The sequence below is a fragment of the Lissotriton helveticus genome, chromosome 5_1 (genome assembly GCF_964261635.1).
Source record: "Lissotriton helveticus chromosome 5_1, aLisHel1.1, whole genome shotgun sequence".
Lineage (NCBI taxonomy): Eukaryota > Metazoa > Chordata > Amphibia > Caudata > Salamandridae > Lissotriton > Lissotriton helveticus.
Window position 1 is genome coordinate 1,761,269,715 of NC_136065.1, and position 144,179 is coordinate 1,761,413,893.

Below are 144,179 nucleotides of genomic sequence, written 5' to 3' on the forward strand. Positions count from 1 at the left end.
TTTGAAGTACAGTGCGGCTAGATTTGTTAGCAAGAATGGAAACCCCTCTAGATGTTAAACCTTGCTGTGTACTACCTATGTGATGCAAATCCAAAATTAGAGATGAGGCCTCTCTTTCCCTATGGAATATAAGTCTGATGCAAACAGACAATATCAGGTCTCATCGTCCTCAAGCCCAATGCCACCATACCTCTCTTAGCCCTATCATTAAGGCCACAAACATTCATTGTGCATATACGCAATTTCCTATCCCCCATTTCACTCAAGTGTAAGCAGCCTTTTCGGGTTACCCCTCAAAGAATCTTTGCTTTCTAATATGCCGCTAGACCCCTCAAATTGCAAGAGCCAAGACCTAAGTTAAAACATAGATTGACTCCAACATCTTTTTGCTGGAAACTTAGGGTGCAGCCTATTCCCATGATAATTCCCAGGTTCCATATCCCAAAAACAAAGCTGGTCAACCATTCGATTATTATACGTATCTCTGCCCATCTAAAACATTGCTTTTGTCTGCTGACCAAAAATGTCATGCTCCTAACTTCAAAATAACAACAGTTAGGTTAGGGTCTGGGTGGGGATTTAAAGACCAAGCTCTAGTAAGCCCCAAATATACAATATACTACAAAAATGCCAGAGGGTCTGAAAATATGACCGCAAGACATTAAACCAACCAGAAATCAAATCACCATCCCTCGTGTATGGTCCACAACCAGTCACCTTTCACTCAAACCCCCATAGTAGTCAGGAGAAGATGCCCATCAGTCACCATACGAAACCACCCTTCATCATTTGGGTTTCTTATTGAGACCACCGTAGAGGATGCCACTAGTCTATCACGAGAAAGGCCCAGATATTAAAGAAGCCTTAATCGTTCAGACAGATCTCCCGTGGTCTTCCTACTCATTTGTAAGAATGTAAATACAACAAGGACTGATTGTGCAGTGCAAAAAATTGTGTGTGAGAGAAAAAAGTGAATTAAAATTGAATTAGTGGGCACCGTAAACTTTATTCTGTTGTTACCCACTATACCAATATTAAAAAGTAGTTAGAGACAATCACAGCATTATAGATTGTCTAGATATGTGTTAGGGTCGACATGTTTCAGCAAGACAGGCACAATCTGCCATTGCTTTCTTCAGGACCACTCTCTATCTAAAGCTACTGCAAACTAGTGAAAAAAAGAAAAACTGTGCTTAAAACCATACATAATACAGAGGTCACCTGAATCCACTAGGTGTTCGTGTTATTTTCCACATTCCCAGTCCATACGAGTATCCGATCTGGGAGATGTATGAACCTCACCCCACCTGGCCACAACTCATGGAAATTTTTCACTAGTTTGCAGTAGCTTTAGATAGAGAGTGGTCCTGAAAATTCACTTTTTTCTCTCACACACAATTTTGTGCACTGCAACATCAGTCCTTGTTGTATTTACATTCTTACAAATGAGTAGGAAGACCACGGGAGATCTGTCTGAACGATTAAGGCTTCTTTAATATCTGGGCCTTTCTCGTGATAGACTAGTGGCATCCTCTACGGTGGTCTCAATAAGAAACCCAAATGATGAAGGGCGGTTTCGTATGGTGACTGATGGGCATCTTTTCCTGACTACTATGGGGGTTGGGGTGAAAGGTGACTGGTTGTGGACCATACACGAGGGATGGTGATTTGATTTCTGGTTGGTTTAATGTCTTGCGTTCATATTTTCAGACCCTCTGGTATTTTTGTAGTATAATGCTCCTAACTTCAACTAAAGCCATTCCCACCCTCCAACCCCCAAGACCCTCCTCCCCCTCCTCTGGTCCCCCCCACTCCAGCCCCCAACCACCCATTTGAGACAATTGGACTGGCAGGGTCCTTAGATAGTAGAGTTCCTTCCTCCTACACCTGCCCCATCCTTAATCTATACTTGCCCTCGAAACTCCCATTCAGCACCACACCGCCATAAAGTATTAAACCCAAAACATCCCCCCAAAAATCCAAAATTCTATGCATTGACAAGACAATGAAAAAGATGCAGTTATCGATTTATCATCATTCAACGGGTAAATATCCTGATAGTTAACCATGAAAACCAATAAATAAGATTGCCCTTAGATGCATTCTACCCCACGAAGTGTTAAATCCAGAATTCTATGCGATAAGAAAGCAATGGAAAACAGTGAAAATGCATTCGCCAACATTCAGTAGTGAAGATCAAGCTGGTGTGTATCCAATACCCAAGAGTTAAGAGCCATTCATTGCCATCTTATGGGCCTATACATTAGCCTACTCAGCCTAGTGCAATAAATAAAATAATCATCAAAAATTACGATAAAATAGAAAGATGGCTGAAACAGAATTTAGAACGGGCACGGTTTAGAGCCAGCTACTGTGTACCTTTTGTTATACAGGTGTTATACAACTTTTTAACCTGATTTTGTATTGTCACGCTAGTTTTATGACACACATATCATTCTTACTGCCTCTAGTACACGAGGTCGATCAGTGCATTGGTGTCATTCATACAAACTGAATTCTACTTGAATCTTAATGGACTATGCTTCCTGTGTTCCAACTTTAAAATTTTTCCTGTTTGAATTTTTTCCTCAGATAGTGTCCTTTGCATGTGTGACTTAATCATGCTTACTCCATTTAAGGTAAGTTATTGCATATAATATAGAACAGACTAAGGTTTGCTGGGTTTATGCTTAAAGAATACAAAACGTGTTGGATGAATGCTTGAATTAATCTCAGTCACGGGTAAAAACCTGTGGCCACATCCCTGTCCATCACTCTTTTTTGCCATGCTGGCATTCCAGATTAGACCCAGCTAAATGGAAATCAGCCTTGAACCTGCTTCAATAGGAGCAGTCCAGCCTGAACTGCCAAGCCAGCTCCTCCTTCTTAACCAGAACACAAGCAACCCAAGACCACGTTCAGGCTATTTGGGCCCCTTCAGTTGGGTGCAGCTTGGTTCCAGTGGCACAGTGAGCGCAGGTACCGCATCTGGGCACACCCTTGGCCAGTTACGGCGTCTCAGTAGGTATATGCCTGAGCAAGAATGGCATGCAAAGGTAGGCCTCAGTGATAGAGTTTAGCATTCCTATATTTATTGGAGGGCCGCTAGGGCTGGCAGTAAAAAGTCGAATTTTGAACAGAGAGATCCAAAGTGACTGTTGACAAGGACAAGCTGATAGCTCTCTGGAATCTAGCTGGGCGTGAAATCAGTAAACTGATCAAGGATCTCCCTGCCGCAGACACTGGAACGTATGACAAAGTGCGCGACGCACTAAACAAAAGATTCCTCCATAAAAAGAACGTGGACTACGAGCGCCATGCCTTCCATCAGGCACGTCAAGGAAAAGACGAGGCAATGAGCACATTCATCACTCGACTGCGGCGATTATCGAGGCACTGCGACTTCGACAATTTTTCAACTGACGCCGCCATCAAATCTCAGATCATAGAGGGGTGCCACTCAGAATCCCTCAGGAGACGACTACTGAGAAAGCCGCAAGAACTGGACGACATTGGGGAACTGATTCGCGTCTGCAATCAGGCTGAAGAGCATGCTGCCACCATTGAGTCGGGACGCAAAGTGAGCAGTGAGCAGGCACATCGAGTTCAAGACCGGGGTGGCGGGCGAAGACGCTCAAGAGACAGTCAGTGGACATCACGACCGTCGTCTCGCCTGAGGCGCTCACATCACAGGAGGCGGGAAACCGGCCGAAGAGAGAAGAAACCCGAAAGGACAAGGAGGTGCTTCAGGTGCGGATATGACTACCCTCACGTGGATGTTTGCCCTGCCATGGGCCAGCGGTGCAGAAAGTGTGGTCGTACAAACCATTTCGAAGCAATGTGTGGCGAATACAACAAAGAAAGGCGAAGTGGAACTGGGAGGTCGTCCCGATCGGACACCAGAAAGCACCATGTTAGAGCCGTCAATGACACAGACGCAGAGTCCTCCAGCTCACCTCATTCCAGCAGGAAGTCGCACAGATCGCGATGGGACCGAAGATCCCCGTCCCGGAGCTCCAGAGTCCAGATCTTCATCTCGAGGCTCCGAATACACGAAGCACTATGCAAACATGATCGCAGACTCAGATCAATTGAAGAAGTACCCTCGGTTGCACATCAAAGTGGGGAATCACGACACCAAATTCGTGATGGACAGCGGAGCTTCGCTGAACTACATCCCTGTCACCGAGTACGAGAGGATGCGCCCCAAGCCGTCGCTTGCTCATGCACCTGTACGCGTCTACACCTGGATGTTAAAGAAACCCCTGCAATGTCTCGGCAAATTCCCGACTACACTTGCACATGACAACGTCACTATTGATGCAGTCATACATGTCATCAAAGGACCCGAGGCTGACTGTTTGCTCAGCCTGCCGACTGCGGAGCGTCTCCGTCTCGTGGAGATCCTCTTCAAAGTCTGTGATGACCAGAACATTGTCAATCGTTTTCCTCGCCTTTTCATTGGGCTAGGGAAGCTAAAGAACCATCAGATACACCTACATGTCAACAAGCAAATCAGGCCTGTTGCTCAGCATCCCCGGCGCGTTCCTTTCCACCTTCAAAAGGCTGTCGAAGAAGAGATCAATGACCTCCTGTCTGCCGACATCATTGAACGCACGGACGGTCCGACCCCGTGCGTTTCGCCGGTAGTCGTTGTACCAAAAAAGGGCAACACCAGCAAAGTGAGACTGTGCGTCGACATGCGCATCCCCAACACTGCCATAGAACGTGAATGCCATCCAGGGCACTTCTATGCGACATGATCTCGGCATTGAACGGCGCCAAAGTATTCTCTAAATTGGACCTAAACAAGGGCTATCACCAGCTGGAACTGGACGCCCAGTCACGCCCCATCTCAACTTTTGCTACACACCTGGGACTCTTTCGATATAAGAGACTAAGCTTTGGGGTGTCTTCAGCTGCTGAAATTTTCCAAGAAGCTATCAGACAGATCATCCAAAACATCCCCAATACGCTCAATTACAGCGATGACATCCTTGTCTATGGCTCCAACACCCGTGAACACGACATTGCACTCAACCGCGTCTGTCATGCCCTGCTTGATGCGAACTTAACCCTGAACAAGGACAAGTGCGAATTTCACCAATCTACACTGAAATTCTTCGGTCACATCTTCTCAGGAGCGGGAATGAAACCTGACCCAGAAAAAGTGGCATCCTTGAACAACGCCAAGTGTCCTCAGGACGTCAGCGATCTAAGATCCTTCCTGGGAATGGCTAGCTATTGCGCCCGGTATATCCGGGACTACGCGACCATCAGCCACCCGCTCCGCACCTTGACCAAGCAAGGGCAACCCTTTGAATGGACTCCTCAGTGTGAGCAAGCATTCACAGAGATCAAGAGGGCCGTGGAGTCGGCCGATAACCTTTCCTACTTCAACCCCAGACGCATGACTGAAGTCACCGTAGATGCCAGCCCAGTAGGGTTGGGGGCCATCTTAGCGCAATATGACCATGACTCTGACCAGAGACATATTGTTGCTTATGCTAGCCGCAGCCTGTCCGACCCTGAGAAGGCGTACTCACAGCCTGAGAAGGAGAGCCTTGCAGTGGTCTGGGCATGTGAACATTTTCATGTCTTCCTATACGGCAAGCACTTTACCCTGATCATGGATCACCAGGCGCTAGTCACCATCTACGGCAAACCCCGTGCAAAAATGCCCCCCAGAATTAAGAGGTGGGGCCTGAGGCTTCAGGAGTATACCTTCACGATCGTACACAAGCCGGGAAAGTCTGAAAACCCAGCAGACTACATGTCTCGACATCCGCCTGCGTCAAGCAACTCTCACCCTTCGATTGCTGAGGAATACATCCATTTCGTAGCTGACCAGGCGCTACCTCCTGCCATTCCAATGGATGTGATCCGAGACGCCACCGCACAGGACACCATCCTGCAAAAGGTTCTTCGCATGACCCTCAGGATAAAGACAGTGAGCTGGACACCAAACACGAGCTGCAAGCATTCTGGCATGTCCATGAAGAACTGTCGGTGACCTCAGACGGAATCATACTGGGGGGACAGCGAATCGTGATTCCCAGAACTCTACAGCAAGGTGTCATTGACCTTGCTCATGAAGGTCACCGGGGAGTTGTATCCACGAAGCGAGCGCTCAGGGAGCGTGTGTGGTTTCCTCTACTAGACCAAATGGTGGAATCCACCCTGAAAGACTGTCTCCCGTGCCAACTGACAAGCAAAGGTGATCCCCCGGCCCCACTGCAAATGACCCCCTTACCGGCGGGAGTATGGCAAGAAATTGCTGTGGACTTCTACGGGCCATTGCCTTCTGGCAAGTACGTGATAGTCATAGTTGATGAGTACTCTCGCTTCCCATTCGCACAGTTCGTACCCTCCACCGGTGCCTCCAGTACTCTTAAGGTGCTGGATGAATTGTTTGCCACCTGGGGTGTCCCTAGAGAGGTGAAGACAGACAATGGTCCTCCCTTCAATGGACATGACTTTGAAGCATATGCCCGACACTTGGAATTCTATCATAGGAAAGTCACACCCCTCTGGCCACAAGCAAACGGCACCGTTGAACGCTTCATGGCCACAATCAAGAAAACATTTCAGCAGGCCTGTGCCGAAAAGAAGGACCTGCAGGTCGCTCTCAACGAAGTCCTCAGGGCCTACAGGACAACTCCCCACTCGACTACTGGCAAGTGTCCTGCCACGCTGATGTTAGGCCGCCCCATGAGAAACCGAATCCCAACCTGGGATGGAGCGCTGCGAGCTATATCACCCACCCACAACCATCTAGAGATGGCAGAGATGGACAAGAGAAATAAGGACAAGATGAAGTTGTTTGCCGACGCAAAGCGAAGAGCAAGATCACCTTCTGTGCACGAAGGAGACTATGTACTAGTGAAACAAGACCAACAGAAGAAAACAGACTGTCGTTTTCACGATGAACCACTACTGGTCACTCGACAGAAAGGCACCATGCTGACGGCGGAGTCTGACCACCGTCGAGTTACGAGAAACGTGTCTCACTTTAAGAAGTGCTCCCAGGACTCGACCGGATCATTGCTTGACCCCACTGTGTCACCAGATCCTGGAACCCCTGATCAACATGATCTAGAGGCTCTGAATAAATTGGAGATACCCCAGACTGAGGAGGACATTGTCGAAATGAACGTAAGGCCGTGCCGCAATGCTCAGCGACCAAAGAGACTCATTGAAGAGATATGATTGAATATGTTATCAGTTTTGTTAAGAAAGGGGGAGATGTTGTGTGTTAGCAGTCTAGTAGCTGGGTGGGAGGAGCTAGGTGGTCAGGGACAGGAAGAGGCGGAGTAGGGACAGGAGGAGGGCGGTTGGAGTAGGGACAGGGAAGACACTGGATGTAGATAATAAAGCTCCAGTTGAAATACAACAAGTGTCTGTATTTACTTGTAGCAAGATGCTACAGAGAGCACTTTGAGATAGACATTTGTTTCGATAGTTAGGTTATCCATAGCAACGCCAGCTGCTAACATCCTCTCTTCAAAGAAGGATTCTGCCTGTTACACTCCTTTGGAATGATTTAGTGCATAGAAGAAATTGCCATTAAGAAAAAAAACAAATGCTGGAAAGCACCGTAAAAGATACCAATGTAATTTATTTGAAGGAACCATAACAATGAAATATATGTTTAGCACAGTTAAACATATTGCTAGCCTTCCCCGTGTACAGCGAGCACTATCCTTTTGGTACTTGATGTAATTTAACAAAAGTCTCAGGGAAATTCCTTTTACTCAAACAGAACTAAAGCACATGGTATAAATGTATATAGAGAATTTCTAGGCTAGGATACATGTTATGTGGTGAACATGGAGTGATGCGGTGAACAAAATTCTACTTTTCAATCAAATAAAATAAATTATGGCATTGAATTGCACTGCTACACATGTGTAAATATGCTGAACAGCCCAAGGGTGGAATGGGTTTACAAGGAACACTGCAGTGTTACTGGCAGGGACTTAGTCAGTCAGTCAATGGGCTTCATTTCGATAAAACATATCTTTAAAAGCATTACATAGAACAACAAGTTTAAAACCATTACATATAAAATACATCTGCCAGTCAGTTAAAATAATACACATAACAACAATAAATACTTAAGAAGGTCTAACTACAATGACCATAATTAAACAATTTCATTAAGCCCTTTAGATCTGATCAACCTGGCCCATCCTAAGAATTTTGACATACCACACACGAACAAAGGCCGGGTGTCGGACGTCAAAATTCGCAGTGCGACTATGTGATGTCTGGTGCCCATCTCCCTACACAACGGTTTTAGCCACCTAGATCTCGGGGATTTATAAGCTGGACACTCAAATAGGAAGTGGGCAACAGACTCGACTCTAGCCCTACAAAATAAGCAGAAGGGTGAAGTTTGGGCCGGGATTTTCCAACGTGCTGTCAATTCACCCACTGGGAGCATACCTACTCTAAACTTAAAATACAGATCCCTATCTGCCGATTTTGAAATTAAATCAAGGTAGTGTTCTCGGAAGGCCACGTCCTTAATCCTTAGGAACTCAGTGGTTGCTCTACATTGCTTAGGGTCGGAGCTACTCTTATCAGATACCCAGCTCCAATAAATATTTTCAAGGACAGATATGGGGGGGGGCAGATCTAGTAACCCAAGCATCCCCGAGCCCCAACTCCCCAAGGAGGTATTTAACGTCCCTAAGTCACCTAATTTTGGACCAACCAGGCAATGTCAGTACTTCCGACAAACCTTCCGCATGATTGGCAAGTTCGGGAACTCTCCACAAGCGGGCCCAGAGTAGTAACGGACGGAGCTGAGCCTGGTTTTTGATTGAACGGCATCCCATATCAAGTAGCAGAGGTAACGTCGGGGTACTCTGTGGAAGAGCCATCAAGTCCTTCAAAAATGTATTCTCAGAACTGGATAGCTGGTCGACGTTATGAGTCCCCCAGAGTTCCGCCCCATGTAGGGCTGCGCTAACTCCTCTCGCCTCATATATATCTATCACAGGGGCAATAGGTTTGAAAGAGGACGAGCGTTGTTCTTTGAGGAGTGCCCCCACAACCCTTTTGTGGCTTAGCAACATCTTCTGAAGATGAGAGTTCCACCGCATAGTATCAGTTAGACGAATACCTAAATAATCAAATTCCTTGACCCTTTCCAAGGGCACCTGGTTTAGTACAGGAGGCCGTCTGAGTTTTTTAGGGGGGTTCAATACCAAATATTTTGTCTTATTAGTGTCAATTTGAAGCCCCCTACTTATAGAGAAAGACTGAAAACTATCCAGGAGACTCTGTAGACCCACAGGGGATTTGGAGATCAGAAGGGTATCATCAGCGAATAGGAGAGTTGGTATTCTCTTGCCCGCCACGGATGGCGCGTCTGATGGATTTTACAAGAGGTGCTCCACCACTCCATTCACATACAACAGAGTGGTGGCAAGGGCGCATCCCTGGCGGACGCCCCTATTTACTGGCATTCTAGCAGTCTTCTGACCCTGCGTACCCCACCTCACCTGCGCAAAGTTTCCAGTATGGAACTTAACCAGTAAAGACAATATATATGCAGGCATCCTCTGATCAGACAGTACCTCCCACAAGCAATCCCGGGGCACCAGGTCAAAGGCAGTCTTTAAGTCTATAAAGGCGAGAAAAAGACTACCTTTGCCTAGTGTCAGGTTGCTTCTTCCTCAGAGTCTGGAGTGATGACATGAAGGGCCCACCTCTCAATACCTCCAACTCTGATTGTAATGATTACCCAGAGTATTGAAGTGATTAAGCGGGGGGGAAAGGGAATTAAGAAGGGAACAGCTGGGAAGGAGATCTGAAAACGAAAAGTTACTCACAAACAAAAATACACGCACTTTCCTTTGCACAAAGACGTAAACTAGGACATCAGATTCTGTCCTTCTATCAGGAACTAGCTCAAGAGCTTCGTGGCTTGCGTTTATTCAGACAATCAGACTCTTAGTTGACCTTTCTTAGATCCGCTATATTGTGGCAATAAATACTTCACTTCAGTATCAACTGCTCAAAGGCATAAGCGGCATAATTTAGTTTAGGACTTTCTATGACTAGGTTTTCAATCACCTAAACAATCATGGAACTACTTATAGAACAAGAATCACTCTCGTGAATATGAAAATGAGCTGGAGAAAACATGCATATAATTTCTACTGAACAAGATTCACACTCGTGAATAAGGTAATGATCTTGGGAATCAAAACAAATGTTATTAATAATTCACTGAAATGTTTTAACAAGATTTGCAATCTTCCCTGTAGAGTACGACCTACTCTACTTCTGAATCTGGGTTAGTGACAGGTAATCCCCCAAAAGCTAGCCTCACCGGGAGCCGATCAAGATGAGAAGCCTCAGCGGATTCTAAACTCCTGCTGCAGCTCAGCGACCATTGTAGCAGTCTTCAGGCACCCAGAACTCTCCACCAATCAAAAGAAGAAGGCTGACCTCACCGAGAAACGGAGCCCCAAGATCCTCTTCCTCCTTCACCAAAAGATGCTGAATAGTGAGCACGGGGAACTGGGCGCGGCCGCTGACGTCATCTCAGGCACGCCCATGCCAAATCTCACTCATCTCGCGTGAGATGCCAAATCTCACTCATCTCGTGTGAGATACCAAATCTCACGCATCCTGAGTGGGAAAAAGGTTAGTAAAGAGAACAAACATACTAGGACACAAGAACATGCATCTTTAAACATTTTCGCCACCACAATCCTCCAGGGGCTACTCTATGACTTTTACCACATAAAGGTTGATCGCACAGGAACAGGCGTATGTGCCTACAGGATGGGGCGGGCCCTAGACCGCAAGCCGCCCTAGTCCTGACACCTATTATGACAACCTTACAGTATAAGAGCAGCAATCTAAATGACTGCTCAATGGTCCCGGTGCCTGACCTAAAGCCTGCTTGGAACTCAGAAAGAATTTTATTGTCATCGGCCCACTGAAGCACTCTCCCTAGGACCACCTTTCCTGCCACCTTCTGTGTAGAGTCAATTAAGCTTATGGGACGATAGTTAGCTGGGTCATCCTGACCACCCCTTTTGAAGATCGGAACAACCTCAGCTCCCCTCCAGGAGTCTGGAAGTGCCGCACCATGGTAAGTAGCATTAAGCAGAGAAGCAATGAGCCTCCCCCATTCTTTAAAATTGAGGCGGAGCAAATCCCCCGGTATCCCGTCTGGTCCAGCTGCTTTGTTTGGAACCAGGGATTTTCTCAAATTCTCCACTTCCTTAGCTGTAAAGGTAAAATCCTCACTCATCCCGGGGGGCCCAATGATGGTAAACTAATCGGCCCCTGCCTTACATCCAGGTTGGTAGTGTAAAGAAGAGAGAAGTGATCAAACCATGTTTGCTCAGAGATGTTACATGTTATGAGGGTGTCAACTGGCCTGTTCCTGGCCCTAACTAGATCCCAAAAGCTCCTAGGGTCCCTCCCCGCACTAGCTTCCTTCAGGTCGCGCGAGAACTGGTCATCCCACTCTTTCTTAGCTTCACTAATTGAGAGCTTATACTCCTTCCTAGCAGCACGAATCAACTCAGGTCCCTTGAGTTTGACGGCTTTCAAAAGTGCCCTTTTCGTCTGCCGACATTTCATGGAATACCACCCCGGATTGCCCTTGGGTCTCTGGCACTCTCTAATGGGCGGCCCGACTGTGTGTTAAAAATAGGTTTCCCAGGGCATTGATAGTGTCACAAAAAAGTAAAGATACCTCTGGGGTAACCAGAGAGGTAGTGTCAAACCTGGACAGGGCCGCTACCAAGAGAGCGCCAATGTTCTGGACCTTCCCCTCATCCATGGCAATCTTACACCATTTGAGGCCCCTCCCACAGTTAGAGGGACAAACTTCTGCATTTGACCGTAATACAGAGGGTTCCTGCGAGCCAAATGTAATAATAATTCTTTCTTTATTCGGTTTTAGACATTACAAAACCATAAAAGCAACATGATAAATTTTACGTTTATATGTTTAAAAATGTCAAGTCTATCATAAAAATAATTTTAACAAGATTCTAAAAATATTAAAAGAATCAATTCCATTAAATAATTCGATTTTTTAGAGGTTGTTCCTGTGCCTTATAATACATTTTAAGAAGTTTAATACATGATAACAAGGGCATTCAGAATCTAACATTTGTAGGGATAACATAGCAGGACGACATTGTCTAAAACCACAGCGTTTTAACAGGGGAAGTAACCAAATTTTTCTGTGGGTGTTAAAATATTTACAGAACAATATAGTATGTATACAAGACTGTGGGGACATGTCATCACATGGACAATGAGCCAAAGTTGGTTCCCATGTGTTCTTTACTGGGAAGGCTACGAGTCTATGAAAAAGGTTGAATCTAAACCTTGTCAGAAGCATCTTGTCGTAGGTACTGATCTCTAATAGCAAATAAGGCTGGGTTTGCGGGGTAAGCTGTACCATGTTTGCATGTAGTGCAGATTGTTTAGATGATACCAGAGTAGTCCTAAGGGTCTCTAAATGATTCAGGGCTATTTGCTTCAACTCTTTCTTTGATAATTCGGTTAACTTGTCAGGTGTAAAATAGTACTTTTCTAGGCCCAGGTCTAGAAAGAAGTTCCTGACATAGGTAAGCCATGCCATTTTGTTTGCGCGGTCCAGCGCCATGGAATCCTCTAAGATGTTTTTTGTCAGCGCATTTTTATCCGAGACCCAAATGCGCCTCCAAAGTAACAATGGTTGGACCCTTATCAGGTCTTCTAAATATGGAATTCCTAATTCTAAATGACAAGCATAGATAGAGGAGCATTTTGGAGCACATAGGAGAAATCTCATAAAAGCGTTCTCTGCTATCTGGAGAGAACCAACATCTGCATGGCCCCATACCCCAGCCCCATACAATGCGATTGCTTGGCATTTCGCTGCATACATTTTTAGCAGTTCAGCTGGTGGTCTCCTTCCAAGTCGTTGGGAGAAGTTCATCAGTGCTACGATTGCTCTCCTAAAGAGATGCTTCCTAGCCTCGATGGCTGCCTTCCAATTTAACCTTTGGTCAATCATTATACCCAGATAAGGGTACTGGGATGTCCTCTCAAGTTTTTGTTCATTAAGGTAAATATTCTTGGTTCGTTTTCGTCCTTCACCAGCCACCATAACAAATGTTTTCTTAACATTTACATGTAAGTCTAAGGCACTCATAAAATCAGCATACTTGGTCAAGGACTTCTGAAGTTCGATTGGTGTGCGTGCCAGGATGACCGCGTCATCCGCATAGAGTAGAGCGGGGATCAACCGTTGGTTTAATCTGGGGAGGTCCTGTCCCCCTCTCAGCATCACCTCCTCCAGTCCGTTTGTATACAAAGAGAAGAGAAAGGGGGCCAGGACACACCCCTGCCTGACTCCCCGCTCCACTCTGAAAGGCGCGGTAAGTTCCCCTTTTGTGCCATAGCGCACTGTTGCAGAAGCCTCTGCGTATAATTCTCTCAAGAAATCCCGGAGGGTGGAATCCACCCCCATGTTTCTCAAGAGGGTCCATAACTTCGCATGAGATACGCAATCAAACGCACCGGACAAGTCAACATATACCATGTACATTGTCCCCTGCTTTGCATGAATGTATTTAGACACGATCATACTTAGATTAAGGGCCTGTTCTACAGTTCCAAAACCTTCCCTAAATCCGAATTGTAGATCGGATAAAATATTGGTGTCATGGGCCCATTGCTGTAGCTGCTCGAGTACTACTCTGCCGACTACTTTGCCCAGAGAATCCAACAATGAAATTGGGCGATAACATGTCACGTCCTGGCGGTCCCCCTTTTTAAAGATTGGGACCATGATTGAATTGGACCAGGACTCCATCAATCCTAGTTTCGCTGCTGCAGTGCATACTCTTGTAAGTATAGGGGCCCAGAGGTCCGGAAGGTGTTTAAAAAGGTCTACTGGGACCCCATCAGGGCCAGGCGCTTTGCCGCCTTTACTTGATTTTAACGCCTGGATTACGTCGAGTATGTCGAATTGCAAGGGAATTGGAAATTCGACCGGAGGAAGAGAATGATCTAGCCCTTCAGTCGGGGATGTTAGTTTAAATATTTTTGAGAAATGACTTACCCAAATTTCCTCTACAATAGCCACTTCTATCTTAGGGCTATTAGAATCTGATAGGAAGGGGGTCTTAACTATCCGCCAAAAGGACTCGCTGTTTTTCGTAACTGCACTCTTGTGAAGTTCATCCCATAGTGCTTGTTTTAGCTCTTGTTTTCTTATCTTCCTGGCCTTATTATATTGGAGCCTAAGGTGCTGTATCTGTTGCTGGACTCTATGTGGTTGTTTAAGGGCCGTTTTTAGATTGGTTAACGCCACAGTACAGTCATGGTTGAACCATCCTGTTGGAGTTGGCTTAGTTAAATTTGATTTTCTAGTCAGCAATCCTTTTGTTTTTTCTAGGATTATCTTGAAATTTTCAAGAACCACCCCGTCCTCTACTGATAGGTCTAGGCATTTTATTATATTAGGGTATGTTAACTTTATCAGGTTCTCGGTTAATTGTGTGGGATCGATCTTTTCCCATTTCAGGGTATACCCGTTATTCTTTCCGAGTTCTATCTTATTTTGTGACAGGGTGTTTGCTATAGTTGATGTTTGAGTTTCTAGATCATTCAAATTAACATCTAATCTAAGGGCGCTATGGTCACTTAGGATATTATTCATAAGTATAAAATCCCTGGTTAGATGTCTTAATCCATCCGTCAAAAGAATGTAATCGACGGTGGTCTCATGGCCCCTTCCTAGGTACGTTGGGTCTGGGAGATTCTTAGTAGAGTCGGTTTTGTTTGCTATTGTCAAATCTAAATCTAGAAGGAGGTTGTTCATAGCTGTCCCCGTTCTTGCATGGGAAAAGTGCATAAGAGGATTGTCATGCTCGTCCACTATCCCACAACTCCGCATGCCCGAACGTGGGCAGGGGTGTAGGTTGAAATCTCCTCCCCATAGTAAATGAACAGTCCCTTTTTTCCCATACAATTGACTAAGGTATGTGATTTTTTCCTGAATTATTAAAAGGGTGAAGCAAAAATGGTCGTCCTCTAAATTATTATAAAAATGTATCAGTATAATAGTTATTTTTTTTCCTGCTGAAAGACAGATTAATTGGTAGTTTGGAGCAAATTCTGTCTTTAATACCTTGAGATTTTTTATGGTGTTTGCTATATAAGTAACCAAGCCTCCCTTGGGCCTACCCGCGTTACTTGGAAGGGCTGGAGAGAAATAAGTTATGTAGCCCAAAAGATGTAACTCCTTCGTGGCCCATGTCTCTTGCAGACAGATAATTTTTCCTTCCTCTAGGAAGTGAGCAGCAGAGCCATCCTCTATTTTAGGGCGGAGGCCTGCAATGTTCCAAAAAATGACCGACAGATGTTGTATTTTTTTCTCTGGGCCTAAAATCATCATCTCTGTGGGATCTGAGGGTAGGATGATTTGCTCAGTGTTTGGATATTCTACTAATGGTCAGTCGACCATTTCTAGGCCACTGAAACGATTCATGGTCGGTATACCTGACCAATTATCCCAATGTGGTGTTTCCCTGTAGGTGGGTCTATATTGTCGCTGTGGAGGCCCACCCCACTGTTCCCATTCTCTACCACTGTTCCATGGGCCCACAATCTGCCAAGGGCCCTCGTGGTTTTTATAATTGGGTTCCGCAGCCCCCCAGAAGCTATCGTGATCATTATAGCGCGGGGCTATGTCAGGTCTGGGGATGTCAAGTTCCCAAGGCGGGAGAACTGCTTTACGCCAAGAGCTATCAAATTCCTGGAGGTAGTTATTATGATGTCTTTTGGGATAAAAAAAGGATAGACGCTTTGTATCTATCCCACTGCTTGTGCTATGATGTTCCCATGAGCAAATATATTAAACTACTTTGGGATCCTCGAAAGTGATCACAATGCAGTCTCCCTGTATGATTTTTTTGTCCCTGGCCTACCCATGGGGTCCTACATACTGTTAGTATCCTACTTGACCAATTGGGGGGAATCGGGCGGTTTATATTTAACCAATATTGCGCCTTATTTTTTAAAGACCAATTAGGTTCTACACCCTGTCCCGCCAATTCTGGTACACCAGTCATCACCACTACAAATGGGGATGCCTCAGGTGGCATATTCACGGGGAATCTACCCTCATGTATTCCTCTGGTTCCTCCCTTATTTACTGGTGGGTTTGATGTTTTTAGAGAAGGTGTTTTTGGGACTGCTGTTTTTGGAACTAGAGTTTGTTGAGCTGATGTTTTTAAAGCTGGTGTTTTTGAGGCCATTATTGTCTGTGGTATGGACGTTTTATCTTTCGGAGGAGGTTTCTCCACTGTAGGGGCTTTTGATACTGTTTGTTGTTTAGATGATGGGCACACTAAGGTTGTAGTTTTGTTTTGAGGAGTAGGTGCTGGCAATTTATTTGAATCCGTTTTTTGAGGCCCTTGAGTCGGTTTTAATATTGGGGGATTTGTAAGCTTAGATAGATGTTTCTCAATATTTAATAGTCTACTTTGTAGAGGAAGAAAGAGCGAGTTTAGCAAGGCAGCTATTCTGTTTACCAACTCTGAAGTGTCACATTCTTTACTGAGGGATGGAAAAGCAGGTGAGCCTGAGGTAGTAATGTCTGGTATATTGAGTAGGGAATGATGTACCAACACATGACGTTCGGTACCGTCAACTGTTTGCAAAGTTGGCCCTATCGGGTTTGAGCTTACAGGTAATTCAACAGTGTCCTTGATTATTATCTTTTCCCCCTTTTCCTTTTCCTTTCTTTTCTTAATTGCCCCCTCCCTTCTCCCTCTTGCTTGTCTTACTTCCTCTGGTGTATGGTCAGGTAAGATTTCACGTGTTTTTTCTAAGTCTGAGTCTGAGGTCAGTAAGGAGAGTTGAGAGGTTGAGAGATCTATCATATTTGGAAGACTGAGCCTATTGTTACCTTGTGATAGTTGCGTTAAATTATCACCCTTCTCGGGAGTTCTTGCTACAGCCAATAGTCCCATGGAAGATCGTCTTGCATTAGCAAGATCGATAGATACTCTATCCTCGATCAAACTAATGCTTTGATCTATGAACGAGTTTGCCTTAGTTATAAAGTCATCCATGGGCCCTAGCAGCTGCTCGCCAACCCGACCTTTTTTCAATTTTTTTTGTTTACTACCTCTCGTATTCATTTTTGGTAGAAAAGGTGCACAAGAACTTTATGGAGGGTCAATAGGTAGACAGTTTTTGATAACAATAGATCGAGAGAGTATATATAGGTCTAAACCGAATGAGCAGGGCTTAGTATAGTGGCCCGGTCCGGTTCCTCACGTTCTCGAACGGCCTCAAACGGCCCGCTCTTTGCCCGGTCTTCGCCCCGAGCTCCGTCCCGCGCGCGTCCCGCGTCGCGGTGGAGCTTGCGCCAATAAAGTATGTGGGGTGAGGGGGCATGGCCGCCAGGGGAAGAGGCACCAGCTGTGAAGAATGGGGAATGCTGGGCCTCGCAGTCCCCCGGTAGGCTCCTTGCACTGTCTGTGCGCCAAAGTCCTCCACCTGGGCGCTGTCACACTGGGAGCGAGTTGATTATCCGCCGATAGCGGAAACCGCTCCCACCAGCTGACACGGGGTCAGGGAGAAACAGGGAACAAGCGTTGTGGAAGCAATCCTCACTGCCAGGCAAGATTCAAAGAATGAGCGGCACCCGCGAAGCGGGTGTCGCGAAAGGTAATCAAGGTTTCAGGCGGAGGGCGTGGCCGCCGGGGGAAGAGGCACCAGCTGTGAAGAATGGGGAATGCTGGGCCTCGCAGTCCCCCGGTAGGCTCCTTGCACTGTCTGTGCGCCAAAGTCCTCCACCTGGGCGCTGTCACACTGGGAGCGAGTTGATTATCCGCCGATAGCGGAAACCGCTCCCACCAGCTGACACGGGGTCAGGGAGAAACAGGGAACAAGCGTCGTGGAAGCAATCCTCACTGCCAGGCAAGATTCAAAGAATGAGCGGCACCCGCGAAGCGGGTGTCGCGAAAGGTAATTAAGGTTTCAGGCGGAGGGCGTGGCCGCCGGGGGAAGAGGCACCAGCTGTGAAGAATGGGGAATGCTGGGCCTCGCAGTCCCCCGGTAGGCTCCTTGCACTGTCTGTGCGCCAAAGTCCTCCACCTGGGCGCTGTCACACTGGGAGCGAGTTGATTATCCGCCGATAGCGGAAACCGCTCCCACCAGCTGACACGGCCTCAGGGAGAAACAGGGAACAAGCGTCGTGGAAGCAATCCTCACTGCCAGACAAGATTCAAAGAATGAGCGGCACCCGCGAAGCGGGTGTCGCGAAAGGTAATGAAGGTTTCAGGCGGCGGGCGTGGCCGCCGGGGGAAGAGGCACCAGCTGTGAAGAATGGGGAATGCTGGGCCTTGCAGTCCCCCGGTAGGCTCCTTGCACTGTCTGTGCGCCAAAGTCCTCCACCTGGGCGCTGTCACACTGGGAGCGAGTTGATTATCCGCCTCAGGGAGAAACAGGGAACAAGCGTCGCGGAAGCAATCCTCACTGCCAGGCAAGATTCAAAGAATGAGCGAGCCAAATGTAGCCGACCACATGGGTACAAGATCAAAGATAGTGGATTGTGATCACTGTCCGTAGTGGACAGAACTTCCATATCGCGCATAAAGCCACAGAGCTTAAGATCGAGTAGGATGTAATCTATCCTCGATGAATGGTCAACCCTGTTGAACGTGTCGGCTCCACAAGGGTCCGATATTGATCTGCCATTCACCGCCCTTAGACCATATGCCAAAGATAGGGTATTAAGCTGTATGGCCCGTTGGGACCACCTCTTTATGATTGATATTGTTAGAGATGGGATACCCCTCCTGGCATCCTCATCAGAGGTACCCAAGATGTCCTCTGCCGCAAGGGGCTCAAAAGTACAGTTGAAATCCCCTGCGGCCAGGACATACATGTCATTACTACACTGGCTAAGTTCGTCTTCAAACCCAGATAAGGTTGGGGATGGTGAGCCACCTTTGGTGCCCCTAGCATAAATGTAAAATATCTCCAAAGTACGCCCTCTTTGGGGCCCCCTAACTGATAATCTTAATATGTCAGGAAAATTGGTTTCTCTGTGCCTGATGTGACCGCCCAGAGAAATGCTGACCCATATAAGGAGGCCTCCTGAAGGGCGACCTCTCCCTGTAGGGGGGGGATTGCTGGGACAAAATACATGGTATAACCAACCTTGTAGCAAGGCTCCATACACTACGGCTCTTGGAAGATACATATCACAAAGGACTCAATAAAGGTATTCCAGTCTGGGAGATCTAATTTTCTGGAAATACCTGTAACGTTCCAGCTGACGATCCTCACTTCATTATTCGCTATAGCTTGCTCTTTTGGAGACTGTGACGTGAACATGCTAGGCCCAAATCGGGACTCCAGTGGCCTACCCTCAGACTCAACCGGCTTGCAGTTGCTCTCTGGTTGAGAACAAACAAGCACAGGCTTGTTCACGGGGCTGGGAATAAGAGAGGGAGAGAACTCAAGGGGATGAAGAAACCCATGTGGTACACCACACTCAGACACCTTACAGCACCTGGTTGTGTCGGCTACAACAGGTGGCCTCTCGCCAGGAGAGTAAGCGCCAAGTCAACAGCCAGGCCCCAGCCTATAGGCTCCACGGCTTGTATTTGGCATAAGGACCTAGGGGAGTGGAGAACATAGGGGTAAGACCCTCTATCCCTGACCCCCCAGGTCTGATAACTATCATTCTGGGGAGTTGCTGGATGAAGATGAAAATAGCTAAGATCGTGAGTGCTAATTCCTATATTACATGGGCTAGAATAATGGTTACAAATAAACCTTGCTACCCTAGCATCCCTAAAATTAACCAGAATGCAATCACCCGTCGTGTCCTTTGTCCTATTTCCTACCCAGCTGACCCATCTAACATGAAGAACCTGCCCATCAAATGAGCTAGGGAGAGGTCTGTTCTCCCTTAGCCAAAACATAGTTTTATTTTTAAGTTCATTGTACGATTCATGTTTATCCGCCTTCTGCTGTGGGACCCCGGTAAGCACCACTACATAAGGCTGACATTCCGGGGGTAGGTTGATGTGGGGGTGGTTAGTAGCTCCCTTCTCAGCCCGACATGGATTTTTGGTAGAGCTGGTGGGTGACAATGTTGGCCTCCTCTTCCTCCCTCGCTGTTATTAGTGGTATTGCTCTGGGCAGGGAAGCTTTGGCAGGGACCTTTAGTCCCTTTATCCAAGTTCAAAATGCGATTAGGGCTTATTGGGGCATCGGTGTGAGTGAGACCACCTTGGGCAACAGTGCTCACTTTAGCCCCGGGGACTACCCCTGGCACTTTAGGTACCATCACCTCTATGGGTGGGAGATCCCCCCGGGGGACTATATTCGCCTCTAGCCCACCCTCCCGGTTTTTAGAATGTAATTTGATTAAAGACTTGAGTGAAAAGAAGTTGTCAAGAGTGGCTTGCTCGAATCTATCAAGCCTCTCCGTCAAGACTTTCACTCTTTCAAGTACCGGGAGTATCAATGATTTCATTAATTTCTCAGTTTGGGCGATAGGGGGTGTCTGGGGTAGAGTGCCTACAGTAGGAATAGGCTGTGGATTTACATTCTCTAGCACACTAGGGGTACATGACGACTGTCCACCAGTAGCAGAGGACCCTTGTGACCTAGAGGTAATCTGCTTCTCCACCGCCCCCAGTCCCATAGGTTTCGCACAGTCCTTAAGACAATTTCCCTTGAACTTCTTGGGGGGTTTGGGATGGCTACCCCTTTGATAACTTATAGCTCTTTTCCTATTGATAGGTGCTGCTCTAACTCTTTTGACAGCCGCTACCTCTGAATGTACAGAGGGACCCTCAGGGAGAGTAGAGTTATCCAAGGGTGCGTGGTACACTGGAGGCAGGACAGGCCCCGGTACTGGATGTGCAACCGTATGCCTACAGGATTCTAGGGCATTAGGCCTCTCCAGGCTAGCCCTTATGGCACCTGATCTAAGCTGGTCAGCACTAGGGGTAGCTATATCCGGGAGCTCATCTGTATGTACAGGAGAGGCCACCTGTCAGGAATCAGGCTTCGTGGGCCGCTGTCCTCGCAATGCGTGGTAAACGGCACCCGCGTTCATTTGAACCACAACCCCCAGAGGGCCGAGGGATACGTTGCGCGTGACGTCAGACGCGCAGTTCAGGAACATAAGCCCGGAAACAACAGAGAACGGAGCCGATAATTCCGCCGAGGGTGAGTCACGTCTTGGAGCTGACTTTTGGTCTTCGGAACTACCGTGAGTAGAAGCGTTTCCGTGTGGTTGCCGGCTGGAGGCACACGGACATATGGACACGTAAAACTATTGTTGAGCCGTTCTGGATACTCACACGATGTTTGTGGGAAACGAGTGATTCCTGGAGAGACCTGTTTGTTTTCCCCGTTCTAGGTAGAGAAAAAGCGGCTGCTTTCTCTTGCGGGGAAAACGGTTAACTCTTTCCAAAATATACACTTGTGAGAGTTGGACAATTTTGTATGGTTGGGTTTGGAATCATTACCCAAGTCTCACCCCAGTGAGAGTACTTTTGATTTGCGGAGTGTGCAGTGCTCAGGCAAGCCTGAACAGCACAAACTCATCGCTATGTACGATATTTCCTTTTGGTGGATGCATCTATAAACCTGGACAAAAAGGGTGAATTGAACCTGTAGCATTTTTGCTCATTCTTTGTTTTGAAGACAACCTGTTTGTGCTTTATTTTACGGTGCAGGAGAGAACTCAACGGGGGGTACCTAGTACAAAGGAAGAAGTGGCGTAAGACAGTGCATGGACACTAAGTGGTAGGTATGGTGTGGGAGTGGTTAATGCACTGGTTGTGAATGTTATACATACTCATGCTCATTCTCGTTCCTTTTAGCTGATTGCTGCCACTGATAGGACCTCACCTCCCTCTCCTGTATACCAAGACTATGTATTTTTCTTTACAGGTATGCTAGAGTTGTGAATAGAAAGGAGTGTTATAGCATTGGTAGTGATTCAAAGTGATAGCGAAGATAGGGAGGGGTGTGAAGCTAAACACCTTGTCTTTATCATTTCAGATCTCCCTCCCCGCTGTTCCCTTCCTTTCCCGCGCTCACGTGATCATCCTAGGGGTCTGTGATATAACTATCGGGCTGCGGGGTGATCACGGGGGTGTGGAGTAAGGTCTTTCAACACAGCCCCGAGGAGTATCGAGTGGAGCCTGACAGAAATATCGGCCCACGGTTACTGTTCTTCTCTTGGCTGTGTGGATAGATAATGGCTACACTTGATGACGTTCTGGCTGCCTTAGCTTTGGTTCAAACAGAACTGGCTGCCTCCAATAGAGAGGTCGCTGCTTCCAGAACTGAAAATGCTCAATTACGGGCTCGCATGGACCGGATGCAGGGGAATCCGTTTGATGCTGGGGCTAGTACATCCGCCCCTTCTTCTCTAGTCGTAGAAATGCCCACACAAATCCCGCTGGCTCCCCCTGAAAGGTTTTATGGGGACAATAAGAAGGTGCAGGTGTTTATGACACAAATACTCTTACATTTCATGTGCAAGCCCAAAATGTTTTCCACAAACCAGGCCCGAGTGGCCTTCTTGATATCATATCTAGGTGGGGAAGCTGCTCAGTGGGCGGTTCCAGTGGTTAGGATAGACGACCCCCTACTCTACGATTGGGACGAGTTCAGGGTAGAATTCGAGAAAACCTTCTATCGTAGAGCGGAAACGTTCTCAGCAGACCGTGAGTTGTTGGTGCTTAAACAGGGCACCTCGGCCTTGGTATCTTATTTGAACAACTTCCGTCGCCTGATAGCGGAGATGGATTGGCCTGAGGTTAAACAATCTGCATTGTTCTATCAAGGACTGAATGACGAGATGAAAGATGTGCTGGCGCACATAGACCCCCAACCGCGTACCTGTTCGGCGCTTATTGAACTCGCTCTCCGTCTAGATCATAGGATAAGAGAACGCAAGGGCGAATTAAGAAAGAAAGAGCCTATTGTAGTGGGTCATGAGCGAGGAGGAGGGGGCAACGAGAAGCCGACTACCACACAAGACGCCATGGAAATCGGAGCGGTCAGAGCCTCTTTGTCGTTTAGCGAGAAAGAACATCGTAGGAAAAATGGGCTCTGTTTATACTGCGGAAAGAAGGGACACTACCTACGGGAGTGTCCGGTGAAACCAAAACCAGGAAGGTTCAGACCTGGTCAAGCAGCAGCAGGGACAGTTGAGAAGAAGCCGGAAAACCCCAGTGCTTGAGAGTGGAAGAAGGGGAACCCTCAAGCAGGATCACTATCCCTTCAGTCACTGCCTGTTGTGATCAAGAGAAGAATCATGTATACCTTTCTTTGTTGTTGTTGCTGGATAATGGAGAGCAGGGAGTAAAAGCAATGGTGGACTCTGGGGCCACTGGGTGTTTTATGGACTATACCGAAGCAGAAAGGCTGGGTATTCAGCTCATAGCAAAGAAACAGCCTGAACCAGTGTATGCGGTCGACGGTAGTGAATTGAGCGCAGGACCCATAAAATACCACACGCCGGAATTTCGGTGCGTATGTAATGGCTTGCATCAAGAAACCATTACGTTTAACATTATCCAAGCACCCCAATATGGCATCATTTTGGGGCTTCCTTGGCTACAAAAACACAAACCTTCCATCCATTGGTCCTCGAAGACAATTAGTTTCGACTCGGATTATTGTAAAAAACACTGTTCGGTGACTAATGAGAGTCCGTCTCATGCCTTGGCAAGGGTGTTTAACATCGCCACAGCAGCCGAGAAAGAAGTGGAACTCCCGACCTGTTATGTAGCCTACGCAAAAGTGTTCAGCGAGGAACAGGCCGAGGCTCTCCCGCCTCACAGAGACTTTGATTGTCGGATCGATCTAGTTCCAGACGCAGTAATACCAAACGGCAGGCTGAAGGCCCTTACAGTACCAGAGAACGAATACCTGAGAGCATATCTGGACAAGTATCTGGCTCTGGGGTACATACGCCCTTCTCGGTCACCCGCTTCGTCACCGTTGTTTTTTATAACGAAAGCAAACGGTGAAAAGAGGTGTTGCATCGACTACCGCGCTTTAAATACCATCACGGTAAAGAACCAATACCCTTTACCCCTAATTCCTGTTCTGTTGGAACAAGTTAGAGCAGCCACCATATACACCAAGTTGGATCTGCGAGGGGCATACCACCTGGTTCGTATAAGAAGGGGTGACGAATGGAAGACGGCATTCAAGACGCGGTATGGGCTCTTTGAGTATCTAGTGATGCCCTTTGGGCTGTGTAACGCCCCAGCCGCTTTCCAATACTTTTTGAATGAGGTGTTAAGAGAGTACTTAGACCTCTTTGTAGTCATCTACATCGATGACATTTTGGTATACTCCAGCACAGCGGGGGAACATCAACGACACGTGAGCCAGGTGCTAGAAGCCCTGATGAAACATCATCTCTATTGTAAGATCACGAAATGTGAGTTCCACGTGACCACCGTCGAGTTCTTAGGAGTAATGCTTACGCCTTCAGGTCAGGTAATGGCTGAAAGGAAAGTCCAAGCCATAAAGGACTGGCCTCGTCCGTGCACAGTCAAAGATATCCAATGCCTGCTGGGTTTTGCGAACTTTTATAGAAGGTTCATTGGTGGGTTTTCTGCCCTGGTAACCCCCTTAACACGTCTAACAAGAAAGAACGTCCCGTTCGTCTGGAGTGGAGAGGCCCAGCAAGCGTTCGATGGGTTGAAAGAAGCCTCTACCAGTGCTCCAATATTAAAACATGCCAACCCAGAATTGCCGTTTATAGTAGAGGCTGATGCGTCTGAAGTGGCCTTGGGGGCGGTTCTTTCACAAAGACAGGAAAACACAGGAGTTATACATCCTATCGCCTTTATGTCAAGAAAACTCAGTCCGGCGGAAATCAATTACACAATCGCCGAAAAAGAGCTGCTGGCGATAAGAGACGCCTTTGTGGAGTGGAGGCATTGGCTCCTGGGAGCGGTTCATCAGGTCACGGTCTATACGGATCACCGTAACCTGCAGTTCATAAGAGCAGCACGACATCTCACGCCCAGACAATTACGCTGGATGCTTTTTTTTTAGGAGTTTCGGTTCGTGGTTACCTACCGACCAGGTGTGAACAACAAGAAAGCAGACGCCCTGACCCGGCAAGAACATCCAGTGTTGCACACCCTAACTCCAACCAGATCGATCATAGACCCAGCGAAAGTTGTGTGTGCTACCCAATCCAGTGATTTTGTACAGTCCCTGCGCTCAGGGATACAGTCATGCGTTTGGAGAACTTGGCTTCGTCATCATCCTGAATGGAAGATGAGACAAGGAGTAGCAATGAAAGGGAAACAAGTGCTTGTGCCCACCAAGTCCTTACAACGTATTGTATTTCAATGGTGCCACGAAATGCCTAGTGCAGGACATATGGGACATGTGAAGACTTTGGAAAAAGCATTGAGGCAGTTTTGGTGGCCCTCCATCCGACTGGATTTGAAGCGCTGGGGATCCCAGTGCGTGCAATGCGCCCGAATGAAATCGGATAGACAACAACCCCAGGGATATCTACAGCCTTTACCCACTCCTGAAATGCCTTGGGAAAGCGTGTCCGTGGACTTCATTGTCGGTTTGCCGAAAGACCAAGGGAAAACCGCCATTCTAGTTGTGGTAGATTTCCTCACGAAGATGGGTCACTTCATCGCATGTGAGAAAGTTCCTACAGCGGGTCAGTTAGCGCATCTACTATTAACACACATAGTGAGGTTACACGGACTCCCGAAAGTGATAGTGTCAGACAGGGGGGCCCAATTCACTGCAGGCTTTTGGAAGGTATGGTGTGCTGAGTTACATATATCATCTTCCCTATCCACCAGTTATCATCCACAGTCGGATGGGCAAACGGAGAGACTCAATCAGTCCCTAAAACAGTATCTCCGCTGCTATGTTCAGGCAGACTCAGATTCCTGGGTGGATTGGTTGTGGGTGGCGGAGCTGGCTTACAACAGCACACAACATTCTTCGACAGGTTATGCCCCTTTCTTTAGCATATATGGCCATCACCCAAGGGTAAATCCATGACTCCTTCCCAGAGACACGGTCAGGTTGCCAGACTTCAAGGCAAGATTGTTGCGCATTCGTAAGATACTTCTGGCGACGCGCAGGAATCTTGTTCATGCCAAAGGGAGATACAAAGTGCAGGCGGATAAACACAGAAGACCGAGTCCTGTGTACAAGAAAGGGGACCTGTTGTGGTTGTCCACCAAACATATAACCTTCCGGAGGTATAGTGTGTTCAACCCTAGATTCATAGGTCCTTACCGGGTGGTAAAACTGATCAATCCAGTGGCAGTGAAGTTGAGGTTGCCGGCTCATTTCAAAATTCACCCTGTGTTTCATGTGTCCCTTCTGAAACCCTATCGGGTCCCTGTTCATCGTCCTCCTGTGCCTGTTTGGGTTCAACAAGAGAAGGAATACGAGGTATTGAGGGTGTTGGATTCCAGAAGGGTGAGGGGGAGACTGCAATACCTGCTTTCTTGGAAAGGCTACGGGCCGGAGGAGAACTCTTGGGTGCCTGCGGGGTCTGTGCATGCTCCCCGTCTTGTGTCCTGTTTCCACCGCCGGCATCCTGATAGACCGGCCCCTGGACAGCGTCCCTTGTGAGGGGGGATGTACTGTCAGGAATCAGGCTTCGTGGGCCGCTGTCCGCGCAATGCGTGGTAAACGGCACCCGCGTTCATTTGAACCACAACCCCCAGAGGGCCGAGGGATACGTTGCGCGTGACGTCAGACGCGCAGTTCAGGAACATAAGCCCGGAAACAACAGAGAACGGAGCCGATAATTCCGCCGAGGGTGAGTCACGTCTTGGAGCTGACTTTTGGTCTTCGGAACTACCGTGAGTAGAAGCGTTTCCGTGTGGTTGCCGGCTGGAGGCACACGGACATATGGACACGTAAAACTATTGTTGAGCCGTTCTGGATACTCACACGATGTTTGTGGGAAACGAGTGATTCCTGGAGAGACCTGTTTGTTTTCCCCGTTCTAGGTAGAGAAAAAGCGGCTGCTTTCTCTTGCGGGGAAAACGGTTAACTCTTTCCAAAATATACATTTGTGAGAGTTGGACAATTTTGTATGGTTGGGTTTGGAATCATTACCCAAGTCTCACCCCAGTGAGAGTACTTTTGATTTGTGGTGTGTGCAGTGCTCAGGCAAGCCTGAACAGCACAAACTCATCGCTATGTACGATATTTCCTTTTGGTGGATGCATCTATAAACCTGGACAAAAAGGGTGAATTGAACCTGTAGCATTTTTGCTCATTCTTTGTTTTGAAGACAACCTGTTTGTGCTTTATTTTACGGTGCAGGAGAGAACTCAACGGGGGGTACCTAGTACAAAGGAAGAAGTGGCGTAAGACAGTGCATGGACACTACGTGGTAGGTGTGGTGTGGGAGTGGTTAATGCACTGGTTGTGAATGTTATACATACTCATGCTCATTCTCGTTCCTTTTAGCTGATTGCTGCCACTGATAGGACCTCACCTCCCTCTCCTGTATACCAAGACTATGTATTTTTCTTTACAGGTATGCTAGAGTTGTGAATAGAAAGGAGTGTTATAGCATTGGTAGGGATTCAAAGTGATAGCGAAGATAGGGAGGGGTGTGAAGCTAAACACCTTGTCTTTATCGTTTCAGATCTCCCTCCCCGCTGTTCCCTTCCTTTCCCGCGCTCACGTGATCATCCTAGGGGTCTGTGATATAACTATCGGGCTGCGGGGTGATCGCGGGGGTGTGGAGTAAGGTCTTTCAACACAGCCCCGAGGAGTATCGAGTGGAGCCTGACACCACCAATGCCAAGGGCAGAGCGTTTATGAATAAGGGGCTCTAGAGAGAGGCGGCGCTCAGTAATGGCAATCTCTTTCTCGATAACCGAAAAGGCACGAGTAATAAACTGGTCCATTGGGCCACATACATAGCCCCCCCTCGTACTCCTCCCAGAAAGAGTTGTCATTGGCATGGAAAGCACACTTAGATATAAGAAACGCCCGACAACTGATCTAATGGGTTAGTCTTGGGTACATGAGTAGTATCCTGATACCTGACAATGTCCAGTCTTTAGAGGGGTGGCCAAGCCCAGCCACGGGCAGCCCTGGAGGGCCACAGACGGTCCCGCCCTTGTCCCGGGCTTCTCCCGGGACGCTCCCGCGACGCGGGGGTTGGTGTTTGGTTTTAAGCGCCTCCTAATCCCCTGAAGCGGGGCCGCAAGGGCACTTGGGAAATGTAGTGCTTTGAAGAGCTGCGGCGGCGGGGAGAGACCGGATGCGGCGATGGACAGCTAGGCAGGAACGCGGGTCCCAAATGAAGTCCCTCGACAGTGGCAAGATGCTGCAGGCAGGTAAAGTTTTTTAGTTAGGTCCCCACTCCACCGGGGTTGGTGTTTGGTTTTAAGTGCCTCCTGGCGCGTAATCCCCAGAAGCGGGGCCGCAAAGGCACTTGGGAAACGTAGTTCTTTGCCCCCTTGGTCCCCCCCCCACTGCGGCTGCGCTGAGATTGAAGAGCTGCGGCAGCAGGGAGAGACCGGATGCGGCGATGGACAGCTAGGCAGGAATGCGGGTCCCAAATGAAGTCCCCCGACATTGGCAAGATGCTGCAGGCAGGTAAAGATTTTTAGTTAGGTCCCAGGGACTCATTCATAAGAGATTAAGATTTGGATGGGAAAAGAGACTAAGGTACTCTGTCACAAAGTAGAAATGATTCCTTCAAGAAGACGCTGAAGAGTGAGTAGGTGTTGACACTTCTCTTTCTTCTCTCTCAAATTTGATTTTCCCACCAAATTGGCTAAAGATTAACGGCCACTTGTATCAAAAAAGCATTTTCCAAATAGTGATTTTTACCAAATTGTTATTTGGTAATCGCAAATTGCTATGTATGTATGCTATGTATGTAAGGAATCGCAGAAGATTTAGCAATTCCTTAGTATAACCAAATAGCTATTCGGTAATTAGGCAATCGCTATTAGGTAATCCTACTCCGTTCGTTCCCATGGGCCTTTGAATGGTTTTGCATTAGCTAATTGGTGACTACCTAATTGGTAATAGCAAATTAGGTAATGCAAAACCAAGGGTGATCAGGGTCCTAAAGCCCCCCTGAAGCTTCACAAGAAAAATGTGCACATGTTAAGGGCATACATGCCCTAGGGGCATGTGTGCACTCCAAGGCACTTTGAAAAATTCATTTTTGTGATTTTTTCAAAATTTGCACATGGTTGCCATCGACTTGGAGTCAATGGTAATAGCACTTTCCTAAATGCAGTTTGCATTTAAAAAATGTTAGGTACATGTGATAAGAGAATCGCAATGCATATTGTGATTCTCTATTTGTAGTCACAATTATAGGTAATCGCTATATTTGCGATTACCTAAAGTTGCGAGTGCAAAGTCTTTCATACATCTTGAATGGCTATTTTGCATTTGCAAACATCCAAAATTAACGATTCGCACCCTTTGTGAATGCAAACTTGTTTGATACATGTGGCCCTGAGTGAACAAGACCCCAGCACTAATTCATCTACCATCTAACCATATGTCCATTCCCCTTCACATTTTTATGTGTATGTTTCTTGCCTGTGGGAAAATTGCTGTATCTTAGCCTGTATACATCGGCTGCAGGCTCTCGCAGGACTGCTCCAGAATATCTCTTAACACTCCGCCATGGGCCCAACTCTCCATCAGGCCCCGACAGCTCACACTGCTAGTTCACTTCCCTTGATTTATATCTCTTCCTTTTTTTTGCGTTCTCCATCCTTCTACAGGTCTCGGCTTACCTCTTTAACTACCAGACTCGTAGAAGTGGCTTCTCACCACGGCTACTTTTTGGAGTATATCATTGATCCCTTAGGCTATTTTCTCATTCCCTCCTTCTCCTTTCACTTTAGAGCTTTGCACCTGATTTAGAATGCCATAAAGCGCTATTTAGGCAACGAACATAGCATAAAACGTCTGTTGGCCTGTGTGTATGGGGGCCTGTTTGCTGGTCACTTTAGTGGGGGATCAGTAGGTGCTACTCTGTGAGAGCATAGTAGTTTGTAGTGCATAGTAGTTTGTCAATAGATTGCTGTCTGCATATGCCCTTGAATGTATGACTCGTGTGAGTGTTTCTCGATGTATCTATACAAAAGTAAAACCTCTTGCTTTGCCAGAGCTTATTGAACTATCTGTACATGTTTTTCAGATTCTATTGCATCCCTGTATGGCTGTTACTTTATATGTATGAATCTAATACATCACTGCACATTTCCCTTCCCCAGTACACCTTTTCATTATATCTCTGAGCACGTCTGACGTTTGTCTCATATAAGACAGATGTTATGGTGCTTGTAAATCTTGAAGGCCTTCCTGGGTGATGAGTGTCTAATTCTGGCATCGAATAATCCCGTCAAGCTTCGGTGCTAAGCACTTTTTCTGCTGAGCGCAGGCACTTCTTGCGCACATCCTTTTGGCTGGATTGGCAATAAGAAAATGCATCCTGTGTTCCCATCATAGCAAGTGCCTGCACCATGCTCTCTGCTGTACCATTAAAAGGGTGTAAAAGAAATAGGGAAATAAATAAAAGAAGAGCGCCGGGAGGTGGAGCGGCCGCCGACTATTTTTAGCAGAAGAGAATTGGTTACCAGGGACTCTAAATTAACTGCAATCCCCATATATCAAGGAGACGGCTGGTGGGCCTCTTTCCGGGGCTCTAATTGACTGGATTTATTATAAACAGAACGTGTCCGTGAAATATAGGGAAAGCAGAAGCGGTCTCCTATAATGCATAAACAGGAAAAACCCATGTATGATGTGTAAACACAGGCTGACGGATGCAGGCGGCTGCATATTTATTAGTGGAAACAGGACATCAGGGACCATGGGTTTTAGTACATTTTACGTAAAACGCTGTTGGTCCGCGCACAAAGCACCTCTGTACATTTCACTGTCTTTTCTTTTTTAATTACAAAAATAATATGTCAGTAGAGATTCACTGACATGCATGCACTGGTGGAAGGTCGTTCGTTTGAAATGAAGGGGGTGGGGAGAGAACTTGCTTCCTATACAAAGGCACAACACTGTAGCTCTTCAACCGGGTGACCAAGTATTACCTTTTAGCACTCTTGACTCTCAGAATAGTGAATAAAGGCGATCAAGGCTTATCTTGGGAATTGGGATGGGGTTAGACTGTGACACTCAGAGACATTATACTGTTACATCTGTGCTGAGAATGATGTTGAGTTTTTCCAGGAGGCGCTGTGATGGCCTGGCACTGATGATGCTTTCTTTAACAGCACGTTCTGAAACTTCATATTCAGCACGTGGCTGAGGGTCTGTGATTCCTGAACCACCTGGAGGGATGTTCCACGAATATCTAGAGCACAGGTCAAGAATAGAAGCAGAGGAAATATAAGAACAAGCATTTGCAATGCAATCGGTCTCGCCTTTGGGACCTTATATGTATTTAGCTATGCAGCACATTAGCATGCGTGCTGAAACATCTACTGTTCTTTAACATGGAGGGAAAGTAAGCACCAACATGCGTGACATGCCAGGTATGGAACACATGGAGAGAAATATTGCCTTCCAGCGGGAAAGGGTGTAGTCCAAAGCTCTGTTTTTAATATAAAATCAGGGCCTTCGGTTGTCCTATCACTGAAAATACAAGATTTGAAAAATATATTATTGCCTACAGGTGCTCGTGGAAGACAATTTTTATGGGCTGGAAACTAGGGAATGCTAAAGCGATTCTGGTATTTTCCTGACCTCTGCTGGTCGTTTTCTATCAAGAAAGTTAAATAGAGGCAGTTGCTAGAAATTTTTTTAAAAATAAAGTCCCTGTGCCGAAAGCAGTTCTGGTATTTTACCTACTTCTACTGGTCGTTTTCTATCAAGGGAGTTAAATAGAGGCAGTTGAACAGAGAAAAAAGTCCCTAAGAGGAAGCAGACCAGTCCTAGGGCTGATCTCCAGAGCCCACAAAGTACATACACATATAAGTATATTCATCAGCGTAAGAGATCACTCTCACCCCGGATGACTCAATCAATTTTGCAAGGGGTGCAACGTAAACGTTGAAAAACAGAGGACTGAAAGCAGATCCTTGGGGCACCCCACAGCCAAGCGGTTTCTTGTCTTTAGACCAGAATGGTCGACACCATACCTGTTGTGTCCGATCTGTTAAGAAGGAGGTGATCCAGGTTAACGGGGTGTCACAGATCCCCAATTCTCGAAGTCTAGTCAGGAGGATGGCATGGGAGACCGTGTCGAAAGCCGCGGACAGGTCGAGAAGCAACAGCATGGCTATCTCACCCCTGTCCACAGTCTCCCGCACGGTCTCCAACACCTCCAAGAGTGCTGTCTCCGTGCTATACCCGGTCCTAAAACCGGATTGCGAGTCGTGCAGGAGATCATTGCTTTCAAAATAGTCGGTGAGTTGTTCTTGGACTATTTTTTCCAAGATTTTAGCTGGCTTAGGTAGCAATGAAATCGGGCGGTAATTGCCGAGAACAGCAGGGTCAGCCTCAGGTTTTTTCAGGAGGGGATAAGGATGGCCTGCTTCCATGTCTCCGGAAACTGGCCTGATAGGAGGGAGGAATTCCAGATTGATAAAAAGGGTTGTACAATCGCCGGAGCCACTGCAGAAAAGACTTGAGCGGGCATGGGGTCTAGGGGTGAACCTGATTTACACAGCTTGATTTTATTGAGTGCAGTGTCCAGGGTAATAGATTTAAACGCATTTAGCCTTATGTCCTTAGAAATGAGATGTAACCTAGATGTAGCCTCTGCGTCAGCTCTATCCGCTGCCTTAAAAGGAGCATAGATAAGATTGACCTTGTCATGGAAGAAATTTGATAATTTATCATAAAGTTCTTGGCAGGGCTCTGGCTTGTGCGTAAGGGCGGCAGGGTCGGTGAAATCTTTCACAATTTGAAAAAGCACCTTAGTTGAGTTATCCGCAGATTTAATTTTACTGCCAAAATACTCCCTCATGGTGCTTTGTTTGATCTTATGAACATTTTTTAATGCCGCCCTATAAGTTGTTTTAGCAACTGGGTCATAAGTCCGGCGCCAGAGGCGTTCTAATCTTTTGCATTTACTTTTTTCTTCTCGAAGCAACTGGGAGAACCAGGGTGCAGAGGGTTTGGTTCTAGCCGAGGAAAGAACGGTGAGGGGAGCTAAGCCCTCAATGACCGTGGTGAGGTGTTGGTTTAAGTTTGCTGCATCCTCATTTATGTTTGTGAAGGCTGCCAGTTGAGCTTGGCTAAAGCAGGTTCAAACTCTTCCAACGTTACTTTGAACCACTTTCTTCCCAGCCTCTCTGTCCTACAGACAGAGCACCTGATAGGTGGGATTTTAAGGTTAAAAGGAATGACAAAATGATCAGACCATGTCACAGGGAGGGGGGTAAGGATATAGAGGCCAGATGAGTTTGTAAAAATAAGGTCAAGAGTATGACCGGCAATGTGGGTGGGGCCTGTGACTGTCTGAGAAAGGTTCATGCCCGCCATGGTTTCTATAAGGGAGCACGCCTTTGCACAATTACTATTATCTACATGTAGATTAAAATCCCCAAGGACCGTGAAATGGGGATGTTTTAGTGAGAGGTCGGCTAAGATCGTGAGTAAGTCCATGATATGGGTGGGGTGGGTGTTAGGTGGATTGTAAATTAGCACCCCAGCACAAATGAGGAGAGCGGCCTCAGAGATGCTGAAATACAAGGCTTCAATAGGACCCCGGTTATCTAGTTTTCTGGAGAAAATTTTCCAGTGGGGTCTAAGAATAATGGCTATTCCTTCCCCTGTTTTGGATCCGGGTCTATTTAGCCCAGCGAGTTGGTAGTTTGGTGGTACTGCCAGGGCAATATCAGGGTTAGAAGCGTCTTTTATCCAAGTTTCCGTGAGGAACATCAAGTCCCAGTCGTTCGATGTAAGCGAAAGCCAGATCTCATTAGCATGTTTCGGTAGAGACCGGCAGTTGACAAGGCAAGCCTGCAGCTCACGTTGGGGGGGGGGAGACATCTCTCTCTTGTGTCCCTACCCGGATTAGACGGAGAGGAGTGAAGGACGTACTGGCATTTTGAGCAGGTGTAGTGTTCCAGAGAAGAGACAGGGTTATACCTAGTATGATTGTCTGCTAATAATGGTCTCAGATCTAGGAGGCCATCTCTGGACCATCTGCAGCAATCTGTCAGGTCAGTTTGCGTATAGTGGCCGGCACTGGGCACGGGCCAGGCGCGGACGGGCACAGACGGGCTTGCCTTAGGCACGCCTTCGGCGCGCCCGCTGGGCTCGTCCGCTGCGCTTCCTAGGCCAGGGTGTCATTTTATGCAGGCAGGGGCGGGCGGGGCGGAGCACTGGACTGCTCGCCCAACTCGTCTCCCTCACCTAAGATGGCGGGACCGGAGGGGCGATGTCACGGAGTTCGAGCCATGCTATGTGCAAATAAGCAACTTCTAAAAGCACAGTAAGACACACAAAGGTTAAAATTGAAATAGCAGCAGTAAGGAAAGGTAAATTAAAAAAGTCCCGGCTTCCGCCTCAGGACTGTGATCAACCCTCGCTAGCAATCAGCGGGTGAAGTGAGTGTCGAATGTTTTTATGCAGGCAGGGGCGGGCGGGGCGGAGCACTGGACTGCTCGCCCAACTCGGTTCCCTCACCTAAGATGGCGGGACCGGAGGGGCGATGTCACGGAGTTCGAGCCCTGCTATGTGCAAATAAGCAACTTCTAAAAGCACAGTAAGACACACAAAGGTTAAAATTGAAATAGCAGCAGTAAGGAAAGGTAAATTAAAAAAGTCCCGGCTTCCGCCTCAGGACTGTGAACAACCCTCGCTAGCAATCAATATTTAAGAGGTTTTATATAGCACTGGCTTGGCTTCACCCTTAGGTAAGAGAGCGCATTACATTGGGAAAACGATAGCACATGAGTTACAAAAACAAATGGTAACGAAAAGAAACATTGACATATGGTAGGCTTAAGAAAAAAAGTGAATAACATATCTTGATTATGATCCAAAGTGAAAGGATGAAGGTATTTGTTAAGAAATATAGGGATAACAATTACAAATTATCAAATAGTAAAACGGAATTAGACTCATTATTGTCAATACAAAGTGAAAGGATGGAGCTATTTACTAGGCAGTATATGTATAACATAATTACAAATTATTAAACAGTAAAAAGGAACTAGACTCATTTTTGATTGAACTGGAAGGGTTAGGCGAAAGTGGAGGGACAGGTGGCTAATTTTAGGGAAAAGGGTGAAACAAGGGGGACGCAAGAGGTGTGGATGGGTACCTTGGGGGGCAATTAGGTGTTGGTGGAGTGCAGGAGAGGTGGGAGAAAGGGGGGAAGGTTGGAGATTCAAAAAGGAAGAGACTGAACAGCAAGTATTTATTTTTATTTATTTACTTATTTAACTTGTAATGCGCAACAGCTACCCGCAGAGGGTTTCCCGGCGCTAGGGATAAACTCAAGAAGAAAGAAGTATCAGGTAATATCGAGCAGACCAGGACAATGGGCAGATGGGCATAAAATGATTATGGACCCCAATATTTGTTGAGCAGGTGCAATTTAAGGTATTTTTTTAAACTGACGTATGCAGGATTTAGTCGTAGGTCTTTGGGGAGGGTATTCCAGATGATGGGGGCCTTACCAGAGAAGGAGCGAGATTGTGCGACTTTCTTTTTTAGCAAAGGGGGGACGAGGAGGAGAGAGTTAATCCTTCTCATCGAACGGGCACTGCCCACTTTTTTTAGTTTGTTAGAAAGGTAGAGCGGGGTTTTTGGATGGAGGCCTTTGCACGTAATGCAGGCTAATTTATAGGAGGATCTTCCTTCAATAGGATGCCATTTAAGGGTCTTCATAGCCGGCGAGATATGGTCAGAATGTTTGCAGTCAGTTATAATCCTAGCCGCTAGGTTTAATACCGATTTTTAGGGGGGCCAGGTGAGCTTTGGGAGAGCCAGAGAGAAGGGCATTTCCAGAATTAATTTTTGAGAGGACTAGGGATTGTACAACTGATTTGAAATCTTCCGCTGCAATGAAGGGTTTGATTTTTTTGAGATGTTGGAGCGTAAAAGTGCGCCTTTAGCCACGTTTTTTACATGAGAATTGAGTGCAAACTTACGGTCGAGGGTGATGCCGAGGGATTTAACCGATTTGGAGAGGGAGAGTGGACAGTTAAGGGCAGTAAGGTCAGTGATCCATGTATGGATGGGGAGAGGGTTGTTTTTAGGAGAGAAAATAATTATTTCAGTTTTATTAGGCTTAAGTTTGACATGATTGGAATAGAACCAGGTTTGGACATTAGTAAGAGCGGTGTTAAGGTGCAGTACATCAGAGTGGGATTTCATTTTATAGTAGAGTTGGGTGTCGTCAGCATATAGGTGATAGTTAATACCTGCTTGTTTGAGAATGAGGGTAGGGGTTCCATGAAAAGGTTGAAAAGAGCAGGAGAGAGGATTGATCCTTGGGGGACACCAAGGGAGACTGGAGTAGGGCTAGATAGGCAGTTTTGGATTTTTACTTGTTGGGTTTTGTGTTGGAAGTAGGATTTGAACCAGTTGAGGACGGTGCCATTAAGGCCAAATCGAGATTTAAGTGTAGAGAGTAAGGTTGAATGGTTAACTGTGTCAAATGCTGCTGAGAGGTTAAGGAGAATGAGTAGGCAGGTCTCGCCATTGTCCAAGGCAAGGTGGATGTCATCAACTATATATAGAAATGCAGTTTCAGTGTTGTAGCCTTTACGGAACCCGGATTGTAGGGGGTCAAGTAGGTTGCAGGTGTAAATGTGTTTATCCAGTTGCTGAAGGGCACATTTTTCAAGGGCTTTCGAGAGAAAGGGTAGGTTTGAGATAGGGCAGAGGTTGTTCCAGTCATTTGGGTCGGCCTCAGGATTTTCTGGAATGGGTGTCATTTGTCCGAGTTGGAGGGAGACCGGGACGCACCCTGAGGAAAAGAAGGAGTTGATGATATTGGTCCAATACGGGACAATGGCCTGCCTTAGGTCTTGGACGAGGGAAGATGGGAGAGGGTCTTTAGTGTGGGAAGATGTTTTTAATTTGGACAGGATGTTACAGACTACTAGTTCAGACATGGAGTGGAACTTAAGCCAGGAGGCGTTGTTTTTCAGTTGAGTGTTGTCGGGGGAAATTCAAACGGGGTTGAAGAAGGTAGGGGTGGGGAGGACAGATGGGGTGTGAGCAGAGAGGTAGGTGTTGAAGTGGTGTCAGGGGAACCAAGGGGGTCGGGGGGATTTGAGTTAGAGTGAAGGATTGATCAATTTTGGCAATTTTTTCTGAGAAAAAGTTAGCTATTTCTTCGCATTTGCATGTGGTGGCCATCATGCTGGGGGGCGGGGGAGGTTTGATTTCTAATAATGTTGAACAGTTCTATGTGTCTGTTTTTGGCCTGGGAGAGCTGTGATAGGAAGAAGGAAGTCTTTTTGGCGAAAATGTGTTTCTTGTACACGGATCCAGCGGTTCGAAGGAGGGCAAGATTGGAGGGGAAGGGTGTTGTCTCCAGGTTCTTTCAGCCAGTCTAAGTGCTCGTCTTTCATTATTGAGGTCTGGATTAAACCAAGTTTTGGAAGGGATATGATCAAGAGTTGGGTGGTGCAGGATGATCTAGAACCTCAGAAACAGTTTTATTGTAATGCTCAGTGAGATTCTTTGCATTGAGAGAGGAAGGTGTGCGACTGAGTTGATCTTGGAGTTTAGCCTCCAGTAAACCTGAGGGGATACGATTAAGGTTTCTGGATAATATTGTGGTTTTGTTGATTTTAGAAGGGGCAAGCTGGGCTAAGGGTGAGATTGAGAACAGTATGAGGTGGTGATCAGACCTGTTAATAGGGATGATGTTGGAAAGGGATGCCAGATTACTGTTAGCAATGATGGCGTCAAGAGTAGCCCCTTTAGAATGGGTTGGGGAAAGGCAGAGTTGCTTGAGGTCATTTATCTCAAGGAGGTTATTAAAAAGTTTGATGGTAGGATCGTCTGGTACGTTCCAGTGAAGGTTAAAGTCTCCTAGGAAGAGATTTTTAGAGTTCGAAAGGGATGATTGTGAAAGAAATTCAGATAGTTCCTTAGCGAAGGGAAGAGGTTCACCTGGAGGGTGATAGATGTTGTGTAGTTGTATTGTGGGGGCCGCCTTGCATTTTAAATTCTGCTCTAAGGTATTCAAATGTTTCAAAGTCAGTGTTTTTGGCTAGGGAGAGCTGGAGTTCATTTTTAAAGAGTGTTGCTAGACCTCCTCCTATTCTCTTAAGTCTGTCTTTTCTGAGAATAGAATAGCCGGGGGGGCGGGGAGAGTAAGTCTAGGATGGGTGTTGAGTGATCTTTGAGCCAGGTTTCTGTGAGGAAGGAGAGGTCTATATCTTCACTAAGGATGGTTTTGGAAATTTCTGAGGCATGATGAACCGCCGAGCGGCAGTTCATAAGCATGCATGTCAGGGGCTTAGGGTTAGTTAGTTATGGGAGTAGAGGCACGAGTGGATGGCGGTAAGTTGTGGGGGGTCTGGGCAAGCAAGGAGAGGAGAGAGTTCTGCTGGTCCCGATAATAACAGGAATGTTAGAATAAGATAGGGCTGCATCCTTGCGTGGGGCCTTAGGAGAGCAGGAGTTGCAGAGGTCAGAGAAGTTAGAGGTGGAGTAGTCGTTTAAGGTGCGACAAGGTCTCAGAGAGCAATTTTGAAGTTGTGTCGTTTTTCTGAGTTTGGGATTAATGAGTTTTGGGGGGCCAGTGCTTGGCAAATTGGGCTAAGAAGGGCGGGTTATCGGTTTGGAGGATTTGGAGTTAGTGAAATCCTCTATAAGATGGACTAATTCGGATATGAGGGAGGAAATGTTACGAGCAATACTGCAAAGTGTCTGGGTTGAAAGAGTGAGATGGGGCATATTAGAGGCGGCGGGGGGTGAGGTATGTGCTAAGTTGGTTGGAGAAGGAGGTCTAGCGTTCGTAGAGGGTGATAAGTCTGGAGGGGGCGAGTGAGGTCCTGTAGCAGTGGGCGAGAGGGAGGACTGTGGGGGGGAGGAAGGAGGGTTCTGGCCGTCGGAGGGGGAAGGGGAGTGGGGGAGGACTGGGTCATGCTGGAGGTAGTCTGGGCAGGCGGAGGATGGGAGGTTTTGGAGTTGATCGGGGGTGGAGGTCTGTTGTTCTGAGAGGGAGGGAAGCCTGTGGGATGGCAGGTTCTGGCAGACAATGGTGGGAGGGGAGTGGGGGTGGACTGGATATTAGTGGAGGTAGTTGGTGCAGGGGGATTGAGCGGGATAGATCAGGGTTGGTTAGAGGGAGGTCAGTTGTTTGGAGAGGGTGAGAGGTCTACGGGGTGACAAGTGGGGCACTGTGGTGGTGGGAGTGTGGTGATCCTGGTGGGTGGAGAGAAGGGCGATCTGGCCGTGTGAGGGAGGGACAGTCATGGAGAGAGATGGGACAGTTAAAGGGGTAGAGGACGTGATAAGGGGAGCAGAGTGGGTTATTGGAGAGGCAGCATTGGCATTAGGGTCAGGGGGTAAGTTCAAATGCACCTGTGCCTCAGAAGTGAGTCGCGGGAGACGGAAGAAATGTTTAAACAGAGTGGATTGCTGTTGATTCAGTATAGTCGCGTCTTTTCCCTTTAAGACTTCTGAACTGTAAGGGGCAGAAAATTGGCTCTGATTACTTATAAAAGTGAATGTGGGACGGGCACCCTGTTCATAGTGTATTAAGTGCAAATCAAAGATTTACTGCTGACTTTTATAAGTAATCACAGCCAAGTTTCTGCCCAATTCACTTACAGTGGACTCGGTGAAATTTGTATTTTAATTTAGGGTCCAGGACCACCCCTGGATATTTATATGATCCGACCAGATCTCATTTATTCCCTGCTATTTTCCACTTGAATTTTATGTTGTGAATTGGGCCGTTTGCAGAAAAACAAAGCACCTTTGTTTTGTTATAGTGTACCCTCAAGCCAAGCTCCTCCATGAATTTGTATAATTTATGTATCAGGTGCTGGAGACCGATTGGTCTCTGGCTGCAGAGGACTATGTTGTCCGCATATTGTAAGCACCTCACTGGACGATTTGCTAGCTTACGCAGATCACTATGATTTTCCAACAGCCTTTCATCTAGGTCTACAGATGATTCCAGTGATGACGACATTGATGTTTATGATAATGCTATTAAACAACTTGATAAACAATATGTGAAAAAAGTGAATGAAGTTGTTGCGCGACACAAGTTTTTTAGCAGACAATTACCCAATGAACCTATTGACACTTTTGATGATGAACTATTCTACTTTTCATGATCAGATGGTACATGATCAGATGGTACATAATGTAGCTGGTGCTAAGTTGCAAAAAAAGTTTCTTTCGGCTGATGAGTTATCTCTTACCAAAGCTCTTGACATTGCTCACTGCTTTGAAGATATGAAATTAGGCATGAAAGAACTGCCAGACAAGAAAAATAACACAGCTGTGGTGAATATAGTTAAGAAGAAAACTGTTGATGAAAACACCAACAATAAATCTCTAAGCAAAACAACTTCTTCTAGCTACAATTTAGAAAATATATTTGTTTCAAATGTGGAATTCCGGGACATTTGTCCACTGACAAAAGATGTCCTGCATTAAATCAAGTATGCAGATATTGCAAGTCTAAAGGACATTATGCTAGAATGTGCAGAAACAAGAACAAATTAGGAAATAAAATCATGGCAGTCAGGAATACTAGATAAGAATACGTAAAAGAAGTTAATAGTGACAATAATGAATCTGAATTTCCATTAGCTGTGTATGAAATTAATGATAATGGCAAAGATGTGCCATTCTGTATGGTACTAATAGGTAATAAGGAAGTAAAAGTCATAGCTGATTCATGTGCAAAGCACACTCTGATTGGTGACGAGTGGTTAAAGGAGTTTCCTCCTGACTTCAAATTAGTCGGATATGCAAATACCCAATTGAGGTTTTGGGGTTTTTCACTTCTGATCTTAGTTTTAAATGTAAAACCATAACTGCTAAAGTTTATGTGGCCAAACAGGGATCTTGTCTTTTGGGTTGGCCACAGCAGTGAGACTTATAGATCATGTTAGACCCCATTCATCCTAATCAAGTGTTGGGTTATTCTGATTTGATACTTCAAATTGGTAATGGTCCGACAACGGAATGGGAAAAAATTTTCCCCAAGGTATTCTCCTCTCAGTTGGGATTACTAAAAACGTTTGTGCACAAGATCATTTTAAAACACAATGCAATACCAAAGTTTATAAAGTCAGGAATATTCTGTTCATTTTGAGGGATGCTGTAAAAAAAAGAAATAAAGGGATTGTGTCAATTAGATGTTATAGGAGAAATTGAATCTTCTTAGTGGCTTTCGCCCGCTGTTGTCATGCAAAAACCTAGTGGAAAGGTTAGGTTATGTGTGGACTTAAGAGATCTGAATGCTAATGTATGGGTAGACATACATCCCCAGCCAAATATTGGTGAGATGTTATTTAAACTTAAAGAGGCCACAATATTTTCTACGCTAGATTTATCAACAATATACATCTTTCATCACATCTGAAGGTGCTTTTAGATACAAAAGGATGCCTTTTGGGCTAATTTCAGCTTCTTCCGTATTTCAGAGGGTAATGCATAAATTGTTCAAGGACTTTAGTAATGTTTTGTATTTTCAAGACGATATCCTTGTTTTTGGAAAAAATGCCCACGAACACACGGAGATACTACACAAAGTTTTGTCCATTCTCCAAGACAATGGTTTAACTTTAATTAAAGAGAAATGCTAATTTGGGGTAGACTCTGTTGATTATCTGGGTCATTCCATCAGTAAGAATTGTATCTCACCCAAACAAAATTTGGTTAAAGCTATTGAAGATGCTACCGAACCCCAAAATAAAGATCAGTTGAGATTTTTTCTTGATCTGGCAGAGTACTACGCCAAGTTTATTCCTACTTTTGCAGACAGAACAATTCATATGAGATATCTAATGAACAAACACCAAATGTTTGTTTGGGATCTCAATTGTACTAAGGAAGTTTCCCATCTTAAAAAATACATAGCTTCAGCACCTGCCCGTTCTCCATTTGATACTGCATGTGAATCTATTATCATTTCTGATGCCAGCAACGTTGGCATTGGAGCAGTGCTTATGCAAAATCAAAAAGGACATCTTGTCATCATTGCATTTGCTTCAAGGACCCTAAGAGGTGCTGAAGATAAGTACTCCACACTTGAAAAAGAAACACTTGCTTGTTGGTGGGGCATTGAATATTTCCGCAAGTATGTGTATGGTACTGTATTTAAATTTAGGACTGATCATCATCCTTTGGTAGAATTACTTAAAACTAAAGGTTGTGGGAAAGCGACTCCTAGAATTGCTAGATGGCAATACAAATTAAAAGATTTTAATTTTAAAGTAGAATATATTCCCGGAGTAAAAAATGTACTAGCTGATTGTTTGTCAAGCTTGCCTGTGAAAGATGATAGTGTCATCATGGGAGATGGTGAATTTGAAAAAAGTTGTGTCCACATGTGAGGTGTCTAATGGGTACATAAAGAAGATCATCCTGGCCCAAAAAAGCTGATTTGCCCCAAAAACTCATACCTTTGCATCAGGTTGCACAAGAATTGTCCATCCAGGATGACATTATGATGAGGGGTTTACAATTAGTTGTTCCTAGTGACCTCATACACATTGTTTTAGATATGCACACAAAGGAAATCTGGGTATGACCAGTATGAAGAGGATAATTAGGAGTGAATTTTGGTGGCCTGCTTTTGATAGATGCAAAAGTCAGATCTTGTATTGAATGTTGTATTTGCGACAAGTCACAAAAAACCCTTGTGTATCATCACTCACCTGATTCTAGACCCACGCAAGTGTGGGAATGTATGTCACTCAACATAGCTGAACCAATGTGTTTGGGTCATAATCCTGTCTAAACCATTGTTTTAATAGACCAACTTACACAGTGTCCTGAAGTTAAATTGGTTCCACAGGTTACCTCCATAGTTGTTATACATTTTTTAAATGAAGTATTTGAAAAGGAGGGTTTTCCTGAATCGTTACTTACGGATAAAGGGGTGCAATAAACTTCTATTGAAATGAAGTTATTTCTTGAGAGTCATGGTGTCATACACAAGCGTTCTTCAGTTTACTATCCCCAAAGCAATGGATTTGTAGAAATAAGGATACGAGTATTGAAAGAAGGATTGCACCTTGCTATTAGCAATGGGAAGAATTGCCATGATGCTATCAAAACAATACTCTGGAATTACAGAAACACTCCCAGAAGCGAAGAAGATATATCTCCCTTTGAAAAGATGAGAGTTAGGAAGAGTTTATGGAATTTACACCAGAGATGGATTAGAGATCTCGTTTACAAAGGAGATGTAGTCAGGAAACCTGTTGTAGATCATTCCAATGTTTCAGACAAGGTCTCTTTCTTTCCTTTGCGAGTCAATGATTGGGTGCAAGTAAAAAAAGGTAAAATGGTGAGGATAGGCGAGTCTAGGTTTTCTGCTCCCAGGAAGGTTGTCAGGGTTGGGAGACAAGTGGTGGAGTTGACTTGATGCGAATGTTTGGAGTTTTTCCAAAGTTGTGAAAGTGCCAAGTTAGCTATCACCGAGTGATGTTAATTCTAGGTATCTGCCTCTGTGTGATCACAAGGCACTGCATGAAAATATGAACTGGCGGAAAAGCACTCCACCACGTCCCAGCTATGGGAAGAGTCATGATAATGTGAGACAGGGATGTGTTAATATGAGATAGAGACAAGCACCCAAATGGAAATGGTGCAAAGATTATAACATGAGTGTATAAGTTTTATTTATTTATTCAGTTTTTTTTGCTTAGTTCAATTGTAATTGGTGTTTCATGATCACATGTTCCAGATTTTATTCATGTTTCGGTATTTATCGATTTTTGTAAATATTCTGTGGCAAAGAGAGAAGTGTGGCATCCTTCTGTTTTTGGGTGGAATCTGGAACACTTAATATGTGGTCCAGATTCCACAGAAGAACTGTTAGCTCAGGCTTGTTGTAGCAGCTTAACTTATGATCTCATGTTTCAAATAAAATATAGAAACTTACCGGAATATCCTGTGATATATTTATGAGGACTCTTCATGCAGTCCAGAGGACTGTGCACCTTTTTAACTACACACTGTTAAAGGTGCATATAAATACAGCAATTCTGGGCTGCCAACCACCATTTTGCGGATAGGTGATGTGTGGCAGCACTGACAGTTCTCTGGTTTATGTTAGGAGACCTGGATTTACTGGTTGAGGGCGTGGTCGGGGAGCCAGTTTGCTGGGCAAGACACACATCTTGTGGGTTAACTGGAGCTATACTAATGTGCTCTTGGCAGAGGGGCAGAACAAGTATGTGGCCAGGATCACAGGTAGTGAGCTGGGGCCACAAGCGAGTCAGCAGAGTGGACCCACAGTTACACAGATGTGGATGTGGTGTGGGGGATGAGTCATGCCTGGTGATCAGCCCATTTGTGGAGGGGCTGTTAGCACAAGATGCTCTCCTGAGTAGGCCTGTGGCCCGCAAGTGAGCAGCATCCATTGAGAGACACGTAGGCGGGTGGGAGGAGGGGTGGAGGCCCATCAGCAAGGACGGAGGTGAGGATAAACCTGTGCAGCATGGCCGTTTTGGGGCATGGTCCAGAAGGGCCCGTACATCAATAACAGAGGCGGTGGACCACAGCTGCAGTTAGGGAAGCCCCATACATGCCCATACCAGCAGGGCAGATTGCCTGATACAGGAGGAACAATGGTAAAGTGAGGAAGGACAGGAAGAGAGGGAGGAAGAAAGACTGGCCTATGTGGAGCTGACCTGTGAGAGGTATATTAGCTAGGCTAGAAGGGTTGGGGACAAGTCTAAGGTGTCCCTGACGAAGTGGGATTGGCTTGATAGGGCGCCTCATGGGCATCTGCCCCAATGGCCAAGGGGAGTGACTTTGGGACAGGGGGCTTTACGAGGATTATGGGCTGATGAGCTACAGGGCTTCGAGGATAGTACAGAGACCCAGGGCCAATGGTAGGGGTTAAGCAGGGCTGCGCGTCTGCACAAGTGGTGGTATTTTGGAGTGGAGTGAGGGCAAAGGAAAAGAGAATGATAAGTGCGACGATGGGGCACAGGCTAGTTGCGGAATGCAGGAGCAGCTTGAGTTGGTGTGACCCAAACCCCAATGACTGTACTCCCCCGGGTTGGGGAAGGGGGGTGTCATAGGCATTCTCTCTTTTACAGGTGATGGGACATCTCCGTGTCGTGGACTCAGGAGAGCACAGTGTGGCTCATCAACATCGAGGTGAAATGAAGGCATGCCGCCGAGCGGCTAGCCGAATGGCATAGTGGGATGTAGAGTTGGCGGATGCAAGAAGGTCCGATGAGGCCTCTTCAGGGCTACCAGTGGGCAGGCGCAGAGTATCTTCAGGAGAAAGAACACACGCTCACAATGGCCTCCTGTGACAGAACATATGATAGGGTTTGTTAGAGTCCCTCAGGAGAAGGTGACAGTTTACCCCAAAGTGGGGCACAATATAAGATATCAGGTGGTTTTTTCACCATGCGAAGAGTGGGAAGTGGTGGATGATTGGGCAGACCACATGGAGTTGGACTAAAAGGAAGACAGTCATGAGGAGGGCAAGATTGTGGACAGCGATGTGCCTGTGGAAGTGTAGCAGCGGTGGTGGAAAGGGGTAGGATAGACCTCGGCTGGACCTTTAATCAGTTATTGCATAGTGTCTTACAGGCTGAGAATAACATACTGGCAAGATCCACTGACACCAGGGGGACAGGCAGTCAGCCTCCACTGGCAAGGCAGCAGGCTATGGAGTGGGCACCAACCTTAACTCCAGATAGGGCTACAGCCCCAGTTATGGTGTCAATTGTGGAGGATGCTTGGACTGGACAGGAGGAGAAAAGTACACGTTTCCAGAAAAGCCAGTATGTGAAAGACACATGCACATAGGAACAAAGGTCAGACAAGTATGAAGGAGATAGCACACATAAGGAGGGAGCCACACAAGGGGAGGAGGGAGCTACTACACAAGCAGGGTTGTCAGTGGGAGAACATCATTTTTAGAAGGTTAAGGAGGCAGGACCAACTGCAGGGGAAAATACTGGGGGGAGGTGAGAGTGGAAAGCTGAGGGCAAGGAAAGTAAAGAACTGAAAATCTAAACATTGCCATACAGTGGGGTGACTAAACCATTGAGAGCACACCTCATGTTGTCACAAAGGAAAAAAAATTGGAAATGGGAATATGTTGAAATGTTTAAGTTGTTACATAGGGAACTTAGGGCTAAGGAAGGGTCCAAGGAGAAAAAGCATGAATTGTCCAATCATGCTAAAGTGCCCATGTCCATATAAAATTGGCTTGTGACTTTCTTAAAGTTTGCCAGCATCTACTGTGAGAAATGTCCTATAAGGATTGTGGCCATGTTGAGATACATGGATGTCATACAAAAGGTGCAGATCGTGTGGGGGGGCTATGTGTGGGTGCACTGTGATGATGAATTCAGGACACGCATGACCTTAGATGTGGAGACAAAATGGATTCTGATCTCTGCCAACACATGATGAGCCCAGCAAAATTCAAAGAGACCATCTTCACAGCTTGCCCACCTGGGAAGGGTTGGGTTCAGCAGTTAAAATCTGTGGGATTGCTGGGCACCTGCTGGGATTTCAATAAGGTACAAAAGGGGGTGGTGATGGACGGAGCATCTGAATCAATCAAACACTCACACCCAGTCAAAAGATCTGGGTTTGATCCATCACCATTCTTTAGCCCACTCTGCCACCCCAGTTCAGACATGGCTATATGCAAATCAGTCTGACCATGTGCCTCATGGGAACAGTCCAGCCCGAACTGCCAAGCCATGCCTTCCCTGGACCGGAAATAAGCTTCCGAGGACCGGTTTCTGGCATTCCAGCCATCTTCAGCCCGGCTTGCTTGAATCCAGAGCGGTGATGGATTAAACCCAGATCTGTTGACTGGGTGTGAGTGTTTGATTGGTTCAGATGCTCTGTCCATCACCACCCCCTTTTGTACCGCTTTGGCCGCCATAAGTGTGGCAGGGTATGCTCAGACGTGAGTCCCTCGCTCAGTTTGCCACTGGATTCAAGCAAGCCAGGCTGAAGACGGCTGTAATGCCAGAAACTGGTCCTCGGAAGCTTGTTTCCGGTCCACGGAAGGCATGGCTTGGCAGTTCGGGCTGGACTGTTCCCATGAGGCATAGGGTCAGACTGATTTGCATATAGCCATGTCTGATCTGGGGTGGCAGAGTGGGCTAAAGAACGGTGATGGATCAAACCCAGATCTTTTGACTGGGTGTGAGTGTTTGATTGGTTCAGATGCTCCGTCCATCACCACCCCCTTTTTTTTTTTTTTCTTTTTTTTTTTAAGTTTCCAAAACCTTTATTATATTCATCAAGATGTACACTGCTATTCCGCCAACAACCCAGAGGCAGGCAGCTTGTTTACGTAGCGTTACACCGCTAGTGCGGGTCGGTTCCGTACACTTGTGTAGAGTTCCAACATTTATATGTAACTTATTAACCAACAAAACAATTGTAAGCGATTATCATAGAATAGTGGTCAGTGACTAGAACAAGTGTCCATGTGTCGATCTCACTCACCACCCCTTTTGTACCGGGATTTCAATAAGGGCTTTGCATGAGGGAATATTGCAAGTTTTGGCACAAATGTTCAAAATGTGCAGGAGGGCACGCCCTCATACATTGTTTTGGCGCGTCAGGGGTACATTGAGGAGGATACACGGGCCAGTGGCACCAGAGTCAAAGGAGTTCAGGTGCACCTCAACCTGCATTTGGAAGGTATAAAGGGGAGAAAGGGGGCTGCAAGGATTTAGTGGGAAAGACCCATATGCCGATTAAGTTGGATAGACTGGATTGTTGGCTTCAACCTTATGTAAATAAAGGAGATGCAGCAGTGTTGAATGAGGGATTTCATCAGGGTTTTCGACTAGGGTACAAAGGCTTGAGAACACATCGGTGGGTCAAAAATCTCAAATAGGTTAGAGAACACCCGCAAGTGGTGCACAACTAATTGCAGACAGAGGTTCAGAAAGGCAGGATGGTGGGACCTTTTGATGTTTGCCAGATGGATAATCTGATTGTGTCCACTATAGGGGTTGTCCTCAAAAAAGACTAATGCCAGTTTTGACATATACAACTTTTGTCCTGGCCAGAAGGGCACTTGGTAAATGGCTAAATAGCTGAAGAATTGGCCTCAGTGTCTTATTTTTCCGTGGACTTGGCAATATTCTTCAGTCAACAAGGCAATGTCACTGGTTGAGCGGGTGAGGGTGAGAGCGGAAATGGCAAAGCGTGACATAAAATCGCCTTTTTGTCTGTTGTCAGTGTACCTGGATGACTGTCAATTACTTGGTAGTCAGTTTACTGGGCAGTAGATTGTTGACAAAGCACTGCTGATGCAAAGTTCTCTTTCGGATGTATACCTAGTGCTTGTGGCACGAGTGGGAGACCCATTTTCTGGATGATTTTTTCTTTGTCAACTGCTCAGACTCTGTTGACTGCCAGCGTCTGCTGGTAGGCTTTCAAGAGCTCATGGAAAATATTGGGCATCTGAAAAGAATGTAGGCCCTCCGACAATGCTCCCCATCTTGGGAATAGAGCAGGACTCTAGGGTCATTGAGGAATGCTTGCCATCGGACGAAAAGCTGAAGATGTGAACACAATGCTGAAGAAAGCCAAGGTTGAAGTCAGGGACATGCAAGTGCTTCTAGGCCATCTGAATTTTGCATTTAGGGTGAAATAAAAAAGCAGGATCTTTTCTTGGAAGTTGGGAATGGCATTGTTGGGCCTGTCTCTGCCGCATAATCATGTGTGGTCATCAGGTTGCGTGACAGCGGATTTGCGCATGTGGCGCTTCTTTGTGGACTCGTTCAAAGGTATTCCATTGTGGATGGCACAAGAGTTTGAGTGGGATGTTCAGTTCAACTTTGGTGTAACAGGGGGTGTGGGGTTTGGTCTGTGTTGGCAGAAGAATTGGTGAGTAGAGGAATGGCCTGAAGCTTGGAAGTATGGGGACCCCAGAATTGCATTTCTTGAGGACTTTCCACTTATAGTAGCTGTTTCTATGTGGGAAGATCTATTGGCACACAAAAAAGTTCTGTTTTGAATTGACAGTATGGCGGTGGTTCAGGTGATGAACAGGCAGTCAGCCAGGGATGTACAGGTACTGAAGTTGCTACGTGTTTTTGAGCTTTAATGCTTGAGACATACCATTTTGTTCAGGACGATGCATGTGCCAGGGGTGGACAGTGACACTGGTGATGCTTTGTCTCATTCACAGTGGGAGTCAGCTGGCCATGGGGGAGAATAGGGACAAGACGTGAATGCCGATGGAGTTATGGACAGTAGGAAACAGAGGCTGTTCCTGCTGGTGGTAGGGTTTTTGGCAGGTTCCACATTGAAATCATACGCACAGGCTTGGCAAGAATTTTTGGGGAAACATTGTAGCTCAGAGGAAACTCAAGGTATGGGCCAGAGTCTTAGTACAGATTATATTGACACGGATAGAATAAGGGCTTTCTCGAATCCCAATTGAAGAAAGGTAGCAGACATTGCATTCTTAGGAAAGTTGCTCTGGGATTATGCACCGTCAGCGGGCAACAGGGAAAGAGGATGTTGGAAGACTGGAAAAGATAGCAGGCCTGTACGGGGCCTAGTCGGAAACCACATACTTGGGGGATTTATGCTGGTGATTTTAACTGTTTCATCTATATGCTGTGCAGAAAGGGAAGCACCTTTGTTCTCTATTTCAATGGCCTGTATGGTTTTTGGCACCTTCCAGGTATTGGAATTGTTGCCAGGCAAGAGTACTAGGGGTCAGCTATTGGAAGAAGTGGTGGTCCTGGAGTCTGGGGTGAGGTTCAGACTGCAACTTTCTAAAATGGATCAGAGGTCAACGGGAACTATCGTAGTTTTGTCAGGTTATCCAATGTAGGGTTTCTGCCCAGCAGCATGGGGTGGGAAACTACACACGCAGCATTTCACGCTGGTAAGATTTTCAGGCATGGGGACGGTGAGCACGTGACCACTTTCTGACTTCTGGCAATACTGCAGAAAGCACTTGCTAGACTTGGGTTCGTATCAGTGAATTATAGCACACATACCTTTCACATTGTGGTGGCGCTAGAGGTGGACAATAGGGGTTGACCAGGAAAGTGAATTACCTGCTGGGTAGATGATTGTCAGATTGTTGTAAGAGGTATGTCAGGTCAGGTGAGGGGACTGTTGACTAGACAGTTCGCTGTTCCCTTCCCTTACTGCTGTTTTGTATTTCAGTTTTGGTTCTGAGCCTGGGAGCTATTGGCTAGTCTGTGTGGATCATGGGACATACTTTCATGAGAAGGGCTGACTGGGAATCTGGACAGAGTGACCATGGTCGGACTCTGGGTTTTAATGTAATTTCACTTGCCATGTCGTGGTATGGGAAAGAGCTGTTGCGCAGTCTGAACAGGCTTCTGCAGCGAAGGAATTGCCTTGATGTTCTGCTAGTGCATTTAGTGGAAAATGACTTGGTAGTGGAGAAGGGCTTGACAGTGCTGCAAGCAATGAACAAAGATTTGAGGGAGATTAAAGCACAGTGGTCGGTGTGTTTCAAGGCACAGACATAGTTTATACCCAGGAGGATTTGGAGAGGCTCCAGCAAACCTGCAGCAATTGATAAAAGCTAGAAGGAAGATAAATAGGGAAATGTGAGGTTTCTGCAAGGATGAAGGTCTAAGTCGAATATAGCATTCTGACCTGAGACATGATACTGTGGAACCTTTTCGGGGTTTGGGGTTCACCTTCCCCCTATGGGATGGAGTTGTATTTGTTGGAGTTAAAGGATTTTTTAGCACGGACCTCAAGCATGTAGATGTGTACTAGAAAGGTTTCAGGGACATGGGGGCAAAAAATGTCAGGCTAGGGCCTTTTTCGGAGTGGTGGTTGGATGAAAAGTTTGCATGGGTTTGGCTAATGTTATTGTGATTGCCATTGGTGAACTAGGCTGAAAGGGAGGGTGTGAACAAGCTTACACCAGAACGAGGCTGGAAGTTAAAGGTTAATTTATAGGAAGTTAAGTTTGGTAGATGTTAATAGATTCATAAAAGAGGCAGAAGATTTGTAAGTTTTGAATCTTTATTCTTACAATAGAAGCCCTGCTCCACACAGCCATCTCTATCCAATCTGCCTCTGTCGGTACATGGAACCCAACCTACTCTGCATTCTCTATTCTACACCTACATTAATGAAGTAACTAAGGCAGAGGCAGACTACATAGAGAACGTGCAGTCTTGATGTCAATACCAAACATCCAAATCATATATAACCTAAACTACAACAAGGGGCTTGGGGGACAGCCGACCAAGGGGTGGCGTGTCCCCGGGGAGTGTGGAGAGAATGGTGCTGTCCAGGTGACTGTGCGCTCATTGGGCTTTACACTGGCTAAAGGTTGTAGCCCAATGCATATAAATGCAGCCATTTTTGGCTGCCATCCACCATTATGTGGCTAGGTGACGCGGAGGCAGTCCTGACGGTTAGACATGTGGTTTGTCTTTCCCAACCGCCCATCTTTCAGTTTAGGTTTTTTGGGTACACTGTGTAGCAAATTTTCGCGATCATATTTAGCTGATTTTCATTAGAGACAGGCGAGCAGGTGTTGGAATTTTATGTATAGTTTTCTCTTTGAGGCAGGTGCAGTGTAGCATGGTGGTTGGCCAACAGGTTTGGATGGATTTAGTTAATGTTATTGTTGTTGCCATCAGCTAACCAGGCTGAAACGGAGGGTGTAAGCAGGCTCACACCGGAACGAGGCTGGAAGTTCAAGGTTAAGTTATAGGAAGCTAATTTCAGTAGATGTTAATAGATTCACTGTTAAACGGTAGGGGAATTTAAAAACATCACAATTGCAGGACAGCGGATACATGCTGGATTACGTTATGTGTGGGGCGGGACATTTAGGGGTGCAGGATAGGAGGTTGGGTGATGACCTTTTGTATAGTGAGGTTCTAGTTTTGTAAGGTGAAATGGTCAAGAGTTTTTGAGATGCGCACCTGTTTCAATAAAAACACCCTTTGTCAGTGGTCTGTGAAGTGCCTCTCTCGCCCAATACCAAGGTGCTTACTCACAGCAGTTCAGTTCAATACCGATACATGCACAAAATCGTAATCTTCCCACTTGCAACATCTTAAAACAAGGCCTCTCTCTATTTTGATCTTGGCGCCGATGACATCTACCTTGCATTGGTAGGTAAGTATAAGATGATTTGTGTGCTTTATTTGCTTATCAAAATACATGTTAGTGAGAGTCTGAAATGGTCACGTGAAAAAAACTTCACCATGAGAAAGCAATGCCTTTTGTAGCGATTTGCTAATTAAGACAAACACTTGGATAGCTGTTTCATTAAATCAGAGTAGGGTTCATTGTGGCTCACATCAACGGAGACACTCTGGCACACCAGAAAAAATACCCATGTTGCCTTCTGTAATGAATACAAAGAGCAGCCGTCCCTTCAACAAGGGTAGATCCGTTTCTTTCATCCAGAAAACTCACTCCACTTCATTCCTCTCAACTCACTTATTTCTAAGGGGTAGCCAGGGTTAGCAGTCTTCGTGCCATAACAGCACTGGGTTAAGTGGTCCTAATCAGTGCGGTCTGAGAGCAAGGAGTAGTGGGCTTCCCCACCTCAAATGAGAAAAACACACACTGCTTAGTCTGCTCAGGTTTGCCACTTTCTCTGTTAGCTAATATAATGTGCTCGCAAACCAATAAAACCATTTACTATTACCTGTAAACATGCATTTTCATTGAATTTCTCTGAAATCTACTATATGATCTTGTTTGTTCTCTGAATCACAGTGCAGAAAGAGGGAAGGTTGCACTGTGGAAAAATACTCACTGACTCTCTGAGCTAAAAAACCAAGGGGCCTATTAGCAAGAAATAGCGATATTTATCGCTAAACGTGGTTAGCGACTTTTTTTTTTATCGCTGGCTATCGCTGGATATTTTAGCGGAGAAAACATGCTATTAGCAACGTTTGTCTCCATTGTGCTAAAATATCCAGCGATAGCGGCGAAATGCGAGAATATCACTGGAAATCCAGCGATATTCTCGCATTAACGCCAATGGGGGCTTAATCTGATAATCCACCCCCCATTGACTATACAAGGAAGTCAACTTTTTAGCAGGCGTTTATAGCGATAGTCGCGCCTAGCACAATTTTTTTTATCACTTCGCCTGCCTTGCTAATAGGAGATAGCTGTGTTAGCGACTGTTTTCAGTCGCTAACAGTTGGGGTACGCCCACTTTGCTTGTCATTAGCGATAAATATCGCTGACATGCAAAGTGGGCCCCAAACCTGTAGCTATCGCCTAAAAGCTGTCGCTAACTGCTTTTAGCGACAGCTTGCTAATAGGCAATGAAAATATTGCAGCTTTAGCGGGAAAAGTCCAGCTAAAGCGGCGATATTGCCCTTGATAATATGCCCCCAAATTCCACTTTCCAGCTCAGTTAAAATCAGTTTCCACATATTGAAACAGGAATATTTATGATGTTTGCGGCTTCATTTGCTTCATGATTTAATCTTTGATCTGCATCCTTCTTGTGCTCAAAAAATAATACACAATTCACATTTTGCTATCTTAGCACCCCAAGATTGTTCGCATGAGCTAACATTGAATAGTTTAGAGCATGGCTATTTAAGTTGATAAAAATGTAGCTACTTTGCTGAGCTAAGTAGTCAGACCCACCATGAAAAAGTCTGTGAGCCTCATTTATGAGGCCGTGCGTCCCTTTTACGCTGCTGGGGCGTCACTTTTTGTGACGCACCGGCAGCGTAAAAAATGTGCCTTGTTGCACCATATTTACAAAGTGACACATCTAGGTAGATGCGTCACTTTGTAAACCCCTGCGCTACATTATACCTACGCCAGGTATAATGTATGCAGGGGGGGCGTTCTGACGCAACACAGGGTCATAGACGTGACGCAGTGAAATCTATAAGATTTCCCTGTGCCACTTCTAGGACACAAATGCGTCAATTTCTTACGCCTGCCTCACAGCAGGCGTAAGACTGATGCAGGCCCTTTCACATGGGGCACCCATGTGAAAGGACACATTGCTGGAGTTGCGTCACTTTTGTGACACGCTCCAGCAATGCGTTACTTTTGCAGCATACAGATACGTCAGAAATACTGACGTATCTGTAACTCCTTGCGCAATGATGCGTCATACTGTAAATATGACGCATCATTGGTGTCGCAAGGAGGGCGCAATGAAAAGTGACGCATCGCTGTATTCAAGCAGTGATGCGTCACTTTTGATAAATGAGGCTGCTAATTTCTACTATTTTCTTCAAAACAACAATGGCTCTGTGTCAGTGCAGCTGGTTTACTTTAGGTATTTAAGCCATGATCAGGCAAAGGAAGCGCTTATTATTACGTGCTTGTCCTGTGCAATCCGCTACTATGAGGATACAGGATACAGAAGAGGGTGGAGGAATGTGCAGGGTGTGAACACTGCTTGCAGCTCAGAGACTCTGAAATACAATTAAGTAAGGACAAAAAAGACTACATGTCCAATGAGCCCACTGAACACTCACAAGACTTGCAAATGGTGGTGGCCATCTTCTTGGCTCCATGCTAGGGAATAGTCGCGGCGCCTAGGACATGTGATGGAATCCTGCCATTTGTTGTTCCGAGAAGTTGATTGAATAAATCTTAGAAGTAGAGAAGTATCTTACAAAAATATAAACTTGCCCTTATTATTTGCTCAAGGAGTCATCCATTGGGATTCCGAACTCAATATCACTTGTTTGTTTTGTAAAAAGTCATTCTTATAGAATTCTGAACTCTATTGAACTAGTTTCTCTTCAAGGAATTATCTATGATGGTTTTGGAGTATTAATGTTAGCTCCAGTGGAAGCGTATTGGCAAATAATTATTATTGTATAGCATGCTGGCATTAGGATGATGAGGAAATGAAACTAAACATGCAATGCTAATCAATGCTTTATATGTTACAGGTATACACTTGTCTCTTTGAAAGTAAATCAAAAATGAAAGTTTTTTTCCCCAATATTGATGGTACTTTATCTTAGTAAGTATTTCATTTAGTAAATAGCCTATTTTAAACCCGAGTTATGACAAGCAACAAGCATGTAAATTGTAATTCAGCTAAGAAGCAACATAGTTTCCATTTATAATAGACTGCAACTACAGAGAGTGTAAGTAGGCATCTCAAAGTCAATATCTAAAGTTAAGAAGTCATTATTCAAACTATATCCATGTTAAATATCTTCCTAACGCTCGCTTTGGACAACAATACCAGCACCCTACTGCTAAAGCCACAACAATTCTTGAGGAAGAAAACCTACAATACCGCTTTCTCTGGCATCGCCCCTTGAATTTGGAAGTCTCTCCCCCTGAAATAAGATTGATCCCTTCTACTAAATCCTTCAAGACAAAAGTCAAACTTTTATTTATTTTGGAACATATTTTTTGAATAAACTATCAGATTTCCGTTTTACAAGCTTAGGGGCCCATTAGGATGGTGGACGGATTGCCACCACCCGTATGGCAGTGGCGATCCGCCCACCATTCTCCACCTCCCGTCTAACATTTCCCCCCTGCCATATAATGATGGCGGTGGGGACTCAGGCGGATGGAAAGACTGTCCGCCAGTTTTCCACTGGTAGGCAATCCGCCCGATTGCCCACAAGGCGGAAAAGGCCAGCAATATGGTGGCGGTGCCTTAAAGGCACCACCATCCATATTAGGATGATGGCGGTGAATTGCCTTTCCATGATGTAGACTCCGCCATGGAAAAGCTTGCGGTCTTTTCTTTGGAGTCCCGCTGCGAGCCCCTAGGTGCTTGGAGGGGTGGGTGGCTGCACTTGGGGGGTACCCATGGTTCCCCCTGACATTTGCATGCACAAAGTGGCAGGCACCGCACGGTGCCTCTCACCTTGTTAATGCAAATATACAATTGTGGAGGGTGATGCTGTGAGCACCGCCCATCACAATGCTGGGAATGGGGGGAGGCCACTGCCACAGTGGCGGTGGCATCCTAATTCCAGGTGCGGGACCGCCTCATCCCTCGCGGACGGTCCCGATTACCGTTATAGTCCACCCGCCATCATAATAGGGCCCTTACTGTTCTCTTATCCTGTATCTTATCCAGGACCACCATCCGCACCAACCGCCTGCTCTCCTGGACCAACATAAACGACGACCACACCATCAAGATCATGAGCACCATGCTCTCTGGATCTCCGTCAGACCCATGCCCACACCACATCTTCAACAAAGCCAGCTCCGCCATCGCACCCCATCTCCGGAAAGCCATCAACATCTCCTTCGAGGCAGCAACCTTCTTGGAGAGCTGGAAGCACGCCGAGATCAACGCCTTACTCAAGAAACCCAAGGCGGACCTCAAGGGCCTCAAGAACTTCTGGCCCATCTCCCTGCTCCCGTTCCCGGTGAATGTCATCGAGAAGACCGTCAACAAACAACTGACCCGATACCTCAAGGAGAACAGCACCCTGGACCCGTCCCAGTCCGGGTTCCATAGCAACCACAGCACCGAAACTGCCCTCATCGACGCCACCGATGACATCAGGATCCTGCTTGACAACGTAGAAGCCGCGGCCCTCATCCTGTTGTGTATCGATTTATATATAGGCATAGAAATCCAGTCCTTATTTAGGCATAGTCCATGCTACCCAAATACAGGTATGGCTACATACATCCTTTCATCTACGTCACAACGAGTTCCTGGAAAGCCAGACTCTTAAGCCTTTAGGACTTCCCCTTGCTTGAATATTGATTTCTCCAAGAACTCATTTATTATGCATGAACATCTATTCCTTAGGGGATCATTCATGACGTTCATATGCCCGACTTTTACGTCAATACTGGCATTCCTAAACACCTTCAAGGTATAAATATACCTTCACTTGCTATGGCAAGGCATGGTGCGGTTCGGCTACCTACTTGCATGACGCGGCTCGCCACAGCAAGTCCCGAAGGAAGCCATCTACCCAACTGACGCACTGACCAGACACTGTCATCTTCCCTGCCGAGAATCCAGCTCCAGTATTTCTGACTACCCTTGCAGTGTGTTAGATAATCGAGTCCCGGGAAAGAGATACCAACCTCTCTCATTCTAAGGTATGGAGCTGATTAGAACCTAGAGAAACCTTTGGCGATTCTTGTCAAAACAAAACTAAACTGAACTATACCTAAAACAGCACCTACTTCTTCCCTCGTACTAGACTTAGGTTAGATACACTGAGGTAGGATTATTTAGAAGCCTATGTTATTTATGTATGTATTTTTATATATGTCAGAGCAACAGACCATGCTATTGCAGTATTATTTTATATTATCAATTACGCTGTATGCATTATACTTTGCATTCTGTCTTACAACTGTAGTAGTTCATTTGTCTTGCATGAGAAAGAAGACTGCTCAAGAAACCCTTTTTATTGGAACGCCTGTCTCTCTATTTCTGTGCAATTCTGTAGAAATGAAGCACAAACGATTTACTGAGTGAAACGGTTATCTATTGTTTCCACGACTGTGAAGATATTGTTCTGACTCTAAGGGAAACGAAAATGTCATGTTTATGCGGTTGTTAGAAACTAATCCCTTCTTGTTCATTCAAGAACGTTTCTAGTGACCTCTGAGTTAGCTGGCACATACAAGTAATTAAGTTTAATGTACTCAATAGAGACATACTGACCTCAGTCCTATGTCAAAACTATAGTGTATATTATTCCAAGGATACTGTGTTCCGAAATATTGTGTCCTTATCTTTGTTCCCATGAAACTTGCTCTGCAACTTTCATACAAATGGCTGACGAGGATAACACCGAAAGCGGTAGAGCTACAGGTGATGATGCCGGACCAGCTTTTAACATAACAGGTTTCACTGAAACCGATGCGAATGATGTAATAATTCCTCCAAATTTAAGGAAAGCCATCACTATAAACTTATTAAACATGCCTATCATCAAGAGGTGGTAGAGCAGTTTTTGTGACAGAGGCACATGAATATCACCAGACAGAGGTATTCTACTCATGAATAGTCTTCCCAGAAGCAAATTCAGTAACACGTATGTTTCACTTCTACAAAGAAGATGATCAACCAGATGAATATATTCCTTTCGAGGATATTGAAATTCCACTCACATACCAGGAGCATGAGCTCCGGTTTAAAGGCGCCCAAAACATTTAAATCACATTACCAGGCTCGGTCCACTAGGTAAACCATGAGCAACATGGCCGGTTTTAGCAGGTTACACACCTCATCCTGAAATCGAAGACATGACAGATGTAAATTTACTTACTCAACTCAAAGAACTGATCAAAATGTACAGACAATTGGTCCAATATGTCATGCGGACTCTCACAGTCCAACTTCCAATGGTTATTCCACAACAAACCTCTCACCAGGGGAATACACTAAAAATTACGCCACGGACTTTACATGCAGTCATGGGTAAATTACCCACAAAATGTGAACAAATTCCATTCTGGATAGCTCAAAAAATTACCCAAATCGAAGCAGTATTTCCTAATACTAACCCTCATGAGAAACTTACCAATGGGGATCACACCATACCTGGTGGACTGCACCACTTGGGGTACAGTCTTCACTGCAATCTACACTAAAACACATGGTGTTCCATCAATGGTGGTAATACCTGATGTCCTGAAAAAGAATACGGGTCAGGCCTGCTTTAAATTTGGGTATGAAATTATTGAACATATTTAGCCAGGTCTCAATATTAATATATTCAAATATTAAAGGAGAAGCAGCATCAGTGGCGATCCACCAAAAATTAAGGGAATTTGATGTAACAGAACAACCACAAGAACTATCCAGAATAATTGAAAAATCCTATGATGAATTAGACAGGGATAGTTTGGGTGGGAAACCAGTAAAACCACAACTGTCTGAAAGTCCTGAAAAGGTCTGTACTAAAAACAAACCCACACCTTCCAAAAATAAGTGGGAGAATAGCAAACAAATTTCCAAAGAGAAGCGTTCTCATTCTCGAGGTAGGTCTCCTCAAAAGGAGCCCTCTGAAAGGAGGTATAACCTCAGGAATAGGGATAATTTGAGAAAACCTGACAGGTATCAAGATACTGATACACGTTCCTCTCGTACCTTTCAGATATCGTCAGACATCCGAAAGAAGAGGACGGTCAGACAACAAAGAAGAACGCATGAAGTCCAAAGACGATCAACATGTTCAGAAAAGCTAACCAAAACCTCAATACACCAAAAAGAAGGTAGCAGGTCTAAAAATGAGACATGCTGAGGATCTTGAGGACACAACTCAAGAACGGAGAATGGGCTCAGACAATGTTGGACAGTGCAGCACAAGTAACAATAGCTCGCCAGAATCTGAACGGACTTCCGGAGACAGTGGACTTGAATGAAGACATTGAAGTTGAAACTGCAGACACCAGGGTTAGCTCTCCACATAGGTTATATGAAATAACACTCCGGATGGAGGGAGACATACCAAGAAAAGTGAAAGCACTCTTTTGGGAGCGACTTTCTAAAGGTTATGATATACTTCTAGCAGAACAAGACTGGCCACCAGAATTTGTCAGGGAGTGCCCACATGGCAAAGACATCATTATGCCAGCCTTCCCTAACCATATTCCAGTACATTTAAAATATACTTATGCCAGGAAATGGGCAGTTGCCCAAGCCCCAGCATTATACAAAAATCATGTAGGATGGGATGAGGATTCACCACATCACAAAATCCAGTTACAAAATCAACCAACTGCACAAAGGCAGTTAAGCAAGAAGATAAAGAAAAACGGTCAGGGAGATTTTAGATCAACTTGAATACCGGGGGGTGACTGAAACATGCACCTGATCAATGAACAATCCTTTGTTTCCTGTCTCCAAACCAGACAATACATATCGTCTAGTTTTGTACTACAGACACCTAAACTCTTGTTGCAAGACATTTGCAGTGCAAAATGCACACAGTGTATGCATTAATGAATAACATTGTGCGTAAAAAATGTAAAACCACATGAGACATATCAAATGGTTTCTTTTGTCAAAACATTGCACCTGAAAGTAGGTATTTGACCGCTTTCTCAATAATGGGGACACAACTTCACTTCTGTTGTCTTCCTCAAGGATTCAAGAATAGTCCTGGGTTATTCTCAGCAAGGGTAACAGAGTTACTACAAATCTATGATGACGAGGCATTGTCATACTTCGACGATATCTATCTGACATACGATGACTTGGATAGGCACTTGAACAGGGTAAACACCATTATACTGGGCTTCGCCTCTAAAGGGTATAAATTCAATTTAAAAAATCTAGAATTGTCCTTATCAATGTCCTTTTTCTTGGATACAAATTGTTAAGTGACATTCTAAACTACGCAGAAAGGGTTAAACCCCTATACGAATTATTCAAACCTGAATAATCAGACATGTTAGAAATGAAACATTTACAAACATGCGTAAAGGTACGCAACTTAGTGATCCAAATCATTCCGGGTCAATGCGGATTCACCTACTTAACTTTTAATGAAGGTGAAAAAGTACTGATTGCATACAAATCACATTTGTACACACAAGCAGAAATGAAATTCACTTCTATAGAAAAAATTCTGACAGCAGTTCAAACCGCTGTAGCTGTAGAAAGAGCGCTAGCACAGGGGAAAAGCATTATGATTGTAATTCCTGTACCTGCCTTTGAAGCAGTGACAAAAGCGAGCATTCCAAATGCTAAAGCTTTACATCAGCGATGGATACAATGGGTTAATTCTCTTACTGCAACTGATGTTGAATACGTTTTTGATCCTTTTTTAAAAACACAAGCATTCCTGAAATACAAAATACGAACAAGAATGTCCTCTGCCTACTGAAATTCTGCCTCTAGAAGAGTATGAATGTATACGTTATACTGACGGATAAGAACAACCCGCTACGGGGGGTAAACAGGCTTATAGTGCTGCATGCACAATCGTTAAAGGTTGTATGCACAATGGAAAATATAGTCCTAGGGTCACAAAAACGCAATCTCTAGGAGATTGTACAGCTCAGAGAGCTGAACTACAAGCATTCATAATGGCACTTGAAAATACAGATCGCAAATTCCCCACACTTATAGTGTCCGATTCTTTCTACTGTGTACAATCATATAATGGATATTTACAGAATTGGCTTCCAAATGGTTTCAAACACGCAAAAGGTGGCACAATCAAGCATAAAACGCTTAAGGAACAAGTAGTTCAGTTGCAAAACAGACTACAAAACACTCACGTGATACACACGCTGAGTCATCCCGTTGAAGGGAATTCATTGGTTGATGAAGCCACGAAGGGGGCTGTGCAATCGGCTTCCGGAGCTGCAATCACTTGTTCAAAAACAAAAATAGAGAGTCAAATAATGCTGGCTGTCAATGCTACAAGCAAAGGCAGCGGTGCAGAGTTACCTAAAAAGTTTCCACTCAAATACTCATATATAATTGATGCAAATAGCGTTCCATTTGCTTGAATTCCTAGAGTGGGGGATAGAGTAATTCCAAACAGGGAATGAAGGACAGCTTTGATTTACGTAGCACATTTGGGAGGGGGTCTGATACATCAGGGGATCTCTAAAACAATATTAACTGTAAAAGAAATGTGCTGGTGGTCAGGAATGAATGAACACATTCACATGTTTGTCATTGTCTGCATTGACTGCAATATAGATCGCAGCACAGAACAACGCCAGATACCTGACTATAGCATAGCCAGCCCAGTACAGACACCATTGTTAGGCAGCATTAGACTATCTACATACAGGCATCCTTATGAACGAATGCAATCCCACAAATACTAATTCAAGGTTCCTGTGGATGTGGCCTCAGCGCTCGGCTGATGCTCAAACTGTTATAAAAGATTTGCGAGTCTTTATCGACACATACGCAATAGGCACGCTACATTCTGACCAGGGTCCTGCGTTTAGCTCTAGTGCTTACAAAGAGGCCATGGCCAGTTTGGGTGTTGCATTGCAGTACTCTTCTCCATTCCATCCTGAGGGAAATTCGGTTGTGGAAAGAAAAAAACGGGACAAAAAGCAGTCTATAACAGCTAGGGTATTAGGTTCGGGTGACGGGTGGGTCAAACATTTAATAGGGGTCCAACGTAGTCGTCACAACTTGCCAAGAAGTTCTCTAGGGGGTATGACTCCATATGAGGGCCTATTTTGGACAAGAATGTTGCTCTTGAACCTTGATTGTCACACATCAATGGTGGAAACTTAGAAATTTGATATCAAAGATCGTTTGGCTGTTTTACAGGACTTAAATAAATTAAGAATGAAACAAAGCAACGTGTTCCTGAAGCTAACCACCACTGGGGAAAAATCAACCGTCCCAGCAAGGCCTGTCTGAATCCCAAAGCTTGGTTATCTAGTCAGAGAAAAGATCATGGATAAGAAGGATTTTGGGCCTTCTTACAAACAACCAGTACCTGTTCTAGCAATCCACGGAACAAGAACAGTGATACTGCCGCCTCCTGCTGGAAAAAAGGAGAATAGGTTTCTGTCTATTGACCTGATCAAACCACACTATGTGACCGATACTAAGCAGTAGGCCAAGTGGACTCCAACAATGTAGCAGACACAATCTTTAAGCTACAATCCAAGAGGTTCAAACTGAGAGACTCATCACCATTGAAGACTCTGCAGTGAGAAAAGAAGGACTAAGCAACAATGCTATGGAACTCATACCTCTTGAGATCCAAATAACAGTTTGTCCTGAAGCACCCGTCTACAACGAAGTAACAAGTGATCAAGTGGTTCCCGCGATTTCAACAAATCCGGATGCAATCACAACCATTAACAGATTAGCCTCTGGCTATTTCATTAACTTTGATATGTTTTCTGAGGATCCCAGCGAACCTGAAACAACACCAGCAAAAGGAACTTTCAAAGAACAAGCAAATGACTTTTTTTATCACCTGGAAAAACGTGTCTGGTTTCACCATGGAATGAACTATGGATTGTGTTGGGAATATTTTTTCTTCTACTTTGGTTAGCTCTGATAATAACTCTGGGTAGGCTGATAAATGGAAGATATGTAGAAATGAAAACAGCAAGTAAGAAAGTCAACTTACTCCCCAAGCCACACAAATCATCCCATTGTGAACAGAGAGACTTGTCAGCAGTGAACATCACAGCCATTCCTATACCTGATGGTAAAGCTTGGGACAAAACAGAATATTACATTTTTGGCCAGTTGGAGCTGTTGAAGATTCCAGACTTATTTAAGATTTCATTAAGTGACTTTATTACCTCTAGTACCTTTTCTGGTGATTGGGACTTTGAGACTGTTAATAATATGATGTCTGATCTAGAGATGTCTGCAGTATTCACAAATCATGAATATTTAGAGGGTTCATCAGACTATGAACAAATGTATTGTTATAACCATTATGGTCATCATTTCTTGCACAAATCAGCAATGCCTAGAAATGTATATAAGTATAACCAATGGGAACATTGTCCTACACCTCCAAAGGGTAGCGCAAAAACGTTTGCGAATAGGTTTCCATATTTTTCAGGGTCCAATGTATCCAATGCAGAAACATTTTACTTTAGAAATGTGAACAGAACAGAAATAAAAATTATGTTAACCAATACAAAATAGATTTATTTGCAGCCTTTTATGCCCAACTGTCTAGACAAGGTTTCGGCTTTTGGAAAGACAACATTGAGACAAAAACTGTCTGGGGTTCAAAAGATTGGCAAGTGCAAGGGGTAGAAGCTTTGTTTAGAGCCTGTATCATCCCTGAGCAAATTGCCTTGGATTACCCAAGATCAAGGACTTGAACACACCGACCATACCAATACCTGTGAGTAATAGCTCTACACGGGGGGAGGTTGATGTACATAATATTTTGCATCACAACAGATCAGATTCAGATTTGAACAAATGGTTGCTCTGGCCCCTAGACACAAATAACTGTCAAGATCAATTCCTGAACAAAACTCAAGATTTCAAAGTCAATAGGCCAGACCCAAGATATGTTCAAAGACAGCATCCTGGGTTAATAACAACACACAATGTAAGGAAGCTATGCCTTGATTGGTTACAGAAAGCTACACTACATGATGTAAAACAACACTTATCTTTACTTAAAAATGGGGCAGACCTTAAGGAATTCTTGTTAGGACCAAGAAAACCGCATCAAAAATCTTTCATATATGCCGGTATATATGCAGCATATAACGAAATATGGAAGATTAGGCAAGCAGAGACTGCAGAACGAATACGAGAAATTGATCGTATTAATTTAGAGAAATCTCTCTCTGTAGTTGACAATGGGTTAACGACTCTGTCCTCCAGGATATATTCATTGGACAGCATTGCGTCTTCTGCCATAGACATCATGGAACAGGACTTGGTCATGTTGCAACATGGTCAGTCTCAACTATGTTCTATCATGCTATTGGGTTGGACGCTCCAAAATTTGCGTTCAGGCTATGTGCCTTGGCGTTTAATCATTACTACGTCACTGTTTTCAGAATTCAATCTCACTGATAAACAGACCAAACTGGCACAAAGGGGAACACAGTATACGGTGCTGAGCATTGAAAAACTGGAAATATTACCATTTACAGTGGCAGAATAAACAGCTACTGAATAGATAATACAAGGAACAATCACTCTGCCGGTGACAATTTTCCATTTTCAGTGTTGCCTAAAACACATACCAGCAGGCAAATATAAAAGGTTGGGCAAAGAATACATTAAGACATCATGGGATTTACCATAAACACAAAGATGGTGGAGTGGGGGACGTGAAGTCTTTCTTAGCGGTTCAAACTGTGAAAATGCTCTAAGCGGTTCTCTCCTTTGCCAGGGTATTCATTTACATGGGGCCTGCGATGGTTCCTCTAACAACCTATCCGGTCACCTGCAAGGTTCACCAGCTGCAGTGATTGATCCAATTTTCTGACAACTTTCAAATAGAAGTTACCTCACAGCTGCTGTGACATGTTGCCAGGTATTCCATATCTAGTAACTGTGTCAACCAGGGTCACTTGCTGTATGCCTTTATGGCCTTCACTGAACATCTCTTCTGTACGAATTGATACTCTAAGCAGAATGAAACCCATTATTTTGCAAAAAACTGTGCCACTGGGATACTATTTTTGCTTCTACTGCTCCCATATGGCATGCCAAATCACCGGCGACACCCAGTTCTCCATGGAGTCAACTCTACTGGTGATGGAGTGTGGTGAGCGCATCGTCCAAATTCTGGGGTTACCTTGTCTACGAGAATTAAATACCACATGGTTTCTGTCATTTAGACCAATCTGGCAAGGTTGCATCTTACCTGTTATACACTGCCTGCTATGCAGTGAAGAATGCAGGCTAGACATCGGTCTAACACTCCCATCAGTCATGCCAACGGATGTTGATACTTTGCTGGACCCCGAACGGCCCATGCTCTGTGTTGTCCCCAACGGCTACCAATTCTGATGACACAGTTTGAAAGACAACATGCGGCTGACCATAGTTCAGCACCTCAGTTTCTAAGTAAACAAATTAGTAAATTGTCTGTGCAACCACATCTGGAGTTCGCCTCACTTCTACTCCACTGGAAACCAGATAGGAACCAATTGACTGTCGGATACTGATTAAGTGAACCAAGATCAAGATGCTTCTGCCCTGACGAAGTTCCATTTGGAACGAAACGCGATGGCTGATGTCCACATTTTAAATTGAAAATGTAATAAAGGATATATTTTGGAATACATTTAGAGCTCCTTGACTTCATCCTGGTGCACCGTCCTTCTCTTATCAATTCTGATGGCGGCATTCATTGAGATCTCACAGATGCAAAATGCTGATGCTGAGGTACGAGAGGAAACAACAGGCGCGCAGGTAACAACCGATTCAAACATTGCTGAAGAGACTGATGCTGAAGGCGATGCTTCACATCGATGTGCAGTTAATCTTCTAAAGGAGGTAATCCAACTTTCGCTTACAATGATAGACAACCTTTTGTCTACAGACATAGAAGATTTCATGTTTTCTCCAAGCCCTAACACTGACTTTTGATTTTGGCACACAGTGTTCAGAGAGACCCTGAATTTGACCTTCATTTTTCAAAACAAGTAACTAACTTTGGAACTTTTTCCTATGATTAATTTTTTCTCTCCAAATTTTTAATTTTCACATTTTGGCACAAGTAATCCGCTTATAGTTGAACTCTTCATAGAGAACAAGAATCCTTTGAATACTTCCAGAGACAATATATGACCTTGTCCGCAAACAAACAGTTTTATGTAATCTGTCAATGGTTTTGGACCTTTTCTTCTGTATTTACTCGCCATTTCATAAATGTAAATTTTCATGATTCATTCATTTAGCATTCAAATGTAAATATATGCTTAGAATGAAACATTGCTTTAATGTGTACAGCATCTATGCATTTGTATGCTTACAACCAGTTCTAATGCATTTTTCAATGTATTTTGGACATGTTTTAGCACTTCATGTATAGATATATTTTAGATATGTTAACATGTTTAGAATTTAGTAACGTTGTACATACGAAAGTGGAGTAGGTGTTGTGTATCTATTTAGCTTCTGTATGAATTTCCCGATTCATGCCCTTATATAGGTACATTTCACATTGCCCTTATATAGGCATATAAATCCAGTCCTTATTTAGACATAGTCCATGCTACCTAAATACAGGCATGGCTACTTACATCCGTTCATCTAAGTCACAACGAGTTCCTGGAAAGCCAGACTCTTAAGCCTTTAGGACTTCCCCTTGCTTGAATATTGATTTCTCCAAAAACTCATTTATTATGCATAAACATCTATTCCTTAGGGGTTCATTCATTACGTTCATATGCCCAACTTTTACGTCAATACTGGCATTCCTAAACACCTTCAAGGTATAAATATACCTTCACTTGCTATGGCAAGGCACGGTGCGGTTTGGCTACCGAATTGCACGCCGTGGCTCGCCACAGCAAGTCTAGAAGGAAGTCATCTCCCCAGCTGTGGCACTGACCTGACTCTGTCATCCTCCCTGCCGAGAATCCAGCTCCAGTGTTGCTGACTTCCCTTGTGGGGTGCTAGAGAATCGAGTCTCGGGAAAGAGATACCAACCTCTCTCATTCTAAGTTATTGTGCTGATTAGAACCTAGAGAAACCTTTGGCAATTCTTGGCAAAACTAAACTAAACTATAGCTAAAACAGCACCTACTTCTTCTTTCGTACTATGTTAGGTACACTCGGTAGGATTATTTTAGAAGCACCAGTTGAGTATTTTAGCCTCTGCTATTTATGTATGTATTTTTGTGTATATATAAGTCATAGCAACAGACCAAGCTATTACAGTATTATTTTATATTACTGTTTACACTGTACTCATTATACTTCACATTCTGTCTTACAATTGTAGCAGTTATTATCTCTTGCAAGAGAAAGAAGACTGTTCAATAAACCCTTTTTATTGAAACACCCGTCTCTCTATTTCTGTGCAACTCTGTAGAAACGAAGCATGCACAATTGACTGAGTGAAACTGTTATCTATTGTTTCCACGACTCTGAAGAAATTGTTCCCACTCCTAGGGAAACAAAGTTGTCATGTTTATGCGGTTGTCAGAAAAGAATCCCTTCTTGTTCATTCGAGAAAGTTTCTAGTGACCTCTGAGTTAGCTGGCACACACAAGTAATTAAGTTTAATGTATTCGATAGAGACATACTGACCTCAGTCCTATGTCAAAACTATAGTGTATATTATTCCAATGTGCAGAGCCTATTAGGGATATAGGAACTACACTACAATCCTGCTGGACCTATCAGCCGCCTTCGACATGGTCTGCCACCGCACACTACGCACAGGACTCCACAACGCCGGGATCCAAGAGAAGGCCCTGGACTGGACAACCTCCTCCCTCTCCCGCAAAACACAGAGCGTCTGCCTCCCCCCCTTCCGCTCTGAACCCACTGAAATCATCTGCGGCATACCCCAGGGCTCATCATTCAGCCCAACGCTGTTTAACATCTACATGGCACCGCTTCCCCACGTCGCCTGACTGCACGACCTCAACATCATCTCCTGACACCCAGCTGATCATTTCCCTCACCAAGGACCCCCACACCACCAAAACCAACCTCCATGAAGGAATGAAGGCCGTCGCCGAATGGATTAAGAACAGCTGACTGAAGCTGAACTTGGACAAGAAGGAGGTCCTCATCCTCGGATCCACCCCCTCGGCCTGGGATGACTCGTGGTGGCCGACCGCACTGGAGACAGCTCCAACACCCACGACTACACACGCAACCTAGAGGTCATCCTCGACTCCACCCTCTCCATGACGAAGCAGGTCAAAGCCATCTCCTCCTCCTGCTTCAACACCCTCAGCATGCTCCCCAAGATCTGCAATTGGATCCCCTCTGAAATGAGAAGAATGGTCACCCAGGCCCTCGTCAGCAGGAGATTGGACTACGGAAACACCCTCTATGCAAGAGTCTCGGCCAAACTCCTGAAACGACTTCAACGCATCCAGAATGCCTCTGCACACCTCATCCTCAACATCCCTTGCCACAGCCACATCACACCCCACCTGAGAGACCTGCTCTGGTTCCCCATCAAGAAGAGGATAGCCTTCAAGCTCCTCACCCACTCACACGAGGCACTCCACAACACTGGACCAGCATACTGTAGTATTTTCAGTTCATTCTTTTCTGTATTGTTTCCCTTTTTAGATTACTTACATTGTGTTTCCCTTTTAAGATGATGTTCATTAGTTCTGTGCACAGGCATGTATTGGAAGATTCTTTATTGGAATTGTTTTCCTGTAAAAGTATTGTACTGGCATTATTCTGCTGGGACTTGAAGAAAAGAGTACTGTGCTGTTATCATTAAACCAGTACCAACCATTATTGGATTATTTGAATTATTTACTATTATATACAACAAATTTGGCGACGAGGGTGACCAGTACCTATCTACTCTACTTGCAGCACAGGAGTGGTACAACTTCGGACTTTTTGTGAACATTTGAATCTTTCGAACTTTTATTAAGTGAGATAATCACTTTGGATTATAGTGGAATTTACCCAAACTACCATAAGCGGTCTATATCTTCTTTTGGAAGCTGTCTTCTTAATACAAGGATTTTTCTTACTTTAGAGCCTTTATTTCGACTGGCGTGAGGCTCGTGAAGTGATTTATATCCTACATCGCTTTAAACTGATCTACATCACATTTATACACCGAAGGGTTATTGCAGCCGAAACGAGAATTTTCCATGTGGAATTATTGTGACATTACAGATTTTGGAAAGTTTCCTGCATTTTTCAAATCTTTACCTTGGCTCTGCGTAACGATTTCTGTAATCGCGTGAACTCCGATGTTTTGCTTCTAGAATTCTACTGTGTCCAAACTACAAAGAAACCCGACAACAACATTGGAAGACTACGCGAGGGAGACAGAGCGTTATGAGATTGGCTGTAACGCTGTGACGTCACTGCGCTATGACGTGCTTCGTCATTGGCGGCCATTTTGAGTTGCCATAGCAACGCGGCAATTTTTTCCGAGACGATTTTACCGAACAGTTTAATGAGAACTATTTTGATATTTGCAAGTATTTCTATAGCGAATTTCGAATTTAAAATGTATGAACATAATTTTTATTTCGTTTAACTAGTGAACTTTATTTGTTTTTCAAAAAAAAGAGGTGTTTTGAATCTCATATAATTTATAGTTATCATATTTGTTGTTCCACGCATTGATACTATGCAATTCGATCCTCTGTCAAAGTTTCTTCAAAGTAAGGGGGACCCTCCTATACCTTGGACTAGGTGGAAGGAGGAATTTTTAACTTATCTTAAAGCTATAGATGGGGAAAGGATGGGCAATGAGAGAAAAAAGAATATTTTTCTTCATTGCTTAGGGTCTGAAGGGCAAGCCATTTTTAGGACTCTTCCTCCCATACCTGGTGTATTGGGTAATTTTGATTAAGCTATTTTACGAGTTGAAATGAGATTCAAACCCACTACTAGTATTGCTCTTAACCATTAAAAGGTCTACACCAGGGCACAAAAGGATTCTGAAACTTTTGATGACTTTTTGACTGCTTTGAGGTCTTTAGTTATTTTGTGTAATTTTGGAGAAATTACAGATGAAATGATAAGGGACCAGATTATAGTGAATGTAAAGTGTAAAAAGACACAAGAGCAGTTGTGGATTTTGGGGAATCCTACGTTAAAAGAGAGTATATCTACAGCTAAGGCATTTGAGCAATCGAATAAATGGATGAAAACTATTGAGGAGAACGCTAAGTGTGGGTAGAATGACAAATCTTGTGATGATGTTTGTGCCATAAGTAATGTAAAGAATAACTTTCAATCTAATAAGAATGTTGGGAGGAACCAAATTGTGTGTTACAGATGTGGCAGTAATAATTGTGTCGCATCTTTTAAGTTCTGCCCTGCAATTGGTAAATGTGGGAGAGTTGGTCATTTCTCTAAAGCGTGTATAGATGATAAAAAAAGGAGTAATGATAGCAATTACAAACAAAATGAAGTTTCCTATGTAAGGTCTAATCCTTCTTATGAAATCTCTTGTATTCAGTGTGAACATTCCAAAACTGGAGAAATGTTAAGAGAAGGTGCAATAGTTGTTTCTTTGATATATATTGGGGTGGTTGATGGTGAAGTACTTAATTCACCCAAATGTATTGTAAATTTCATGGAAGTTGACCTTGAATTGATGGCAGACTCTGGTTCTCCCTGGACCATTATAACTAGAGATTATTTCTCTGAAAAATATGGTTCAAGATTTTCTGAAAAAGATCTTTCTTCTCCTGATATTAATGCGCTGTGTTTTAATGGTTCAAACATTGATTTTATTCGTTATTTACAATCTACTATTCATTTTAAAGGAAGATCTGCGGTTATTAAATTGTATGTAACTAAGAAGGGTGTTGATGTACTCGGATGGAGGGATCAATGGAAGTTAGGGATTATGTTAAATCCACGGAGCAAAGAACCTGTCACAGTATTAAATGATATATCTTCAGAAAAAGGGTCGATAATCACTATAGAAGATGACATTAGATGGAAGAATTTAGCTAAGGAATTCCCTAATGTATTTTCAGAAAGCTTAGGTAAGTTGAAGGGTTTTGCACATGCTATTAAGCTTAAACAAGGAGCTGTTCCTGTAGTGCAAAAACTTAGAGGAGTGCCACTTAATGTCAGGGAAGAATTAAGTAATGCTCTCAAGGATATGTTAGATAACGAAGTGATAGAGGAGGTCGAATCATCTAAATGGGTTTCTCCGGTTGTTCTTGCCCGTAAGCCAGATAAAAGTTTGAGGCTTTGCATTGATTTGAGAGCTCTAAATGCAAATATTGTTATCGATTGTCATCCCCTTCCCAACATAAATGAGGTTGTGAGCATGCTTGAGGGTGCAGCAGTGTTTTCTAATCTCGATCTTAGATCGGCATATCATCAAATTGATTTGACAAAAGAGTCTAGACATCTAACGGCTTTTATTACCCCTCAAGGATTGTATCAATTTAAGCGGATGCCGTTTGGGTTAGCTTCGGCGGCGTCTGTTTTTCAAAGGTCAATGTATCATTTATTCAAAGACATGGGGAATTATGTGAAGTGTTTTCAAGATGACATTCTCATTTTTTCTAAGAATGATAAAATTCACTGTGAACATTTAAGTAATGTTTGTAGAGTTTTGAGTGAATTTGGTTTGACGATTAAAAAAGTAAAAAGTGCAAGTTGTTTCAGAAGACTATAGAATATTTAGGGCACACAGTTTCGAAAGATGGTGTTTCTCCAAAGAAATCGTTAGTTGATGCAATTTTAAAAGCACCTGCACCTGATAGTAAAGATAAATTGTTGTCATTTTCAGGTCTCTGTGAGTATTACTAAAGTGGAACCCATTAGAGAACTTGCTAGGAAAAATGTGGAATTTGTATGGGGTAATAGACAACAAAGTGCGTTTGAAAGTATAAAGGCTGACATGGTTGCTGCTCCTACTCTCAGACCTTTCTGCCTTAATAAGTTGTGTTTATTGACTGTAGATGCTAGTCTTTATGGTTTAGGTTGTGTTTTATCACAACGTTCTGGAAAGGAAGAGTGGAATGTGGCATTTGCGTCTTGTACGCTCACTTTCACAGAGAGAGGATATGCTGTTATTGAGAAAGAACTCTTGGGATGTGTATGGGCTGTGGAACATTTTCGGAATTATATTTGGGGTGCAAGGTTCATGTTAAAAACTGACCATAAGCCTTTGGTAAATATTTTGTCTCCTGGTGGAGATTCTAGAGCTACCGCTCGCATAGCCAGACTTATGTCACGCGTCCAGGAGTACAATTTTGACATTGAGTATGTTCCAGGGAAATTGAATATAACTGCAGACTGTTTTTCCAGGCTGCCATGTCACGGTACTGAAGAACATAGTGATGATGAAGTTGTAGTTAGTATTACTGAGGCTGTTTCCGAAAATTTTAAGTTGATATCTGAAGAAATGTGGAGGAAAAGTATGAATGAGGACGCTTCTCTGTGTCAAGTGAGAGATTATATCAAGAAGGGTTGGCCTTCTAAGTGTGAGGTTTCTGCGGATCTCATTCCATTTTTGAATATTAATGAAGAGTTAGTTACTGAAGGTGATTTGATTTTTAGAACAGGGAAGGTTTTTCCTCCTTTAGGGATTCGTGATTCTATTTTGAAACTTAGTCATGAGTGTCACATGGGTATGTCATCCATGAAAAGGTTGATTAGATCTAATTTCTGGTGGCCAGGAGTGGATAAGTTTGTTGATAAGTTTGTGAGAGAATGTCCAGACTGTATAGAAAGTGACAAGGCTTGTAAATGTAGTCCAGCTCCTTTGATACCTGTAAAGTGGCCTGAGTATCCATGGCAAAAGTTGGGTATTGACATCTCTGGACCTTTCAATTTTTTACCTATAGAGTGTAGGTTTACCATTGTGGTTGTTGACTACCATTCTAAATGGCCAGAGGTCAAGCTCATTTCTCATCCTAATTCACGAAATGTGATTTTGTTTTTGAAAGAACTTTTTGCTCGAGAAGGTTATCCTGAGATGATAATCTCTGACAATGGTGTACAGTTTAAGTCGTCAGAGATTGTGGATTTCTTTAAGGATTGCGGTATAAAACAAGTTACAACAGCATTGTATGAACCACAAGGGAACGGACAAGTTGAGAGATACAACAGAGTTCTCAAGCAAGATATTCTTTGGGCTCGCACTTTTGGTAGCTTGTGGAGAGAAAGGTTAAGGGAGAGACTCTGGTTGTATCGGATAACACCTCATTCGACTACTGAGATTTCCCCTTTCCGGTTGTTAAGAGGTAGGGATCCCACATCTAAATTGTGTCCGTGGTGGTTTAAAAAGAGTACTATTCCTCATGATGTTATAGTTGATCTTACTGATGTAGCTCATAAAGTTAAAATGAAGCAAGATAAGATCAAAAATGACTATGATGTTCGAATGAAGGTAAAAGTACCAGAGTTTAAATGTGGAGATTGGGTGAGGATTCGCAAACCAGGTTTTATCTCTAAAGGTGATATTAAATTTGGTAAACCAATTAAAATTGTGAAGGTAAACCGCAATAGTGTTGTCACGCAAGATGGGAAGGTCTGGAATGTCAGACGTGTTTCTAAATGTGTGTCTTTGTGTCATTCAATTTCTTAAGAAGGGAAATGTGTAGTATTTTCAGTTCATTCTTTTCTGTATTGTTTCCCTTTTTAGATTACTTACATTGTGTTTCCCTTTTAAGATGATGTTCATTAGTTCTGTGCACATGCATCTATTGGAAGATTCTTTATTGGAATTGTTTTCCTGTAAAAGTATTGTACTGGCATTATTCTGCTGGGACTTGAAGAAAAGAGTACTGTGCTGTTATCATTAAACCAGTACCAACCATCATTGGATTATTTGAATTATTTAATAATATATACAACACATACCTCAACAGATGACTCAGCTTCTACAACCCCAACCACCAGCTCCGCTCCGTTAACCTCGCCCTCGCCACAGTCCCCCGCATCTGAAGAATGACCTCCGGCAGCAGATTGTTCTCCCACCTCGCCACCAAGACCTTGAACACCCTCCCCATCCACCTATGGCAGACACAAGACCTGCTTACCTTCAGAAGACTCATCAAGACCTGGCTTTTCGAGCAGTAGCAGCATTCCCCCCCCCCCCCCAGCGCACTGAGACTCTTGTGCACTTTAAAATGCTATGATTGATTGATTGAGTGCTTTGATACCAGTGAGGGTTACGTTAGCACTATATAAAACTTTTCAAATAAATATTCCTGTATTGCTGATTAAGCACAGCTGTGGAAACAGGTGTGTGAGAATATCCAGTGTCCCAGTTGATCACTCGTTGGCATTCCTTTTTTCTATAGGCTGTGGATCTCCTTAATAATAGCATGAGATTGGCTGTGGGATAATAGAAGTGTGGAAAATACCATAATTTCTCTTGCTTTCAGATTTGCAGGTTTGTGCATCTTTACAGTTTTACTATGGCAATCAGATCATCAGCCCATAAATGTATGTAAGAAAAAGTACTGATCTGTGTACAAATCGCAATAGCCATGAAAACATACAGCACATTTCTCTAGATTTACCTTCATTACATTACACTACATTAAGAACATATTATTCAAACTCCATTATAAATGACATGTGTTAATGTACTTTAGGCAATGCTGCAAACTAAATTAATCTTCTATGTGGTGGTAGATTGTTATTTGAATTGGAATGATTATCTGCAAAACTCAGGTCATTATTTGCTGAACATTAGTTAGGCCTCACAACACAGTTAGTCCTGTTACAAGAAATCCATGTCAAAGCAATCAAAATGCTTTTCCTTAAACATCTACACATTAACAAAAGTTCTCAAAATCAGATCTTATCTGGTTCTACCCTTCATAAACACTTTCTAAAACCTTCACTATTGTCTTCCATTTAAATGTGGTTTGCACGTGTGCAGCTGTGGACACATGACTTTTGCTGTTGTTTAGCCAACTGTCCGTTTCCCAGTAACTGTCTTTAAAGGTTGATCTTTGTACATTATGTTATTTAGTTGAACTCTTTATTCAGCTACATTCCTTTAACCATGGTCAGTACATAAATCTCATTAATATAGCAGTACTATTTCCTATAAGTATACTTATCCAGAGTGCCTCTGGATATAATCCGTTAATCAGTAGATTTGAAGAGTGCTACTTGTCACCTGTGAGGGTATCCAGGGGTTGGCAGGGTCCAGTTGATTAGCCGAATAGCCAGGTCTTCAGATGGGGAGGTACATAGATCAACCTGTAGCTTGTTCCATGTCTTTGCTGCTAGGTAGAAGAAGGATTGACCTCTGCATCTGCTTCATTAAATAGAGGGCGGGGTAAGAGTTAATGAAAGGGACATGGAGCGGTAGTGTCGGGTGGGTTGAAGGAAGTTCAGGCGGTCGTTTAAGTAAGCGGTTACATAGTCATGTAGGGCCTTGTATGCATGGGTCAGGAGCTTGAACTGGCATTTTTTCTGTGCAGGGACCCAGTGGAGTTCTCTGAGGTATGGGTGATGTGGGTATGTCTAGGGAGATCCAGAACAAGTCTGGCAGGTCTGTAGTTGCCGAAGCAGCAGGTGAGCTACGATCCCTGCATTGAGAGCGTTGCCATCATCCAGTCGGCTGGAGATGAGGGCCTGGGTGATTTTGCATTTTGAGCTTTGGGGTAGTCCTTTTAATACCTTACAACGCATATGGAGGATGAAAATGCAGGAGGAGGAGACAGAGTTGACCTGAGTCATCATGGTTAGCTTGTTGTCATGAATGATGCCTGGGTTCCTAGTGTGGTCAATGGGTGTAGAAGAAGGTCCAAGTCTGAGGGCCACCAGGAGGTGTCCTATGGGGAGCTTTTGTTTCCAAAAATCAGTACCTCTGTCTTGTCCATGTTGAGCTTTAGGCAGTTGTCCTTGATCCAGTTGGAGACATCTGGAATGTTGTTGTGTAAGTTGGTCTTGGTGTTGTCTTCGGAGAGGGAAAGGTTGAGTTGTGTGACTTTGGCACAGTATATAATGTTGAGTCCGGGGGTTTTGTTGATGCTGGCCAGAGGTGTCATATAAGTGTTGAAGAGGGTGGGGCTTGGGTTCGGAGGTGCAGGGGGTAATGCACACTTTGTGTATTCTTCCTGTGAAGAAAGAGGCGATCCATTTGAGAGCAGCTCTTACATGTCACTGAACTGCAGCCTTATGAGGAATGTGTTGTGGAAAACCATATCAAAGGTGGCCAAGTGGCCTAACAGGATCAGAACAGCAGCCTCTCCTCAGTTGAGTGAGGCTCAGTTGTTGTTGGTAGCCATAGGTGCTGTTTCAGTGCTGTGGTTGCTGGGGACTCCGAATAGGGAGGAGTTGAGTAAGAGGTTCAGTTCCAGATGTGAGGAGAGTTGTTGGTTGATGGCCTTTTCTAGTACGTGGGCTGGTAACAGGAGCAGGGAGATCAGTTGGTACTTGTGGAATTCACTGAGGTCTGCCAATGGTTTCTTTAGTAGAGCATTGACGTCTGAGTGCCAGTGATTAGGGAAGGTAGCCATTGCTACTGAGGTGTTGATCAAGGCAGTGAGCATGTGGCTAATTCTGACTTCACTTAGGTTGAAATGTAGTGAGGTAATGAGTCGGTTGGGGCTCCTAGGTCAACCATTTCATGATGGAGGCAGTATCCTGTGGGGTGAGCTGGCTCCTTTTGGTTAGTTGGATGTCTGAGGTGATAGCGGGGTCGTTGTGTTGCTTGAAGAAGTCGGTAGACTTGGGCTGAGGTTTGAAGTTTGCAAGGTTGTCAAAGAGTTCCTGTGAGGGGTTAATGATGTTTGTTGGAGCTGAAGGGTTTGAGAATTCTTTGACAATGTTGATGCTGTTATTGGACTTGATTCAATGCTTGAGCCTAAGGCCTTTTTCTTCGATTCTCTCAACTATCTGTGGTAGAGATTGAGGGATGTTGTGACGCTGGTCATGTCAGTCATGTCCTTGCTGGTGCGCCATCTCCTTTATAGTTGTCTTCAGTGTAATTTAGCAATACTGAGGTCTTCAATGTAGCAGATAGCCTGGTGTGCGGACTTTCTGTCTGTGTTGCTGCCAATTGGAGCCACGGTGTGGCTGCAGTTGGTGATCCAAATGTTGAGGTTTCTGAAATTCTGGTCTAGGTTGTTGGAGGAGATGGGGTGGTTGGGCTGAGGGCATTGATCCATGTGTCCTTTGATACTTTTCTCCAGCTGTCGTGGGGGGGCGTTGGGCAGACTGGGGTGTGAAGGCCCGTGAGCTGGTGATGTTGAAGTGACATTTGGAGTGGTCATTTCAAGTGAGTTCTGTGGTGTGGCTGTCCCTGATGTGGTCACTGGAGGTAAATATGGGGTCTAGTGTGTGGCCTGTTTGGGGTCGTGGACAAGTTGGGTAAGTCCAATGTTGTTCATGCTGTTGGGGAGGTTGGTAGTGTGATCTAATTGTGGTAATTGAGATGGAAGGTGAGGTCACTGAGGAAAATACAGCTGTTGGAGTCTATGGCAAGGGGAGTAATCAAGTCAGCAATGAAGTTGCAGAAGGCTGGATTTGTAGGCGAGTGTGCCCATGATGGTAGTTTTATTGTCTGTTTGGATTTGGAAGTTGAAGTGTTCCAGACTAGGGTGATTTTGGGCCATATGTATCATACTACCGTTTTGCGAATTCCAAATAGCGAATTTTAAGGAATCGCTATTTGGAATTCGCAAAATGGTATGTATGCACAAAATTGCTATTAAATAGCGATTCTTTACCATTCCTAATTTGCGATTAGCAAATTGCTAATCGCAAATTACCCATTCATTTCTATGGGCCAGGAGGCCTATAGGAATGAAGGTGCAATTTGCAATTAGCAATTAGCAAATCGCAAATTAGGAATTTATTCAAGGGTGCAGGGGTGTCTCAAGAACACCCTGCTGCACCCCTGAAAAAGACATTTGGGGGCATATGGCGCACATACATGCCCTAAGGGCATGTATGGGCGTCACATGGCACCTTTTGTTTTTTTGGAAAATAGCTTTTTGACAAGAATTCAAAGTTGGTGGTAATTTGCAAATCCTTAATGGCATTTTTTGAATATTTTTTGTTTGATACATGTTTGATACATTGCATTTAAGGAATCGCAAAATTTGCGATTCCTTAAGTGCAATCGCAAAATAAGGAATTGCAAATTTTGCTATTCCTTATTTTGCATCAAACATGTTTGATACATACCATTTGTTAAATTAGCATTCGCAAAGGCCGAAATTCATTTCTATGGGCCAGGAGGCCCATAGGAATGAAGGTGCAATTTGTGATTAGCAATTAGCTAATCGCAAATTAGGAATTTCTTCAAGGGTGCAGGGGTGTCTCAAGAACACCCTGCTGCACCCCTGAAAAAGACATTTGGGGGCATATGGCGCACATACATGCCCTAAGGGCATGTATGGGCGTCATATTGCACCTTTTGTTTTTTGGAAAAAAGCTTTTTGACAAGAATTCGCAAATTACCACCAACTAGAAGTTGGTGGTAATTTGCGAATCCTTAATGGCATTTTTTGAATATTTTTTGTTTGATACATTGCATTTAAGGAATCGCAAAATTTCCGATTCCTTAAGTGCAATCGCAAAATAAGGAATTGCAAATTTTGCTATTCCTTATTTTGCATCAAACATGTTTGATACATACCATTTGTTAAATTAGCATTCGCAAAGGCCGAAATTCGCAGAATTTCGGCCTTGGCGAATGCTAATTAGCTTGATACATATGGCCCTTTGTCATTTGTGGTGGTGCTTTGGATGAGTTCCTTATGTATGATGGTGATCCTTCCACCAGGCATGTTGATGCAGTTGCTTTGGGTGATCTTGTATCCTTTGGGTATTGTGGTGGTGATGTTGGGTGCGGAAGTGGGGGACACAATTATCAGCTGTATTTGTGCTGCCCATGTACAACTCTGCGTGTAGTTTGTCAAGACGTTTGCCAGGGTGTCACCATATCCGACTCATGCATCTCAAAGCACCATGTTTCTGCATTAACACCTCTTTGGGTCATTGGACTGTAGTCTGTGTTAAACCCCTTAACCTCCAAATTCAAACGGTTTATTACAAGTTGCATAGTGCTCTCTCCTTTTACCTGGCAAGCTACAAGCAATACAGAGAGGCAGTAGGAAAGCCATACTATTACAAGCACTCAAAATATGGTGTGATATATGTGCAAACTGTAGGGATCAAAATTAAACCAATGTCTATGAGAGTTTCATGCACCAAGGTAGAGTCATTGAAGGTTACAAAGAGCGTTATGTTGTGTAGGTATACCAGGCAGCCCATATTCTGTCTGTTGCAAGACCTATTGTTAGCTCAAAGTTGGGTAAGATTTTACTTATTGATTACCATTGGTTGGCTTCATTGTCATTTGCATGGTTCCTATTGATGGAGCGAGATAGAAAACAAAATTTTGTTTAAACTCGTGAAGTCACATTTCCATAACATGAATAATAATATTAATGATTTGTGATATGTCGTGCTAATACAACTTAGATTAAACTTTACACATGGGGGGACTAACATGTGTGCTCATAAACGTGCATAATTGTTGCATCTTTTTGTTCGTGCAAAATAATAAAATAATTTATTGTTTTCGTTTTTTGTCATTACTAACTGCTGCAAACTTAAAAGAAGCATGTGCTTGTTTTGCTTTTCCTTGTCTGTGTGATGTCATTTCTACTATTCTAGGTGCATATGAGTCTCATGGAATAACGGAGACTGGTAGATATAAACGCTGCTTTATTTGTTTGCAATGGCTAGGTAACATTTTGATTAATCGAGTGGGTTAATTAATTAGTAAATCTTGGGGTGGATACAGAATCTACATTATTTCTTACATTAATACTTTTCTTGTGTTTGTTTTATATAAGAAATCATAAGTTGTCTGCTTTTGGGCCTTGTCTGCCCGAACTACAATATGCTGAATTTTACTTCTGCAAAAGTGCTGAGACGCCCATTCTGAAATAAATTATTCGTCAAAAGCTGCGTTCACAAAGCAAAAACTAACGTGCTATCGTCATTCTGTCGGACATGGCCAAGGTCGAAAAAGAACATTTTGTCAGTCCTTAACTTGGCATCCGCGGAAGTCAATTGAAAGTCAATGGACGCTGCGAGAATGACTTTATACAATTGTTACAATCCTAGGAAGCTCCTGGTTGCACTCGGAAGGGACAATGGTCTCTAAGAAAAGTGATTTAATGGAACTTTTGAAAAGTGGGTGACATGTCACTTGTCACTCTCAGCCAATGGGACGTCGAAGATTTCTGAAAACTTTCCTTTGCGTAGTTTAGTTAGCGTAGAAAGGTATAAAAAGTCATGCCCCTAGGGATGGGCTGGCTGCTGCTTTCTGACTTTCCGATGAGGGTGATGTGCTGACGGACTTTGCGTGGAGCACGTAAGAATCCTCAAAGAACTTTTCTTTAATTTCTATCTATTTAGCTCAGTTAGGGAATTAGGTTTTAGAAATGCTAAACTTTAAATATTCACTTTGATTTTGATTCACTTGCTTAAATTGTATTTTTCTCATATTTCTTTACAATCATGCTTGCTTTATTGCAAATAAAATTCATTTATAAAACTATCAACTTATATACCATAATTTAGTAAATAAAATCTTACTTTTGACAAACAAGCTGGTCTTGGTTATTCAGGAGTGTAGGTTACTATTAGCTAGATCACGTCGCCAATGGTGGTCGTTTAAATGGTTAAGTTTTATTCTTATGACAATATTCTTTCCGCAGATGTATAAAATTGTATATAGTTTGTAGATAATGTGTATATAGATTTAATCTGACCACCTGATTCAGTAGGCCCAGAATATGTCAGGTTTATAAGAGGGTCCAAATTTTAGTATAGAATTTTGTTTATAGATTATGAAGTTGGGTAGCGTTGTTTATGATATATTTTCTATAGGCCGCTGGATCAATTCTCTGGTAGCAGAAATTGATGGTTGCTAAGAGTAACCAAGGTAATATGGTGGTTGCTAAGGGTTACTAAAACGTTATGGTATGGAAATAGGATCGATGTTTTAACACATGTTGAGTTCGTTTTTCGTACTATCTGTAAGCTATACCGGTATAGATTGTGTGGCGAGAAATTAGTCACGCAAGCCATCTGTTCTGTTTGTAGGGATATCGCCGAGTATCACAAGAGGTATCGCCGTGTACCATAGTGTTGTCGCCGAGCAGCACAGTTTTAGGGCTAGGTGTGAATCTTGTATAGTGAGGGTTTTCTAAGAAATTAAAGCAGCATGAGAATAGGGACAAAGCGCCTTCCATAAAACTCACTGTGATAAGAGTATTAGTTATACCCGAGCTCGAATGAAGGGTAAATTAGCGTCGGTGCATGATTATCTATAAACAGTTTAGAGTCCTGTACGGGTACATGTTTCATATCTATAAACAGGTGAGAGCCCTGTACGGATAACGTCGTTATTTTGCTAACGGTGCATGATCTCTATAAACAGGTGAGAGTCCTGTACGGATTTCATGTGTGTTTGAAATTAGGGAAATTTCAGTGTGAAAGTGCGAGTTTGAATTGTATTTTATGTTCAAGTGGAACTCTTAGAACTTTCACTTCGCGGTGGGTTCAGAGCAAAGCGAGTTCATAATTATACGTGTTAGAAGGGTGGGGTAAGGGTTACTCTACTGACAATTGAATATTATCCTTAGTGTGAATAGCGCCGTCTATTCCGAAGTGTGGATACTTGAATGTATGTAAACTATCCTAAATAGTGAAACGAACAGATGTTGTCCTTATAGTCATCGTTAAGAATTAATTTACACTGAAAAGTGTTCTTAAAATGGCGCTGTGAAAAGATTTTGTGAAGGAGGGGTAAGCGCCAGGAGTGAGAAACGAGAAACCGCAGCTGCTGTGTACGTCACAGAGCCGCGCTGGGATTGGGCGACCTACGTCACAAGCTATATTCTGATTGGCTCTTGAGTCTCTGACGACCTGTGAGCTGATTGGTCTTTCGGAAAAACTCCAAATTTATTGGTTGAGCAGAAAAGTGACGTAGCTCAACTGTCATTGGCTTGTTGGTGTGTTTCGCGCACGGATTGGTTGTTTTTCGGAACATCCCGGAAATATTTTACGAACGATTTTGTGAATTAGTTTCAACTCTTAAAAATGAGTTATCATTTTAAACATGTTGAGAAAAAGCCAACATTACTTCAGAAGTTTAAGAATTTATTTTCACCTGACAAGAAAATCGAAACGCGAGGTGGTAAACTACTTCATAAGTATAAAACACCTGCAGCGTATATGGAAGGTGAATATGGATATCATACTGTCTTATGGTTCGATAGTTGGAAACGCTATACTAAGAACGACGGTGTTTTAACTTGGCCTGATGATGGTTCATTTAATGTAAAAGTTTTAAGAAATTTACGAGAGAAAATGAATGCTCTTGTTCCGAAACCGAGACCAACTCAATTTGAAGCCTTAGTTGAGTGGGAAGACGAGATGTATCAATTACAAAGAGAAGCTAGTGGAATTAAAAGACCTTCTAAAAATCCACCTTGGAGAAGAGAAACTCATGAAGATAGATTGCGAATGTGGAGACAGGGAAACATGAGTGAAGGATTGTATTTAATTCATGAAATGGTAATGGGTACTCCTACAGGGAAATCTATGGAAAGTGAATCTGAGGATGCAGTAATGGAAGAAATATATACAACTGCTAGAAAGAATCAGCCTTTGAGACCTCCTAGATCATGGTCTACTCCGGTGGTTTCTACTGAATCTTCACCGAGTGCACCTCCAATTAATGAAGCTCCTAAACTTTATCCAAATAATTGTGAAATTATTGAAACTCCTAGAAGACCAGAATTCGAGAATGCTCGAAATGAAGGTAGACATTTTACAATGGCTCCAAGAGCAAGAGAACCTCCAAAAGATTATACAAGAGAGACAAGAAATATTGAAGATGTTGATTATAATGAATATTTAAGATCTAAAGAAGAATTAATAAAAAGAATGACAAAAGGCATGGAAGCTGTGACAGTTCCAGTAACAATTGGTCCTGTTCAACCCGTATTTGACCAAAAGGAAACAAACAAAACTGGATTAACTATTCCTTTAAATACAGAAATTCAAAAGGCTGCTGAAAATTTTTATTCAGATTTATCTGAAATAAACTCTTCTAAATCGAGAATGCCTGATTTAACCTTTAATGAGGATTTATCTCCAAAAACACCAATGGGTGCTATATCAGATATAGGGAGTCCTGAAGCCAGGGTAACCACACCAAAACTTGATGTGGCCAAATTAAAAGCGAATATCGAAGAATTAATAATTGGAACAATTGGTCCAGATAGTTTAAATTACTATCGAGATGATGAACTACTGTTCATTTGTAAAAGCATACAGTGGAAAACAAAAAATAAATATGATCAACTAGAGGATCTAGCAGCAGAACTTGAAATTGATGTGAGCAAACAAAAGAATTTTGCAAAGCATTACAGATTAGACTTTTCAGAAAGTGACATTGAGAGTTTGAACTCAATGGGAAGAATAGTTCATATTAAAGATTTGATCGTCTATATCAAAAAGCTAGGAGAACTAAATAAATGGAGAGTAAAATGGACGAAAAAGAAGGAAGATGAAAGATTGGAAAAATTGTCAAAACAATTTCCAATGAGAGAAATTGCAGGTGGAGGATATGTTCATGTCCCTTGGTCGAGACAGGACATTCTATTATTTACAAATGACTTTCCGAAATTGAGGGAGAAACCAGTTGAGTGGTACAGGCAAGTCGATAGATTTATCAAAGTATCAAAAGTTCTGTGGATTGATTTAGATGGATTTTTTGATATTGTCGTTCCATCTGATCTTTGGACAGAATGCAAAATATCGATTAGTTGGCCAAAAACAGAACCTGAGCGAATTAAAGAAACAGGTGCTCCAAATCCACTTGTAATGGATTTCTATGAGAAAGTAATTGTTTGGATGAAAAACAAAATTCCACCCAAAGAAGTCGATTGGGTTAAAATAGAAAGAACAGAACAGGAAACAAAAGAATCAGTTCATTCTTTTTATGAAAGACTACTGTTAATCTTTAAACAATACAGTGGTTATGAAAAATTAGATGAAAAAGACATGAGCCATTTTGTCTATAGATTTGTTTATGGATTAAAACCTGAAATTGGAGAAATGATCAGAAATAGTATTGTCGGATGGCAATCACTATCTGTAGATGATATTCTAAGAAAAGCAAAGTATTGTAGCGATGAAATAGAAGTAAAACAGAAGAAGCTGAAGGAGAAAGCCATGTGGGCTCAGGTAAAGGTGGCTGAGCAACAGATTGCCAGCATGGGTAATAAGAACACTAATTTTGTTCAAACTGGAAATACAAACCAGATACAAGGAAAGTTTAAAAATAATAATTTCCCAAAGAAATTTAGCCCAAAAATTGAGGAGTTGAAGCAAAGATTACCTTGTTTTAATTGTGGCGAAATTGGACATTGGAGAGACGAGTGTCCTCATCCTCCTAAAAACTTAAAGAATCCCTTATTGAATCCACAGATGCAGAATGGTGTTGACCTGCAGCGACAGCTACAGATGCAACAGGGGTTAAACGAATTTAATATTCAGCGACAGTTACAGCAACAGCAACAACAACAGGTGAATAATCGTCAAGACCAATTGCCACAACCACCTTTTCCGAATTGTGGGGGAGTTCAAAAATATAATCCAAACGTGGGATTTCAGGGAAGTGAACAGGTAATAAAACCACAAAAACAGCAAAAGCAGCAAAGGGTTCAAATGCAAAATGCTTCACAACAATTTTTATTAGCAGAAAGTCAAGACAGCGATTCTGATGATTATTGCTGACGGTGCCCGAGAGAGGAGGAAGAGTGTGTTGTTGGAGTCACTCTTGAGGTTGACCAGTCTGGTCCTTTTGTAAACGGGAAAGTTAATGATGTAGACATCACTTTTCTAGTGGACACTGGTGCTACCCGTTCTACTGTTAGATCAGTGGAAATTGAAAACCTACCTCTCTCTGGGGATACCATCCAAGTTGTCGGAGTAAGTAATCAGCAAATTAAAACTGACTTAACTGATCCAGTACCAGTTGAAATTGGAAATTACAGAGACAAACATAGATTTGTGGTTTGTAATAGTAGTCCAGTAAATCTATTGGGCAGAGACATCCTATGTAAAATGAATTGTAGAATATATTGTTCTCCTGATGGAGTTGAGTTACAAACAATGGAGGAAGATGGTTTATCCAGAATGACAATGATGATGATGGAAGCAGAAGAAACAAAATTGTTTCCTGCATTTGAAGAAAAAGATTTACCTGAAGAACTCAAGGAAACAGTGAAATCAGAAATATGGGATTTTACTGGAAATGAGTTGGGTCTGATGAAAAACGTAGATCCAGTAAAAATTACATTGAAACAGGGAATAGAATTTCCAAACACTCCACAATATAAAATGAAAACAGAAACAATTGAAGGTATTACACCTATAATTGAAAAATTAATCTAGCAAGGTGTATTAAAGGAAATGGAGAGTAGCTCTTGTAATTCACCAATTATGGGAGTTAAAAAGTCTAACGGAACATTTAGAATCGTACAAGATTTGAGAAAAGTTAATCAAATTGTCGTTCCATGTTGTCCTGTGGTTCCAAATCCAGCAGTAATTCTATTTCAGATTCCACATGATGCTGAATGGTATACAGTCATTGACCTTTGTAATGCATTCTTTACTGTTCCCTTACATCCAGACAGTTATGAAATATTTGCTTTCAGATTCCAAGGTAAGACCCTCGGATGGTCAAGAATCCCTCAGGGCTATACAGAAAGTCCTTCAATTTTTAACGAACTGTTAAAAAGATCATTAGAAGACCTAGACTTACCTGGTAGGTCTACGTTAGTGCAGTATATTGATGATTTGTTAATAGCTGCAAAAACAAGAGAAAATTGTGTAACAGACACAATAATTCTGTTAAATCGCCTTGCAGAAGAAGGACATAAAGTGTCCCCAGCAAAACTACAGTTTTGCAAACAAGAAGTAAAATATCTTGGTCACAGAATTGCAAAGGGAAAAAGACAAGTAACAATAGAAAGAATAAAAATGATTCAAGCAATGTTACCACCAAGAACACAAAGACAGGTCAGAATGTTCTTGGGAATGGTTGGTTACTGTCGACAATGGATAAGTGGATTTTCAGTAATTGCAAAACCACTACAAAGACTGACAAAGTCAGATGTAAAAGATCCAATTATTCTCAATGATGCTGAGATGGATTCTTTTGAGAACCTGAAAAAGAGCTTATGCCAAGCTCCTGCTTTAGGTATGCCAAATTATGAGAAAGATTTTGAACTGTATTGCAGTGAGAGAGAAGGATGTGCATTATCTGTGTTAATTCAGAGACATGGAAATTTAAAGAAACCTATTGCATACTTTTCTGCAGTTCTTGATCCAATTGCAAAAGCATTACCAGGTTGTTTGAAAGCAGTTGCAGCTACAAGTATCAGCCTCGAACAAAGTGAGGGGATCATAATGGGATTTCCAGTGAAAGTTTTTGTGCCTCATTCAGTTGAAATATTACTGACAAGAGGTAAGACTCAACATTTAACAAGTAGCAGATTAACAAAGTATGAGAAAATCATACTAGGAGCAGATAATGTTTCGATTTCAAGATGTTTAAATCTGAATCCTTCTACATTACTGCCTGATTCTGAAATTGTTGATGACATTGAAACAGAACATGAATGTTTAGATGTCATGGAATTCTGCACAAAACCAAGAAAAGACATCAAAGACAGACCTTTGTCTGAATCGGATTTTGTCTACTTTGTAGATGGGTCATGCTTAAGATCCGAAGGAGGTGTCTTAAAAGCTTCATATTCAGTTTGTACAGTCGTAGATGTTGAAGAAGCATCATGTCTTGAAGGAGTTCGTTCAGCACAGGTGGCTGAATTGATTGCTTTAATTCGTGCATGTGAAATATCGAAGGATATAAGAGTTACCATCATTACTGATAGTCAGTATGGGTACGGAGTTGTGCATGATTATGGACAACTCTGGTCACAGAGAGGATACATGACATCAGCAGGATCACCAATTAAAAATGCAGTTTTCATTAGGAGATTAATCGAAGCAATACAATTGCCAAAAGAAATCGCCATTGTTAAGTGTGCAGCGCACACTAGAGGAACTGATTATATTTCCAAGGGAAATGCCTTCGCAGATGAAACAGCTAAATACTGCGCAAGAAAAAATTATTCATATAATCGGGAGAGAAGTAAAGAAACTGATTCAAATTCATTAATGCTAACAACTGTTGTAGAAACATGGCATGAGATTAGAGATTTACAAAATGAAGCAGAAGATGAAGAAAAAGACTTGTGGTTAAGATCAGATTGTAGACCACGTGAAGAAGATGGAGTGTGGGTTTACAAAGATGGCAGAGTAGTCTTACCAAATTGTTTGATTGCTGATATGGCCAGATTATATCATGGTCCAGCACATCTCGGAAGAGATTCTATGGTTAGACTTTTCAGAGAAACATGGTTCAATACCAAGTTTAGAACTATTGCTGAATCTTTTTGTCAGAGGTGTTTGTCATGCCAACAAATGAATCCAAACAGAAAATCAGTGGTGGGGACAGGAATAATTGGTCGAGAAGGTGGTCCCTTTACCAGGTTACAAATGGATTTCATCGAAATGCCATTACACAATTGTTTGAAATATGTGCTTGTAATTGTGTGCTTATTTTCAAGATGGGTAGAGGCTTTCCCTACACGACATTGTGATTCAATTACAGTGGCAAAACTAATGCTCAGAGAAATCATCCCAAGGTACGGTTTTCCAGTCACTATTGAGAGTGATGGAGGAAGCCATTTTGATAACAAACTGATGAAGTTAATTTGCGAAGCTTTAAGCATTGAGCAGAAAATACACTGTGCATACAGACCAGAGGCATCAGGAGTAGTTGAACAAATAAATGGAACAATTAAAAACAGAATTGGAAAAATGTGTCTTGAAACAGGTGTAAAGTGGACTGATGCTCTTCCACTTGTTTTAATGTCATTAAGAAGTACACCAGATAAAAAGACAGGTTTGAGTCCTCATGAAATTTTAATGGGAAGAGTTATGAGGCAAGCTTTTGTACCTGTAGGTAAACTGTTGAGCATAAATGACAGTGCAATTTTGGATTACTGTAAAAGGTTATCTGATATGGTAACTTCTGTGTCTAATCAGGTGGGAACTGAAGCTCAGTCAGATGAAAAAGTTTTGACACATGATCTGAGACCTGGCGATTGGGTCAGAACGAAAGTACATCGGAGAAGGAATTGTCTAGCTCCTAGATGGCAGAAACCTAGGCAGATAATTTTGATCACTACTAATGCTGTAAAGTGCAGAGGATTGAAACGTTGGATTCATCCTAGTCATACTATTCCAGTACCAACTCCTGAGAGTTTTGACGTTGAAAGTGATACCACAGATGATTCTGATTCTGAAGCAGAAGGCGAAACAGAAGGTGAAATAATTCCAGATTCTGAAGATCGACAAGAAAGTCGACATCTGGAAACTGTGCCAGTGAATGGAAATTTGACAAGAAAAGACTTGGAAATAATTGAAATAGATTCTGAAGGTGAAGAGAATCTGTTAAAAGGAAAGATAACTGAAGATTTGGTTGTCTCCATTGAAGACAAAGAAGCTGAACAAAAAGAAGTTTCAGACCAGGAGAGTATCGAAAGGCAGAGAACAAACTCTGAAGTAAGGAACAAAAATCCGAAATCTGGGAAGTTGGGGGTAATTGAGGAAGAGGAGGAAAACGAATTACCAAGTACCAGTGATGGAAGACAAAGTGAAGTTCCTGAAGGAGTGAAATTGCCGAATAGAGAAGTTCCTGAGTCAATTGAAATTTCAGACTACGAAACTGAAGAAAGTGACGTGGAATGTGAAAGTGAAAACAGAAAGAAAAGGACTTGGAAGTCAGAATCAAATAATTCTGAACCAGAGAAGAAGTACGTGAGAAAAGCAGACTACTGGCCAGGTGGAAGATTGAGAGTCAGATTGATTAAAAAGCCAAAAGAACAAGTTGAAGAAATCAGTAGTCAAAAGAGTCCTGGAAAAGAAGTTGGAGTTGGAAGAAAAATTGAAGTGATATCGAGAAAAGGGAAGAGAATAATAAGACCAAACCAAAAATACAAGTCTCCTGAGTGGACTTACTTAGTAATTCCACCTGTTATTGACATATATGATAGTAGTGAAGAAGAAAACGAAATCCAAGAAATTAGTGACAATGATTGAGGTACAGAAATATTAAATTGGCAAAAGGCTGAAGAAAATTTGTTAGTTGACACAAGGTCGAAGAAAAACTGTTTAGTTGAAGAAAACTTATGTATGACATAAGGTCGAAGAAATCTTGTTTAGGGTTTTAAAAAAAAAAAAAAAAAAAAAAAAATATTTTAAAAGGGGGGTGTAAATATAAATTTAGAATTTTAAAAATTTATTTTATTTTATTTTTAGGCTAAACTAACCAAAAATGCCTTATGTTAAGGAGAGCACTTCAAAGTGTTCTGTTTTTAAAAGATGCTGTAAGATGACTCTGGTGTGTCTGCTCATTTTAGTTCTGCTCTGGTTGGTTCTAGCTGTAATTATCCCTTTGGAGATGAATAGAGAATTACACAAAGTTAACATAACAAGCAAAGCTCTGGTTAGCCAAACTAAACATAGTGCGTCTGCAAAAGTTATTGATCATCAGCCTAACATTCATCAAGATAAATCAATTGGTGATTTTTCAAGTAATACATTCACAAAGCTATTGAGTGAATATGTTAAAGTAATGGATGCAAAAGACTGCTACGTCTGTGTTAAGTTACCTGCTTCTGTTTCTGAGGGAGTAACATATAATATGCTTCCTCTCACTTATGCTGTAACATGTAGTGTATTAACTAGTTTATTTTATCAAACTGGACGTTTAGAATATTACTATTCAAATTATGATGAAATTTTTGCAAATATTAAGATTGATAATACTTTAAATAAGCATAAGAAAGCAAAACAAATGAGAGAATTTTTCCTTGTTACTAACGAACTCACTTACGAGTATGCTTACAAGAATAATCTAACATGTAAATTAAGTGCTGAAGGAAAGAAATTTTTGAACATGGTTGAGGAGAGAAGAGCAATTTATAAGAGGAATGAATTAGTTAAGCAGACTAAGTCAAGTTTCTGGCAGAAAGAGGATGAGAAATTAAATGGCAAAATGCTTGAAAATATTGCAATTCACATAGACAAACCAGTTAGTGGAAAACTTTGCATTAGAAGAGATAATACACTTTTTGATAATTATTTTGTAGGTGCAAGTAACTGTGAAGATACTTATCAGATTTTGGGAGGTTGGGGATTTAAAGGTGGAAAAGATCCTATCTTTCCTGGGATTTATTTTGTTTGTGGTGACAAAGCCTACTACAACCTTCCAGACCACTGGTATGGAACTTGTTATGTGGGAATTGTTTTTCCTAAAGTGTTTCATGTTGACAGAGATTCAGAAGGATTGTTTAAAATTCATAATTATGTAAATAGAGTTAAAAGAGAAACTTTTACTGAAGTTCTAGGAGATATTTTTCAAGCTGTAATACCTTTTGTTGGTATAACCCTAAATGCAGGGAGAATCAGAAAATTGTCCACTATAGTTGATAGATTATCAACTGACACAGCTGATGGGTTTCAATTAGTGAATGTTGAAGTTATTGCAATTAGATCTATGGTAATCCAAGACCGCCTTGCTTTAGACATACTCCTAGCAAAAGAGGGAGGAGTCTGTGGCATTTTACATGTACAACATTGTTGTACATATATACCTGATGAAAGTAAGAATATTGAAATGTATATTAAGAATATTACACAAATGCATTCAGAGATAATTCCTTTAGAAGAAGATGATTTTACAGGGAAACTTTCAAAAAGGTTTCAAGCAATTAAAAACTGGTTTCATAATATCGGAAGTTCAATTCTTGGCAAGATTCTGGCACCTTTGATTATAATAGTATTCATTTTTATTTTGACCAAAATAGGTTGTTTGTTACATAAAAGAAAGAAACAGTTGAAAGAAAAGAAAAGAATCTATAAACTCAGAAAAGAAGAAGAAAGGGAGATCGAATTACAGGAGTTACATAGAGAGCGTTATGCTAATTCCAAAGATTATGCAGAAACAGACTTTTAGGTTTACTGATACAAATGAATTTGAATCGATTTCTTAAAAATTTAAATTATCAAAATTTTGAGTGCTGGTGTGGTGATTTGTTAATCACCAGATGAGGGAGTTGATGGAGCGAGATAGAAAACAAAATTTTGTTTAAACTCGTGAAGTCACATTTCCATAACATGAATAATAATATTAATGATTTGTGATATGTCGTGCTAATACAACTTAGATTAAACTTTACACATGGGGGGACTAACATGTGTGCTCATAAACGTGCATAATTGTTGCATCTTTTTGTTCGTGCAAAATAATAAAATAATTTATTGTTTTCGTTTTTTGTCATTACTAACTGCTGCAAACTTAAAAGAAGCATGTGCTTGTTTTGCTTTTCCTTGTCTGTGTGATGTCATTTCTACTATTCTAGGTGCATATGAGTCTCATGGAATAACGGAGACTGGTAGATATAAACGCTGCTTTATTTGTTTGCAATGGCTAGGTAACATTTTGATTAATCGAGTGGGTTAATTAATTAGTAAATCTTGGGGTGGATACAGAATCTACATTATTTCTTACATTAATACTTTTCTTGTGTTTGTTTTATATTAGAAATCATAAGTTGTCTGCTTTTGGGCCTTGTCTGCCCGAACTACAATATGCTGAATTTTACTTCTGCAAAAGTGCTGAGACGCCCATTCTGAAATAAATTATTCGTCAAAAGCTGCGTTCACAAAGCAAAAACTAACGTGCTATCGTCATTCTGTCGGACATGGCCAAGGTCGAAAAAGAACATTTTGTCAGTCCTTAACTTGGCATCCGCGGAAGTCAATTGAAAGTCAATGGACGCTGCGAGAATGACTTTATACAATTGTTACAATCCTAGGAAGCTCCTGGTTGCACTCGGAAGGGACAATGGTCTCTAAGAAAAGTGATTTAATGGAACTTTTGAAAAGTGGGTGACATGTCACTTGTCACTCTCAGCCAATGGGACGTCGAAGATTTCTGAAAACTTTCCTTTGCGTAGTTTAGTTAGCGTAGAAAGGTATAAAAAGTCATGCCCCTAGGGATGGGCTGGCTGCTGCTTTCTGACTTTCCGATGAGGGTGATGTGCTGACGGACTTTGCGTGGAGCACGTAAGAATCCTCAAAGAACTTTTCTTTAATTTCTATCTATTTAGCTCAGTTAGGGAATTAGGTTTTAGAAATGCTAAACTTTAAATATTCACTTTGATTTTGATTCACTTGCTTAAATTGTATTTTTCTCATATTTCTTTACAATCATGCTTGCTTTATTGCAAATAAAATTCATTTATAAAACTATCAACTTATATACCATAATTTAGTAAATAAAATCTTACTTTTGACAAACAAGCTGGTCTTGGTTATTCAGGAGTGTAGGTTACTATTAGCTAGATCACGTCGCCAATGGTGGTCGTTTAAATGGTTAAGTTTTATTCTTATGACAATATTCTTTCCGCAGATGTATAAAATTGTATATAGTTTGTAGATAATGTGTATATAGATTTAATCTGACCACCTGATTCAGTAGGCCCAGAATATGTCAGGTTTATAAGAGGGTCCAAATTTTAGTATAGAATTTTGTTTATAGATTATGAAGTTGGGTAGCGTTGTTTATGATATATTTTCTATAGGCCGCTGGATCACTATGTGTTAGCTTTTGTGGCCTTTCCTTCCTCTTCTTGTGTGTGTCCCTTCCCTGTAGCATAGATGCCTTATTTGTGTCCTTCCACTGTCCATTCTTTAGGCTCTCCATTTTTTTTTGTTTAAACACTCCAAGTGAGTGCCATGTTTTCCATATGGCTCCCAAGTGTGCTTGCCGCCAGCTCTCCCTCCTCTGCGCTCTGTGTTGTGCTCTCTATCTTGGTCAGGTGCTACTCATCAACCTGCTCCCATTACTGTATCACTGTTTACTTTTACTCCTCCTTTGTGCCACATTGCTCTCCCTGCCAATTTGTTTGCGTCCCTCACTGCACAGTCTGTGTGGGCTCTACCTCCTGTTGATTTTCCCACCACCACCCTTGGTGATTCAGCCCATGCACTCCATATTGCTTCTGCCCAAACCTGCTCTCAATTTTGTAGTCTCTCGCCATGGGCATTACTTAGAGATTGCAGCTGTGACCCCTGGCTTGGCCCTTGAAATCCCTGGCACTGCTTTTATGACCACTGGCCCCAGAGGTGGCAAAATCAATGACAGGAACACAGGGCAGCGCACACTTTTAGGCAGCAGTGTTCCATTCTCCATTTTCATTTTGGAGCATGGTCAAGACTGATTTGCATATAGTTGGCTCCACACTGAAGTGACATGGTGTGCAAAATAATGAACGATTAGGATGCAGTCCTGAATAATTCATTACCAGTGGCTGAGAGGAATTCAATGAATACATCTATCACTGTTTTGCACACTTATTCTGTTGCCGTAAGTGGGATGGTATGCCCAGACGTGGGCCCCGTGCAACTTTATCACTGGTACCAAGCTGTACTCCGCTGATGAGCCCATAACTAAGTCAAAACTGATTCTGGGCTGCATGTGTTCTGGTTCAGGGAGGACCTGGCTTGACTGTTCGGGCTGGACGGTTCCTATTGCAGCAGGATCAAGGCTGAGTTGCATATAGCTGGGTTCAATCTGAGGTGGCATGATGTTCAAAGTAAAAATGGATTGGGATGTGACCCGAGTGATTACCAGTGAAGGAGATTAAATCAAGCATTCCATCTTTCACTGTTTTTTATACTTATTCTGTGTTTTGTGTCACTATGTAATTTTCTCATGAACACACAATTTTTCATGTAATACAAAGAGAAATGCGTGGTGTTCCCCTAGCATCTAAAACAAACATTTGTCTTAGTTATGTTAAGAATGGAGGTATTATGGAACTTCAGTGATGTCAAGATTGAGGGTGAAAGATCATATAAAGTCACTTGCAGAGATGTCATTACGGTCAGGGGTGAGTAATGTGACTTCTGCTACTACTAGAATTTTGGTGCATCAACGTCAATGACACTCATATGTGTTTCTCCCTTTGTTCTTGACTCTCAGAGAAACTGAGGATATTTGAATCTGCTTCACCAGGGAAAAAATGAACTGCATGACATTTAGATCAACTTTGCCTGGGAACAAATATTGTACCTCCACTTGTAAAGGGGGCCTGTGCCACCAACAGATTTTCACTGAAATGCACAACCCCTCCCAACACATAACAGCAGCTATACTCTAGCCCTCCCTGAGATGTGAAGAGTGAGGGCCACATAGGAGCACAGCAGTCACTTCCTGTTTCAGCTTCATAAGTTGTAGATTTGACTCAAAGGACTCCACAGTTGTACAACATTACAATTTTTAGGTGTTGCCTATTAGACAGCTTTTAGCTGTCTGTAAGCAAAGATCTGTTGTGATCCACAGTGCGTTTGAGTGGGATGAAAGAGTGTGGGGTCCTCAAAAGGGGGCATTGCCTATGTAATTAAGGGCATGTATGCTTTATACAACTTACTGCCTGATCAGCGTTTAAGTGCCTCTATTTAATTGCCTAAAACAAGACAGACCTGTTGGTTTCATGGTCGTTTGTTAGTAGTTACTTATAAATTTGTAAAAATGATGATTTTCTTGCAAATAATTAGAATTCGCCATATTAAATGGTAGAGATGAGACTGACACTATGTATGCACTGGTGAGATGCCAAGGATTGGATGTGCATGTAATCTGGACACTGTTATGTCTTACTTACTTACACTACTTTCAGCCTTGCTCCGGAGCGCCTATTAAGAACAACCTCCCACAAACAGAACCCATCCAGATATCTAAACGCTACGTGGCTCACATGTAATATGGTAGGATTGGAAAACCCAATAGTTCAACCTTTTAGATCAGTGATCCCCTGGCTTTATAAATACTTAGTAAAGTCAAATCCAATTACAATACAAAATTGCACTGAAGCAGAGAGTTTGCAAATATTAGCAAATATTAAGTCTTCAGTTACGTAAAATATGCAATGCAAATACATCAACATATTGCCAGAACGATAAGCAAACCCAATAGGCCCCAAAAGCAGGACCTATTGGCTTTGCCAATGCTTGATAATCATATTTGTTATGTTGATCAGAAAAAGAGATGTTAATGAAAAATTGGAAATGGAAAATGTCTTGACTTGGTCTTCCGTTTCCTCAGATTGTTAAATGTCTCATCTACAAGTGGCCTGACTCCATCACTGTGCCCAGTGCTTCATATGAGCCAGTGGTTGACCGAGATGGGCACCAAGCACTCACATATGGGGCTGGGACTTACTTTTTAACATAAGCTTAACCTAAAAGGAAAAAGTAATGTAGAAACGAGAGAAAGGCATTTAATAAATAACAGTAACAAATAGAAAGGTCCTGCACAAGTGAGATGAAGAGACTGGAAGTGACTAAAAGTGTAGCATGGTTCAAGAAGGAAGCAGGAGGTAGAAACAGAACCAGGAAGCCCGGATGTTTGGCAACATACTTCTAAGGAAAAAAAAACGTTGGGGGCTGCACTTAATTTTTTACAGCTAAGCATACGTATGCCCATCTTCTCAATGCCTACTGTGGTCTGATGGGCCATGTTGTGTTGTCTGATGGCAGGTCTTGTGTCTCTGCCTGCAACTGGGCCTCCCTGTATTCTCAGAGACATGCTTCTGGTCAGTCTTTCATAACTACCCCTCCAGCAGACAGTGATTTGTGTGGATCAGGCCTGGCTGGAAGGACAGCCCATGTTTGGCTGTCATGCTCACTTTGGCATGGTTCCTTTTTTATTTATATATTGAAACACATGTCTACTTGTGCTTCCACACACACCTTCCTCACAATGTTGCTTTGCTAGGTCATCGTAAGCTATAGTAGTCTATATTTGAGGATCTTTTATCATTGAAGGTAGGCACCACTATATTCATGAACTGTCCTATTAAATGAATTTATTTACGAATTCTCTTTTTTCATCCCAAACCATCCTTAAAATATTTTACAAAATTGTAACTCGCCTTTTGTGGAGCGAAGCAGCTCAAGAAATGTCTCTGGCGCTCACCGCTGTGTCTGACACCATAATGGGACATCTTTTGAGGAAGACTAAAAATGCTGTGTGGATTTGCCAAAGGTTGCGTGAACACTCTCATGGCGGGGATCAGATTTGTTCTGCACTCGCACGCTTTTTTTAATGGTAAATAAATGAATGCAATGCTTTTGCCACTTTGCTTCACTGTGCATCCCTTTTCGCCATACCCGTAGAAAATAACCCCGTCTTTGTAACAATTCTGTCAAGATGTAGCGTGTGGTAAAGTGCAACAGGTCCTCCATCTGTCAGTACTCAATACATTAGAGTGGGTTTGATGGCATTTAGTCAAACGTCGTGGGCTGGGCGATGTTGTGTGCCTCCTGAACCAAAGTTGTCTTCACATCTTTAAAGAACTATTTTATGTTTGTGGTATACAGTAACCACTACAAATAGCATAATTTAGGGATTATTCAAGAATGTTCAACCCTTAGTCTTGTATGAAAGAAATATGGATGGAATGGTGGAGAGAAGCAAACACTGCAGAATATGCAGTGGAGAAGAGATAGAGCAGAGCTTCACTCCCAAGTCCCGTGATGAGATACAGAGATAGCAATGATATGTTATTATATACTGGTATTGATGTGAATTGATATTTCTAAAATGCATGCATAGCGTAGGGTTTCAAGGAGCTAAGCGACGACCGAAGACGACGACCGAAGACCAAATGTAATTGCTATTCTAAGAAGGGATAGCAAAGCCAGGTTTCATGTGCTTTCGAGAAGAGAGTAGGCTCTGAATACTTTAAAAAAGCCATGAAGCATTCCAGCTCAAGGTTCAAGATAGATCCAGTTCACAGCAGCATCCAGGATAGACCAAGGATTAAGTAACACAAGCATGCTCCTCGGTGACCTAGTGAGGTGCAGCACACAGCGAGGCCCCCATGCCTGTGTGTCACCGCAGAAATAGCCCTCACCTGCAGAGATAGTCTTACCTATATCAGAACCCAAGCGACAGGTGAAGTGCATGTCCAAGAGGGGTCAGTGCCTTGGACCTGCCCCGCTATCTGACTCTCAGTCATGAAAATGTCTCATAGATCTTCAGCCTCCTCCATTCCTTCCTCACAGAAATGTATTTATCAGGTTCTGTCACTTTTTAAATTGGCCCTATAACACAGTAAAACCTGAAAGTATTAAACATTGATGCTTTATTGCTGTTTCAACCTTGCTTGTCCTTTGCAGATTAGCCTCTTTTGTGGATATTTTTTATGGCTGTTACTCTTTTTATGTGCATGGGGAAAGAGGCGTTACATATATTGTTTAACTGGTGATTTTTGGAATACTTCAAGAAGAATAAAAGTCCTTTATACTGGACCTCCTGTCACGGCACCATATTTTTGGTATGTCAGCCATGATGAATGTCTTTGAAATCCAATTCTCCCCAGAGAAAACATAAAACTCCTTTACAGTCCAGCAATGACACCCTTCTTGGAAACATGACTATAAATAACTAGGATGGAGTTCATCTGATGGCCCAATGACCTGCTATCAGCAGACATGTTCTTTCTCGTGGAGATTGCTGGTTGCAAAGCAGAAGAGCTGGTGAGAGCCAGTATAGGATGTGGTGCCCGGAGAGGTTTCCTTTGTCTCCCTTATTTTTTTGATACAGCTGCACTTTGGAATATTACATTTGGTGCCTTGCATTTATGGATCAATTTGGACCATCATATTATTGACTTATTTAAATTGAGGTTGGCCATTTTGCCTAAAGAATAAAGGGTCTCATGTACAAAGCCCCTGCACCACCGGAACGTCACTTTCAATGACGCTCGTTTAGTGCACATTGCAGTGCCATTTCTACAAGGCCACATAAAGCCACCCTTCATGGCTATTCATGGCTTTATAGATATGGTGTGAGGGAAAGTAGCTTACGTCACTGTGTTGCCTCACACAGCGATGAGGTGGCGTGCTATGAACATTCCCAGATCACAACATTTTATAAACCTAGGAATGCGTAAAAATCCTACGCCTCCCAACGTAAGGCAAAGGGGAGGCTCAACGAGGAGAAATAACATAATTTCTCCTTGTTTTTACCTCTTTCTATGTGTGCTGCATTCTATGTGTGCAGGAAGGTGTATCTCTCGTCACAAAAAAATCACTCCCACAATGCAGACACCCGGTGCATGAACTGGCGAATGGTAGCCAATTGAGCGCCAACGCAGGGAAAGAGGACAGGAATCCGCCCTATCTGATTGATATGGCACATTCCTGCCCTTTTCTGTTATCGTCGGGCAGTTCAGATGGAAGGTTTGTGGTGCTGCTCTACTGCAAAATATTATCGATGAGGCCCATAGTCTTGAAGGCAGTCTTGCTTGTTCAGCATTAATATGTTTATTGTAAGATTAATTAAAATCTTTTAAAATAATTTGTTCATCGAAAATCCGTATATTAAATTGCATCAGGAGCAACAATAGCTAAAATAAAGCGGCAACATTTGTTTCAACCTTATGATGCTATAAACCTATTGGAATAATAATATTACTGCATTGTTTAGGTGCTAAAAACCTTTCCAGTAAAAAGTGGTATATTAAAAATCACTTTTTTTTTCTTCTTCTTAAAAACAACAAGAAGGTGCAAGCATGTTACTACGGCAATATTGTGTTACATTGGTCGGTTGTTTAAATAGAAGTAGATTTTTCTTGTTTTGATCAGCAGTAACCCAATGAAAGTGCAAGTTCGTTTACAAGGCCTTTTTTTTTACATGTGTAATGTGACGGGTTTGGTGCTATAGATGGAATCGCACTAGATGCTCATTCCTGTCTGTTAAATAAGTTGTCCTCTGTGCCTGTACTGCAAGTGTTCCATGGCCTGTGTGCAATACCAAGTGCCAGAGTGCTATGCGCACAAATTAAAAAAAGAAAAGACCACGGGGATTTCAGTCCTGAATTAAAATGCTGTTACTCCTTGGTGCAAAGTGTGGTAGACAAATGTCTGGCAATCTGCCTTGCCAAGCCCAAATTTACAGAGGAAATTTTGTTTGCTATTTTTCCTAATAATCATTTTCTAACTCCTTGGCTGCTAGGGCATAGAACGTCACTGCCTTACATGCTAAATGGAGTGAAATCATCCTAATAGCTATATTACGGCTGGTCGGCATGATCTTATTTGCCAGTGTCTTAATGGTGGCCGTAATGGCTCATTCCTGAGTGATGAAAGCACAGGACACATGCATAACGATGTAGTGACTCGACAGATAGGGCGACCTGACAGGACGGCACTAGGACCCTGTGGGTCATGAGGGCAGTGACCAGGTCACTAGAAACCACATCCGGTTAGGGACAGGAAGCGAGGACAGAATGACCAGGACAGGAAGCAGGACGGGCATACCTGTGACCAGCAGCAAGAGATAACAATAAAGAAGTATTGCCGACGAACCTGTGTCTCGTGATTGATCTATCTCCTGGCTACCAGTGTAAACACTACAACTGGCGACGAAGGGAAACAAACCGATGCGTAAATCGACGCGTGTCCGACGAGCCCGCCATCAGGAATAACCAGGTGCCCACCCTGGATATACTGGCAGCGGAAAGAAGAAACAAGCGACATCGGAGCCCACCCGACTGCCTCTGAAGAGATATCAGGCCAACTGCGGTAAGCGCGGAGTAAAGTGCGATTGTTTGAAAATAGAGTCTGAGAGTCCCGTCGGCCATCTTAGAATCAGGCGGCTGGGCCAATCAGAGGCGAGATCTGGGGAAGCGGCCATTTTGGAGTCAGGCGCGCGAGATTTCGATCGCGAAATCTCGCGAGAAAAGAGGCGGCAATTTGAAAAAGAGGACATCGAAAGGAATCACATAGGAAACAACAGGGCTGCCATATTAAGGCCAGGCAGGGAGAAAATACGAAGAGAATAAAGAGGAAAGAAGACTAAGAAAGCCCAGAAGAGGCTAAATAAAGTCAAACTGAGAAAAAGAAAGAAGAAATAAAAGGGACAAATGATCCAAAAAGGAAGAAATAAACAAAAGAGAAAAGAAAACAAGAAAACAAAGAAACAAAGTAGAAATAAAACACTCAACACAAGGAAAGAAACATGACTGAGACCAAACAAAGCGCACAATATCGCAGACCACTACCATTTAGTGTATCGGAGCCACAAGTGGGAATACAATGGGAGAAGTGGATCACTAAGTTTGAAAGGTACATGGACGCCACTGACGTGGTAGAAGCTAAAAAACTAGGACTGTTCCTAAACCTGGTAGGAGATGAGGTAGATGACCTGTTAGTAACTCTACCAACAAGTGAGATAAAGACGTACAAAGGACTGATCAAGTGTCTAACGACCAAATTTGACCCTCAGAGAAATATTGATTTTGAAAAATACAGTTTTAACATCTCATTTCAACAACCCGACGAGTCACTAGATGATTTCGCAACAAGACTAAGAAAACTAGTGACCCACTGTGAGTTCGAGAAATATGACAATGAGCAGGCCATCTGCCTAAGAATAATAGAAGGGTGTCGAGACACTGACTTCCGCACGAGAATATTAAAGGAGTCAACCACCCTAGAAAAGATTTTGGAACTGGCAAGAGCAGAAGCAAGAGCAATGGCTCATTCGAGACAAATGGACAGACGGGTTGAACAAGCCCACAGAATGACAGACAATAATAGATCGAGCCACTGGAAGAAAGGGTCAGGTGAACAACTGACAAAGAAACAACAAGGCTCACAGTGCTACAGATGTGGTTTGGAGTTTCCACACCGAGGTGCGTGCCCAGCATTCGGTCAGACATGCCAGAAGTGCAATAGAAGTAATCATTTTGCCACCATGTGCCAAGGCATGCAGTTAAAAAATGAAAGAGGTAGACCAGGGAGACCACGAATGACAACAAACCGGCATGTGCGACACATGGAAATGAAAACAAGGAGATCCTCGCTAGAGTCAGGAGGAGAAGAAGAAGCAGAAGAAAAAGTAGAACGCCTATACCTCATGTCCACGGATGAAGGACACAGTGAAGAAAGCATCAGACTGGTAGACAAGCAGTAAATACAGACAACAGAATCGGTGACCATCGATGTAGGGCCTCACCAAGCAGAATTTGTACTAGACAGTGGCGCCACGTGCAACATCATGTGCGCCACAGAATATGAGAGAATGAAGAGGAAACCGCACCTAGAACCGTCAAGAGTACAGGTATTCACCTGGGGTGCAAAGAGACCCGTAACGAATCTGAGAAAGTTCACGGATACTTTGACATATAAAGACAAAACAGTCACAGAGGAAGTTCATGTACTAAGAGGAGACATTCCAGCACCATGCTTAATAAGCAATGTCACGGCACAAATAATGGGTCTGCTAAAAATGACGTATCACATGTCTGCCAAAGGTAGCATCCTAAGAGAGTATCCGAAGTTAACACAACGACTTGGAAAACTGAAAGGGCGACAGATCACGTTGCACATCAATGAAGCAGTTCGGCCTGTCGCTCAGCATCACAGACGCATACCGATACATCTACAACCGCAAGTGGAAGAAGAAATAAAGTCACTGCTGGATCAGGACATCATCGAGCCAGCTGAAGGACCAACGCCGTAGGTATCTCCAATAGTAGCAGTACCAAAGAAGGACACTGCACAGATTAGAATATGTGTGGATATGAGAATCCCAAACACCGCCATCGAAAGAGAACGACATCCAGGCCCGCATCTGGATGACATGATCAGCTGTCTGATGGGAGCGCGACGATTTTCAAAATTGGACCTGTGTAAGGGATACCATCAATTAGAACTGGACCAACAATCGAGGTACATAACGATGTTCCCGACACATCTAGGTCTGTTTTGCTACAAGAGGTTGAGATTTGGGATCTCATCAGCTGCTGAGATTTTCCAAGAAACAATCAGACAAATAATAAGACCAATCAAGAACAGTCTCAACTATAGTGACGACATCCTAGTGTTTGGCAAGTCAGATGAGGAACATGACAGAGCACTGAGAGAAGTATGTTCACAACTAGAAGAAGTTTGTCTAACAGTAAATGAAAAGAAATGTGAACTAGGAAGAGAAGAACTGGTGTTTTTCGGGCACATCTTCTCGAAAAAAGGAATGAGGCCGGATCGCAGCAAGGTAGACACCTTAGAGAAGGCAAAACAACCAAGAGACATAGCTGAAGTACGATCATTCCTCGGTCTTGCCAGCTATTGTGCCCGTTACATCAAGGACTTTGCGACAGTGAGAACACCACTGCGAGAGCTAACGAAGCAGGGACAAACGTTTGAATGGACAACAGAATGCAGCAAGGCGTTCGAAGAGATAAGGGAGTCAGTGACGGCAGTAGACCACCTGGTGTACTTCGACCCAAACTTATGCACCGAACTCACTGTGGATGCCAGCCCAGTGGGCCTGGGTGCGATACTGGCACAGCACAAGCATGGAAAGGACTCACCACGACGGGTTGTGGCTTATGGGAGCAAAGGTTTGTCAGACGTTGAGAGAGCGTACTCTCAACCAGAAAAAGAGAGTCTGGCTGTGGTGTGGGCATGTGGGCACTACCACATGTTCATTTATGGGAAGCCTTTCACGATTGTAACAGACCACCAGGCATTAGTAACCATCTATGGCAACCCAAGCGCCAAGATACCACCAAGGATAGAGCGGTGGGGAATAAGGTTGATGGACTACAACTTCAAAATAGTTCACAAACCTGGAAAACAACAAAATCCCACTGACTACATGTCACGACACCCTTATGCCCCACAGAGAAGATGGCACTACCATGGCAGAAGAATACCTAAACTTCATCCTCAAACAAAACACTCCGACGTCAATAACGATTGCCGAGCTGGAGCAAGAAACAAGGAGAGATCCCACCATGCAGGCCATCGGGAAAATAGTGCGACAACAGAGATGGAGACATATCAATAATAACAGCCCCACGGAAGAAGGGGTAATAAAAGAAGAAATGCTGGCCTTCAAGAAAATAAATGAAGAACTGTCAGAAAAGGAAAACGGCATTCTAATGAGAGGATCACGAATAGTCATACCATACAGGCTGAGGAAGAGAACAATTGAACTGGCCCCTGAGTCTCATCGAGGTATTGTCGCTACAAAGAAAATGCTGAGGGAAAAGGTGTGGTTCCCAGGACTGGATGGCTTGGTGGAAGAAGCAGTAACACGCTGCCATGTCTGTCAAGTGACGGGATCGCCATCGAAACCAGCAACGCTACAAATGTCAGAACTGCCAAAAGCAGTATGGACAGAGCTAGCGGCAGATTTTTATGGACCATTGGAGACTGGAAATTACATGTTGGTCATCATTGACGAATTCTCAAGGTTCCCGATTGTACGGCAGATATCATCGACATCAGCAAGTGCCACTCTACCTGTGCTAGATGACATCTTCGCAGGATGGGGCTCTCCACAAACATGAAAGACGGACAACGGCCCTCCATTCTCAGAAGAAGAATTCCGCCGGTTCATGGATTACCTGCGGATATAGCATCGGAAAATAACACCGCTGTGGCCGCAGGCCAACGGGATGGCAGAACGATTTATGGGGACTATAAAGAAAGCCATCCAGAGAGCAAAACTGACACAAATATCGACTGGACAGGCACTGTGCCAGGTGCTGAGGGACTACAGAAACACCCCTCACAGCTCCACAGGTCGATGCCCAGCTGAGCTAGTACTGGGACGATCGAGAAAGACGAGACTGCCACAAATGGAAGCAAAGATGAGCGCAGATCGGAGCGACATTGCGAAAAGGGATCAAGAAGCCAAAAGGAAAATGAAAGAGTATGCAGATCAGCGGAGACACGCATCAAATTCGAAATTAAATGAAGGAGACCTGGTGGTGGTGAGACAGAGACAAAAAAGGAAATCCGACAGCCCATTCTCAAAAGATCCACTGATGGTAACATAAATGAAAGGATCGATGATAACGGCAGCTTCCGACCAACAAAGAATAACGAGAAACAGTTCTCACTTCAAGGATCTAAAGAAGGAAGAAGAAGAATCAGCAACAACAGAGCTGCAATGGAAGGCGGAAGATAGAGAACTAGGAGTTGACGGAGACGAAAGATCAAGAAGAACATGCAGAAAACCACAAGGAGTAATTGAAGAGATGTAGAGCGACAAGATCTCTCTCTCTCTCTCTCTCTCTCTCTCTCTCTCTCTCTCTCTCTCTCTCTATAACTATCAGTCAGTACTGTCAATGAGGGGGCGACAATAACTAGTGGAAATGTACCATGGACATTTGTTTGCCACAAGGGGGGAGATGTAGTGACTCGACAGATAGGGCGACCTGACAGGACGGCACTAGGACCCTGTGGGTCATGAGGGCAGTGACCAGGTCTTAGTCGTGGCCGTAATGGCTCATTCCTGAGTGATGAAAGCACATGACACATGCATAACGATGTAGTGACTCGACCGATAGTGCAACCTGACAGGACGGCACTAGGACCCTGTGGGTCATGAGGGCAGTGACCAGGTCACTGCACACCACATCCGGTTAGGGACAGGAAGCGAGGACAGAATGACCAGGACAGGAAGCAGGACGGGCATACCTGTGACCAGCAGCAAGAGATAACAATAAAGAAGTATTGCCGACGAACCTGTGTCTCGTGATTGATGTATCTCCTGGCTACCAGTGTAAACACTACAAACAGGTGGAGTAATGATTCACTACTGTGTCTGCAGATTCGATACTCCATGGTTGTCCAGATCTGTTTACATGCTGGTGTTAACTCTTTTAATGGAAAGACTCCTAGCCCTATTATCCTCAAGGTGTGCTTTTTTGACTCTGAGAAGGTTTCTGACAGGTATGGTTGGGATTTCAAAACTTTACAGGTTGGCAGCATCACCCATGCTTGCCTTTTATTTGTCAAAGTTGCTTTATCTGTTAAAAGTAATTGCTGTTTGGCTGCTTTGTTGATTGTCCGTTTGACCTCAGGGTATTCTGGTGTTGTGTGCCAGGATCTTCTTCTTTTAGGGATACGATTGACTGAGCTCTTGGTGTAGGCTTGTTTTTCTATTTCAAGCCAATACTGGAAAGCCAGGGAGATTCTATCTGCTGTCCTCCTTCTCCAGTGGTATTTTATTAGGACGCCCTGTTTGTGTAGCCCAAAAGACAAACTGATGGGGGCTTGTGATGTCTGTCGTGGGATCCTAGACAATTTTTTGAAGAGGTAGGGTTGTAAGGTGTTCAGACATGTGGCATCACCACTTTTGAGTAGTTCTGATCCATACGATATGGAGGGGATGAATTTTGCTCCTACAACCTGCAAAAGATGATTTGCTGAGCAATCTCTTAACTTTTGTTGCAAAGTTTTAAATGCTCATTCTACCCCTGAGGCGGAAGCCGGGAGATCTCAGCACTCTCTTGTGTTCTTTGGTATAGCGCGAGTTATTGACTACGAATAACCCGTTTTTTAAACCCTGTAAATATTTTAATTTGCAGTTCTTAAATTCATTGGTCCCCTCCTTGGTGTGAGATCTGCATCGCCCAAGGCTTTCCCAGACCTGCCTGACTCAGCGCCACCGTTATTAGGCGCTGACAACCTAGTCCAGCCACTTTAGCCGCCATCTTGGGCAGGGGAGGGTTGCCGGTCTAGGTAATCGCTCCTCCCGCCCTCCCATGATATTTAAAGGAGTTTCCAACTTCCCCCGTGGATTCTGCTCATTCTACCCCTGAGGCGGAAGCCGGGGGATCTCAGCACTCTCTTGTGTTCTTTGGTATAGCGCGAGTTATTGACTACGAATAACCCATTTTTTAAACCCTGTAAATATTTTAATTTGCAGTTCTTAAATTCATTGGTCCCCTCCTTGGTGTGAGATCTGCATCGCCCAAGGCTTTCCCAGACCTGCCTGACTCAGCGCCGCCGTTATTAGGCGCTGACAACCTAGTCCAGCCACTTTAGCCGCCATCTTGGGCAGGGGAGGGTTGCCGGTCTAGATGATTGCTCTTCCCGCCCTCCCAGGATATTTAATGGAGTTTCCAACTTCCCCCGTGGATTCTGCTCATTCTACCCCTGTGGCGGAAGCCGGGGGATCTCAGCACTCTCTTGTGTTCTTTGGTATAGCGCGAGTTATTGACTACGAATAACCCGTTTTTTAAACCCTGTAAATATTTTAATTTGCAGTTCTTAAATTCATTGGTCCCCTCCTTGGTGTGAGATCTGCATCGCCCAAGGCTTTCCCAGACCTGCCTGACTCAGCGTCGCCGTTATTAGGCGCTGACAACCTAGTCCAGCCACTTTAGCCGCCATCTTGGGCAGGGGAGGGTTGCCGGTCTAGGTGATCGCTCCTCCCGCCCTCCCAGGATATTTAAGGGAGTTTCCAACTTCCCCCGTGGATTCTGCTCATTCTACCCCTGAGGCGGAAGCCGGGGGATCTCAGCACTCTCTTGTGTTCTTTGGTATAGCGCGAGTTATTGACTACGAATAACCCGTTTTTTAAACCCTGTAAATATTTTAATTTTCAGTTCTTAAATTCATTGGTCCCCTCCTTGGTGTGAGATCTGCATCGCCCAAGGCTTTCCCAGACCTGCCTGACTCAGCACCGCCGTTATTAGGCGCAGACAACCTAGTCCAGCCACTTTAGCCGCCATCTTGGGCAGGGGAGGGTTGCCGGTCTAGGTGATCACTCCTCCCGCCCTCCCAGGATATTTAAGGGAGTTTCCAACTTCCCCCGTGGATTCTGCTCATTCTACCCCTGAGGCGGAAGCCGGGGGATCTCAGCACTCTCTTGTGTTCTTTGGTATAGCGCGAGTTATTGACTACGAATAACCCGTTTTTTAAACCCTGTAAATATTTTAATTTGCAGTTCTTAAATTCATTGGTCCCCTCCTTGGTGTGAGATCTGCATCGCCCAAGGCTTTCCCAGACCTGCCTGACTCAGCGCCGCCGTTATTAGGCGCTGACAACCTAGTCCAGCCACTTTAGCCGCCATCTTGGGCAGGGGAGGGTTGCCGGTCTAGGTGATCGCTCCTCCCGCCCTCCCAGGATATTTAAGGGAGTTTCCAACTTCCCCCGTGGATTCTGCTCATTCTACCCCTGAGGCGGAAGCCGGGGGATCTCAGCACTCTCTTGTGTTCTTTGGTATAGCGCGAGTTATTGACTACGAATAACCCGTTTTTTAAACCCTGTAAATATTTTAATTTGCAGTTCTTAAATTCATTGGTCCCCTCCTTGGTGTGAGATCTGCATCGCCCAAGGCTTTCCCAGACCTGCCTGACTCAGCACCGCCGTTATTAGGCGCTGACAACCTAGTCCAGCCACTTTAGCCGCCATCTTGGGCAGGGGAGGGTTGCCGGTCTAGGTGATCGCTCCTCCCGCCCTCCCAGGATATTTAAGGGAGTTTCCAACTTCCCCCGTGGATTCTGCTCATTCTACCCCTGAGGTGGAAGCCGGGGGATCTCAGCACTCTCTTGTGTTCTTTGGTATAGCGCGAGTTATTGACTACGAATAACCCATTTTTTAAACCCTGTAAATATTTTAATTTGCAGTTCTTAAATTCATTGGTCCCCTCCTTGGTGTGAGATCTGCATCGCCCAAGGCTTTCCCAGACCTGCCTGATTCAGCGCCGCCGTTATTAGGCGCTGACAACCTAGTCCAGCCACTTTAGCCGCCATCTTGGGCAGGGGAGGGTTGCCGGTCTAGGTGATCGCTCCTCCCACCCTCCTTCCGCTTCCCCTAGTCATGGATAAAAACAACAGACCCGCCCGTCCGTGCAGCGGGCGGGCGCAGCGGGCGGGCGCAGCGGGCGTGCTGGCGGCGCGCCAAAGGCAAGCCCGTCTGCGCCCGTCCGCGCCTGGACCGGGCCTAGGGCCACCCCCCCTGGCTCTGCTCCTAAGATCGCGCGAGGATCATACACTTCGAGCATGCTCCGACAGTTGCGTCCCTCTCTACATCAGTCATGCTTAGTACTTGATCCTCTGCTCCTCGCTCGAGATTTCTATCACATTTGTCCCTGATGCGGATCCTCTATTCCCTTCTTGTTTAAATCCTCCCTTACCATAAACCATAAATCTCACAAATCGCACCCGATGGCCCTTATCAATGTCCGGTCACTCGGTAAACACCGACAGGAAATAGCTGATCTGATTGAGGATAAAAAACTTGACATGCTTTTCCTGACTGAAACCTGGATGGACAGCTCGTTCGATCCAGATCTTGTGATCGCAGTTCCTAAAGGCTTTTCTATCCACAGATTGGATAGACAGCGCAAAAAAGGTGGTGGAATTGCCATCATCTTACGTGATGCATTCACTGTTAGAATCAATCCAATCTCCCTACCTTCTTGTGAGGCTTTGCAATTTTCCATCAAATTAACCCCATCCTATAATTTTAAAGGGATTCTATTATACAGACCCCCGGGGTCAAGGACTGGATTTATTTCGGATCTCAGGGCCATACTGGAATCTTTAGCCTTGGACAGCTCTCTAACTAACCTCGGCGATTTTAACTTTCATTTTGACAAAATCGAGGACAAGGACACAGCCACCCTTCTAGATGATATGACTATCTTTGGTCTCCCACTGTTGGTTAAATCCCCCACACATGATGGGGGCCATATTCTAGACGGCATCTTCTCTAATCTAGCGGAGCTACAGGTTTCCCGAATCCTTCCCCTTACTTGGTCAGACCATCACGTCATTTTGGCATCATTGACGACTCATGATTCCGGTTCTCCTAAACAACATTCCATTTTACGTCAGCCTTTTCCAGCATGGAACGATATTGACGCTGTTAGCCTGAAAACTCTTCTGACCAACTCTACCCCCTCCCTATCAGCTGATCCCAATATCGCCATCACACAATTTAATGAGTGGGTAGGCTCTGCAGCTACCCATCTGGCCCCTCTTAAACAACGATCTCGTAATAGATCTGCTCCGTCCGCCCCCTGGTATTCAGAGACCCTAAGAAATCAGAAACAACAGTGCAGGAACAAAGAGAGGCACTGGCGGAAAGACTACTCTGCTGAGGCTAAAGTTAAGTACAAAGAAATGCTGGTCATATATAAATTTATGATCAGCGAGGCCAAGAAAAAGTTCTTTAGTGATAGAATCGAGTCAGCCAAAAATTCCAATAAGGCATTGTACGAAACAACTAAGCAGTTAGCCGGTCAATCTTTCAACGTTACCCCCTCACCTTCCCAGTCGCTATGCGACGCCTTGGCCAATTTCTTTTATGGCAAGGTTAATGACATCTACTCCGCTTTTGCAAACAACACCAACCCCCCCTCTAAATCGCCGACAATCTTTTGGACTGGACCCACCCTTTCTCAGTTCAAAGATATCTCCAGTGTTCAGGTCGCGGACATTATTTCCACCATTAAATCGGGCTCTGCTCTTGATCCATGTCCTCTCAAAGTATTACTTCCTGTCATCGAAGTGGTGCTCCCTGTCATCACGTCTATCTGTAACTCTATGTTCACCTCAGGTATCTACCAAGCCATCCTAAAACAGACCCTTATCAAACCTCTGCTAAAGAAACCTCAACTTGACATGGAAGAACTAAAGAGTTATCGTCCGATCGCCAACCTTCCAATTTTGGCAAAAATAGCCGAAAAGGCTCTGAATTTACAACTTTCGGCCTTTATAGAGGAACATCATCTCCTCGATGACTCCCAGTTTGGCTTTCGCCAATATCATGGGACAGAGACGGCTCTGATTAAAGCCGCGGATGACATTAGATCCATCCGGGATGCTGGGGGGACTGCAGTTTTAATACTGCTTGATCTGTCGGCAGCGTTCGACACGGTCGATCATGTTACTCTGATCGACCGTGTCGAAAACATTGGTGTCCAACACAATGCCAGGAAACTGCTGGCTTCCTTTTTGGCCAATAGGACTCAGGTGGCTACAATGTGCTCTTTCCATTCTTCCACTCTGTCTCTGCCATGTGGAGTTCCTCAAGGTTCATCCCTCAGTCCGACACTTTTTAATATCTATGTGTCGGACCTTGCCAATACCATTCGTGCACACGGGATGAGCCTTACCTCCTATGTGGACGACACTCAGTTGGTCCTTGCCATTAAGAAGGATGGCTACAAAAAAGCCGATGATCTCAATCAGGGCATGCTGGCAATTGGGTTTCATAAATCTAGAAAATACAGCATTGCTCTCGCACCCGAAAAACATTAAAGGTTTCGCAGATGGCGAACCATTAGAGTTGAAAGCACCACAATCAGTATCATAAGAAGAACAGATGCAGATTCTTGAGTATGTGTTCCACAACGAGTTGTTTAATCAGTCCACAAAAAGGCCACAATCAGCCGACACGTGTTTCGTCGTGTGAGTGTGGTACAACACGACTCTTCAGGGCTTGTGGCTAGCCTGTATGTTTCCAGGTCTAGACGGGTGGATGTTCAAGAAGGACATCCATCAAGTGTGGACAGGATTCGTTAGATCAAAAAGTGGTTATTCAAGAAAAGGCGGAAGACAAGTGTGTATGCTTCCGATTCAATTTAAAACATCAAGGCGTAGGCTTGTGAAGAGCGTATACTTGATACGTGTGCGTATCAGTCAGTAACCGGGAGGGGATACTTATGGTAAGTACGAGTGCCGACCAGTCTCGGCGTCTCTTTCCGAAGTGTGTTATCCCTCCTCTTGAGTTTCCTGGTCGCCGTTTGCCAAGAACGGACACGTTGTACCACACTCACACGACGAAACACGTGTCGGCTGATTGTGGCCTTTTTGTGGACTGATTAAACAACTCGTCGTGGAACACATACTCAAGAATCTGCATCTGTTCTTCTTATGATACTGATTGTGGTGCTTTCAACTCTAATGGTTCGCCTTCTGCGAAACCTTTAATGTTTTTCGGGTGCGAGAGCAATGCTGTATTTTCTAGATTTATGAAATTCATATGTTTTTCATGTTGAGTGGTTACGGGCTTCCCCACTCGCTCTTCACGCACCTTACCATTACTTAGCTTTCTACATACCCAGACGTATACATCAGGCAGAGCGCCAGACTCTTACTGAGTTTGTCCTAAAAAAAAACCTTCGCTGCATGCTGGCAATTGGGAGCTGGATGGCTTCCAATTGCCTAAAATTAAATTCCGACAAGACGGAAGTAGTCATCTTTGGTGATCTGACCCCGGAATGGTCTTCTTGCTGGTGGCCCACATCACTAGGCCCTCCCCCTGTCCCTGTTAGCAAGGTGAGGAATCTCGGAGTCATCTTTGACGACCATCTTACTTTTCTCCCTCATGCTAACCAGATCACCTCTGCCGCTTTTCATAAATTGAAATTAATCAAAAAAATCCTCCCTTTCCTTCCCGACTCAGCTGGCAAAACATTGGTCACCTCCCTGGTGCTGTCAACCTTGGATTACTGCAATGCTCTGTTCTTGAATGCACAATAAAGAGTTTTGAATAAAATGCAAATAATCCAAAATTCAGCAGCAAGGCTCCTGGGCAGAATCCCCAAATACTGTTCTGCTTCCGCAACCATCAGAGAATTACGCTGGCTACCGATAAGGAACAGGATAAAATTCAAAGCTCTCTGCATCGTGTTCAAGGCCATGCATAACATGGGACCTGCTTTCTTTACCCAAAATCTGACTCCTTATTGTCCCCCCAGAGCCCTACGTTCCTCCAGCTCAAATGATCTCGTGGTTCCACGCAGCAAATCCGTCTCATGGGGAGACAGAAGATTTTTAGTCTCAGCCCCTAAGCTTTGGAACACACTACCTCCCTCGATCAAACTAAGCCACTCACTCTGGTCTTTTCGCAAACAACTCAAGACCTGGCTTTTTAATCAGTAGACCCACTCCTCCCCTCATTGGTTAAATGCTGCAGACAAGTTAGCGCCGAGACGCCTAAGGGCCATTGTTCACACTCTATAAATTTTATAAATAAATAAATAACAATTTGTTAGCTTTTGCTTGCCTGTATATTACTTTCTGTTTGTACTTCAGATGGCGATCCAGGTGCACACCAACATATTTATAAATTAAGACCTGTTCCAAGGTGTTACTATTTGCTCTCCAGGTAAAGCTGGGTTGTTTTTTATGTGCTCTTGAGAAACATAGGGGCATATTACCAATGTTAAGCGATATTTATCGCTAACGATGCTTAGCAACGATTTTTTTAACGCTAAGCATCGCCAGAAATTATCGCAGATAAACCTTGGTATTACCAAGGTTTATCGCAAATGCGATAAAAAACGGCCGCAATGCATGAATATCGCTGAAAAGTCAGCGATATTCATGCATTACCGAGCTAATGCTCTTAGCCATGTTATCCACCTCCCATTGGATAACATGGCTAAGAACTGCTCAGGGCAGGTGTTAGCTTTTGGAGATATTCACGCTTAGCGCGAATATCTCCAAAAGTTGGTAATAGGAGATAGCGATGTTAGCGACTGTTTCCAGTCGCTAACATCTTGGCACGCCCACTTTGCATGTCATTAGTGATAAATATCACTGACATGCAAAGTGGGGCCCAAGATCGTCGCTATCTCCTACTAGCTGTCACTAACTGGTGTTAGCGACAGCTAGGTAATAGGGAGATAATTTTTTCTCCGCTTTCTTGGCTTTTAAAGCCAAAAAAGCGGAGATAAACCCCCTTGATAATATGCCCCATAGATCCTTAGTAGTGTAGTCTAACAATTGGGCAGTCAACCACTGTAGGCCTAGCGGAGTATTGTTAAGCACAATTATGTCATCTGGGTATTGCAAACTTCTTATTTGTTTATTGCCCAATTTAGGAGTCTCTCCCTGTACTTTACAAAATCCCCATCGGGACGGCTTAAAGCAGGGGTGTGTCTTGGCACCCTGCTTGTTCAACAGCTATCCAGCAGACAGGTGGGCTGTATAAATGTTGACCAAGCAGGGTGCCAAGACACACCCCTGCTTTAAGCTGTTATTGCTGGAGATTCTGTTGGTTATGCTGGTTAGAGCCATGTGTGTGAGTAGAGATCTATGATTGGTTCTAGCAATAGCGCAAGGACTCTTGAATGTGCCATCTTGTTCCATAGTTTGGTCTGTGGGACCTTGTCGAAGGCTGCTTTGAGGTTGATGAAGGATGCCTGGAGTTTGCTTGATTTTGTAGTGGCTTGCTCGGCCAAGAGCGTGGCAGCTGATAGGTTGGTTAAGGTGCTCATTCCTGTGCGAAAGCCTTTTTGCGTTTTAGGGACTAGCTTTGTGTTGGTCGCCCAGTCCCCTATTTCAGTTGGCAGATTCGTGGCATTTACCTTGACTTCCTCATCTATTAGTGCAATTAATCTGTAGTTATTGGGATTTGAATGCTCTCCTGATTCATATATTGGCTGAAATATGCTACCTCGTCATTAGTCTGGAATGGTGCCTGTTTCCAGAGCAAAAGTAAACAGGGGAGCTAAAGTTTTGACCAAAAACTGGGGGCTTTCATGAATAAAGCAATGGGTAGGCTGTTTGGCCCTGGCGCCCCCTTGGACCTGAGTTTTGTTATGGTATGACAAGCAGCCCTGTGGCAGAGGGCTTGCGCGCTGGGCGCTGGAAACATTTTTTAATACCTTTCTCTTCTTTGCTGACTACAAGCAGCCCCACTGCTTCCTCGCCGCGCTGAATACGAGCGCTGGACGGCAAACTTTTTTAAAACTCACCCCTCCCATCCTGCCCTGCTGACTCCTCCCATCTCCCTCGTCACAAGCCTATTTAGGCTCCGCCCACTCTTTTCCCAGCGCAGACAAGCAGCCCTGTGGCAGAGGGCTTGCGCGCTGGGCGTTGGAAACATTTTTTAATACCTTTATCTTCTTTGCTGACTACAAGCAGCCCCACTGCTTCCTCCCCGCGCTGAATACGAGCGCTGGACGGCAAACTTTTTTAAAACTCACCCCTCCCATCCTGCCCTGCTGACTCCTCCCACCTCCCTCGTCACTAGCCTATTTATACGTCCTCCATGCGTCAGCGCAGCGGACGAGCGCAGCGGGCGCGCCGTAAACGCGCCGGAGTTGCACCAGAGTTAAGCCCGTCTGCGCCCGTCCGCGGCCGGACGGGCCCAGGGGCCATATCCCCTGCCTCTTTATTGTCATATACATCTGGACAACTCCTTTCCTGCACTGCAGCACCTCGTTACACTAGGTATCTATGTCCCTCACGTAGACCGTGTCACTCCTCCGCGCTCTACGCCTCTCTTGCCTATTCTGGACACCAGACTTCCATCCACGACAACCTCATTACCTTCTCACTCTGCCTCTGCTTACCTCCTCAACACTCGTTCGGCAGGCAAGCATCACCTGGAATTGTTCAACCTTCTTACCACTGACTCCCCTGACTTTCTGTTCTTAACGGAAACATGGTTCACTGAGGCCTCTCTCCCTGACATTCTAGCCATCCTCCCCGACTCTTACTATGCCCTCCGGGCTGACCGCCCCGACGGCAAGACCGGGGGGGGTGTTGCTATGATTGCCCGATCCACCCTTCAATTCCAGCTTCTCTCCCAACCTTCTATAGCTGGGGTGGACTTTCTGGTCGCTCGCTCCACCAATCTTTCCGTGCCTCTCACTGTCGTCCTTGTCTATCGCCCCCCTCTGAGTATGCCTCTGTTTGTGGCCTCCCTGCAGGAACTTCTCGCTACACTTGTAGTTAACAACTCTTCTGTGCTCCTGCTAGGTGACTTTAATTACTGGCCAGGTGACCCCAGGGAGGACCTAGCGTCCAAGGACTTCACGGCCACTCTTTTATGTCTCAATTTCAAGTCCCATGTATTGACCCCTACACACAATCTTGGACACACTCTGGACCAAGTTTGGTCATTCCCGGACATAGTTTCTCCCCCTAGCATCCTCCCTTGTACCTGGTCCGATCACTCACTCATTTCCTTCACTATTAACATCGGTTCCCCTCACAAACACCCCCGCCCCAAGAACGTTTTTGCGCGTAGCTGGAATCGTGCTGACTTGTCTTCCCTCTATCATTCCCTTGCTTCTTCTCCCTCTGACCTCAATGGCATTTCCCTTGATTCACAAGCTGCTGCAGTTGGCAACTGGCTTTTGTCTGCCTGCGATCTAGTAGCCCCCCTCAAGCTAGTTAAGTCCATTCGCCCACACGAGGCTCATCGTTGGTTCAACTCTGAGCTCAAGGTCCTTAAATTGGAACTCAGACGCTCTGAGCGCCTTTGGCGCCGTAGCTACTGCCCTGACCTCAAGGAGAAATATAAATCTCTTCTTAAAGAGTACAAGAAAGCCATCCTTGTGACTAAGTCTAAGTACTTCTTCGAACAAGTAATCCTTTCGGCCAACAAATCTAAAGAGATTTTCTCCTTGGTCAACAATTTGGCTACTTCTGATCGTGCTTGCCCTAACTTTATTCCTTCTCAGGCCCTCTGTACTTCTTTAAACGACTTCTTCATTGAGAAGATCGTTAAAATTAAATCCAACATTTCTATCACTCCTTTTACCCCACTTTACTTTGACCCCTCTGTGCCTAATTCTTCCTTCTCCTTTTTTCCACCTCTTTCTTTGGACTCATTCTTAGCCCTGCTCACAAAAATCAAGTCCGGCTCTCCTACTGACTGTGCCCCTGCTCGCATTCTAAAAACTCTCTTTTCTTCTTGCCCTGCTACCCCTCTTTCCCTCCTTAATGCTTCCCTCTCCACTGGATCGGTCCCTTCATCATTTAAATCTGCTATTGTTTCCCCCATTCTTAAAAAACCTGGTCTTGATTCCTCCCTCCCTTCTAACTTCAGGCCCATCTCTCTTCTTCCCTATCTTGCTAAAATTCTGGAATCTTACGTCACTTCTTGTCTCTCCACTTATGTTGAGCAGAACCAACTTCTCGCTTCTCACCAAGCGGGTTTCCGCTCGGGTCATTCGACCGAATCTGTGGTGCTCGCCGTTCTTGACGAGCTGAAAGCCAAGGCCGACACTAATTCTCCCCAAGCTTTGGTTCTCCTCGACCTGTCCGCTGCGTTTGACACGGTCGACCATAACATTCTTTTGGACCGTGTCAGCGCAGCGGGCATTAGAGGTGTTGCCCTTTCCTGGATCACGTCCTATCTAACAGGACGTTCACAAGCTGTTCACCTCCCCGGTTTTTCTGCCCCTCCCCTCTCGGTGCCCTGCGGGGTTCCCCAAGGCTCTTCCCTTTCTCCTCTTCTTTTCAATCTTTATATCCATCCACTTATCTCTTCTCTTCTTCAGCTGGGGGTCTCGGTGTTTAATTACGGAGACGACCTCCAGCTTGTCTTTGACCTTTCTTCTTCTTCTCACTCCTTATCCTTTTTTCGTTCCACAATGGCTTTTATTTCTGGGTGGATGGGCGCCAATCACCTCAAGCTCAACCCAGACAAGACTGAGCTTGTTCTGACTGGCGGCTCATCCAGCCCTTGGTCCTCTGCTTTCTGGCCCCCCTCCCTTGGTCCCCCTCCCACCCCGGTTGCCTCCGTTAAAACATTGAGCATCAAGGTCAGCCAGGACCTGTCTATGCATGGCCAGGTCAGTGCTGTAGTATCTTCCTGTTTTCTTTCCCTTCGGTTGATCCGAAAAATTTCTCGTTTCTTTTCCCTTGAATCTCTTAAAATTATCATTTCTGCCCTCATCACTTCCCGCCTTGATTATGGAAACAGCTTGTTCGTGGGCATTCCTGCCTACGAAACCCGCCGCCTCCAAGCAATCCAAAATCAGGCGACCCGTCTCATCTTCCACTTGCCCAAAACTCATCATATCACTCCTGTCCTCAAATCCCTTCACTGGTTACCCATTCTGCAGAGATCCTTGTTCAAACTTGGTTGCCTTGTTTACCGGGCCCTTGATCGCTCTGCACCGGCGTTCATCAACTCTCTTATCTCCTCCCACACCCCTGTCCCCACTCTCCGCTCATCTTCTTCTGCCCTTCTCACGGTCCCCCGCTTTCGCAAAACTCGCACTGGTGGGTCTAGATTTTCTGTTCTTGCACCCCGGTTTTGGAATTCCCTCCCTCTCTCTATGCGTTCTATTCCTATCTTTTCACACTTCCGTAAAGCGCTCAAAACATTCTTGTTCGCCTTGGCCTACCCCTGTTAATTCTCCCTGGCCTTGTTTGTTCTGCCCCCCAGACCTCTCAGCGCCAGGAAGCCGTTTGGCCATCGTGCGCTCTACAAATAATTTCATTCATTCATTCATTCATTCATTCATTCATTCATTATATACAACCTTCTTTTGAGCAAAATGTGGGTTGTAGTCCTTATCAATGCTGTTGAGACCCTCCTGGGAATTGCATCTCTTACTGGACGACTAACCTTAACCACTGGGTCGTTATTGAAGATAGATAGAAGGTGGTCGACGTTTGATTTTGTTGGAGTGGTCGGTACCCAACTCGGCTTTACGTCGCTTGATGGAGAGCTGGTCTGAACCTCTTGGACGTTACCGGTGGAAGTGTGGTTGGCCCAAGCTGGTTCCATGAGATTAGAGTTTTTATGCTCTGCCTGCTTTTGTTCTATGTGTGAGTGATCGGCCTTGAATGTCTTTGGAGCCACTTGTTCAATAGTTCAGAGACCTACATGTTAACGTGTTCTTACTTCACACAAAATGATGTGCCATCTTGCAAGTAAACCCCATATCATTGTATGGACAATATACCATGAAACAGTAGATTAGCACAATGTATGCACTTCAAAACTGTATACTGAATTATTGTTCAAATGTTTGCTATAATAAAGGGCGCAGACTATTAATTTGAGAGCAACTCTTTATTTCTGTATATATATAAGTGATTCATGGTTTTTCCTTTTCACGGTCACTTAATCAACAAGGGCAAAGGTGCTCATATAGTAGTTGTCTGCTCAATTGGTAATGAGTCCTACAAAATTAACACCTCATTTCCAGAAGTTCACCCATCACTATTTACTGCAATTGAGAAAAAATGGAAAGTGATGCACACATGAGGATAAACAATTTAATTCAAGTAACAGTCTTTAAAAAGTGCTCATGCAACTACTGTGTAGTAGACAAAAGAGAAGCAATTTAGAGATTTTCAACAGGCTAAAGCTAATCAACAACATAGCCATCAACACATGTGCAGTTGTGCAGTTAGCACTTGGACTAAATACACGTAGATGAACAGAATGCTGGAGATAGGTTTGCTGCAACCTTTCTTATCAATTTCCCACGTGTACTTCATCTTGTCTAGATCTTCAATTTCGAACCCTATGACAGCTGTGTGCTGCTCACTTTGCAAAGGGGTCTAGACTCTAGAGGGCTCTCTGGCAGTAGAGGCTCCTCGATGGAGTGCTGCGGGGGGTGGGGTGGGGAGGAGCAGGGTGGATGGTAGTAAACTCTGGAATTGGGTTGAACAGAGTTGAGTAAATAAATAAAATGGATTACATTGCGCACGCTGCAACACCAAATTCGGTGATGCAGCGTACAATGCAATTAATTTTATTTATTTATTTTTGTACTCAACTCCGTTCAGGCCAATTCCGGAGTTTACTACCCTCCACCCTGCCCCTCGCCCACCCGCCTCACCTCCCCATGGGAAAAATTATTTACAACGCACGTGTCATTACAACGAAGGTTTTACATTGCGCAATCCATTACAACGCATGTCATTACATCGCTTAATCCATTAGGACGCATTCCCCAATGCAGCGCCCCGATGGAGCTAGAATAGTAATTGCGTTGTAATGGATTATGCATTTTAATGACATGCGTTGTAATGGATTTGGTGTAGTAAAACATTTGTTGTAATGACACGCGTTGTAACGCATGCGTTGTAAAGTGTCATATTCCCACTCCACAGCACTCCCTCGAGGAGCCGCTACTGCTCTCTGGATCCCAGAACCATTGCTCATGGTGCTAGGACTGATGAAGCCTATTTTCTACCACCAAATTACTGATTTTAAAGGATTAGGCACAACTCCATGAACACTTGCAATTAAAGTCCAACTTTACCACTCCACACATATCAGCTACATTGGCCATCCATGAGAACCGTGTAATTTGTGCCAGAGGTTGCTAATCAGGAACATCATTATGAAGATAATATATGTCACTACATTGCATGTTCTCTTGACTTACATCATAACAGAAATATATCTATCTCTAAAAGCTATACCATCAGGGACAAATCTATATTAAAGCACCAGTGCTTATGTGAAGAAGAAATTGAAACACATATATCGCAAAAATCTTTATATACTCAGAAGATATATAAACATATAGTAATTTCTCACCTCCTATATTACAAAAATCCAAGCACAGGGGGCGTATATTAAGCCTCAAAAGGTAGTATGTAAAGTAAACTCTCTGAGAGACATAGAAAGGGGAAGGAGAGCAAAACATAATTACCATCAAGAGCTTAATCTAACCTGTAAGGTCTGACTAATAGGCAGTCAATCAAATAGCACTTTATAAAAATATATTGCTCACCAGGCTCACCTCAAGGGAACAGCTAAATGTCATATGCTCTATGTAGTACTGCAATGCACCTCCCTTTTTATCTGATATATAAACGTTCTGGGAGGAAAAATAAAAAGTAAAAAACTGCATCAGGTAAATGAAAGTAAACTTCCTGATGTAGACTAAAAGAAACACTGAATGTAGTGCATAGATGCACTCACCTCACTAATCAAGTTATAGTAGATGTAGGAAGTTGCGTAAAAATTAATTCTTTATTTCTTCAATGGCAGTAAAATGACACGTAGGTACCGTTTTTCTCCATGAAGTTTGGTCTTTTCCCTTCTCATACTGATGTCTGAGGGATGGCAAGGAGGTTTACTTAAATGGGGAAGAATGTACTTCAACACCTGATCATTCACTAGTATGCAATAAATGTTCAACATACAGGCTCCGAATTTGGCTTGCATTTTTAAAGGAATTTCAGTGCCAGCTATCATACCAACATTCACACTATTAGTGAATGGTAGCTATTTACTTTTAAATAATGAAGCTTGCTGTGGGATGCTGGCTGGAATTCTATACATTGTCACTGTTTCACAGCAAGTAATTTGCTGTAAAAATTTGCTTTTCCCACCCCCGCATGGGAGGCTTGATATCTCTATTGGGCCTTCCATTCCAACCCTGAAAGCAGAGTTCAACAAGTTAAACAGAATGAGGGCTTTATTGTCCCAAAAAGAAGTCCCTCTTACTTCTTCGTGTGAAACATATGTCCTTCACGTTGCTAACAGGAATTCAGAGGTACACGCTCTTTTCAATACGGATCTCCCACTTCATTTTGCCGCTTTGATCCATACTATCTTTTTTTTTTAATTAAGATTTTATTGAAATAAAGAGAGCAGAATCAATCATTCAATAGTATTGCAATACATAGCAGAGTCAACACAATGGGCATTATACAATAAAAATATAGCTTATCAATGATTGGTACAGTGTAGGGGTCCAGCCCTGTCCATGGCCATGTCAGCTGTGGGAGAACTACAAAGCTCGCCCCTATAAGTATTCCAGCGTCCCCATTTCTTGTCCCATTTTTTGGGACAGCCCCGGAATTTATACGCGGTCTTCTCAGAGAGCATACATCTATCCATTTCAGCTAAATATCCCACTAACAGTGGCCGTTGAGAAGTGCCCCAGTGCATCGCTATAGCGCGTTTTATAAGTGGGTATCCCAGAGCCACCCATCGGAGCTCGACGTCAGTCAAATCTGTGGCGTCCCATATGTTAAGAATCCCCCCCTTAGGTGACAGAGGGATGGGTTTCCCCAGTAGATCTTTCCTTTTTCGGGTCGCCCGTTCGCACAGCTGTTGGATCACAGGACAGCTCCAAAGGATATGATAAAAGGTGCCGGTTAGTCCACATCCCCGAAGACATAGGTCATCTGGACGTCTACCTATCCTGGCCAGGAGGGGGGCAGACATGTATGCCCTATGTAAAACTTTCAGTTGGATCAACCGGAAGCGATGATTAATTGCTGTTTCCCTGGGGGACATCAATGCTGCCTGCCATTCCTCATCCTCCAGGTGTCCCACATCCCCCTGCCACTTGTCTCGTAAGGTCTGGAAGGAGTCAGGCATATTGTTACACAGTTTACGATAGGTGTATGATATGGCCTTCGCTTGGACAGGCTCAGAGAACAGTCTTTCCTTGAGGGGTGAGGCTTCCGGGAGAGAGGAGAGGTCAGATACGTTTGCGAGAATAGCATGTTTGATTTGAAGGTATCGAAAGGCCTCACCTTGAGTAAGGGTGTATTTCTGTTGTAGGTCGGTGAAGGTTAGTAGTTTCCCTCTATGAATTAGGTCTCCCAGTGTGGATATGCCTATGGTGTCCCATTTATCAAAGCCCATTTGGTAACAAAGGGAGCCAAGTTTCTGTGAAACCCATAACGGCGTGGCCTTAGTGAATGTGTCGGACCATCCCATATGTTTATTGGCGTGATGCCATATAGCTATTGTCTGTGTCATGGGCCCCACGTATCGACTGCGAGAAGTTTTACTATATATGGCCCCCAAGTAACCCTCTTGTCCCGTTTGGCAGCGTTCCAGGTGGAAAGATGGGTTTGAGGGCGGTCCGTGGATCCAATGGTTCATAGCTACCAATTGGGATGCTCAATAATAAAGGCGTAAGTTTATGAAGGGCTATGCAGGATGCTCTACCATCCCACAATAGAAGACGCAAATCTCCCTCTAGTGTGTTAAAATAAGAATCGGTGATAGAAAAGGGGCAGTTTTGGAGAGCTTACAAAAACCTTGGGAGCACCAACATTTTGAAGAGGGCCACCCTGCCAGGGAGGGACAAGGGCAATGATCGCCAGTGGGATATATCATTATGTAGTCTTTGGAGTGGGCCTTTCAAATTACGATCATAAACATTTTTGGGATCCGGGGTAACGAAGATACCAAGATATTTGAAGCCATCTAGGGCCAAAGCAATGGAGAATCCCTGGGGGAGAGTTGGTGGAGGGCCATGCAACACATATAACACCGATTTAGACCAGTTGATTGAATAACCAGAATATTTCCCGAAATTAGTAATAACGTGAAGTAAACTATTGATTGAGGATTTAGGGGAAGCAACGTAGACAAGAATGTCATCAGCATATAGGAAGATTTTATCAATCGTGTCGTCATTCCATTTAAGGCCTCTGATAGATGCATCCGTTCAGACCCAGTGGGCTAATGGTTCCAGGGTAAGTGCAAATAATAGTGGGGACAGGGGACAGCCCTGTCTGGTCCCTCTATGTAGAGCGAATTGTCGGGATGTGTGATTTATGACTTGCACCTAGCCCAATAAGTCCGTATATAGCAAGCGGACCCATTGAATACATTTAGGTCCGAAGCCAAACCGCACCAGTACCTCGAAGAGATAAGACCATTCTATCGAGTCGAACGCTATTGTGGCGTCGAGAGACAATATCGCGCCATCTTCTTGCAAGTAGGACTGTCTACCCAGGACGTTATTCACCCTTCGGAGATTCAGGGCCGTGTTCCGTCCTGGGAGGAATCCCCACTGGTCGTCATGAATCCGTAAAGGGAGAACGGTAAGGAGTCTGGTTGCTAAGAGTTTCGCTAGGATCTTGACTTCGGCACTTATCAGAGAGATCGGCATATAGGAACTGCAGTCTGTAGTCGGCTTATTTGGCTTGTGGATCACGACTATGGAGGCCAGCCGTTGGTCGAGTGGCAGGATGCCCCTGTCTCGACTCTCCTCAAACATATTCTTCAGATGGGGGTTACTCCAAGGGCTACTCCCTTCAGGAATTCAATGGGGATGCCATTAGGGCCCATGGCTTTGCCCGACTTTATGGCAAAGATAGCAGTGTTAATCTCTTCCGCCGTGAGATCTGCATCCAAAGCATCTCTATCGGACTTGGAGAGAGTGGGCAAGTGCATTTCTTCTAGAAGTTGCCGAGACTCCTCCGATGTATATTGCACCCTAGCAGAGTAGACCTGCTCTAGAGGGTCTGCAAAGGCCCCTGTCACCTCTTGTGGATCTGTTATGCGGGTTTCATCAGGGCAAACAAGTAAAGGGACCCATCTGGTGCCCTGTTCACGGCGCTCCAGCCACGCCAGCATTTTGCCAGCTCGGTCTGCAAATTTGTAGACTCGGTGATGAGTCTGAAGGAGTGTAGCCTGTGCCTGCTCTTGGGCCAGGGCCTTATATTCAAGCTACTTAGTGTGGAGACGATACGCCGAATCGTCGGATGGGGTATTGTTGTGGGTCAATTCGAGGCGGATCAAATCGGCTTCAGCCTGGAGGATCTGTTCATTGCGTTTGTGTATGTTTCCGGTTTTGAGAGTGTCATATAGCTACTGTTTATCTTTATAATGTGTTAAGTTAGCATAGGCTTATTAAATGTTTAAACGCCATTTTTCCTTTTGCTGCTTCTGCACACGACACTTAATTGTTGATTTAGCTTTCAACCTAGAAGTCCGTTGTGGGTTACATGAGAATAATATGTTATTGCTCTGATATCAGCTTTGCTTAATAAACTATGTCTGTACAGAGAGTGCTGAAGCTTCAGGAATAACACGATACAGAATTGTTATGAGGTCTGATCTCCGCACCTTCATAGACATAACATAAGTGCAGCTTCTGCCAAATTTAGGCTTTAGGCGGGTTTTATATTGCTGTGCTTAGAACACAGATACACACTTGATGCCGTTCGCATGCAGAGAGAGCTGGTGGAAGCAGATGGTATGGGCCCACCCTGCTAAAACCCAAAGAGACCTTCTTAGATATTAATATAATATGCTAGTTAGGGAGGGTGAGAAATAGGTGTGGTTAACGCTTATTCATTACAGCAGGTTAGCATGCTGTCACCTTTTGCTTTTTATGGACTAGTAACTATGCTGATAACTTTACTTCTGATAATATGTTTCCTTGTATTATCTAAGATACTGCGTTTGAGAAAACGGCATTAGTAAATAAATATTTCAAATGTGCACGTGTCCTCATTTACTCCACGTTCTGATTTGAAATGATTGTATAATGAAAGAGTGCTCATGTGTTCCACGTGACCTGAGGTATTGTAAGTTCATGTTCTGGTTTGTCTAAACATTGGGAGTTTGTTATGACCAATGAGACACTGTAGCTAGCCTGGTAAGGGGTTTTGGGTACTGAGGTGAGTTTTGGGTCACCCTAATTCACCGAGGTTCTAAATCTCTATGCACAGTTCTGTGGGAGAACGGAAACCCTGCGACATGGCGCCCAACCGTTGGTGGTCTTATATCATGACACTCGAGTAGTGTATCATTCAAACCTTAACCCCTTCACTTTCGTTTCCGGAAACGGTGGTGTCGGGGAAACCTACCTGTTTTTTGAAATAGGTCTTTTCAAGCTTGAATCTTTCTAAAACGGTTTCCTTGAATTACTACCCAGTTGTGCTACAAAGTTTACTTTGTTTTTCTACGTTCCTGTTTTATCATGGCCCAGCCTGTGGACATCCCGCAGCATAGTCACATTGCGGTGCGCAACCATTTACGGAATTTCCTGGTCCCATTGGAAGGCTTGGCTGTGGTTTTGGTAGTGAGTGCGGATGCAGCTTACCCATACGAACTGTTTTATTCGTGGGTGACGTTTCCGGCTGTGGACGCTAATTCTGGTGTGTTCCACAACTACACTGCCTCACCTGTACCGAATGAATATACTCCGTACAGGGCACTGGAAATACCTATTGATCATTGGCCGCATCGCGTTTGGTTTGGAGGCGCCCTACCCCATTCGTTAACCGCTCCGAGGTTAGGTCCTTTGTCCATTCCAGGCGCAAATTGGCCTGTTTTGGCTGGATTTACTCCTCATCCTCAACGCGGCAATTGTACCCTAGCGGAGGTACGTCGGCTACATGAAGTTTCCGTTGCTGTGATTCATGCATTAGTGCAATAGATAGGTCGTCATCACCCGGGTGGACCCCGGGGGGGTCCGGCTCTTCCAGCGGAACATGGCGGATTGAAGCTCAATCCGGTTATGGTCAATGCAGTGTTTGGTAAGCGACCAGATGATAAGGATGACTTTCCTTTTTGGCTTGCCGAGAAGTTTGACCAACTGGAAGCAGTATTTCCTAACACGACTCCTGGTGAAAAGCATATAATCTTGACGATTAGTTTACCTAAAAATTTAGCTCCCGAACTCGTTGAATGTGAGAGCTGGGGGAGGACTTTTGCGGCTGTTTATGCGCGGTGTTTTGGCACCCCGTCTATGGCTGTACTGCCTACGATCATTAAACGTGTTCAAGACGATCACGGACCGGAAGCAGCGGTTGAATTGGGTATGCACCTGTGTGGCTCCTTCGAAATAGTGTGCGATCTCGTACTTGCTAATGTCAAGGGGGACGCTGTGAACTTTCAGGTGTTTAACGCGTTGGCAGCTATTCCCGATGCCGAAAAACCCCGCCAGTTAGCGAGGATTGTAGTGGCTGTTTATAAAACAGTGGGTCGCACAAGTAAGGGTCTAAAGTATTTTTCAGACAAAGAGAAGAAACAACCACAAGGGCAGTCTGCTCAGGCAGATGTCCAGCCCAAGTCCAAAAAACAAAATTGGCCTAAAAAACAGAATCAGGGGAAGCAGAAACAGCAGACTCAAGAATCTTATCCTGCGGCTCAAGTGCCTGCGCCGACTGAGAGAGTTTATAACTTGCGCGATCGTGTGACGATTAAATCACCTGATCGATTTCAGGTTTCTGATCAACGCTCTCCTCGTTCCTTTCAGGACTCATCGGCTCCGAAGACCGGTGGTGGAGGAGGCGGAAGAGGAAGGGGTGGTCAGCAAGGACGCGGCCAACCACGCCAGACAGACGGCACAGGGAAGCAGGAGAACTCTACGCCAAAGAGACCGCAGTTTGCGAAAAAGAAAGTCGCAGCATTAACAGCGCATTGATATGCCACAGATAGTGAGAACGCGGCTTCGGAATCTGACGTGGGCTCTGACCTTGCTGGACAGCACGGCGGAGATTACCATAGTGAGAGAGGCCCTGCGTCCACTACTGAGGGTGACAGCGACTGATGTCTACGTTGTGATAGAAACAGCCGATACAAGAGTTGATAGACTTTATGAAATTGTCCTGTTAATAGAAGGTGACATACAGCGTACCATCAAAGGGGTATTTTGGGAAAATCTTTCGTCTACGTATGACATTTTGCTTTCGGAGGCTGACTGGCCCCCACCTTTTGTGCTCGCGGCGCCGCGAGGGGAGGAGGTAATCCTCCCGAGTTTCGTCTCGAAAGAGCATGCGCAGCATTTTGCAGAAGAGTGGGCTAGGGCTCTGGCGCCGGCTCTGTACCGCAACCAATGTGGATGGGATAAATTGTCCCCATGCCACGAGATTCTGTTGCGGTCTCAGCCGCAGCCTCAACCTCAATATCCCATTCGACGTTAAGCCAAGGCTTCCGTCGCGGAAATCCTTGAACAATTGGAATATCAGGGAGTTATTGAAACATGTGTGTCACCGATGAATAACCCTCTTTTTACTGTGACCAAGCCTGACGGATCGTATCGTTTGGTATTGGATTACCGGCATTTAAACTCGCATTGCCGTAACTGTGCAGTACAGAATACTCATGGCTCTGCCCTGGTGGATAGTCTAGTGCGTAAGCGTTTTAAAACAACGCTTGACATTTCCAACGGTTTTTATGCCCACAGATTGGATAGCTTTAGCTCCCAATGGACCAGTTTTACATGCGCTGGGGTCCATAAAACAATTCTGGCGTCTCCCAATGGGCTATAAGAATAGTCCTGGTATATTTACCGCCCACATAGTCTCTCTTTTGGAGAGGATCGACCCAGATGCTTGCTCGTATCTGGATGACATATATCTCACAGACGACGAAATTTGGGAGCATCTGTGTCGTGTAAATTCGATTATTTGTAACTTTGCGGACATGGGTTACAAATTTAACTTTGCAAAATCGCACATTGCTGAGTACACAGTGTTGTTCCTGGGCTATGAGCTCAATAATGAAGGTAGAGGTTTGGCTCCTCACTTGTTGGAGAAATGCGCACAGTTGCGCGCTCCTACAACACTGAAAAAATTACAGTCTTTACTGGGCTTTTTACATTTCGGGAGAACTTACATTCCGGAATATGCCCAGCGTATCAAGCCTTTGTAAGCTTTGATACAACCAACTTTTTCCAAATCATGCTGGCTGCCTGAGCACTCAGCCATCTTGCAATCCTTGCAGGCTGATCTCCTCGCTTCTAAATTTTTACTGACTCGTGATAACCACACCAACCTGGTGATAAGAATAATTCCGGGGACAGTGGGTTTCACTTACCTCACCTTTAATGAAGGAGACACAGTACCTATTGCTTACAAGTCACACTTGTACACTTCGGCTGAAATGCGGTTTCCCACTGTGGAAAAGGTTTTAACAGCTGTGCAGATGGCGATTCTTAAGGAACGAGTTCTGTCACAGGGGAAACGCATGTTGGTTGTTACACCCTGTCCTCATTTGGAGGCAGTTACGAAAGCCAGTGTACCAAATTCAAAGGCTTTGCACCCTCGGTGGATTCAATGGGCTGCGTCCTTGACGTCCACGGATGTCACGTTTATTTTTGACGCCTCGTTACGGTCGCAGGAGTACTTGCAGTATGAATTTGTTCATCCTGCTCCTCTAGCTATGCGACCTTTGGAGGACTTCCATTGCATCATTTACACTGATGGTTCGGCGCAGGTTGCGCATGGCTCTAAACACGCCTACGTTTCCGCATGCGCCATTGTGGTCGGTGCCATGGTGAACGATGAGTTCAAGTCCAAGGCAGTACACACGCAGCCTCTAGGGGACTGCACCACACAATTGGCAGAGCTTCGTGCTCTTTTACTAGCGTTGGAGTACGCGGATCCTAGTGTGACTACTCTTATTGTGAGTGATTCTTACTACTGTGTCCAGTCTTACAATGAAAACTTATTCTTTTGGATTCAGAATGACTTTCGTGATTCCAAGGGTAGCACAATAAAACACAAGATGATCTGGGTTCGAGTGGCTGAGCTTAAGGCTAAGTTGCCACTCGTTTTTGTAATTCATACTCTCGGCCATCAACGTGTTGGAGTCCACGCTGTCGGTAACTCGCTTGCTGATGAAGCAGCGAAATCAGCGGTGTCTACATACTTAGTTGCAGCAGTTACTCGGTTCAAAAGTAAGATTGATGATGACATCTTGGCGGCTGTTGCTGCCACTGAGAGGGGAGGTAAACATCCTACGGGGTTCTCTTCGAAGTACACATACCACTTAAGTCCCGAAAAGGTTCCTTTTGTGAAAATTCCTGAAGTTGGAAAACGCTTAATTCCCAACTCGGATCGCAGGGCTGACTTGATTACAGCGGCACATGAAGGTGTGGCGTCTGCGCATGCGGGCGTCTCGGCCACTGTAACTCAATTACAACAGCGTTTCTGGTGGCGGGGGCTGTACAAACAGACGCGAGATTATGTCCTTCATTGTGACATTTGCCAGCAGATTAAACCTTCGACTGCTGTGCGTCCGCCACAGACACAGTTGTACATTTCTAATAAACCACTAGGTTGTGTTTATTTAGATCACTGCAGTCCTTTTTCCTCTGATACTGCGTATAAGTACATCTTAGTAGCAGTGGATTCATGCACACGCTTTCTATGGGTCTGGCCCCATAGCAGCGCTGATTCACGGACTGTCATTAGAGATTTGCGTGTCTTTGTAGGGATTTTTGCCTGTGGTACCTTCCATTCGGATCAGGGTCCGGCTTTCGCCTCTAAGGCGTATAAAGATGCCATGACTTCGATGGGGGTCCAAGTCAAGTTTTCGTCTCCCTACAGACCGGAGGGTAATAGTGTAGTGGAGCGAATGAACCATGATTTAAAGCAATCTTTGACAGCTCGAGTTATAGGCACTGGCAGAAACTGGGTAGCCCACCTCAATAGCGTGCAGCGTGCTCTTAATAATCTTCCTAGAAGGTCTCTGGGTGGGCGGACCCCATACGAATTGCTCTTTGGCATCAAGATGTACGTCCCTGACCTTGACAGTCTAGACTGCGCGGCTCGCGCCACAACCTTTGACGTAGATGAACATTGCATTGTTTTACAGGATCTACAAAAGACCAGAGACAGTCTTGCAAAGGAACATTTGCCCTCCACATCGGATGTTGCGTTGCAGATCCCGGTAGTCGGCCGGCTACCCCAAGTTGGAGAACTGGTTCGTGAGAAGATCGATAACAAAAAAGAATTTGGTCCTTCCTATCGAGCTCCGGTTCCAGTCCTTGGAGTGAAGGGCACAAGAACAGTCATTTTACCACCACTTCCTGGTCGTAAGGAAAACAGGTTTATCTCAATTGACAATGTCAAGATACACAGAGTGGCCGATTCTTCTTAGCATGACACCGGCAGTTTCCTGTCCTTCCATTGTGAGAAATTCAGTTTTGGCCACTGCTTCTAATCTTGAAACTGATGAGGCCATCGAATTGCCTGCAATTTCCAGTCCTTTAATAAGTACTTTGCCTGGTACTGACCATGATGAAATAGACTACACTTACCCCACTGACTTATCCATGCCTGACACTGTTTCGTTTCCAATGCCTCGAAAAGACCCTCACGTTTTGCAGTTTATGCCAGCTTATTTAAAAAACATTTTTTGATTCCCCCTTGGACATATATTTGGCTAGTGCTTTTTTCAATTTACCTTTTTATGTCAATTGGGTTTGTGTTTTATTTTTTCCGGATTGTAAATGGACACTATGTTGAGGAAAGAACATGCATTCGTCACCTCAATGGAACTTTGGCCCCCCTTTCCTCGTCGCATTCTGCACACAGGCTGAAAAGAGACTTGACATTTGTTAACATCACTGCTTGGCCTGTCCTTGATGGGATAGTGTGGGATGCCGTTAGATTTCAAATTCATGGCCCTACTGAGGTTGTTAATGTCCCTAATGTGCTTAGAGTGAAGAAACAAAACATATGTTCTGATGATTGGGATGTTCAGGACGTAGAGTCTTTCTTTTCTGATTTGAAATACTATGCTGCCTTTGATGCTGAAGATTTGTACTTAGAATCTGCTAATTATGGTGATTTGTTTTGCATTCAACATTTTTGCAATCACTTCTTACATAAAACGGCTTCCAGAAGGAATACTGTAAATTATACGCAATGGGAGCATTGCCCCGCTCCTAAACAAGGCAGTTCAAGTACTTTTTTGAAAAAGTAAACTTATTTTACTGACTTCAATCAGTCTAATCCCGAGTCCTTTTATTTCAAAATGACACAGAAGCCTATGTCCAAGGTTAGACTTACCAATACCAAATTATTGTACTCGAAGTCCTTTCTTGATCAGCTGGCTGTTGGCGGCTATGAATTGTGGAAGGAAACTATTGACCTAAAATCAGTTTGGGGTTCTAAAAGCTGGCAGGTACAAGGCACTGAGGCTTTGCACCGTGCTTGTCTCATCCCGAATCAAATGTTTTTAAATTCCTCTATTTCACAGACAACATGCTTTGGATTGGCTACTTCTAAAAAATTAAATTCTCCAACCATCCCTGAGTTAGAAGAATATTCTGGCTGGAGTAATTATACTCAGTTTTCGATTAGGGACTTACAGACCCTATTGCTGAATTCATCCTTTGACATATCCAGTATGGATCCAAAAGGTTGGCTGATGTGGCACAGGAGTGCTGATTCATGCCAGTGCCGTTTTCTGGGTTTGTCTGAGGGCTTTACACAGGTCAGACCTGATCCACGTTTTGTAACTGAACATTCTGTCACGACTTACTCAGTGGGCAAATTATGGCAAAATTGGCTGACACATTCTAAATTGTCTGCAGTGAAATTACATCTTGCAAAGCTAAATGATGATGTAGATTTAAATGATTTCATAAAAGGCCCGGCTAGTGGTAGATCAAAAAGGTGGATATATGCTGTTTACAATGAAATCTGGAAGACATCACAGATTGAAGCGGCGACACGCCTTAGAGCTATAGATCAAGCCAATCTAGAAAAAGTGCTTGCTGTGGTAGATAATAGTATTAACATGCTTTCTTCCCGCATTTACACGTTAGATAATATTATGTCTTCTGTAGTGGATATTGTGCAGGATGAAGTGTCTGTATTGTACCATGGTCAAAATCAATTGCGTTCTATCATGCAATTTGCTTGGACCCTTCAAACACTTAAATCTGGCAAGGTGCCATGGACCTACATGAATGTCTCCTCTCTCTTTGCCCCCTTTAATTTTACTGACAAGCAGCGCTTGCTTTCCATGCGAGATGCTTCCTTTTCTATGTTACATATTGAGAGATTAGAGTCCTTGCCTTTTTCTGTGGCAGAGGCCACCGCTACAACGTGGCTTATCCACGGTTTGATAACATTACCTTTTGCTTTGTATAAATTTACAAATTGTATGCAATATGTTGCCATAGGTCGATATGAACCATTAGGTAGTGCGTTTCTCCATGAAGTCTGGTCCCTTCCTTTCACTTATAGATGTTTGAAAGACGGACAGGAGGTTTATCTGAATCGGGAGGAGTGTACAGAAACACCGGATCACTCATTAATGTGTAGACATACAATTGCACGGTTCTTGTAACCAGGACCGGCCAAACTTAGCCTGTGTTTTGAAAGGGACTCCAGTTCCAGCAATCGTCCCGACTTTTACCTTACTGGGGAACGGAAGTTATTTACTTTTAAATAATGAAGATTGTTGCGGATTATTTAAAGGTGTTGCTTATGTAGTAACAGTGACTGAGCGTATGGTTTGCTGCAAAAATTTACTATACCCACCCACGCATGGGAACGGGGATGTTTCCATCTGGCCGCGCATCCCAACCTTGAAAGCGGAGTTCAATGGCATGAGCAGAATAAGAGCTCTACTGTCCCAAAAAGAAGTGGCCTTGAGTTCAGCTCGAGAAACATTCGTGCTTCACATAGCTAACACCCGTACAGAGGTTCAGGCCCTTTTAAATACTGATTTGCCGTTGCATTTCAGCGAACTGGTTCATTCTACCTTTAACGTTTCCTCGACGACGGGGCTGGCGCACTTTTTTAAAATAGTTAGCAGCAGTCTCGTGACTTCATTTGAGAAAATATTTGGGGTCATTGCGGCTTTCTTTCATTCCATTTTTTCAAGTCTGTTTGGTGGATTCCCGGTTTTACTGGCACTGGCGGCAGGCGTTCTGGTGATTTTTTGTTTCTTTAAATATGGATGCCCTTCATGTGCAAGAAGCCGCGCAGCCCCTCCTGGCACTGTTACGCAACAGGATGCTTGAATATTATGGCACACTGCCGCTTGCGACTTTAAGCACGGCGTTTGGATTATCGTTTCGATTTTCCTATTTCACCTGTGTCCAGCCTGTATTTCATTGCCTGAGCTGTGATTTTGACTGGGCCATTGATTTGTGTCTTTGCAAGATGGTTTCTCCTGACGTCGATTTTAATCAGCTGATGTGTCCCATCGTGACTCACAAGTTGATTTGTTCTGGCGATAGGATTATGGCCTTGGCATTGATGCATGGACTAATGGGTCCTTGGAACATACTCGCAGCAGCGCAAGATTTCTTGGCAAAGAGCTTTCTTGAAAACCCACCGAGTTGTCCTCTGATGGTGATAGAGGCTTCAGTACTAAAAGAGCACGTATGTTCTTTCCCACTTTTGAATTGGATGGCTGAACTGTTTTCGGGTGAAGACGGTGATTTCATGTTAGAGGCTGTTGCTGCATATTTTGCATATTCGGTCTTGCCTTAAAAAAAAACTTTCTTGGTTTATGATGATGCCACCTTTTTCTTTGCATTTTTTCACCTCCCAGACCTATTGACTTGAGTGCTGTTGAACACAGTATTGACATTTTGGTTTTTTGATTTGGTTCATGTAGTTTTTTCCATCAATTATTAAGCTTATAACATTGTTCATCGTTCTTGAACTCAGCTTTCATGAAGTTGCCCTTATCTTATCTTATCTTGTCCGTGCTCGGATCATGGGGGGGTGTCATATAGCTACTGTTTATCTTTATAATGTGTTAAGTTAGCATAGGCTTATTAAATGTTTAAACACCATTTTTCCTTTTCCTGCTTCTGCACACGACACTTAATTGTTGATTTAGCTTTCAACCTAGAAGTCCGTTGTGGTTTACATGAGAATAATATGTTATTGCTCCGATATCAGCTTTGCTTAATAAACTATGTCTGTACAGAGAGTGCTGAAGCTTCAGGAATAACACGATACAGAATTGTTATGAGGTCTGATCTCCGCACCTTCATAGACATAACATAAGTGCAGCTTCTGCCAAATTTAGGCTTTAGGCGGGTTTTATATTGCTTTGCTTAGAACACAGATACACACTTGATGCGGTTCGCATGCAGAGAGAGCTGGTGGAAGCATATGTGATCTCTTCATACTAGGATCTTGAGGTATGGGCCCGCCCTGATAAAACCCAAAGAGACCTTCTTAGATATTAATATAATATGCTAGTTAGGGAGGGTGAGAAATAGGTGTGGTTAACGCTTATTCATTACAGCAGGTTAGCATGCTGTCACCTTTTGCTTTTTATGGACTAGTAACTATGCTGATAACTTTACTTCTGATAATATGTTTCCTTGTATTATCTAAGATACTGCGTTTGAGAAAACGGCATTAGTAAATAAATATTTCAAATGTGCACGTGTCCTCATTTACTCCACGTTCTGGTTTGAAATGATTGTATAACGAAAGAGTGCTCATGTGTTCCACGTGACCTGAGGTATTGTAAGTTCATGTTCTGGTTTGTCTAAACATTGGGAGTTTGTTATGACCAATGAGACACTGTAGCTAGCCTGGTAAGGTGTTTTGGGTACTGAGGTGAGTTTTGGGTCACCCTAATTCACCGAGGCTCCAAATCTCTATGCACAGTTCTGTGGGAGAACGGAAACCCTGCGACAAGAGCCAGCGCTCTCCCCTTGATAACTGCCTTATAGGCCTCCCAAATTGTAACTGCTGAGCGTACTGATCCAACGTTCTCAGTGAAATAGTACTCTGTGTGTTCAATCAGGCTTTCCTTAATGCCAGGAATTTTAAAAAGCCATGGGCTAATAATTATGGGCCCTCGGGTAACTTGTTGGTGATATGTAAGTTCAACACTAAGAGGGGAGTGGTCCGAAATGCCCCGGGGGAGTCCTCTGGGATGTCGAAAGTAACTGACATCTGCTGTGTGACAGAAAAAGTAGTCAATACGAGACATGCTATTGTGTGCATTAGAATAATATGTAAAATAGGAGGTGTCTGGGTGAAACGTTCTCCACAAGTCTTCCAGTCCCACTGCCTGTGTGAAGTCCATAAGTTCAGATTCCCGCCTATGTGAGCTGCGCTGGGGATGTCTGTCTATCGCATCATTCATTGTCATATTAAAGTCTCCTCCGATAATCAGAGTGCCCAGGGGGAGGTTCAGCAATATCTTGGTTAGGGCTCATAAAGCCTCCCCGCCCAACGCCGGTGGAAGGTAGGCCGAAACAACATTTAGCGGCTGACCTTCCCAGGTGGCCTCTATCACTGCAAAACGTCCCAGAGGGTCTGCCCATGTCTTTGTGCATATAAGTGCCAGGTTCTTCTTAATAAGGATACCTGTTCTGCGGGAGCCGGAGGTGAACACCGCATGGATTAACAGTTTATAACCCCTCCCGTTGGAGTGCCTGACAGCTATTCCCCATTAGGTGTGTCTCCTCCAACAGGACCACATCGAGATAGTGGCGCTTGAGATATTGTGATACCACCCCCCTCTTTATTTTGTTACCAAGGCTGTTAACGTTCCACGTCATGACTTTGAGTGTTCCGGCAAGGGATTGTGTCATAACGGTGTGTGGGGTGAAAATAGTGTAGATGGCCCCCCGGGAAGAGCCCTGTCCCTCCCCGAGGTCACCACAGCCATCGGAAGTACATTCTGAAGGGGTCTACGAAAAGAAGGAGGAACTTTCATTCTCAGATTCACACGGCCTTTTGGAGCCGTCCCTTGTCGACAGTGTTGCCCAAAAGTAAGAGTGACTCTGCAACTAACAAAAAATAACAGAACAAAAAACCCAAACAATCCCACTCACCCCGTTCCCCTCTTTTCCACCCACCCTGCCCCCCTGTCCTCGGACCTTAAACTATCCACACCCCAACTCGGCAGAGTAGCTGTCGCCCCACACACCATTTACAGGGTACCTGGTGAGCCGCTCATGCTGCTCACCTCAAAACATTAGAATCATGTAAGCCTTGAGGCCCATAAGATTCAATGTCAATTACCAAATCGGTAAATACCGATTCGGTAAAAATACCGAATTTGCTAGGGGGACAGGGTGTCACTTTGACACCCTGTTGCACCCCTGATTCTGGCTTGTGTGCCATGTGGCACACATACATGCCCTTAGGTACAGGTGTACATGCACAGATGTGCATGTACACAGGAATTCGTAATTTACCATGGAATAGTATTCCATGGTAAATAACAATTCGGTAAGGGCCTGTGGCTCTGATTACAGTGCCACCTACATGTAGATTTACCGATTCGGTAAATATACGATTTGGTATTTTACCGAATCGGTAAATTTACAGATTCGGTAAATATACCGATTTGCCACATTTTCAGGCCCCTACATCTCCATCTGCAAATACCGGTCGGTAACGGCCGAAATCGGCCGTTACCGACCGGTATTTGCCGATCTACATCTGGCCCTTAATGTCTCAGTTTTGGTAAAGACAAACTGCTTGCTGTCCTTCACATGAGAAAGGTCTGTTTTTCACATCTCTAGACTCACACTGTGACTTCAAGTCTGCACAAAGTGTTGAAGGTTCAATAACAATGTATGCTGGTTATGCAAGGTGATCGGCCCATGCTCTAGACACAACATTCACACAGCTGTTTATTTTCTGAAACTCGGATGCTTTTAATATTAAACTGCATGCATTAGAGGGGCATTCTTTTTGAGAGCATCTTCCCATCGATAAAGAGCTGTGCTGATCTGGGATGTGATTCACTTCACCTGATCTTGGAGGCATGGGGTTCCCGTTTTAGCCTAGAGATATTCTATTATTATAATACATAGCTGCTAGCAAGGGAGGATGGTACACAAGGCACTATTGACCTGCTTCCACTATCATTATAATATGATTTCTCCTTCAGTATTTTATGGAATTGTAACAATGCTGATTGTATTGATTTTATGCATCTTTTTACTTATGTTAGCAAAGATACTGCATCTTAGAGCAGGTAGTTGAAATTAACATTTTAAATGTTACTGTGTCTCTGATTACTCATGTTGTGGACATTTATGAGAATAAAACTGAAAGAGTGTTCTTGATTCCCACTATTCCTGAGAGGTACCTAAGTTGCTTGTTCTGGGTTGTCAAATCATTGGTAGCTTTGCTGTGGTACGGAGAACGAATGGAACACTGATTCTAGTCAGATTGGGGTTTTGGGCACTGAGGTGGATTTTTGGTACACCACAATACACTGAGGTCGTGGTTTCCTGCACATAGTTCTATGCATGAGCAGAATCCCCGCAACAAAGTACACATTCCCTGCTGTAGTGGGAGTGGGTGTTGCCCGTGTCACAGAGGAGCGTGAGAGAACTGTGGCTTCCCATCTGTCGTTGACCACCCCAACCCCCAAGGGGGTTAGTCTCCACCCTCAAAGAAGTCCCTTGCAGTCCTGAGAGTCGCTCATGTCTCTGTGCAAGGAATGCTGCAGCCGCAGAGCGCATATGCCGCGGCTGTCGACTCTCACGGTAATAGAGCAGCGTGCTTTATACAAACGGTGTCAGTGCATGTCAGGACAAGTCAAAGATGGTGCACACTTGTAATTAATAAAATTAAAAATTAAAAAATGGCGAAGGTTCGCGTGATGAACCCACATGCTCATATTTCATTACTGACCTGTCAGCCAATGAACGAGCAGCACCAGTGTACTGAACCGCTTCCAGAACAACAAACAGATCACAACAGCCTCGCCCTCTGCACCCGGGCCAAGCAGCTGTGAGAGCATTAACGACCCTGAGCCAGTGAGTGCGCGGCTGCTGGTGCAGGACAAGGAGGTACAGAGGGGCTGAGCCTGCCACCTGTTAAGTAGAGCAAATAAGCCACTTCGTTTTGCTGCCCCTCTGAAGAGAGATATGGACTTGTTCACAGAAGGTACGGTGCACAGCAGTATGCTTTCCTCCAAGTGTATGGGACATGCCATCTATTCTCGGGGGTGGCTTCTGTTAAATGACGTCAAGCGTCGGCACCTGTAGGATGCTGATTCTGAACCAGACTGGCATCCGTCAGTGGCTGGCAGAGTCACCCACCTAAACTCCTAATTTTACCTGTGAAGTTTCAGGGTGTGCCTCTGACGCAGTCCCCGCATAGCCCAGCCTTAAGAAGTTATAGGGGCGGGGTGAATATCTTAAACGAGCAGGCTACAAACCCATTGGATTGATTCCTTCTCTTTCAGAGACTGCAGAAAGTCTACGCACAGTGTTCACATCCACCTCAAATAGTTACTTTCAGTGACAAAGCTGGTTCAAAATGCACTTTTTGTTTATTTATTTTTTATCTTGAAAAAATAACTGTTATTTATGTATTTGTGTATTTATTCATTTATCTATGTATAACTATTTTAGTTGCTGTAATAAAGGGTGAAAATGATAATGTAATATTGTATGTGGGAGAAGAAGACTTCCCGAGTCAAGCCATCCAGTCTTCTATACATTTATCCACAGGCCCGCTGGTTAGAGGCAGAGACCTTAGCATAGCGATGGAGGTTCACCAAAGCAGATCATGATAGGGACAGGGAGAGGCATCAGAACTTACAGTTGTGGGGAGAAAAGCATTAGATGACTTGGGACTGGTTGGTGCTTAGCGTCACTGCCATCCTCTTGGGAGTATCTATTTGCAGTTTTTGGCGGCCCATTACACTTATGCTCAGATACAATGCCTACTTGTTGACAAACAGTTGCTAGGTAGTTTGGAGCCGGTAGGCCAGGCCCCTCTGATTCTATCAGACCATGGGTCTGTAGTAGAAACAAAATTCTGGCCTTCCAAAGATTTTTTGAGATGTTGGCGGTCTTGTCTACTAAACAACTCTCTTCTCCAGGATCCAGCTCTGGTAGGCATGGCCAAGAAGTAGATAATGGAATATATGACGGTCAATGATGCAGGAAAAATAGATAAAGAGAATTGTTGGGATACTTTCAAGTAGCCAGTTTACGAAGTGACATTAGGCACCTAATAAATTCCTTTCACTGAGGAAAGGGTGCAGTACCACAGGCTGTTACTAGGTGTCTCTAGAATTTCTTTTCTAGGGGTCCCAAGGAGACCTGATAACAACCTGCGGTACTGCGCCCTTTCCTTCCTGAAAGAAATATCTTTGCTTCATTATGCTACTGCGGGCATAATTTGAAACAGAAAAAACTATTAGCATCTGCAGCGCACATAGCTCACATTTAGATTAATGCAAGACCTATTGCATTGCAAATGCTTGTTATACCCTGGTGTCCTCTTTCTGGAAGGTGGGAGAAGTTTTTAGACAGTGGTTTTGAAGTGCATTGTCCTTTATACATGTGATGTTTTGTCATTATTCATGTGATGTTTTAATTTAAAAAAGTCATTTGTATGTTCCATGATTTAACTGGTTTTGGGTTCCAAAGACTGTGGCATGTTGGTTTTGAATTTAATTGTTACAAATTTGTGAAAATGTAAGAGAATACATATGTGGCAAAGCTATAGTGAATTGAATTTGTTGTTAATTAATGTCAGAAAAGATGGAACACACTCGCCGGATGTATCTTTTTCAGGAATATACAGTGGCCTAACCTTACTGAAAAAATAAAGGCCCAACCCCATAGTAAATGCATAAACTTTATGAAAGTAGCATTGTTTTTAACTTGTAATCAAAACTCCAATTGTAGCATTAAATAGGGGGTCTCATTACAGTTCCAAAGACACCAAATAAGACATAGCTACATTCTCCCAATTAGAAATTACAGCTTATTAAGTGTAACAATGAATCCCCAATGTTATACAATGGGAGAGGTAGGCCTCACAGTAGTAAAAACAAATCCAGAAATGTTTCACTACGAGGACATTTAAAACCTAAAAATACATGTCCAACTTTTTAATTATGCAGCACCTTGCAATAGGGGCTACTTAGGGCCTACCTTAGAGGTGACTTATATGTAATAGTTCAAGGTTTGACAAGGGACTAATATGCCAAGTCGACATGGCAGTTTAAAACTGCATTCAGTCTACAGTGGCAGGCTGGGTCATGTATTAAGGTGGTACTTGAATGGGTGGCACAATAAGTGCAGCAGGGCCACTAGTAGCATTCATTTACAGGCCCGGGGTATTTTGTGTACCACTCCACGAGGGACTTATCAGTAAATAAAACTTGCCAATTGGATTTAATCCAATTTAAACATGTTTTAGTGGAGTGAGCGAAAGCACTTTAGCAGCGCCTAGCATTGGTAAGGTCCACAAATGCGTATGGCCAATAAAAGAAAATCCGCAAAATGGAGGAGGAGAGGCAAAACATTTTGGGGAGACCACCCTAAAGCTGACTGGTCTAACAGTGGCAAACAGAATAAGGCTTGAGCTTACCTTAACTGTTTGTTGAAAGTTCTCTTTAAGTACTAAACTTACTTCATCCCAGATAGCTTATGAGCATGTCAAATTGGCCGGCCTCCGGGGTACCACAGTTTTTACAGACAACTTCATGAGCCATCAACATCGGTTGAAACCACTTCTCAATTAAACACAACTACAGGGCGTTCTTTTTTAGGATCAGGCGCCACCGACACAGACGACCCAGGAGGAGCAACAGGAGGAGAAAGAGAGAAACATAAAGAACACCCACAAACACGGACAGTTACAGCCAAGAAAGACAAGACCAAGAAAGGGGGACAACAGATAACCTAGTGATTAATATATCTGACCACCATTGCTCTGCCATATGTTATGTTATGTTATGTTAAATTATATTTATATAGCGCACGGCTACTCCGACAGAGTGTCCCGGCGCTTTCCACAAATAAATCAGTGTGTAATAACATAACACGAAACAATACAGAAAAGATAAACCCCCCAGAAAACAGCTAAGCATTAAAAAGCCATGTCTTCAAGCTCTTCCTAAATTGAAGCAAGTTAGGAGAACTGCGTAACGCCAGTGGTAAGGAGTTCCACAGCTGAGGTGCCTTAAAGCCAAAGGAGCGGCCCCCAGTGCGGGCCTTATGCATGCGAGGAACCACGGCAGTGAAAAGAGCTGTGGAGCGCAGTAGGCGAACAGGGCGATAGAAAATCAACCTGCGCCGTAAATATCCGGCCCCAGAGCCAAACAGTGCCTTGTGCATCAACGTAAGGGATTTGAACATAATCCGCTTACGGATAGGCAGCCAGTGGAGCTTCTGAAGCAGCCCCGAGGCTCGCGATCGCCTATGCAGGCCGAAAATCGCGCGGGCAGCAGAGTTTTGTGCAACCTGTAGAGGCTGGACCAGGTATTCTGGGAGGCCGAGGAAAAGGGCATTGGCATAGTCCAGCCTTGATCCAATGAGCGCCTGCACGGTGATCCGCCTATGCTCCGCAGAAAGCAATGGAAGAAACTTGCGGAGCATCCTCAGAACACCAAAGCAGGCGCCCACCAGACCAAGTACATGGGCTCTCAATGACAATTTATTGTCAAGTTTGACCCCGAGATTTTTGGCAACCAACGATGACTGTGCCGGGGGATCCATTTCAACCGGCCACCATTGTCGCCACTCAGGGTCAGTGGCCCATCCAAAAAAGAGAACCTCAGATTTGCTGGAATTGGCCTTCAAGTTGTTATGCTGGAACCAATCAAATACCATGGCCAAACAGGCCCGAATACCCTCTCCATCAAATGGCTGGTCTTTGCCACATGTGAAGAGGAGTTGCGTATCGTCGGCATAGGACACGATCTGGGCCCCATACGCCTCCACCGCCGCCGCCAAAGGGGTCATAAAGATGTTAAATAATGATGGGCTCAACACAGAGCCCCGTGGAACCCCAACCCCCAAAGGCGGCATCTCGGCGGAGCGCTGCGAGACCCAGATCGTCTGGCGGCGGCCTTCCAAAAAAGATGTAAACCATTTGAACACCGTCCCCCTAATGCCGATGTCATGACGCCTGGCGAGGAGCGCCGCATGAGGGACGGTGTCGAAGGCCGCCGACAGGTCCAACATGACTAGCATGGCCTTGCCACCAACATCCAGAGTCTCCCTGATGATCTCAGAGACCTCCAACAGTGCCGTTTCCGTACTAAAATTAGGACGGAATCCGGATTGGGAAGGATGGAGCAGATGGTTCGTTTCTAAGAAGCTTGACAAGACGCCATGAACATGTTTCTCGGTGATCTTAGCCAACGCCGGCAAGAGTGAAATTGGCCTATAATTGGCCAAGACCTCAGCATCAAGACCTGGCTTTTTCAAGAGGGGAATGACCATCGCCCTCTTCCAGGTACAAGGCACCTTCCCTTCCCTCAAGGAGGCGTTGAGGATAGGATTAACCAGAGGATTCACCACCGCCGCCATCTCAGCCAAAAATCTGGCAGGGCAGGGGTCAAGTGGCGAACCCGATTTAAGGCTGGCAAGCAGCGCCCGCGACGCCTCGCTCGTGATAACAGGAAAATCTGTCAAAACAGCGACAGGCGTGGGCGGTAGCTCACATCCCGCACCGGGGCCGCAATCACTATCCACGGTGTTCTCCGAGAAGGAGGCTTGAATCGCCTTGATTTTATTTGTAAAGAAGCTGGCAAGATCACAGGCCCACGACTCCGATGATACTGACGGGGGTGTCTGGGAGCTGGGGGACGTGAACTCCTTCACCACCGTGAAGATCTCCTTGCAGGAGTTCGCCGCTGCCTCAATCCTCCTAGCCAGGTATGCTTTCTTGGCCTCCAAGATGTCCCGGTGATAGGCCTTAATAGCCGCCCTATAGGCAAGTTTAGCCTCCCCATTATACTGAAGGCGCCAGGCCCGCTCAGCAACCTTGCACTGGCTGCGAGCCACCCTCAACGCCTCAGTAAACCACGGCGCAGATTGCCGCGCTACCGTGGACCGAGGGGCAACTTGCGGGGCAAGATCGTCCAACCTTTCGGTCAGCCACGACTGCCAGGCCTCCGTGTCTTTTTCCAGAACACCCGAAAGCTGACAGGGGTGTTCCGCGAGCGCCTGCTCCAGCATGTCAGCTGTCACTCTGTGCAGCGCTCTCGAAGCTGGTCTAGGTAACACGGGAGCAATATTACCCGGCCGCCCAATCTCCGGCACCGAGAACTTGATCAGCCTGTGGTCTGTCCAGAGCACAGGCAAGGTTTCTACATCAGCAACCGGTACTGATGAGAACACTTGATCAAGAGTGTGCCCTCTCTCGTGCGTGGGGCCAGACACGTATGGGACAAGACCCAGCGGGGATGTTATATCCAGCAGTTTAATTGTGTCCGGGTTGCCTGTCACATCAAGATGGAAGTTAAAGTCGCCCACCACTATACAATGCTGAGTGGTCAGTGCCAACTCAGAGATGACAACCTGCAGATCCTCCAGGAAGGAACCCATAGGGCCTGGCGCCCTATAGACCAACAGCACCTTCAGTGCATGGGACGGGGACAGTCTAAGCGTGAGGGCAATGGATTCCGAGCTCCCAATGGGATTCGGGGGGAGAACCGAGCATGAGACACTCTTCCTCACCACCTCCGCCACTCCACCGCCCCTGCCCTTCTCTCTGTCCTGCCGGTAGATGTTGTAAGCCGGAGGAATAGCAGAGAAAATGTCAGGGTTCGACGCTTCTCCCAACCAAGTTTCGGTAAGGAGAAGACACAAAGGGTTTTCCCATAGAACTAAGCACTTTACATAAAGGGACATAATACGCACCCACTAACCACACAAATGCCTTAGAATTAGACATCAGTTTGTACAAATGAATGAGGAAATTAAGACTTGAAAATTTTTTGAAAACGTCATGATCGACAAAACTATTGGAGTTGAGGACCAGCAAAAGGGACTGAAAACCACCAGTACCTTCATGGCTCCTGTGAGCCACAAAAGTATGGATATGTTTGAACTATTGGTGGATCAAGATCTGCAGAAACTTGATTTTAAAACTAAATCCACACATATCAATATGACAAAAAAGGAACAAGGAATACTAAAATCAATAGCTCAAAACCCCAATATAATATGCCAAAAAGCCGACAAGTGTGGCACATATTACAACAACCAAGTGGAAAGCCATCTTGCTGACCAGAATATCTACATGAAACTTCATATGAATCCGACAGAACAATTCTCAGGAGTGTTAAAAACCATCGTACAAAAGGCATTTGACCAAGGGACTATAAACAAAAAAAAACAAGAAATGTTTAACACCAGCCCATCCCAAGCGCCCCATCATATACATGCTGCCGAAAATCCACAAAGACCCGATTAACCCACCATTACGTCCAATTGTATCGACAAAGGGTAGCATACATGAGCCATTGGGCAAATTCTTGGACCGATATCTACAACCATCAGTACTAAAAATGAAAACATTCATTATAGATACAACAGATTTTCTCAACAAAATGAATCAAATAAAAATCACGGAAGATGAGAACATCACAATGTGTACAATAGACTTTAAATTGTTATACACATCGATTCCACATCAGCCAGGACTAGAATCCATTGAACAAGCCTTGTTGAACACAGAATATGAAGATGATTTAAATGTATTCTTAATGGAGATATTACAATTCACTCTAATGCACAGCTACTTCAAATGGAATGATGAATGGTTTCTACAAAAGACAGGAACATCGATGGGCAATTGTGCTGCCCCAGCATATGCAAATCTCTTTATGAATAACTTTGAGGAAAAACACATCTTGTCAACATCAGCTTGGAAATCACATGCCAAACTTTTCCTCAGATTCATAGACGATATATTTATCCTTTGGAACGGTATATGTGGGGAACTAAATGAAGAATTGAATACATTAAACCTCAGACGACAGAATACAATTCACACATGAGATTCAAGAACATACC